The sequence below is a fragment of the Pempheris klunzingeri genome, chromosome 2 (genome assembly GCF_042242105.1).
Source record: "Pempheris klunzingeri isolate RE-2024b chromosome 2, fPemKlu1.hap1, whole genome shotgun sequence".
Classification (NCBI taxonomy): domain Eukaryota; kingdom Metazoa; phylum Chordata; class Actinopteri; order Acropomatiformes; family Pempheridae; genus Pempheris; species Pempheris klunzingeri.
In genome coordinates this window covers 30,224,858-30,369,036 of record NC_092013.1, presented here as the reverse complement: position 1 = coordinate 30,369,036, position 144,179 = coordinate 30,224,858, and the positions used below count along the sequence as shown (strand labels likewise).

The window sequence follows — 144,179 nt, the reverse complement described above, 5'->3', positions numbered from 1 at the left end:
GCTTGACTACAGAGATAAAAAGTCAAATCGACCTCTTTCGCATCGACTTTGTCTGAACTTTATGGAAGTTTAAAGGTCCCACAAACAAAGTTTATCAGTCAGCCTCTTACTAATTTGGTCGTTTAAGGTGGAAACTTTTCTGTGTTTGTGTTTCTGTGCTGTTTTCACCGGTTTGAGGTGGGCGGGGCTCATTTGGGAAAAGTGATTTCATGCACCTTGATGCATCAGTCAGAATTTGAATCAAAATCTGGTGACAGTTGTTTGCTCCTGTTGTCAGCTGGTGCCAGTCAAACCTGATCCAAGCAACAACACGCACAGCCCTGATGAGCCTGGGAATAATCATTTCAGATTGTCACTGTTTCAGATTGTTGCTTGTTTAGTCATTAGTATTTAATGTCATAGAGAGAGAGAGAGAGAGAGAAAAAATAAAGTTTTGAAACCAAGTTTTCAAGGCTTTAAAGTTTAAAGATGGGAATATTTGTTGGTTTCTCTGCCTAAACGGATCAGTCCCTGGGAAATCAACTTCATCTGTGGTAGTTGCACTTGCTCCCTGCCTCAGCTTTGAGTTTTTGGTCTCAACAACTGACAAGTTAGCTGCATGTTTAAACTCAGCTTCAGAATTCATAAAGTCCCCAGTCCCCAGAGGTTCAACACAGACTCAGATAAACAGCGTGTCAGTATTTTCTGCAGTGTTGTGTCGAAACGCTTCAAACAAATCTGTTAGCAGAAATATATGTAGGCTCTCATTTCAAACGAGGCACGTAGCAGCTATTGGTAACTGTACATGTTTTTGCCTTGACATGAATATTCTGTCGTTGCAGGTTATTGTGGTAAGATTTAATCGACATTGACTTTTGGAGCCACAGGTCCCCCTGTGATTAGTGCTTTGGCAGGGAATTGATGCAAATGTGCAAAATTGACTTTCCAATGTGCCAATGAAGTGAGGCTGGATGCATAAGGATATGAACACAGAGCCAGACTTATTGACTTCACAGTGTTGTCCTCCACAGCCCTTCATCCCAACCACAGATAAAGTCTCACTTATTACAATAAGAGATGGCAACTGATAAGATACTTTATTTATTTTTCTGCTCAGTTTGGTTTCAGATTACTCTCCAGTGTGGAGGTACTGTAATGGTCACCTCAGCAACTAGAGAGACACATATGCTGCAAATAAAAACATAAATACATAACTGAGAAAACGTACATAGAAACACAGCAAATGCTCAAATCTAGCACAAGGGACAGTGGGAGGCGGGGATTATGTGTGGCATTTCATTGTATCTGAAAGGCCTGCTGTAAATACGCCATCTGGGACGGCAGTGTGTAGGAGGTGCTGTGATCTTGTCTTGAGTCATCTCGTCTTTGAGACACAATTCACCATTTGCCTGCTACCTGCTACTTTTCACTCATTCCAGCGTACGTGTTCAGTAAGGATCTCATTCGGAGTCATACATTTATTTGGATAAAAACAACTGATTACCAAAAAAATCAATTGCAACAGTCCAGAGCCTCCAATAGTGTATGGCTTTGATAGCAGGCACGAGAGAGAACAAATACCAATTACCAGGCTCACTGATTTGTGACAGACTTTAACAAGATTTAGGACGGAAAAGGACAGATCCAGCACTATTGTGATTTTTGAGTCTTTGCAGAGGCCAAGCAACATAAAGCAGGCAGACAGCTTCTTCTGTCAATATGCAGTTAGATTTCCAAGTTTTGCATAACTACATAATCCTGAAGGAAGTTAGTTATTTCATCCTGCAGCTGTCAGTCTACGCCATGTTGATATGTGTTAGGAGGATACAACCAAACGCTATAACCTCATCCAATAATTAATTAATGACTATCCTCTAATTAATTGACATCTAAATTCTAATTCATTGGAACCCCTCCCATTTTATAGTCCCATTAATCATGGCAGTCAGACTACCAATGCCTCTCCTGACAGTGTTAATTGTTGAACAGTAATGAAGCTATGCTGGTCTTATGAGAATAGCAGTGAGTTGTGATTGATTAACAGTTAAAGGATCATTGATTTGCTGGTCTCTGGGTGCTGAATAAGCACTGCTGACATTGTCAGACAGCTCCAGCATTTCCTGGGTCCAGCCCTGAGCCCCTCAGCACAGAGGCACTGTCCTGCTAGACTTTACAGGTTAGTGATGTTGGCGTGCACTAAAGCTATTGGCTGTTTTTACAACACAGAGATAATAAATATAAAAGACTTAAGATTCATGATGATTACTACAATAATTCCATCTTCAGTAGGCTACAGGACGGCTGAAGCAGAAAGACTATGAGTACGTGAAAGGGGGTCGCTCGTTGTCATTTCATTTTGTTCTAAGATATGCAGTTTCATCTATTGCACTTAGATAAGATAAGATAAGATAAGATAAGCATTTGAATCACAGTGATTACATCCAAAGATATTCTTTTCAGTAAATAACTTATATGTAGAATATAACGTTCATTCTGCTGCGTTGCACTTTCCTCCATTGCACTATGCAGGAACGCCTTTTTGGCAGGTTTCAAGACAACGTGGCTCAACAAAGCCGTTTTGAGTGCAGCACCCTGAAGAGCAGGACCTGGCTCTGCGTCAGGACAGGCTCTATTCATTTGGCTCCGTGCACATGCACATTCAAATTCTGAGCATTGTTTTTGAATGGCAGGTAAGAGGTGCTGCTAATTCAAACAAATGAATGCGTTTTGCTGTGGCCAGGATCGCTCTCAGAGCTGGAAATTCAACATTGTTTATTATTAATTCAGGTCATATTGAACTTTTGGTAAAAGTTTGAGAGTCATCAGAGCTCAGCGGCCCTCCTATTAAGATAAGATAAGATAAGATGGACTTTATTGATCCCCGTCGGGGGAAATTTGCATGTTACAGCAGCAACAAAGGCAGGGGCAGGATAGCAATAGTAGAAAAAGAAAGAAAGACTGATAAAATACAATAATAACATTGATAACAATAATTATTATTTAAACAAAAAATACTGTAATAATAATAAATATTTACACTATGTACACCTTTCTCTCCTTCTAGCTTACTGCCCAGCTTAAAACATTCATTAAAAAACAATCCAAAAGTAATCACATGTAATAAGTTACATTGCTTTTATTCCTTTTCTCTATTTCATTTCTTTAAATAGCTGATTAACATCACAAAGAAATGTAACCACGAACCACTGCAAACATATATTAAAGCAGATGTTTCCAGTAAGTGGCTCCAGAGCGGTCAGTTCAACCTTTCACATTCAATGTTCTGTCCACAGTCGAGCCAGTCGGATTCAAAAAATCTTTAGATATTCTTCAAATAAAATATGAGGATGTCATGTTACCTGCCAGAAACAACATGCCTTTAATGCACACAGCAGGAGAACATAAGTCATGCGTTTGGCCCACAGTCTGTGAGGCCAGACAGAGAGACAAGTGAACCATTGACTGACTCAATGCTGCACAACACTCTGTATTATAGATTGGAAAACAATAAGAGGATCTGTTTGTTTGCTCCGTATGACCTCAGTCTCCTGAGAAAATAAATGTGTTGTTGTACTTTGCTACTAATACAATCAATATGAGCACTCCGAGATACAGCAGCATCCACATAGATGTCTGAATATTTATGGGAGGAAACGTGTTCAGTGTGAGCGCTCTGGACGGTAACAGGAGGACGAGACGAGTTCACTCCAAGAGCAAAAATGATTTCTTGTATCTTCTTGAATTTGATGATGAAGCCATTCTTTTCACGTCTGTCCACTAATCTATGTGTACGATACTGATGAACACTGGGATCATCTTCAGTGCCAAACAGAGACAACAGTGTTGTATCACCTGTAAACCTCAGCATGAATGTGTTTGGGATATAAGGTGTACTTCTTCAAAAGGGTACCTAATGATGTACACTTCAGAAGTCACCTCCCGAACATCGAAGTGATGAACCCACAGATAATTATGAGCCATCATTTAATCAGTTGTTTTGGTTTTAAATGGAACTTTAACGTCTCATTTCATTCTCCAGGCTCTCATCAGCGCCGTTTCCAGGCAGCTGTTTTCAGGGGAAAAGTGAAAATCCACTGTTCACAACCTGCTCAGCACCAAACAGCAGACAGACACAGTTAGAGACAAGCAGCATTCAACATTAAACGTCCAGATATTTCCCTCGGGAGGTGGTGGAGACCAAAGCCAGAGCTATAAAGAGAAAGAATGGTGAGCTTGTGGTTATGAAAAAGAAAACTATGGGTGCAGTATAGTTAAAGTAGGTCAACAGAAATGCTTGATTGAGTTGAAGTGTTAACAGTAAAACTCAAACTTGGTCTGACTTTACTCCTGCTGCTGTCTGCCGCTCTGGCACTGAGGGTCGGCACCGACTGTAAATCATGCTCTATGGAGCTGTCCACTAGGAATCTAAATTGTTTGTACGAGAGCTGCAGAAATGTCTAAAAGAGCAGAATTATGTGATGCTGTAAACTAATCATTGTATCGCTTGTAATTTAAACGAGGCCTTTGAGCCTTGTTTGCAGTGCCACAGTGTAGTGCCTCAATCGTTGATGCCTGGACGGTGGGCGGTGGTGATTTGGGGGCTCCATTGGGAGGAAAATGTTCCCAGAACCTGACACAGTAGCCATTTAGCCACTGCGATTGATCAGCAGTCCTGCAGAGTCAACTTGAAACAAATACTGCTTGTCCCGGCCTGTTTGTGCTGTGAAGCAGCAGAAATGTATTATTGAAGCTTCTGGGCAAAACATGAGCGATGCAATCGTTTTAAATGAACGCTTTGACTTCCACCTCCAACATGAGGAAACGAGCACCGAAACAGCTGCTTTTTGACAGGATTGTGTTGTGAACTACTGTACTTCATGGCACTGTGCATCTCTATAATTATGGTAAGTAGGCCACAGTATGCCAAGACATGGATGAAGAAAAACTAATTAACAAAACCAAAAAATGTCCAGAGGTGCCACAGTGTGTCCACTGGTTTGCACTGTTGCCTCCCAGCACAAAAGAGCCCGGGCTCATGTCCCAGCTCAGTGGTCCTTTCTGTGCATGTTACTTAACTATCCTCTGGATTCTCCCGATTTCACCCAGTGCATGCTGGGAGAGACTCCAGTATTATACAGTGCCGAAGAGGAATATGCAGGTAAAGAAAATGGCTGGTAATAGATGTCTGCAACATACTGCATGGTGATGCTGTACGGTACGTGTCTGACACACAGTCTGATGCACAGATGGAATCGTGCTGCCCAACTACAGCAGCTTGAATCCGCCAGCCGGCCGAGGAGCTATTGATAACATGATACAGTGACACTACTCATTGTGAAAAGCAATGAGTAGAGCGCCCCCAGTTTCAGGTCATCACACTGGAAGCATCGAATGACATGTTAATACCATCTGCATCTGATGCATTCCTGTGAAGCCCACTCACTTTTCAGGGTATTCGGGTTCTACTGTGTTTCCTGTCTGTGACTTTGAGCTTGTTGACAGTGAGTGTCTCAGGGTTCCCATTCTTTTGACAGAAGAAGCCCTCTCCTGTTCAGCCCTTTGGCACACTGTCAGGTGAACACACCACAGTATCAATCAATATCAGATTTCATTTTGAGACATAAAGTGTTTTGTTGTACACTGTCATGCATTGCTTCTGTGCAGCCCTTTGTATAATACATCAACCTCCCTGGCAGCAGAAACTGAGAGCAAAACCAACAAAATAAATATTTTACCTGTTATGTGACAGTTTGCAATGCATCAAATTCTGCTGTGTGCCTGAAGGATAGTAAGTCAGGAGAGAATTATTAGTGAGCGGCCACAAGATGACGGACCTCGTGGGAGGTGTCTGGGACTGCTGGGGATTTCTCATTTGGCACTTCAGTCAGTGGCCACAAGAGCTGGAGCGCTAGCCAAATCTCTGAGAAGAACAACTTGGGCTTGCCTGGAACATTAACCTCTCTGCATGTGCAAACCTAACTGATGATGGTAATAGACTTTTCTCCCAGCAGATGGGTTGACTTGTCACAGGAGAAGCACAGGTGCAGCTAATAATATAAAAGATTACTCAGTTCCTCCAAGTGTTCCACTATTGTTATTCAGATATTAACTATTGTCATGATTTTCATTGTTACCATAGTGCTCATTATTAGTCACATTCCTATTGTCAGTGCTATAGTTGCTGTTAGTATTTTGGTTTGGTTTTATTTGTTTTGTCTCTCTCTCTCTTTCTCAACACCCAACACGGACCCTGACAGTAAGCCCCCCCCCTGAGCCTGGTTCTGTTCCAGGTTTCTTCCCGTTAAAGGGGAGTTCTTCCTCCACTGTGTCCTAATCTAATATCTGATGCTGCTCATGTGGGGATTCTTGAATCCTTCATGTTGAATTCCTGAATCGTTGGGTCTCTCTCTCTAATTAAAGAGTTTGGTCTGAGCTGCTCTTTATGGAAAGCGTTCATAACACTCTTATGAATCGGTGCTACATAAATAAAGATTGATTGAGACTGATTGATTGATTAATCCATTGTGAGCCAGTGTACAGGAACCAGGACCCCGCCTTCGGTGCTGTTGCTATGCCTGTCAAGCTTTGTGCTGTTGTATGGCACATGTGCGGTTTACCCACATAACCAGGAGGGGATTTGCCACTTGAAATTTTTGAAACAGTGGGTCCTCAATGAAGGAGGCAGACAAAAGCAGGCTTCTTATTTCTAGCTGGCATCACGTTTTTATTTCTCCTGCTGGAATTACAACTGTGACATTTTGACATATTAGCCAGAATAACTGGAAATACCTGTGTGTGTGTGGTCAAGCTCTTTAATCTCAATTCTTTCTGAAGCAGCATGACTTAATGTTACAGGCCAACTCTCACATACTGGCTGAAGTTTTGCCTTGTCTTTTGTTGTCATGCACTTTGTTCATGCTGTCACACTGTGCATTTCACAGTTTGTGTGACATTTATGACAATCCCAGGCCGTGGGTGGTATTCAACTGCAGATAATTGTATGTGCTGCAATATGTGTGCTCCCATTACCGTCTCCTTACGTCCAGTATCAAGCAGTTCCACATAACTACATGGTGCACATACTGTAAGAATAAGTGCTACTACAGTACCATGCTCTCCCCCTTGAGCTGCCACCTTATCGTGGTGGGGGAGTTTGAGTGCTCGTATGATCCTTAGGAGCTATGTTGTCTGGGGCTTTATGCCCCTGGTAGGGTCTCCCAAGGCAAACAGGTCCTAGGTGACGGGCCAGACTAAGAGCAGTTCAAAAACCCCTATGAAGAGAAGACAACGAAGGACCGTGACGTCGTCCGGTATGGCGCAGCCGGGGCCCCCCCCTGGAGCCAGGCCCGGGGCTGGGGCTCGCATGCGAGCGCCTGGTGGCCGGGCCTTTGCCCACGGGGCCCGGCCGGGCCCAGCCCGAATAGATGACGTGGGTCCGACCTCCTGTGGGCCCACCACCCGCAGAGGGAGCCGTAGGGGTCGGGTGCTATGTGGCACGGGTGGCGGTAGAGGCGGAGTGCCCCGACGACCTGGGCCTCGGAGACAGCCTCTAGCTGTAGGGACATGGAATGTCACCTCGCTGGGGGGGAAGGAGCCGGAGCTTGTGCGGGAGGTTGAGAGGTACCGGCTAGATATAGTCGGGCTCACCTCCACTCACAGCTTGGGCTCTGGAACCCAGCTCCTCGAGAGGGGCTGGACTCTCCATTTCTCTGGTGTTGCCCGCGGTGTGCGGCGGCGGGCTGGTGTGGGCTTGCTTATAGCCCCACAGCTCAGCCGCCATGTGTTGGAGTTTACCCCGGTGAACGAGAGGGTCGCGTCCCTGCGCCTTCGGGTCGGGGACAGGTCTCTCACTGTGGTCTCGGCCTATGGGCCGAACAGCAGTGCAGAGTACCCGGCCTTCTTGGAGTCCCTGGGAGGGGTGCTGGATGGTGCGCCGACTGGGGACTCCATTGTTCTACTGGGGGACTTCAACGCCCACGTGGGCAGCGACAGTGAGACCTGGAGAGGCGTGATTGGGAGGAACGGCCTCCCCGATCTGAACCCGAGTGGTGTTCTGTTGTTGGACTTCTGTGCTAGTCACAGACTGTCCATAACGAACACCATGTTCGAGCACAAGGGCGTCCATCGGTGCACGTGGCACCAGGACGTCCTAGGCCGGAGGTCGATGATCGACTTCGTTGTCGTGTCATCTGACCTCCGTCCGTGTGTTCTGGACACTCGGGTGAAGAGAGGGGCTGAGCTGTCAACTGATCACCACCTGGTGGTGAGTTGGATCCGCTGGCAGGGGAGGAAGCCGGAGAGACTCGGCAGGCCCAAGCGTATCGTGAGGGTCTGTTGGGAACGTCTGGCGGAACCCGCTGTCGCTGCGGTTTTCAACTCCCACCTCCGGGAGAGCTTCTCACAGATCCCGGGGGAGGTTGGAGATATTGAGTCCGAGTGGACCATGTTCTCCACCTCCATTGTCGGCGCGGCCGCTCGGAGCTGTGGCCGTAAGGTCTCTGGTGCCTGTCGTGGCGGCAATCCCCGAACCCGGTGGTGGACACTGGAAGTAAGGGATGCCGTCAAGCTGAAGAAGGAGTCCTACCGGGCCTTATTGGCTCGTGGGACTCCTGAGGCAGCTGACAGGTACCGGCAGGCCAAGCGTGCTGCAGCCCGGGCGGTTGTGGAGGCAAAAACTCGGGCCTGGGAGGAGTTCGGGGAGGCCATGGAGGAGGACTACCGGTCGGCCTCGAGGAAATTCTGGCAAACCGTCCGGCGCCTCAGGAGGGGGAAGCAGTACCCCACCAACACTGTTTACAGTGAGGGTGGGGAGCTGTTGACCTCGACTGGGGATGTCGTCGGGCGGTGGAAGGAATACTTCGAGGATCTCCTCAATCCCACCGCCAGGTCTTCCATTGAGGAGGCAGAGGCTGGGGATTCAGAAGTGGACTCGTTCATCACCCAAGCCGAAGTCGCCGAGGTGGTCAGAAAGCTCCTCGGTGGCAAGGCACCAGGGGTGGACGAGATCCGCCCTGAATACCTCAAGTCTCTGGATGTACAGGGACTGTCTTGGTTGACACGTCTCTGTAACATCGCCTGGCGGTCGGGGACAGTGCCTCTGGAGTGGCAGACCGGGGTGGTGGTCCCTCTTTTTAAGAAGGGGGACCGGAGGATGTGTTCCAACTATAGGGGGATCACACTCCTCAGCCTCCCCGGGAAAGTTTATTCCAGGGTACTGGAGAGGAGGATACGGCCGATAGTCGAACCTCGGATTCAGGAGGAACAATGCGGGTTCCGTCCTGGTCGCGGAACACTGGACCAGCTCCACACTCTCCATCGGGTGCTCGAGGGTTCATGGGAGTTTGCCCAACCTGTCCACATGTGCTTTGTGGACTTGGAGAAGGCATTCGACCGTGTCCCTCGTGGCATCTTGTGGGGGGTGCTTCGGGAGTATGGGGTCCGGGGCCCTTTGCTAAGGGCTGTCCGGTCCCTGTACGACCGGAGTAGGAGTCTGGTTCGCATTGCCGGCAGTAAGTCAGACCTGTTCCCGGTGCATGTTGGACTCCGGCAGGGCTGCCCTTTGTCACCGGTTCTGTTCATTATTTTTATGGACAGAATTTCTAGGCGCAGCCAGGGGCTGGAGGGGGTCCGGTTTGGGGACCGCATGATAGCATCTCTGCTTTTTGCGGATGATGTTGTCATGTTGGCTTCGTCAGGCCGGGACCTCCAGTGTGCACTGGGGCGGTTTGCAGCCGAGTGCGAAACGGCTGGGATGAGAATCAGCACCTCCAAGTCCGAGGCCATGGTTCTCGACCGGAAAAAGGTGGTTTGCCATCTCCGGGTCGGTGGAGAGTCCTTGCCTCAAGTGGAGGAGTTCAAGTATCTCGGGGTCTTGTTCACGAGTGGGGGAAGGATGGAGCGTGAGATCGACAGGCGGATCGGTGCAGCGTCTGCAGTAATGCGGTCGCTGTATCGGTCCGTCGTGGTGAAGAGGGAGCTGAGCCGAAAGGCAAAGCTCTCGATTTACCGGTCGATCTACGTTCCTACCCTCACCTATGGTCATGAACTTTGGGTCATGACCGAAAGAACAAGATCTCGGATACAAGCGGCCGAAATGAGTTTCCTCCGCAGGGTGGCCGGACTCACCCTTAGAGATAGGGTGAGGAGTTCGACCATCCGGGAGGGGCTCGGAGTAGAGCCACTGCTCCTCCACATCGAGAGGAGCCAGCTGAGGTGGCTCGGGCATCTGTTTCGGATGCCTCCTGGACGCCTCCCTGGGGAGGTTTTCCGGGCATGTCCCACCGGAAGGAGGCCCCGGGGAAGACCCAGGACACGCTGGAGGGACTATGTCTCTCGGCTGGCCTGGGAACGCCTCGGGGTCCCACCGGATGAGCTGGAGGAGGTGTCTGGGGCCCGGGAAGTTTGGGCATCTCTGCTAAAACTGCTGCCCCCGCGACCCGACCCCGGATAAGCGGTTGAAAATGGATGGATGGATGGACAGTACCATGCTCTGAGTGTATCCGTTCTCATTGGCCAGTAAAAATGCACAGGAAGCATGTGCACAAAGGAAAGTATTCACACGTGTTGCTAAGTTTGAGGCCACAGAGAACAGTGTTTGAGGAGCTGGAAGCACCCAGAGGGTTTTTTACACAAACACAATCACTCCTTCTTTTAAAAGGTGTGAATTCTCATTTTTTCCACAGGCACTGCAGTGAGTGGGGCACCAAACATATTCACAGCCAGATGCCAAGGTGGTTTGCTGTTGTTACAAATTCCACTGTGGTCAAGGGTGGTTTGTTACAAACACACCTTTGGTCATCTTTTAATGGTGCTCTTAGATGAATCGGGTACAGAATGTGGTAAACCACACAGTGCTTGCTCTGTATATGTCATCTCACATTTTACGAAACTTTTTCATTTCCTCAGGGAGCAAGGACAGACTCTCAGGTCTATCTGCTATTCAGTGCAATAGCTTCATCTAGTTTCTGCTCAGGTGTTACAGAAGCTCTCTACAGCAAGACTTACAAAGACATTTAGTAACTCAAATCTTTGGATAATCGGGTGTTCAGACAAGTTAACTAATGTGGATAAGAGCATTGTCATTCGATCTTATTCTAGTTGCCACCAAGGCATTTGTCTGTACCTTACAGTGCACACTGACACAAATGGCAGAAACAGACTTCACAACATAATCAAATTAGTTCCAGCTAATACAGTATTATACACATTTATACTGATTAAAGATAAGGCTGGTATTATTGTGTGTTGGGTCAACAAATCCCATTAAGAGAGCGAACAGATGTGTGTTAGTCTTCCTAAGTTTCCTTACATTGTCTGTGGCTTTCACTGGATTTCTTCTTCAGAAAAGGCTCAGTCCTTTCCCACAGTCAGCTGGGCTCTGTAGTTTCTGGTAAACATTACTCATACAGGAGGACACTGTGCATTCATTGGGAATTATTTTCTTGCATGGTTTAATACATATTCGACGCTCTATTCTGGTGATGTCATGAAAAATCTGCATTTAGTTTATTAGTGAGCATGATCAAGTCGTCATTTTCTGTTTTGAAACATTTCATGTTGCCATTAACATACATAGAATAAAGCACATTACCCATGAAAGATATAAAATCTGTTTAAGTGTTAACTGATCCGGTGGAAAAAGGTTTTAACAGTGAAAAATACAAGTCAGAGTTGCATTGGGCCACTCTCATTCCCATAAGGTAAATATGACGATTAGCCTAGCTTAGCTTAGCTTAGCTTAGTTTAGCTTAGCACAAACTCTGAGCGCAGGCGGAAAGAGCGAGCCACTTCTAAAGTTCACTAATTAACAGAGTGTATCTTGTGTTGAATCTGAATTAAAGCCAGACTGTGGTGAGTTTACATGAGTTATGTTCCAGAGGATTTCTTGGCCGGGAACAGTAACTTCCTGCACAGAGTACCAAACATGATGTGTGCACATCCTCACACAAGAGACACATAATACCTGCAGCCTGCACCTACACTGACACTCACCCAGCCACCCACCAGACGCTTCAGAGCCAGACAAAAAAGCTTTGTTGCAACCTGAAGGTTTCAAGGACATTTTCTTTTCTTTTCTTTGTGTTTCATTAAGACTAATTCATCATTTAGCGTTGTATCGGTTGCCTTTTTGCTGTTTACTGCTTGAACAATGAAGACTTCACTCCACGGTTTTAAATAAATGTGAGATATCATACATTATGCAGCGGTGACTGGAACTCTACAGCTGTTCAACATCACCCTGCACACTGAGACCGCCACCTAATTAATATGAAATCTGCCTTCTATTATGAATGAGGGCCAGGTGTACCTCATTAAATCTGGGCCCTCTATCGCCAAAACCCACACCCACACAAGTACACAGCATGTCAGGTATGGTGTGAAGTGTGCGCTGCCCTTGACTAGCTGGTGACAGGAACCGAGAGAGGCAGGGAGAGGACTCCATGAATTCATAACATCCATCACTGCGGTGGAGGATTCATTAATGTACATTAATTATTGCAGTTCGCTAACTGCGCACTTTAAGAGGTTAGTTTGATCCCAGTGTGACTGCAGTGAGATGTTTGAGGAAACGCTGTCAAATAAATCATGTTGTACGTGCTGAGACGTTACAGTAAGGTAATTACAGTGCATTAGATGCCGAGGAAGTTAAAGGACTGTTCTATAGCTGCGGTCCACTCCTGCTGCTTCATTCGCGGTAGTCACACGGAGTGCACCGGGACATATTGTGCATTGTCTGTCTTTCCATCTGGAAGAGCAAATTTTGATTTCACTGGTGGGGCCTGCTGCGACAGAAGCCAGATGATTCGGGATGATTCAAAGCCCAGCTGGTTGATTCGTCTGGAGCGGCTGACTGAGCTGTGGGAACGCAGCTCCAGCTCACATAGTTCTCCATCTGCCGTCCTGGAGGAACCACTTCAGAGAGCTGGCCGAGGCCCAGTGCTAGCCCAGCGCCCTGCCCGGCCCGTCCCTCCCGCCCCAGGGCCTCGTCTTAAGTTGTCAGGCCGACCCCTCTGTGGCACGGCGCCAGCCGCACTGCTGGGCTCGCAGCTGAAAATAGCCCACCAATTCATCACGATAGCTTGCCAGCAGCGGTTGTGCTGCATAGGCACTTCTCTTAATTTTGGGATCTGTTTCAGAGTGACCCGGAGAGACCGCTGACAACTTCAGTAATACCATTATTCGATGCCATGGCTGTAGACCTCCATTAGGACACTTAAAAGCTCCAGCATCAGTAGGTATTGGTGGTCGTGACTAACAGATATATCACTACAGATCCATTAGCATCTGCAGCCCGGATGAGGGGCGACACCTGAGCAGGTCAAATCTTTGGCTCAAGGTCAGGACATCAGGACTGTGTGGCCAGAGCCACAACTGCCCGACCTTTCAGACATGTCGGACGGCATCAGCTTGACCCCAGTCTGTGGGCTGCAGCTGTTGCTCCTCCTGCGCCAGAAGCAGACTGCCAGGTCTCCTCTGCATCATCAGTAACTCATCAAGGTTTTTGGTACCCTGATTAAAGTCCTGCTCAGACTTCACAAACCCCCCACTTCCAGGGCTGAAGGTAATCAGGCGGCTCACATGAAGCGTACCAGACAGAAATCAGACAGAGGGAATATCAAAGAAAAAGAAGAAAGGGTCTGTTTAAAGAAGCAGTGCGTTTCCTTATGGTGCTGCTGATGCACATTTTGCATTTCTATGTTTTTATCTTTGTGTAAAGACAAAGGTAACTTTAATTTGCACACGAGGCAACAAAACCTTGTTTATTCACTGTTAGAACAGTTTCAGACCACCCATAGTCATTTATTAGACACAATAGAAGTACATGCATTAGCAGAGGGTGGCTGTAACTCGACAATAAGAGTTCACGCAGGACATAGTATATATTGTATTAGAGGCCCTGTACACTGGCTGATACTGTTCTCACAGACCCTGGTTTGGTCGACTCACCGCCTTACAACAGCAGGTGGACTTACTGAGGTAACCTGCGTCATCAGAGGAGACGAAAGGGAAGCAGATGGAAAGCTTCTCCTCTGTTTCTTGCTGCCTTTCTCGAGTGGTGTTTATGTCCTTGAGTTGAGGCTTTAACAGCTGCAGCCTCTGTTTCTGTTTAACTATAGCCACAGCAGATGATGTACGGAGGAACTCTCCCTGACATCACTGAAAACCCCGGATATACTAGATATTAAATCTACTGTACTGTAGTGCCTAATACTCCATCAGCCGCTGTTTACAGCTCTCCACCTATTATTTGTGTGACCCATTAAATACACACCCTGCGTACACTTGCACAAATAACACAAACCCTGACCCGGACCTGGAGCGAAGGCATCCGATGTCTGCAGGAGCCCAGAGTGTGTGCGGGATGCATGGAGTGCACATGGAGCCTAAAGTTTTTGTATTTGGGCGTGTTTGTAAGCAACTGGGCAGATTTCAGGACTGAAGAGGGAGGATTCTGCTGTCATGATGTGGCATCCCTGGTGAACAGAAGCAGCCATGGCAACACAGACGTAGCACACGACTGTCTGCAGTCCTTTCCGGGCAACACAAGTGTAAGATAAATCGAAAAAACTGAACGCTCAAAAGAATGGTATTTCAGAGGGAAATACTTGAAAATAAAAATGGCCGACCAATAAAGAACTACTAAGTCATTTGTTTGGCTGGGAGAAAAGAGCAGTGCTTCAATAATGGAGGGCTCTTGTTATACTGTATTACTACTGAGGAACAAAGAGGAAAATCTGAAACAGCAACAGCAGCAAACAGTGACGGGAAAGTGTTAAGCAGCTGTCACTTTCACATTTAGAATTTCTGAAGGATACCATTCATGTCTAACGCCAGTAATGAGTGCCAAGGAAGCAACGTGCCAGTGCTGTCCCTGGTGAAATGTGACCGTGTCGAGGTCACACTGTGGACGTGTCAGCCAAATGCAACAGTAACGCTTTTTTGTGTTTAAGTCGTGTTTCACTGACAGGTCACAATGTGAGCATTTTAACACCCTCTGATCTCATGAAAACACAGAGCAGGTCATTCACCGCTGGTTAACTGGATATTAACAAAGTGGAGAGCAGAGAAAATCTAAATCAAATGATAAACAAGCGTGTGCTATTTCCAGCCTTTAACAAACCACAACACACACACACACACACACACACATTCCTGATCAGACTTTAGAAGATATACTTGAGTGTTGCTTGATTGTGCTGCAGCTTTCAACATGATTTGGAGAGCAGGCAGTTTGTCATGAGAAGTAAAGCAATAATTATTATCATGAAAGCAGGGATACATTTTCTCCTCCTAACTAGAGTGGAGGATTTGTAAACAACAACCCAAGCACTATTAGGAATTCAATACATGGAAATTTCTTCAGAGATAGTGACTTCACACCAGCCTGGATCTGTGCACCGTCATGTTTAATCACATGTTTGTGATGGTATTTCAAACCTCCATCAAAAGCGGACATCTTGTTTACTTTCTGCTACAGTATAATAGAAGCCTTGTTTGCTCAGCTTCTACTTAAATTGATTCAGAAGACACGACTTTATCATAACAGCCCCGCTGCCGACGTGTATAACCACTACATCAAGTCTGTCTTTAAAGAGCAGGAATATAAGCAACATCCAAATAAATGTCTATGGCACACACAGTGAGAGGCAGAGAACTCATCATAGTCTGAGTTAAAAAACAATTCATACAGACTGCTGTACAACGAGTCTGAAGGGAACAAGGCCGGGGTTCGTCAGGCTCACTCACTTGTCATCAGGTCATTTGTACTGAGCTGAAACACAATGCTAGAAGAGAACATTCAATCCTTATTCCTCTGGCTTCATACTAATTTGGCAGGAGTGTAAAGTCTAAAATGAACAAACAGTGAAGGTTGAGTTAATGTAATGCTGAGGTCAGTTTGGGTTATTAGGTGAGCCCCCTCCTGCTCCTATTGGTTCTCAATACGCTGGGTGCTCCTGAAACATACGCAATAATCTGATTTTCATAGTCAGCTTACACTGATCTTTGTTTGATCGTCATTAAATTCATTGAATCAAGCTCAACACACCTGCAGTGATGAGTTGTGTGAGGATCCCTTTCCTCCCCAGTCTGTGGCAAACAAAGCATCCTCATAGTAACACAGACCAAAGCACCGTATGGTCCTCCACCAAACGGTCAGGGGTGCACATGATACATCCCACGCTGTGAGGGAAAGGTCTTTTAGCCTTTATCAAGATGTCATTCAGATTTTATCCCCATGGAGTGCATAAAAGGCAGCCACACTGAAAAGATTGAGTTGGATGGCAGCGGGGCAGGCTGCGTGAAAAAATGCACAATAGACACAAAAAAATGTGTGAAAAAAATGTGAAAAGGTTAGTCATGGCCAAGGCTGCAGTGAGGACGCCTTCCATTTGGTGGTGGTTATAAAAAAAAAGATAGAATAAATGAGGCTTGATAATATCAGAATACCCATTCATTTACATGGCCTTTGGCCTCAACAGGGACTGCCTGATGCAAAACTTTGTGTTGCCCACTGAACATACTGAACCACAGCACCACTGCATCTTTCTGGTCTCACTCAATCAAGGACATCCGCCGTCCCGATGTGGAGCTGCTCTGCTGAAATGCCTGTGCTGCAAAGGGTGACAGCTGGTATTATTCTCTGTAAACCTGATATAGCACATAAGGAAACAGGTGCCAAAAAAATTTGTCATCTGTAACATGAAGCCAAGATGAAAAAAACGAAGATTACAGTCTGCTCTGAAACTCCAAAACAAAAAAAACATATCATAAGAAATGAATGTGCTTCAATTCCTTAAGTCACCTCGAAAGCTGAATTATATTGTTGGGCTGGATGAATTCAGATCAGCGCAGAGCTTCGAGCCTCTTCCCTGTTGGCGAGGAATGGCTCCAGCCTGTGAGGTGGACACAAGACCATGAGAGCTCGTGCCTTACAGCATACACAGAAGACCCCACATGCTTTTTTAAAACTTGGGATGTTTGCTGTCTGAGCTGGTTGTGTAAGGAAGCAGAAGGCACAGCGATCACACTCCCTTTTAATCCTTGACGTTTCCTTAACAACATATTGTCAAGTAAGTCTTGTTTACAACAAAAAAAATCTTGTTATACCCAGATCTCCTCTCCAATCTCACCAACATACAGCACTTTCATGTTATAATGACATGATATTTCTCAGTATTGAGACAAACTGTAGTATTTCATCATAAAAAGAAACTTTTCTTGTTAAGATGACAGGCCAAACTCTTGAAAGCCTTTGCTCTTGATAACGTATGTTGTCTTAGAAACAAAGTTCTATATGTAGCTTCAACCATAAGAAGAAGTTTGTATTGTGACTAAGTTTGTCACAAGTGAAACATTCTTATTCCCAGGATTGGACATGTAAAGACTAGGTTGAAACTGTACTGTAGGTACTGTAGATCGCTGCTACATCCAGTGTCCCGGACACTTCGGACAGACGCTGCTGCTCACCCTCGAATCGACATATTGCGGCACTTCACAGGCGCCTCCTTCTCCTGAGTGTCCCCGGAGCGAGAGTGTAACACAAACTAAGCTGAAATAACTTGTTGTTTCCCAGCCACTGTGTTTGCAAAGCTCCTCATGAAGCCTACTGACAGCAAATCTGAGGAAAAGATCTTTTTATAAAAGTTACTTACTGAACCTTGAAAGCCTCAGAGCCTCAGAATAAGTGTAAGTTGATAATAAGTTGGCAACAGAACAGACTAAGCGGGGGCTCACTGTGTTGTTTTATTCTTATGTGGGGACTGGTGTTCATTTTAAAGCACTCAGCACATCAAACAACATGAGCAAACAGGACGCTAGCTAACGTGACACACACCGCGGCCGGTATCCAGTGCTGCTGACACACTAACACAAAGCAAAACACCCAGAGACTGTCAGGACGTCGTTCACATAACCACCAGATTTCAACAGACTCCATCAAAAGTGGGACTTTTTTTTGGCTCCAGTTGAAACATTTTCAACTCCTGCACATGCATCTCGTCTAAAAACATTTGTCATCGTGATTGAGGAAACCATTTTGTCATTTTCATTTTAGTGAGAGAAAGAAACAACTGCACACACACAATTAGCTGTGAGACATGAAGGCTCAATAGGTGAGCTTCTCTGTTTTCATTAAACCTGCTACCTAATACATTATGTGACACTCTTCACTTTAATTGCTTTCTCATTTAAAAATGTGCAAGTTAGTTCTCACATTCCTTTATTCAAAAGCGCTCCACTTCCAGGTATAATCCGGTGTAATACTTCCTGGTAGGCAACAAAGGAATGAAGGGACCCTGCACGGGCTTTTACTCCAGGGGTGAAACCTGTGAGCCTAATCTATTGTCATTTACATTAAATAGTCAAGTTATTACTCTAAATCATGAACTAATAGGTAAGCAGCTGTGGCTGCTGCAGTGCTGTCTGATAGGTAATATAACCTTTACACGATTACAGAATGCTTTACCCATTACAGCCCGCTAACCCCCATAAACCACATGTTTCTGCAAATGTCTGCCGTATAAATGCCCTGAAGCGTCGGTGTGTACGCCGTGCATTGTCCCGGCTATGAACGGAGACACGGTACACTGTAGTGTTTGAGCTCTGTTAGGGCGGCACTCTGAGGTCTGTGTTCAGCTCTTTGAGAGATGGGATCTGACCTTATGGCTCCGAATTGATCTGCGGTAAAAGGATTTTTATAGTGATCTCAAATTTGACTGAGTCAGGCAGTCTGTATCATATTTTCAAAATGACATTGCTGTACTTCTCTGCATTAATACATATTCTGTTGCCGTTTTATTTCATTATTTCGACGTGGTATCGACAGGCTGATATTTAAAGCTTGTTACTGGCTCAGCCAGCGGCATATGCCGAGACGGGACTCAATCACAGATTTCAGAGGCATATCAGGTTTGTCCTCATTCTTTTCCTTCTCTATCCACCAATGATGTCGTCAATCTGTCTGTCTCAAGGTGTCCCCTTGGCTTTGATGTGCATTTGATACTCAGATCACCAGAGATGAGTTAAATTTGCATGGGCGATCCTTTTGATTTATTGAAAAGTCAGATTTTATCCAGTTTTGGTAAACCCAAAGCAAGATGAAATATTCATGCTGTGATATTAAACACGGCTCCACCACAGCACGTATGTGGGATGATGATGCCTCTTTGCATCACTCTCAGACAGGCCTTGGGAGTATTTTATAAGCATGCCGGGGGAATGTAGTGCTACAATAAATCAAATGCGTTGGCCAGTAATTATTGCCTGGGCTCCGTCTCGGGATCGAGGGACTTCACTCGTGAACTTCCTCTCGTCGGGCTTCAGAGCACCAGCCCTTGTGTGTTTTGAAAGACAAGTGAGCAGAGAGCCGAATGTCAGTTTAATTGGTGTGTTTGCGGATCCCGTTGCACACTCCTCACCAGCTGCAAATTACTTCCAGGGTGCAACTCAAGGACAAAGGGCCTGACACATTGATATGTGCGCACAAGCATGATCAGTTAGTGTGGGAGCAGCGTCTGAGGCTGTCTGCTGATGCTCTGTTACTCTGTTGACCTACATGTTTTTACATTTCAGCGTGGGCTCTGCTGTGTGGTATGTACACTCCCGTACGTTATGGAGCTCGGCCTGTGCATTAGTGATAATACCTAGTAAAGATGCAAATACCGCTGGTTGCATCAATAGTGAATCACGAGACCGGAGCCCAGGGCATCCGTGGAGCATGTGCAGTACAGCCTCATACTTCAGTCTCTTTGTACATCACAGTGGTGATGTAGGTGCACATTCACACTCCACACTTACCTTTTGACAGCCATAGCTGGAAAACCTGGTTCAAACATTGATGCACATCAAGTCTCCTGGAGCCCCCCCCCGTATTTGTCTATTCTCTTTGTGTTCTCCTGCACCGGTGAGGTGGAGGAGGCTGCTGGACACTGTTGAAACCAAGAGCACACGTCCGCTGGAAATATATGAGGAATCCTGTGTTGCACTGAATCTGATCTCCTCCATCAGCACAGGCACTCAAACAGGACTCTTGTGGTTATTTCTAAGGTCATTTCAAATGATCATCGTCTGTGCTGTCACTGTCACAGCGGAGGGAGGTACAGCAGGAGATTAAGTGTCGATGGACACGTGGGCAGATGTGTGTGGGATCAGGGGGGGCGTGTGGCTAACATGGTGATGGTAAGGCTGCTGCAGCTCGTGGGGGCAAAGTCCAGTTTGTGGTATTGAATTCCCCATAACAATGTTTCCTGTGTACGTATTCTTCATTCAAAGGGCTAATATATGTGTACACATCATGGCTGAATGAAGCTGCCAGCGGACTGCTGGGCTCCTATTAACCCCCCACATCCTCCCACTCATGTGCTGTGTGTGCAGTTTACAGCCTCTTGGGGGCAGTGGAACAAGCCATGAACACTTGTTTTCACTTTAAATACAGTATTTATTGCACATTATAACATGTTGGCTGTAAACAGTTGCCTGTCCACCGGAGCTTTTCACTGATCTGAATAAGGCTAAAATACTCAGTAGAGCCAAGGGGAACTGTTAAGTTGGACAATAATTCTGTGTGAGTTGGTTACTGTCATTTTATCCACAGTTTATGTAAAGATTTGGATTAATAAAGCTGTAAAATGGTTAATGTAGTACAGATGGAGAATAATAACACAGTGTCAGAGTTAACTAAAAGAAACACTTGGAAGAAAGCAGAGCGTTGAATTACAGCCTCCTAGCCTACATACATTATACAGCGTGTCTGCACATATGAGGAACTTGATTTATATAACCTACTTCCTCTTTTTATACAGTTCCTCTAATGTTTGTTCTGTTAACGTAGCTTATATTCTCTCATGAATCTCATGAATACATTCATCTTCCATTCTTTATTAGTACGCTTAATATGTGTTATATTTTTTGTCTTATATACTTGTTCGTGTGATGATACCAACTGGAGTTCATTGGTTTCACACACCCCTCCGTCACTGACACGCTGCTGTGCTGTTCATGCAGCAGTGGGGAGGCTGGAGAGCACTTTGCCGTAATGCCACGCTGCCTCTGCATGTCGCCCTGCTCTGATAATTGCACCTTGCATTGCAATCACTTCGGCCCAGATCCCATCGGCGAGTGACACAGGTTGTTTTTCAAGCCGCTTCTTGGGACAGAGCAGGGCTGTAAATAGTGTAATGTTTCTCTCTCCGGGGAGCGCTGAAGCATTGTTGTATTCACTCCTGCAATCTGGGAGCATCACAACACTATTTTTCACTCTGAAAAAAGAATGAACGCCTGGCTCTCCTCATTTTACAGCACTTTTATCCTGCAACAGGTTATTCACTGGTGATGAGTCTTCGCTCAGGTAAACCTGCATTCATTTGTTTTGCTGCAGTTAAACCGAGGATATGAGGTAGGCATGGCTGGTTCCAACCCATTTTATTGAAGTCTGAGATAAATAAGTACCCCAGCGCCACCCTCACCACCCGCCTGCTCCTTTGGATAGACCTCGCTCCCATCGCAGCCATTTAGGGAGGGTAGGAATGTTATTGCTCTGTCAGTTTTATCTCACATTACCTGAGCTGCAGGATGTCGCCAGTGGTGCAGAATCTCAACCCAGTTCTGGGGCACTGGAGCCAGTGTTCTACAGTGCAGCTCCTTTGTTCAGACAAATGCACTTTTCTTAAAGGGGCTGTCTCGGTCTGCATTGCATCACTGCACGAAGACTAGCAGGATCTGCACTTAGCGGGCGGAGATACTGTCGCATTACCTACCGCACACATCATTTGACACATGTTAAATGAAATTCTGCAACCCCAAGATGGGACGTCTCGACAAGTGTACAGAAAAACAGAAATTCCCTGGTGCTAACGTGGCTCATGGAGAAAAATAATTCCAAGAAAAGTGTTCAAACTAACCTCAGAAATGAAAGACATCACTACTGAGCAAGGTCTCAATAGCTGGCTACGAGCTGCAGCCTGGAGGCTGTGGGAGGATAATTAATGTCAAAACAGTACAGCGGTACAAACAGACTTTGGCTGTGCTCTCGGCCTGACACGGCTACAACGCACCAGCAGGCTTCAGAGCCCTTCCAGTGTTTTGGTGGAGACACATTCCAGCAGACTGCACTGCAACAAGCTGCTCTGACTGGCCCTCTAATGAGGTTGGCGACTGTCAACAGCCCTCCCCAGTGCCTCTCCAGCCGTCCGGGGTGCTTGCTCCCTTCCCACTGCCCTGCTCCCTCTGGGCCTGCCACACACTTTACACTGGCTGCACCGATTAATCAAATATGGCCTTCTGCTACTCACTTTTGCATGTTTTTTTTCTAAAGATTGCAGCCCTTGAGACGGCTGTAATAATTGGGAACTCTGCTGGCCTTGTTAGCAAGGCTAAAGTAGGGTGGCGAATGTGCTCCAGTGTGTAATTAAATATTTGCAGCAGCAGCAGAGTTTGTGCGCGTGCAGATTGTGGACACATGTTATCACGACATATTTCTTTTCACATGGCTGACTGAGCCGTCTTTCACTGCACACCACATTCTGCTGCCTACACTCGCATGTGTGCCTAACACTCAGAGTCAGAGTGCTGCATGAGCGTGTCCTCCAAGTCCCAGTGCATTTGTTTCAGGATGAAGATACTAAATCTACAGATTTGAATTCAAAACATATTTTTACAATCAGTATTGTTGGAGCAGTGAGGGAAGAATCGTGTTCACAGTCAGTCTCTTCTTTGTAAGGATGCATTAAAAGCCCAGTTTCTTCTGTCGCAGCACCACAACACCAACTGAGCAGCAGCTAATCACATTTTTCAAATATTTTCTGTGTGTATGTCGATAAATATGCTTTAGCTTTATTCTATTATGCTTTTAGCTTCCAATATCTACTGACGGTACAGACTTCACAAAATACCTTCCAGCCAAACAAGCTGTTTTCAATTTGTCCAGATGAACAGATGCTCTCATTCTCACATGGCCTGGGTGCACAAGCAGGTTAAGTCATGAGGCCAGAATACTGTACATGTTTAGTTTTCTGGTCACAGTAAAAAACATATTCAGGATTCACTCCAGTGGATGAACTGTTTGGCATTTGCTTTTTTTTTTTTTAATCCAGGGAGGAGTCAGCGGGGGCCATGAGATCATCATAAGATCATATTATTCCTGCTGCAACAATGTAACACTGGAATAAGCACCACCATCAGCTTCTCAAACTGCACCAGCAGAACATCCAAAGAGGACGACGACACAGTGCTAACAACTGACCTCTGCATGCGACACCAGAAGGCACGTGGACACAGTTAGCGAATGAATGACACAGGAAGTCACCACAGGAACAGGAATGCTCTCTACAGAGCGCAGCAGCGTGAGAGCAGCTCATCTGGCACCACACTTAGCTTTTGTACCTTACTGAGATTCTTCATTTTGTTTCTATTTCCTATTTTGATCTGCAAATGCTGCACAGTCATTTTATAATATTATCTCTTCAATATATGGCATACTATTCAGTGTTTACCTTTCAGTGTATACTCTATATCTGGCCAGCGGTAGGTCTGAGTGGAAGATTTAAAATGTATAAAAATAAACATGTTAAAAAGTGAAAGAATTATTTTGCTCCAGCAACATGTACATTGTTTTTGATCATAATAAATCTTTCATACCGACCTTTAAGTGGCTAAAATCAATATTTTTAAGATACTAATGCATTAAATGACAATGTGTAAAACAAGTTAGGAACACATATCAAATTAAAAGACGATGAGATCATTTTCACAGCTTGTTTTTCTCCTGCACAGCTGCATGTTCTTTAGGATTATATTCACCGCTTACGTTGGTTCACTTCAACAAAGCAAGCTGTTGTACTTGGACATTACAACAAACCTGAATCACATTAGTATCAGTAGCCACACGTTTTGTTTCTGTGTGATACCTGATATCTGCACGCTGGTTTACCTCCACTGCAGGAGTCCAGGTGATGGTTCATCCACCTGTGGGACCAGAACACCAACCCAGTAATTACACATACGCACATATTCACATACAAACACGTAACCTTTTGAGGGTGACGACAGCGGCCTATTCAAACCGCTTTGGCTGCACAGGGTGCATCTATGGGGGGGGGGGTCTCTGTTCTTTGGATCTGCAAAAAGCTGCTGAAGAAAAGAGAAGCATGACAAAGAAATCAGTTTCTCTCACACACCGTGTGGGCACTTATGAGGTCATGGCGGCTCTACACAGCTAACATGAAACCTTTGTGGTCTAAACATCTTTGCTGTGACGGCTTCACAGCCGCAGGAGCTTCGTGTGTGATGTTCTGGTGGTTTTATCGTAAGAAGAGCCGCCTGTGTCTGTGTCTTGCTAACCTGCATGTCTCACTCAGTCAATCAGCCAAAGTGGTCAATACGTGCGCAGGTGTGAATTGCACGTTTGGTCTCTCCCCGCAGAGCGACCGATGCAAAATTGGGGGGCTGGCTGCAGATGGGGCTGGGTGTGCGATTAGACTGGCATTGACACACAGCAGGGGGCTGAGCTGGTATGAACTTGCTGTGGGTGAGAGTGGAGTTCAGAGATCTCCTCCATGGGAGTTAGCAGCAGCGTTGAGGGGGAGGAGATTTCCATATGTGTGTGTGTGTGTGTATCTCCAGCTCAGCTTCACACAGTGTTTCTCCAACACCTCGGGGGGAGAATGTTAAATGCGACGGTTTTTTTCTCTTAAAAGAATCCAAACAGTCAGCACAGAGTACTGTATGCTTTTTATGCTCCATTTTTCCCTCTGGACTGAACTGTGTGCCAGAAGTTTATATATAACTGGATGAATTACTAAGTAATCACTGACCAGCCTACTTTGCATAGGGCCGCGCTGGGAAAAATAGACTTCTTTATGTTATTGCCACCATAAAGTAGGATGATACTGCTGCTGGAGTTCATTAATAACAATCCCAGTCCATAACTCTTGAAGAAATATGATGTGTTTTATACATTCAGGAGCACATTGGAACAACTGTATTTTTACTGGGGCAATTAAGGACAAGAACCTCGCTCAAGGGCATGAATATAAGTGGCTCGTTGGATTCATCTCTCCAGTGTTAAATCACTAGTCTATTGACCCTGTGTAATACCCCCCTGCTGACACGGTAGAAAAAAGGACTTTAATTATATATTCAAGAGAAAATGGTGGGGGAAAATAATGGAATACCCCAGTGGCAAGGGGATCTCAATGTCAAGAGGAGCTTGAAAAGAATATTGAATTAAAAACATCCCATTTTTTGATGGTGAGTGCACTCCCCTCTCCTCTGTGGGCAGGTGTTAAATTATGATGCTTGATCATTTTCAGGGATTTGAACAGATTGACACTGGGTGATATCATTTTGCATGTGGATGTTCAAAAGAACAGGAGAAACCTCCATTTCAGCACTGTGAATACATATGAAGTGAAATCTCATGGTGCTTCGTCAGTGCTGGAGATCTGGTTCAGCTGTGTAGGGAGGAGTAGAGCCAGAGGAGGGCGACTGAGACAGCAAGGAGCGAAAGGAAAACAGCCTCGTATTAAAACATGTCATTCTTCACACGACCAACAGATGGAAGCAGAGTACAACTGTTTCCAGCAGGCCGACGGTGGCAGCAAGAGGTGTTGAATCCTCTGATAGTTTCAGTGGATCTTTGTCCATGAATCAGTTTGTGTCAGTCAGTGGTCACTGAGGACTCACCTGAGGTTATCTTTTCTCAACAATTCACCTCCAAACGGCCATTATCTGTAAGGATTACGATGGTGTTTGACAAAGCAGACTGCCAAACATTAATCCCTCAGCACATCACTGATTTCACCACACATGCAAGGTCACACTGTGACACCAGTTATTAGCACAGAGCGGATACGAATCTACTCATCAAGGCAGCCAATCAGCTATTCAGCACGGCCGAGCACGCACAGAGGTGGAAAAGCACAAAGACATTCGACAAGAAGAAAGAAAAGTCTTTTTTTTCCCCCTTTGTTTTAATGCATCCCTGCTCAACATTCATTAGATGAATGCACGGAGCTGTTAGTTGGTTAGTGTGTAGCTACAGCAGCAGATAACACCTCCGTCACAATTCTTTTCACATTCACATTTTGCTCAAGCTAACAGGAGCTAATCTGCTAGCGGTGGCTGGTGCTGTCTGAGTGTGTGATTGACTGAGAGATGAAAAAGGAAATTGCGGTTTTGACCGACGGAAACACACAGGCTACCTAAAGCCATTAGGAAATGAAATAAACATGCTCTTAATGAATTGTTGAGAAGTGACACACTTTTATTGGGAAAACAGTTCAGCCAGCGCTGCAATAGAAGAGTGCTAACTGCTAAGTTTTGTAATAATTATTCATTATGTGTACTGAGGTGGGAAATGAGTAGACACAAACACTGTTAGAGGGGTGGTGTTCCATACGGAGGAGTGGGTGTGTGGGGGGGGACTTCATCAGATCTTCATCTGAACACAAAGAGGCGAGACAGAAACTCGATTACTGGGAAATGGAAGTCTCCTGCCGTGTGACAGTGACAGTGTGTGGGGGGGGCACGACTCTGAGATGATACCATCAAAGTCCTCCTTTATTTTGCTTGATGAGGAAGAGGTGCCGTATTCCCAGAGCTGCCCGGGGGCACGCTGTTGTCACCTGCCTGTCAGACACAATGACAGGAAGCCTCGCTGCCGCCGGGAGCCGCACGCAAATGAATGAATGAACGGACTCTGGCTGGTGGAATCATCAGGTCCTCCAATAAAACCATAATGGACAGGGACGCATTAGCATTTCCCCCCGTAGCTGAGGCCTGATGTGTGCTATGATACATTTCCTGGGCTGGTGATAAACCTGCACCGCCTTTGGAGGATCCATGCTGCTGTTCATTAGTGCGGCTGTGATGCTGTTTAAAATTCTCACTGCAATATGAGAAGCTGCTCCTCGGTGCGTCTGGGGGTTGGTTTGGTGGTGTTGCTCACTGCTCATGCTACACCCCTTGATCCTCAGAGACACAATGGAGCTGCAAGACAGAAAAGCAAGCAACTTCTTCAGAGTATTTTTAGAGCGTCATGCAAATCATGCCAAACCAAGTGTGTGTGTGTGTGTGTGTGTGTGTGTGTGTGTGTGTGTGTGTGTGTTTTGAGGACTTTGTTGCACAGACAGATTTATCAGCAGGGCCTTTGTGACCATCCCTGGCCTCCAGCACAGAGGTGAAGACAAACACGTGGTCAATCCAGATTATACCTCTCATTTGAGATGTACAATAGCCGCATTAGAGCATTTAAATGGAGCCCAGAGTCGTTGGCCTTCACAGCGCCGACAGGTCACAGATGTGAGGATTGTTAACTGACCGCTGCTCGCTGAAGCACACGGCAGGAGGAGACATCCATGAATGCTTGTAGGAGTTATTCCCCCTGATAAGAATAAATCCCAAACTACTCACCGCTGCCAGACAACATTTAATGAGATGCAGCCAGATTGCTAATTGACTTCCTGAATTCCACGTAGCTTACGTCTCCATGGCAACCAAACCAGCCTCCTCTTTCATTGCGCGGAGGGAAACGGGGAAAAAAGTTTCTTTTTATTAAGCCTCCATTCACCCAGTTCTCCTTTCTTCTCTGAATAATACATTGATGATTACATTTCAACTCTGTACTCATTCCAAACTATCAGCTGCTAATGTTATTAGAGGAATAATGAGGTTTAATCAATGAAACACATGATTACACAGATTAGATCTGTTAGGAGCATGAGCATTAATGACTCAGACGCACAAGGCAGGACTGTGAGAGAGAAGAGTCTGTGAGGTGGGGCCTTTAAAAGGGAGATTGCAGCCGGGGTTGGGGGGGCCTTGTCAGAGCGTCTGGCTCCCCGCTGACACTGACACGGCCCTCTCTGTTCTCTGTCAAAGTGACATCAACCACTCCTGAATCAGTGAATCCCTCTCCCTCTCTGACACACTGACCCCCCCATAGATCACATCACGTGTCCACATCGGACGGCTAACAAGATCCAGGATGTGTCGTCCTGAGCTTCAGGAGCGTGCTGAAAATTGCCGGAGAAGACGCAGCAGACACCGACTGGTCCAAACAAACCCTCTGCTCTCAGCGCTGAAGCACCGGAAACTCCCGCTGCAAAAGTACACATCGTATTTCATTCCATTCCTGCTATCGGGATCCCATGTAAGGTCAAAAGATATAAGCAGCTGAGTTTGTGGGAAATTTCAAAGACTTCTGTATTTGGTTTAAATTAAAGAGAACAGCTTAACATTGCACTCCCATGTGGTTGGAGGACAGACGAGCTACAAACTAGAGCAGGGGAGGTCAAGATATCCCCACCTTTAGTCTCTAGAATGAGTCGAGCTCTGTAGATGTTGGATCCTTTGTTTGAGTGTTAAGCACAGGCCAAATAACCCTGATGACATCACACTGACATCATCAGGGTAGTCAGATAAGACTGACAGACAAACCGCCCTTTGTCACACCGCACCAGGCTGTGTGCTCGTGGTACTTGTATCTGATTCTTGATTCGTTGCATTGGCGTAAAGCGGCAGGCTTCAAAATACAGCTCGACTTGTCGGGAATCTTTCTGTCAGAACTGGGTTTAAAAGCTGAATAAAGGAGGAGGATGAAGAGAAACCACGTTACAGTTTTCATCAACACATAAGAGCGACGTATGACCATTAAAAGTCTTATTCAGTAATATCTGCACGTTCACACATCGTTCGCTCCTGATTGGCACCAGATGCTCTCAGTTCTTCAGAAGTACATTTAGCTGCTTGACCTGTTACACTAATTAGCAGCAGCTTGCGTGTCAGTCATGTCTGACTGTGTGTTGGCTAAAGTTAGCAGTTTGTAAATGGAAAAAGGGGGAGGGACTAAACACATCCACAGTCCAGTGAAAAATGAAAACGAAGTAAAAGCATCAACATCTTGGACACATTTATCTGAAGGTTAGCTGACGGTAACCCCTTAGCTTCCGAGGTCTTGGGAGTATTGGGACCTAAAAACAGGATCAGGTCCAGAAGAGGTGTGAAAACAGCGACGTAATGTCTTGTAATTATTCCTCCACTGGCTGAAAATGTCACTTGTCACACTTAATAATGTCAGAGAACACAGAGATCAGTGTGTCATGTCATGAGCAATATCTAATGCAAATGTCTTCACATGGCACTCAAACAGCTGCCTGTGATCACGGACGGAGGAGGAAACACTCCATGTTTTCATGCTAACACGCTCCACATTTCATGTTTTTAGTTACCTTAGCAGATACGAAGAGACTCTGACTGATGCTCCAGATATTAAAGGGAAAACAGCGAAGACACAGAAGCAAATGTGAAGGATTATTTCTATCGATTTCCATTGTTTCTTTTTAATTGGCCCCAGGGCTTAAGGCTTGATTAGATGGGGCTGTGGATCTAAAGTTATTGATTTGTTGGTAGACTCCTTTAAAGCCACTCTGTGGCTCTGTGGGTTATTACTAATACCCCCCTCTGGGCAGCGTTTGCCCCTCATCCAAACATGTAGTCGCCCCCTCAGAAAGGTCCTGAAGACATTTAATTGAAACAGACAAAATAACACCCCTGTTATCCCGTGGGCCCAATTCTATTACCTTCTCAGGCACCTCCCCTGAGAGCCAAGGGTACCGGCAGTGCATCGCTCACACCTTCAGGTCTCATCTAGCAACGATCGCACAGCCCGCAGGCTGGTCAGAGCTGGGGACATGTTTTCCTGTTGTACTCAAGCTGCTGTACGACATCTTCCTGCTCACAAACCCGATGATGTTGTTTCTCCTCAGCATGCATTCACACAGTAATGAACGAATACACAAACATGGCTGTGTGTGGATCTGATATGGCCACGCCTGTCGACCTGTCTGCCCGAGTGCGAGCGGAAAGGCAATTATTTGCATGATCACACAGTCATTGTGTTGCATCCAACCACACAGAAATTTAATTATCTAATGGTAAATTCTTTCACAGGAGAAGAGGGGTGACTCTGCCTGTCTTTTCTTGCTGCACAGCACGGTCAGTTGGATTTTCAAGTCTCGAGCATGAAGATAAGCCGCTTCACATGTGAAATTCAGGCTGGAGGCTCAGGTCCCCGCTTGGCAGTTAAATGATGTTCATGCGCAGTGCTCGGCAGCTTCTCCTGCGCTGATTTCTCTCTGACTTTGGACAACAAAGGATAATAGATTTTCGGCTAGATTTGGGGTTTGGGTCGTGTATTACAGTTGAATCAATTGTCTCATCTCAGTGGTTACAAACGGCTAATCTGCTAAGCACACACTCGTAAAAACACAGCACATGCTCACATCTAATGATGACACTCCATCTTTATCAAGTGGCCCAGCAGTTGTTTTCCAGTAGGAAGAGAGAGGAATCTTATTCCCTGTTTCCTCCTTTGTGAAATGATTGACTGCTGGCTGGCACCACTCTCCCATCTCAGCTCAAATTTCATAGCTGTAATATTTGGATTGCTATGGAAACAGCTTTCATACTGTGAGCTCCCCCCCCCCGCCTTCACGCAGACACCTCGGTATCTCCCAGCCTTTATTGGCTGAGAGGATGCTCCTTGTCACTCTCATAAAGAGTAAATGATTCCACGAAGGCATATGATGAAGCCCTACAAGCAGAGCAATGCGTTGTCTCTGGGGAGGGCGACCGCGCACACAGCAGTCTGCCACAGGAAAACGCCCTCTCCCAACCTGCTGCTGATATTAATTACAAACCCAAAGCGGTGCCTCCAGCGCTTCCTGTGTGATGCCGGGAGGGGCTACGAGGCTGGTTCCACACGAGCCATGGGGAAGCTACAGATGTTGCTCACACATTCTTGTAGTAGAGAGTGGGAGAGGGTCTTGCTGTATCCTGATCTCTTTGCTGCAGGTGGATTTGGTAAGAGCCGAGCCGCTGGAAGTCTGAGAGCCTCCGTGCAATAAATCACAGCTGCCCCCAATGATCATACAGCATGTGCTCAGCCAAAGACTCTCCTGTGACAACTCCCATGATGTATTCCTGCAATATTGCCTCCAGCACAGTGTAAATAAAAAATATAGCTCATCAGCTCTGTGACTGGCTCCTGCAGGAGGACCTGAATGTGAGCTGTGGCCCCATTTCATTCAGGAATCTACCGCCTCCAAGGTTAAAAGATGATACGAGATAAATGAAGTAGGTTTGCAGCAGCATATGAGGAACTAATGTGATCTGTATTGTCAGACGTCTGCTGTGCAGGACTCTGTGGATGATTTGGATCATCGAAAGACTGCGCTTGAGATGAGAAGATCAAGACCAATCTCTAGGTCCGACATCTAACTTCCCTCGAAAACACAAAGTGACATTTTTCCACGTGTGTTTGCTCAGCGTATGGACAGGCCTAAGCTGTCTCCAAACTAACTTCAGCTCCGTATGTAATGAAGCTATGAAAACAAGAGCGTTCCTTTAGCTGCTGGTTCGTGTGAAACACCAATAGCAGACATTTGGACTTGTCATAGTAGGAACAGCTCAGGTGTTGCTGATAACAATAACCATGTTCGCCAGTAAGCCGTGACAGTGTGACAGTGAGGCGGCACGAACAGCAGCCGCTCACTGACACTGCAGCAGCTAAATGGAACTCAGCCATCATTATTTTTATGATTTACACCTGCTGGCTTTATTGGTGGAAAGCACACTGAGCCATGATGGACATGTTTTGATTCTCAGAGCAGGGCTTTTAGTCAGGACATGAATTAACTACCTTCTACATCTTTTTTTCTGTGATTTCTCTGTGTGAGTTTGTGACCGAACAGCTATATCTTCTGCATGTCAGTGCAGTGTAAGTATATATGTTGTATATTAGTGTATAGGAGGACCAGCCGCTGTGGGAGAACTACCAACAGCTCAGCACACACACATTTGATGACACACTCTTTTAAGGGGAATAAAAGTGTGTTTTCTCTCCGGTGGCTCCAGAGCTGACGAGCAGCACTTTAATCCACCCAGACAACTCAGTGTTTGTTTACATCATGCGTGTGCGTTTTAGCCTGTGCTCTCTACTTCTGTTTTCATTTTGAGGAAAGAAGCAGAGAATTTATTTTGTGTTTGGAGTTTATAGTCAGACTAACAGAGCAGCTCATCTAGTGTCATAACTCTTTGCCTTGAAGCTCATGAATATTTCAGGTGGCTGGTCTTGTGCTGCATTTACTGTATATTTTCCCGTTTGCTTTGCTCTCTCAGGAGAAACTGATGACTTGCTTGTGTGGCCTGTATTTCATTTAATGAAGCCACCAACTGTGCCTACAGGAGGCTGGGGGAGGAGCAACCCAAGGAGTGGGTGATTCGCATCAGTAGACCCCCACAAGGTTCAATACCCTTCCCTCCACTGTGATAAAAAATCCCATGTTAACTGTTTGTGTATAAAGTGTAGAATGATGCTGCAACTGCACTTTAACATACTGGATCATAACCATCGTATTCAGCCATGAGGATAAAAGCATGTAAACAAAATGTTCCAAATGGGAATGAATGTACATGCTCAGTCCTTTGAAATGGCCTTTGAGTCCCGCTTTAGATAAATAAAACACTGTGCAGCATTGTTATGGGCTTTTGGCGACACAATCCATCTTAATTTTTGATGAAAGCCTATGGGCTGACTAGTGTAGAGCAGCAAACAGCACACAGCCTGCATATTTACTTCCAGCTCATTTATTCTCATTATGCAGCCCTGCAGACGTCAATGAGGGGATTTCTGCCCCACAGTGATATTCCATGATACACAAGGAGAGAGAGGGAGGGAGGGAGGGAGAGGGATGGGGGAACACATCAGGAAAAACAAGGCGGAAGCGGGGCGATGGGGGGTGCATTCATTCATGCTCTGCCCGTGAACTTTGACACCTTTGACAACGTAGGGTCTGTTTTCAGAGTCTACGTTGACGGCACCAGCTCATTCTTTTCGCCTCGCTCAGTCTCCACTGGAAGTTTCACATTCGCTGGCACGTAATGAGGCCCTGCCCTGTCTGGCTGGGGAGGTGCCATGATTTCACATCTTGGGTTTACTTCCCTCCAGCAATTATGGTTCATATGGCCAACAACATGTCACTTGAGAAAGTCTGAGTATATTATTTCTAAAGGAAGGGAAATGTCACGGAGAAAATCCAGTTTTTACAGGGTCTTTTATCACATGCATCCAACCATAATAGATTGCATAAGAATTCGATAGAGTGCTGGAAAGCTGGTACCAGCTGACAAATAAGCAGGATTTTAATTAAATCATTTTGCTTTAGGAGAAATTATTTTTCTTCAGCAATACTGGCATAAGCTGACTGATGAGAAATGAAAAGAATTGTGTGACTGTTCTTTGCATTAAGGTCTCTGAATCATTTATTTAGTATATATAGTACACCCATGGTTACACTGAGTGCTGTTTAACACCTTAGCGTTTAAATATGACGGCACACAGCACAATACTCCTTCACTATCTACTTGGTCAGAAACACAACAGGGGACCAGCTGGTCTGTCTCTTTACAGTGCAGCCAAACAAACTTGTGTTGTTTTAATGAATAAGTCAGTCAGTAATAATTGCAACTGCAAAGATTTCATGCTGTGCTCATTGGGATCGCTTTTCTGCACAACAGCAGGACACAGAAAGTTGCTTACCTTGCTGAGCGGCTGGAGGCGACCAGCCAGTCGCAGCTCGCTGTGGCTGCTCCTTGTTCCAGCACTTCTTCACAAAAATGAAAAATGAAAATGGCAGCTGTCCTGTTTAGTAGACACATTTCTGATGTGCTTTCATCGTTCATTTCTGTGACAAATACATGCCGTTTTTGTGACTGGGTCACAATAAAAGCCATCCACTGATTCATCTAGTTAATGTGAGGCAGTAACTTAATACAGCTGTAGAGAGTGAAGAGTAAACTCTGGTGCCGATAACAATGAGATCAACCTATGCTGGATCGTCTGCATGCCTCATTTCCTGTGAACACCTTGTGTGTGTGTGTGTGTGTGTGTGTGGAGGCATTTGATTCCACAGCAGGAATGGCGGACTCCGCCACTAACAATGAAAAGCAAATATATGGAGAAGTGATTACAGATTTCACATACATTAAGCAATTGTTAGTGAGAAATACAGATTAATAACAGTATAGTTTGATTGTGACTTTGTAAAAACACTATTGGGCATTATTTATTTAGAGGTCAACAAGCTCTCAGCTAACATGCTCAGTCACGCTTGTCTGGGTGTAGTTTGATTGACAGGAGTCGGGCAACATTAGCAAACAATTCCAAAGAAAATAGTTCCTGCACACACTTATCACCTCTGCACTGATTTGTTAGAAAGAGTCTTTTTTCTTCGGATTTTCAGGAAAATTGATTCCCTGCACTGCAAACCAGACAAAGAAAGTGTTGCCTCCTACCCAACATGAGCAAACAACACACAGATTGTCATCAGATTCAAAATCCAATTCAAATCTCCTGATTCCTGGTGGGTCCAAGAAGGTATCAGCATCATTTTCCAAACGAGAACCCACTTCCAACCAGTGAGCACAGACAAAGAGAAAAGGCACAAATGCAGAAATCTCTCCAGTAAAATAGCTCAAACTAACTCTGACTGAAAACTGTTTAAATGCTCCATCCAGGTAGGACGGTGACTGAGGAAAAGGGCTTTTCTTTAGGAAAGACTTTTTAGGATGGAACCATCTGGAACATAGTGAATCAACCTACAAACTTTTCTAGCTCATCTTCATCCTGAGCGTCTGCAGGTCATCTGTAAGCACATTTACCGCTCATAGATCAGGAAGCTCCTGGTGAAAGAAAGGAAGCAGATGTTCCACCAAATCTAATCTGATTTGATAAGAGCACTCACTGTGGCACGGAGCACCTCACAAACATATCTTGTTACACTTATTGCTCCGTCAAGCCACTGTGTAATCCATTCAGTGTGATTCTGATACCCTAAATCAGGTTATATGGATCCAAGTCAATCTGTTCATTTCCCTTCTTTATGTAACAGAGAGGTCTGACTCCTCTGTGTGTGGTGCCAGTCGGATGAAGATGAATCCACCGTGGACAGAGAAGGAGGGCCTCCTGGCTCAGAGCTCTTCATTCTGTGTCTCTGTTACCTTTAGAGCTTCACGACCCCTCCTCCTTTAGGAGGTTTGTAAGGTAAGGCTGGCAGTATTTTTAGACTTGACACTTTTGAAGTGAAGTGACTTAAGTATTTCTCTACCAGGTCCACACCTGGCACAGTGTGCACCATTGAGACTTGGTCCTGACCACAGCGGCCTCTGGCTCTTTGCTGTGTGTCATTCCCCCTCTCTCATACCTGTATTTCCTGTCACTCGTAAGCACTTCAATCTAATAATTGGCACTGGCAATAACTGACTCAACTGGCACCGTGTTGAAAACTCAGTTTTCCACTGTTCTTCATCCATGCAGGATTTTTTCAGGCCAGGATTTTAAAAATACTAACAGTGGAATCAATCAGTCCACATTGTATAGTAGCTGTGGGGGATGAAAACAGAGCTAGAGAGGTTTCAGGTCCAGACTGAAACTCATCACAGCCCACAGCCCACAGCCCACGTGACAGCTGTCAGTCACAGATATGAGCCGGAGAGATGGATGGGAGGCGAGAGAGGTCGAAGCCACATCCTGTCTAGAGAAGATGCCACAAAATAAGCAACGAACAGTCTGATGTCCCTCATTCCGTCTTTTAATTTTTGAGCCTACACCCAGTCAGGTGTTAGCAGAGCTGCCTGAAACAAGCATACAAATTAAAAATGACCCAGTGAGTCAGGAATGGTGGAAAATGACCCCCACCCCCCCACCCCCACCACCACCTTGTCATTTCCAGGCTGGAAATCCACTCCTTTTTCTGCGTGCGGGTCTGAGGTTATTGGATAAATTGATTTCTGGCCGACCTTTTCTGCCCGCTCCTCTGATGCAAAGACTTCTTAATGATCTTGTGCTGTCAGAGGTGCTGAAATCTCAGATCCCCACAGACACTATTAGTCCACAATAGACAGCGAACAGCAGTGATTTACAGCAGGTTAACGCAACAATATAAACACTTGTTAATGTGATGCAATCCAATAAAACAGCCGTGCAGCTTGAAATGTTCAGTGTTCTCAGGAAGGAGGTGATTAAACCTCCAAGCTGTGATTGTTGGAGTTGTGATGAAATTCTACCGTCAGCATTGTTGTGGCCGCGGCCACGGTATGTTCTCATAATGCAATCTGATAATTGGCCGATGCATCACCTGAGCTAATATTATTAGCCAGACTCAGCTCCTCACAGACAGGTACTGTAGGCCTGGTGAGCGATAAGTAACAAGTCACTACGGTACGTGAAGATATGTGAACAACACAGGCTTCTCTACTTTGTTTACTGCTCGTTAGTTTACTCTATTATAGTGATTTCATTGGCTGCAACATCACAGCTTTGTTATTTCAGCTTTTATTCTATTTGTGTTGATTTAACTGAAACATTGTTTACTCCATAAAGGTATGCAAGTTTATTTCCTATTTGACTGTAAAGATGCGTGCATGTGTTTGGCACAGCTCTTAAATGACTTCATTGGAAGGATCCTTCTAAAATCACCGTCAGATATGTCGGGTTGAAATTCTTAAAAGTACATCTACTCCTTCACTCTTATGGAACAACCTTGAATCAATAAAGGTGCAATACAGGGCTCCTGGCCAACTGGACTACCTCACACTGCATCTAGCACACATATTTATTTATCTAGCTAAGCTAAATTCGGCTGCTTGTTTTGTTATGTTAGTTAGTTGTTAGATTTTGTTTTCCCTAGACGTTACACTGCTCTTCTTTTAAGTACTTCTTCTTTATATATATATTTATTGTGGCTTAAACCAGGACCTGAGAGCGACATTTCATACCATCCCATGTGTAAATGTGTGCTGTATGACAATAAAGTTCCTTGAATCCTTGAATAAATGTGAAGATTAACAGCCAATCACAAGATGTCTCCAAGCCCTTCCTCAGCGGGTGAGCACTGTGTGAGGTCTCAGGTTTCAGCGTCACACTGGTGTTCGTGCATACTGGACCACAGTCGGTCTTTTCCAAGGCAGACGTCTCGATATGTGACAGCAGGAAGTCCCAGGTGACAAAGTCAAGCAGAATAAAGACAACAGAGCCATAGTTAATGTCATTAGTAACACCTGTGCCAGAGAGGTGGGGCACATAACTCACTCAGCCCCCTCACATCCAGGTCACACATCGAACTGAGGTCACAAAAAGCTGCACGTTTCTAAGTGGGGGAGGACTAATCAGCTGATGCATCACTGTCACTGTCTGTGTTTAAAAAACTCACATATCAGTTTTACTATTGGCCTAAAAAGTCCTGAATCAGTTCATCAACACCCCTGAAAGTGAGACGCTTCAGAAAACAGTCAAATGAGACTTCAACCAGTAAAAGAAAGAAAGAAATGCAATAAAGCAAATTAGGTTCAGATTCAGTCTTTGTGTTCTAGGGAGGAAACTGGTTTCAGTCTGCAGACGTAAATATTATCCAGAGCAAACTAAACCATGAAAACAGCCCAGATTATTTAAGGCCCTTAAATAAGGACCCCCCCCCATGAAGAAGAAGTTACTGCAGAGTTACTGAGCCCACTGAGCCCAGAGGATGATCAACACCAGCAGGTAAAGTAACAAACACACGTCATTCCTCTCATCCACAGTACTGGACCCCCCCCCCCCTGCCTCTCCCCCGCCCCCTCCCATTAAACCTGCTCCTCTCAGCCCCAGATAATGTGGCTGTCGCTGTTGTGGGGGGGCTCTAACAACGCGGGGAAGTTGCTCACGGTCTTTCGGCGTTGCCATGGGGGGGGCTTTGTGGACCCTATTGAGTGCCATAGGGTCCCTTCTTTTCTTTGTGGGGGAGGAAGAAACCGCTGCTACTTTTTCTTCCAGAGGCGGTGAGGCGGGAGGACAGGAGGGGGGAGTGATAGTCGCATCCGAGGGAGGAGGAGGAGGAGGAGGGGGGAGGGATGAGGGAGGGAGGAGGGAGGTGCTCCGCTTCAGAGCCACAGAGAGGCGAAGGCTCCACGCTCCCAGACAAGCCTCCTCCGGCCGTGCGCCTCCTCCAGCGGGGAGGAATCCAACTTTGAGAATTGCGCCTCGACATGAGTTCCTCCTGAAGGTGAGCTCCTTTATTTCTCCTCTCCTCTCGCCTGAGACTCAGAATAATGTCTGTTCGCACCTTCCCTCCCTGCTGAGTGCTGGGAGTTGTTGCACTTGTTCCACAGCTGTGAAGGCGGGCTGATGCTGCTCTCCATGGCAGGTGGTTACTGTTAAATTGGAAAAAGGGGGGAGGAAAAGATGGGGGCATGGCACAGGAGATGTGATCACGACTGCTGCTGTAATACCTTCAGTTGTTCATGAGGGGAATGATAAGTAGACGTACAGTCCAGCCACCATCAGGGATGTGCTGAACTGAACTACAGTGGGCAGGTTCACCCCCCTGGCAGAGGCACAAACAGCCCACTTCTTAGCACAAAGTCTGGTGGTGGAGCTCTCCCAGTGTTTGAGATGAGCCACGTGAGTGAAGGGCAGTAGGGCTGATGAGCGTGAATCACTGTCAGTGTCAGATGGTTCATGCTTCCTTATTTATGGAGAGCCTGATAATAAGATCACACTCTGCCGTGCCTTTTATTTGCCACTACACTGGCCATCACACTGTAATGATCTCAGCCTGCTTATCTCCGGCTGTCATGCTGAACACTGAACCGCACGAGTGAATCATACCTTGTCATCCAGTGTGGTGAATGGCATTATCTTGTCCTCTGTTGGCAAGAAATGCATACGTTTCCTCCTGCATGTGGTGAGACAGGCGCAGGGAGCGTTGTGTTTAGTAGGGGAGATGGGTGAACACACATGTGTGCAGACGCCCTGCTGCTGGTTGGAGTTCACTAATATTCTGTGTGTGTGTTTTAATGTAGAGAAACTGCAAGTGCCATTTCAGCACATTTATTCTTGTACTGTGAAAAGGTAAGTGGTGTCACGTGGCGCTGGAAACAGCCTTGAAAGGTTGTTTTACTCCAGAGACTAAGAAAAAGAGAATATCTGATGCATTTTTTCCCCTCAGCTGACACCTCTGCCTCTACTGAGCACCAACAATGCATTTCAGAGGAGAAAAAACTGTTGTTTTTAAAGACAGATTACATCCTCTGTCTTTAATTCTTCTCCACGCTTTAGGAAATTGCTCCTCATTACATGCATTTCTGTTGCACAAGCGTATAGCATGCATGACACAAGATTAGAATGACTGATGAGGCTTCAATGAGTGCGATTAAAACCACATTACAGTGACATTTCAGTCAGAGATTGTTGTTGTTGCTGTTGTTACCTATAGCTCTGGTAATTGATGAGGATGTGGCTGGAACAGTTGTGCATTACGCCTGTGTGTCTGACGTGTTGCATCTATAGATATATCTCACGTGGTTAACACAGTGATTCCCTCAGTATGAATATTTACAAGCTATGCAAATGTATCACACAGTGTGTGGAAGTGCTGTAAATCCAAATGTTGGTTTGCTCGGTGTTGTTGTGTAGTGTCTCGTTACAGATTATGCCTTTGAGGGAATCCCAGGAAACACAGACATGTTTCGTAGTTTACAATTTATGTATTTCTTTTGATGCTTTTCTTTTATTGCTCACAGCCTGGCCTACATTGTCTGTTACGCAGTTTTTGGTGGTAAACACCCCCCCACCAGCTAACAGCACTGGTATTAGTGTTAGCAATGCTGCTGCTTCCTAATACTGAGCTGGCTGCTGCCTAATGTTAAACACAAAGACCTTCTGAAGGTCAGACTGCCATTAGTGGCTTTAATCATCTCAAGATCCTCTTTATGCTGCTCCCTGTTCATCCCATCAGGCCGAGCCGTAAGCACATGCAGCAGGTTCTCCAGTGTTCACAGTCAGAATTATCCCACGACAGGTGAGTTGCCTGAATTTAATTTCTAGGCCAAAAACAAGAGCCGCTAATGGCACTTGTCATCACATGTGGTCCCCAGCCTCTCTGTATTCAGGGCAGTGGTGCTTTGTGTCCAGAAGTAGGTCGAATGCTTCTCACCAAACAATTTGAGCCAGAGCCAGTAATTGGACAAGCAAAGTGTCGACCATCTCCCAGCCGGTCCATGTCAGCCAGCCCTCTCACCACTTAATATGCAGCTCCGACCTGACGCATTTCATGGACCTTTTTCATCCTTTTAATCATTTAGATTACAAAATGCAGGAAACAGAACATTCTTTGTAGCTGTAGACTGACTCATTCTTCCTTCGTGTGCTGGTGGCCAGCATACTCAGCCACTAACAAATCTCTGCTCATATGTGGAGAACCACCCAGTTACAGTAACTGTGACTGGTAAATCAAGTCGGTCTTATTCATATAGCCCAAAGTGACAAATGACTCAAAAAGGGCCTTTACAATGTCAACAGCATATCTCAGAAAAGTGTGAACAGTCAGCATTACAAAACTCTAGATAGATGGGAAGGGGACAGACGTCCCATTCACACAGAGAGAGAGACAAGGACAGCACACACACACAAGGGAGAAAGAGAGAGAGACAGGAGGAGGGGCTGAGAAGATGAAGGTCCAGATCCAAACATCAGGAACGGGGCACCAGGAGAGAGAGACGGCCTACGATGGATGACAGTCCAGTACACAGAAACCTGAATGAAAAGAGAGCACAGGAAGGAGAAAATTAGGAGAGAGAGAGAGAGAGAGAGAGGGGATGCTCCCAAACAAACAAACTAATGGTCAGAGACATGTAGTGCTTCTCAGGAAGTTTACACTATTCTCATCGGCAGAACAAGCATGCACTATAAGTTCTTGGCTTGATAGATTTAGTCTGAGACCAACCTGCCGGATGGATAGAAGAGAAAGCAGCCAGTTGAAAGTTAAGGTGAAAAGATGATTTTCAAGTTGTGATTCAAAGGCCTTAACAGAGTCAGACTGTCTGATGTCAGCCGGGGGGTTATTCCAGAGGAAGATGTCACGACAGGAAAAGGCCCTGCAGCCCGCTGACTTTGCTTTAATGGTGGGGACAGGCAGGAGCCCTGTAGGGTCGAGGGAGATCAGACAGGCGTGCCCACTTAGATAAAAAGCCCATCTTGGTGATTTCTTTAACATGCTGATCAAAAGAGAGGCTAGCATCAAACGTAACCAGAAGATTCTTGTCTCTCTGTCAAACTTTGACACATCACAGAGTTGTCATCGGTGTACAAGTGGAATTAATCCCATGACTGCGAATCAGTTGGCCGAGAGGTGCAATATGAAAAGAGAAAAGCAGGGGACCTAGGACAGAGTCCTGAGGTACTCCATATTTCACATCAGAAAAGTTTGATGTATTATTACTATAACTACTAAGATACTCTTTCAGATAAGAAAGACGTTATCTATGGTGTCACAAGAAGAAGCACAGAGGTGGAATGTGAAACCACCGTAAGGAGAAGATCAGAAGAAGTGGAGTGGCGTTGACAGGCGCTGAAAGCTGATTGAAAAAGTTCAGAAAGGTCATTGTTAGATATGCTGAGGCACCAACTCTTTCTGCTACTTTTGAAAAGAACGAGTGGATGATTATTCAGGAACCCGGGATCAAGGTGGGACTTCTTAAGTCGAGGTTTATCCACAGCAGTCTTAAAGCCGCCGGAGACAGTGCCAGACAAACTTCCACCTGCACATCAATGAGGCATTACGCAGTGTGGTATCTGACTCTTTGCTGCACACGGAATGAAAGTCAGTCACACAGACAAGTGATGGAAACAGCTGAGTCTACACCTTGCTGGGTTGTTTTCATCTTTTGCACAAACATCACAAACTAGCAATATTTTCAGAGGCACAAAGGGCATTGAAGAAATAAAAGACAGAGGCAGGCTGAGTTTGTCTTCACCTGTTTGTATGCTGTAGGTGTGTGTTTGTCTTGCCAAGGAGATGTTTGCACTCGCAGTGTGTGTGCACGCTCTATTGTCCCGTGTCCATGAGCGGTAGGGTACGGGCTGAGAGTGAAAAGGAGGCACACAGAGAGCCCTTTCTTTGTGCCTGCACTTTATACACCTGGCCTTTCACGGCGCACACTAAGAGATGCGTGTATCAGGATTCAGAGCGGCCGAGGCCCCCAGCCTCAGTGATATGGGGGTGAAAGTTGAGCTGGGGAAGACTACAGCCTGATTTGTACTGTATTTTATTCAGGAGGCTTGGTATCTGATGCATTCTGTCTGGAAATGTGTGCCTTTAAACTGCTCTAAAATGTTTGTGTGCGTTTTATCTGTGCACTGTCTGTAGTAGATGCATCTCTTATCGGCATCAGCAATGCAATTTCAGGCTGTAATTCAGTCTGTTGGATGGAATCTGGGGTATCAGATGGCTATTAGAGATTAGAAAAGGCAGCCTAACCACAGTGAGCAGGAGTGAATCGCTGTATCAGACTAATTGCCCATTTTAGCTGCTGTTATCGTTAACGTCTTTGGTGGTAATGCAAAAAAGTGATCTCTAGGAAGAGTCTATCTTACCACTGTGTGAACAGGTATGCTGATCCATGGATACAAAGTGTAAACCTAACCTGTGCTATGCTGAGATGTTACACTGAGTTCCATGGGGTGGCTGGCAGATGCAGTGGGAAGGTGTGGAGCCTAGCAAGTACCCAGGCCCTAATTGAGGTTCAGCTCAGGCACCAGCACTACAAGCAATTACAGTGACGACTGGTGCTCCCGGTGCTGCAGGCAGAGTTGAGAGTGCTGCAGCGTCGCCGTGCCTGAGCCCTCCTCTTTCATGTTTGTCACCGGTGACAGCAGCCGGAAAGGCACTTTCTAGCCAGTATGTTCTGGAAATGTGTTTGGTTAGATGAAATATTCATTTCCTCTGGAGTGTGCATATTTATCTGCCAGATTTTTTTTAGCATACCTGTGACCGGTTCAGAGGAGAGATAGAGGAGTGCTGGAAACGATTCCCTCCGAGCAGCCTCTGATGGGGGATGGAGGACAGGGGGGTTGCAGAGATAAGAGGTGCTGATCATCTGAATCAAGGTTTATTTCTTATTTAATAGGCCACTGCATCGTTGGGGCCATTGGGTGAACATGATCAATGGCTTCTCGTGCTGCACGGACAATTAATCAGTAAAGTTAGTAGCGAAGGACGAACCTGCAGTGAGGTCAGCGTTATCTCGTGTGTTCAGTGCTTCTTTTCCTGACAGGAAGGAGGAGAGGTCAGTGGGCAAAACTGGCAACGTGCTATGCATGTGTCTCCGCCTCGAGGTGCAGTTTTGTCCTTTCTCTGGTAACAAAGCTGGAACATTTTACACCGATTGTGGTTTTCTGCCAGCTACATGACTGGAGTGCTCTTCATGTATTTCACAATATGTCATGTTTACATGTCATCATTCAGAAGAAATAGGCCTCATCATTGTTTTGTCCAAGCGGCAGCATTTCCACACATCTTCGTCGGGTGTTATTATCCTTTCCTCCAGGCTGTTTGTGAATGTGTTTGTCACGGGAATTTTCCATTTATTGGATTCAGTGCAAAGACAGCGATATGCACTGTTGTTCAGCCTCATATGACGTTACAATTGTAACGCTTATTTTTTAATTAATTACTTCAGATTATGCTCACATGAGAACCATGACCAATAAATAGAACCAACAAGGGGATGTTTTATGAGCAGAATTCTAATCCCACTGTGAATAGCTGTCAGCTTCAAACTCATTTTCTGTACAGTATTGCCCTGATTCTTGCAGCTTGCACAGATTTATGACGGCACCACTGAATCACATATTCTCTAAATTCAGTGTTTATGTTAAAAACCTTGGTGAAAAGGGCAACACCACCATAAGATTCTCCAAGGGGCAACAAACATGACAACTATGCTTTAAAGAATAAGAAGTTATTGCCCTTAAGTCCCCAGAATGCAGGGCATCCATTTCCATTTCTATTGTGGGCTCAATTTGGGATAACTCATGCATACAGAGGTAAGAAGAACAAAGAACGCAGGAATAAAAGTGACAAATGTAGAGAATGGAACAGAGGAGCGTGGTATCATTGTCTTTGTGTCCCATGAAGGGTATTGTGCGTGGCTGCATGGATAAGGTTGCAAGGGGACCCCTGGGACCTGGAAGTGAAGGGCACAGAGGACGAGGGAGGACATATGTGACAGGCAGGGGACACAGAGGACGTCCAGGGACAGAAGTCAGCCACGCCTCACACTGTGATGCTGGTGCTTTTTACCAGTTCGTTCGGTGGAATTGTACGTCCCCAGTTTCCCACACTCCAGATGACTTGTTTTATACAAACAACTTAGACTTCTTATTGTTCCCATGGTGCCACAGTCATGGATCCATTATACCTCTTTGGTATGGATAGAAATACTTTGTATCAGAATGTAAAGCACCAAATCTTTGTTGAGAAACCGAAAGTTTATAGCCACGCCAGCACTAATGTGATGGTTCAGTTAGGCTCAGCGGTGCTTAGAGCGAAAAAATGACAACGCATTCATGCTGATGTTTTGCAGGTGTACCACCATCACCATCCTAATGTCAAGTTAACTAAATGTACAGTACTGAAAGGAATACTGTTAGGTCTGCAGATATCTGATCATCAACCAAAGTAAAACCATTGACCTGATGGTGGCACTAGATGAAAAGTTAGAAGTATCAATAAAGTTGAGAATAACATCTTGAGCGGGGAATCAATGACTGCACCAAAGTCAAAAAGCAAAACCGCTGATGTCAACGTCACAGCAGAGGAACTAGAGGAACAGTCAGGAAGGTTTACCATCTGGGGAACGTGAATGGCAGCTTCATGGTGATCCAGCCACTTCCAGTATGGACCAGAATGGTGGACTGACTTTTCCATCCATTGATCAGAGGACAAACAGACCTTTTTCACAGCAAATATTTTGACTTGAACCACCTCACCTTAATGCAGTGGCATCGTGTATAATGTTATCAAAGTAATCAGAGTAATCACATGCAAAAATGTCTGCTATGACAAAGGTCACTGTGCGGAAGCTAAAATCTCATAGTAGCTTCCAAACTTTAGAAAGTCACTACCAAACACCCTAAATTCTCTCTACTCCGAAAAGAAATTGCTGTCACAAATTTGATGTTCTTTGAAGTACAAATGACAATAATGTATTCCCTAAGTGCCGTAGCAAGGTGCCTAGAAATAGGTGAGTAATATGTGTCAGTGTACTCGATGTCCAGAGGCGTCCCCTGGGACCTCATTACACCGCGTCGCGCTCCGCTGGGTACTGCAAGTGGACTGCTGGGAGCCGCAAGCCAGTGCAGCTCCCCGTATGTTGATTTGGTGTCAACATGCGAGCTTGGTGTCCCCTCTGCATACTAAGAGCCTTTTTACCGGCCCGCTGAGGCCTGGAGTCAAGCACAGCACTATCCTCGAAATGGTGGATTAGAGAGCAGATCAAGTGTGATTTGAATCATGGAACAAAGAGGATGTTCTGCTGAGTGGTCAATTTTCTAATTGGGCTAACACTTGAGCAGGATGTATAATCCTTTTTTGTTTTCTGTTGCAGCAGTTGCATCGATTCATTTGTCCCAATTTGTCAATTAGGTTCGATCATAGCTGGGGATTGCGCGACAGCAAAAGACCTTATGTTTCCGTCCCAATGGGGATACAGGGTTTTAGAGCCCTTTAGTCACAATGTACAACGAAGATAACTTTTCACTGCAGCATTGTTCTGTTATTGGCCATTAGATACATCAGTAGTATTCTGCTGCAAGTACAAAGTGGCTCTGTTTATGTGTCAGAACTTCATTCTTTTCTGCAAATTTTCAGCAGTTTTAAATGTTCTGAAAGCTTCTGCAGTCTCCCTTTAGGGCCTTCTATAAAGAGCCAGAACTCAGCATGTCTATTTCTTAATGTACTCACCCCCACACAGGGCAAATGTTGAGTGAAAGAATCTTGCCAAGCTGGTATAAATCCAAATTAATTCATCAGCTTGGGGGAGCTCCTCTCTCCGTTTTTACAAGTGTGACCCACAGACCACCAGCTATGAACTACAGACCCTGCTGACCTCATTATTTTTACAACTCCAGATTTTTGGGGTAGGAATCAAAACTTCTTGCAGATCACATTTTTATGTCCTCGTATCGGATTGCAAACGACCTCACCTTGTAACATTTTCTGCGGTTTACAGCGCAGGCCTAATGAGTGTCAGGGGATGGTAGTCACTATGCCTCACTCCAGTTAGGTGGAGCTATTATGATGTTGAGGCTTCAACAAAATAGCTTGGTGGTAGACTACTAAGCATTTTAGTCACAAATTGACTCATTCGAACACACAAGAGGGCTGTGGTAATACTGTGTAACTCAGGCTTTCCTGAACACAACTACTCGACTATGGTTAATTCTGCATGTGGGGCTCATTCTGAAATGCCACCCAGTTTAGCTTCCATTATAATTGGAATTATTTTCCTTTCAGAGAACGGCATGAAAACACTGTGAGAGAGTAGCTCGGAGCCCTTCTTCCAGAGCGTAGTGCAGTATTTAGTTTCCAAAGTGTTTTTACTTTAATGGTTTTTTTTGTGAATGTTGTATTTGTCTCTTGTCTCTCTACTGTAGGAACTAGATTACACTGGTAAAATGCTTAGTTTCACAGCCAGACTTCCTGCTAACAGGTCTTTTGTGGTTGGTCTTGAAATAGCACCCATGTTTTGTTCACTTACAGATGTACAGCTGCAGGGTCTTTTTATTGGCCATGATCCCAAGTGTGAGAAAACGCTGTATTTTTGTGCGTTGTGTGAACTTATGTGCTTCTCCAGAGCAGCCAGACAAATACAGAATATCTGATACAGTAAACTTAACCAACATAAGAGAAAACAACCTTAAAGGGAGGGGCATTGGAAAAATAATGGAAGAGGCAACACAGAGGCAACGCATGATTAACAGCCAAATGCTAATTTCCTGTGTTGGAGAATTTCAGATATGTTTCAGATTGATCCTGCTGATACTAAGGAGAGCAAATACTGTCTAGATAAGAATAGTGCCCTACAGCTCGGCATTAAGTCGTCATGTCTTGTCTGCATACATTCATCGATGTACAATCTGCTGGTCTAGGGTTGCACTCACGTTATTCTTCCTTTAAACCTTGTTTTATGGTTAAAGAACACCAACAAAGAGCTTGAGAAGAGGACAGACGGAGGAAATAAAACTGTACAACAGCTCACATCTGGAGGCTGTTGTAAGAATCAGGGTTAGATGTGGTTTGGGTTCGTCACATTCTGCAGCAGTTCAGGCTCTGGTCAGGTTAAAACTGAATCCACCTTAGCCCGAGCCAGAAGCTCTATCAAAATTCTTGAGCCTGTGTGTGAACAAACCCTGCACCTATTCAGTGTGAGAGCTTTGCCAATTTGAGATGGCTTAAAGGCTTGAAGCGATGGCTTTGAGAAACAAAAACAGATCAATAGAGGTGATCCTGGAGAAATCCTGCTTTCATATCCTGGGCTTCAGCCTGGAAACGCTCCCATCAGTCTTCATGTGACATGTAACTCCACGTCTGGATGGATGCTCAGGCCTTTGTTGCTTTCTGCTGACCCCTCCGGTTTCCAGTGATGTGCTGTACGCCACAGGCAGCTTGCCGTCTCTCCGGTAAGGACGTCAGGGTGGTCCTCTGCCGTACCACTTCACTAAAGCACCAGCTCCTTGAGATATGCTACTGTCGGCAGTGCGTTGTCTTAAACATTGACATTTGCATTTAAATTGACTTCTTGCAGTGGTGATTTATTTTCTTGAGAGAGCGACAGAGTTTTGTCACTGGCTTTGCCTCTAATTCTCTTGCATCTGCCACAAGTACGATAACAGAAGCAGGATTATTACTCAGTGAAATCGTGGTCTAACTTTTTTCATTGTGTGTTATGGTGTCCACACACAGCCTCAGACCACTTGTGTTTCACAAATTCACTCAAAAGTGCAGATTAAGTTTTAGTCAGCCATGCGTGATGGCTTTTTTCATGAATTAATTTCAGTTAAGGAAAAATACCAACAGAGAAAATTAAAGTTAAAGAAAGTGCAAAACATTCCAGGCCTTTTGAACATTTTATTAGAACCAGACTGGAGACCATACAGCCAATACCACAGCAGAGCAATGTCAGTATACAGCATATACGACGCTATATTGCAGATTGACTTATAATGCAAACTGACGTGCTGCTGCATGTGCTAAAATAGGCCTCAGCGTCCCCTGTAGCCCCCCAGTGCCAGTAAACGGGGAATAGCACCTGTTAAGCATATGTTTTCACTCGAAAACTACATTTATTAATCTAAAGCCTTTTCAAGTCATGGTGATGTCACTCCTGTGATTTACTCACCTCACTAAAACAGTGGACCAAGAGACTGCGGGCTCTGCAGGGGGCATGATAATTTAGGGGGCCATGGTGCTCGTGGGATGACAGTTTGACACATGTTGTTTGCAGAAATCACCTCAGAAAGCACAAATAATTGACACCATTAGCCTTGAGGCCTGTCACTTTCCTGACAGCTGATGAATTCACGTGTGCCTTCCCCCGGCTATAGATAACAAATTCATACCTCCTGTTTTGAAACTATTTTACACCTCAGTAATCCCTTTCTAACAGCTACTTGCGCCAGCTGAGCCACAGTTTGCACCCTGTGTCATGGATTTGTGATTATACTTTGCAGAGTGTGAAGTGGGTGAAGCCCCGGCCAACATTACCCTCATGGAGGTCTGTCCACAACAGATTCCCCCAGGCTGTGTATCCTTGTCTTCTTGTTGAACTGGTGCTGTATAGGCCCCTTGGCACTGCTGTGTGGTGTAACTCACCTGCTGCTGAAACATTTGGATCATATCCCTGAGCAGTGAGCAGGCCCCGGTCCCCCATTTGCAGCCAAACCAAAGTTACAGATGGCTTTACTTCCTCCCGTGGTTCACCAGTGGAAGAGGTGTGGAGAGTTTGAAGGTCACAGGCAGGTCTTCCTCTGGTGGACCGTGTCGAATGTCATTACTAACACACGGAGGCCTCTTTAATACTTGAGCCCTTCTTTTTCTTTACCACCTGCGGTGTGATGGGATTTTAGCTGGGGTCCAAAGTGTGCCAGAAGCGCTGCTATTAACCCTGTGCTTTACGTCTTTCTATGAAGGGCAGGCCACTGGCAGACACTTTCCCTCCTCTCAATAGAGCAGACTGCATTCCTTTCAGTGAGCACGGACATACTTTGCTGGCTCTCAAAGACCCTTCATGCAGATTTTGAAACAGTGGACACTTTTCTATCCATTTACACAGCCCTCATTTTTCAAGCCTGTGAAGCTGAAGTTGCTCCTCGTTTGGTTTGACTATCTCAGTCATGAAGTAAACAGCGTCCTTCCTCTCATTCGCTACATGGCCACAGTGTAAAGAACTATTCAAATACAACGAGTCCTCCCCAGTGTGTGTGGGAGTGTGTCTTAACTTCACAAAGAGAGACTGATGCTCAGTTTGTAAGTTGACAGAGGCATGTTAGCATCAGAGTGGAGTGAAGGGGCTTTTTCTAGCTCTCACAGCAGTGGTGTTTTGATCTGCTGCATCAGGGAGATGTAACGTTAGACCGGGATGCTGCTCGCACTTTCATGTGCGACAGCAGTTTCAACACACAGTGGGAAAATTGGGAACTATTCAAATACATAATTCAAATATGTTGTCATTCAACAATGACACTTAACACATTCCTTCAGTCTTTTCTCAACTTGTGGCTTTTGATGAGGTTGCTTAATTGCTTTTTTCACAGTATTAGTCAACTTGACACTCATTAACACCGGCTGCTGTTGGAGCTCTGATCTAAATCCTCCTCGTAGTTTTCTAGAACAGTGATTCAAATAATGAGATCATAAAATGTATAAAATAAAAATCATCTAGATCTGGACCACTTTGTGACTCCACGCGGAGAGTTGGAGGAACCCTGGCTATGTGGATATCCATGTGGTGTGCTGCGACTGTGTGTGAGGTGATTCATATTGTATGTAGCAGGAGGAGCATACTGTTGCTGGGAGTGTGTTGATTGCTAGTAGAGTCACGTCAGTCTGTCTCTTTTCTGTGAATTGTGAAATGGGGGCCAATACTGGTGAAACCAACCATGAGCGTAGCTCTAGGTGGGGGATTCCATTATGATGCTCAGCCTGAAAAGAGCCCACACTGGCTCCAACAGGAATCAGGGGAGATTTGTTTTGCTCAATTCGTGGTGAAAATGGTATCAAAATGGTTTTTCCCCCCCACACAGTGGCTGATTTATAAGTCTGCATGTCTCCAGTTTCCTGCTGCTGTGTTAAAGCAGGAGGTGGGGCCATTAAACTGATGGCATAGCTTTGCTTCTCTGTCACTGTCAGTGCACAGCTCCTAGCATGAAGGCAGCACTGGCCACTGGAGTCTGCTGCTTTCTTGCTTAATTTGTAGATGCTTTTCCTTTGGACAGACTGCTTACTGTTACAACAAGAGATGTGAGGCTGAGGACTCAAACAGCAGTGTAAAACATTCACATGAAAGGGGAAGAGAAACAGCAAAAACAGGTTTGATCAAAGCCGCCTGTGTTTCAGTGCATAAAAGGGACGTTGTTCTGAGCCATTTGGTTCCTGTCTCGTAAAGGCAGCGAGGCCACTATCTACAGAGGAGCATGTTGGGGAATCCATCCCAGTCTGACCACAGCCAGGAGCTCAGGAGCCCAGAATGCAGAGCACAGCAAGTCCACAGCCATCATCATTAGAGCCATACTGCTGTGGACACTAATGGCTGTCCTCGTTCTGCTGCCTCGGCACATTCAGAGGGCTCATGTGAGACTTGAGAGTGTGAACATGTGAATTAATTCAGAAGAGATGAGTCCGTGGCTTCTGTTCCTGCCCTAAAGCAGGATGTAGGCAGTAGGAACCTTTGTGGGGAACCACGGCTGCATTAGTGGTGACGTCCTCTTCCAACCACTCTTGAATCATCAAAGGAGGCTAATTGGAGAGTTTGTCCTCGTTTATCCTCGTTTAACGGCTGGAAAAGATGGTGTTGTTTACTCGTTTCAATATTGAGAAGGGGGGAGCGGCCATGGAGACAAACAGTGGTGGCAGTGTTGAACTGGGGGATGGGGCTGGTGAAATTGATGTGCTGTGGATGTGCTTTGCCTGGACTCTTAATTGCATTGTTAGATTTCAAATATAAGCATCTTCAAATGGAACATATCCGTGCATCAAAAGGTGTGAATGTCTGCATGCATATTTCAGCAGAATGAAGATTTATCACCTCTATTTTTTTTTAAGAAAGTGGCAAAATGCAATATTTGAAAATCAATACAGGGTCATGACAAGGCACATTCATCAATTTGGTTTATTTCTTCAGTTTCTCCAGTCTTCTTAACATGGCCATCTTTTTCCAATTACATGCAAAGTTGGACCCAGTCTAACCCCCTTTCTGTTGTGTTTGTAGTGGCAGTATAGATTTTCAGCCATCCCAATGAAGAGCCAGCAGTCACTGTGCTTGGCCTTTTCCCTGGCTTTAGGCACAATCACTCCCTCCTCCAAATGCACACTTTACAAATCAATAAGCTTTCACAGTAATTTAACTCCCCTGAGAGCGTGGGGTATATTCACTGTATATCACAGGGAGAATTAAATCAGCGTGGTTCCTTGTTGTCCTCGCCACTGAACACGCTGCTTAATTGATGTCACGACAGACACTCTATGTTTTGTTATGGCCTCATAGATTTATTGTGTTCTGTTTAAGCCACTTGTAAGGTTTAACCAAACGGGATACAGAAAGGTAATACTTGGTTGGTTCTGCTTGGCTTGGCCAGATTTATCAGGATTTTCTCCCCAGATACTGTGTGTGATTGATGATTTGAATCCACTGTGATTCTGACAAATAGGGCATCATTGATGACGATTAGCCCTTTGGCTGAGCTCTGTCCTACCTGGTGCCGATCAATACTCATATTGCAGAAGATCAATCCCCCTAATAGAGCCTGGGCTGGGTTCCCCAGTGCTGCTTTTTGGTTGGAGTCTGACCAAAACAGGACTTCTAGGAAGGCCAATGCTGACCATGATTTTCAGGAAAGAAATGTTCCAAGTACAATAAATCAGCTGATATGTCTTCAGTTCTGATTATGGAAGGGCAGCGATAAAGACAGCGCTGGAGTGGGATCTTTTACAGCTAAAGAATAAACGTGTCCTTCATGTGCTCATCTGCTGCTCTACCAACTCACATGTATTATGATACCAATCTGTCTTTGTAAAGCCAATATGTGCCAATAATGTCAGCTCTGAGCTCCATCAGCCTGACTCACATTGTGGTTACCATTGATTCCTGACCAATGAGGGTAATCTTGTGAGTTTTTTGGAAATGGAAAAACCAAAAACACATAATTACGTCTGCTGGCAGAAGGATGCGCTCAAATGTAGTTTAATCTCAAAATCCTGTGATAGTTTTGTTATTTACAAATGCATCCTCAAAACGGTTGCCAAGATACCGATCACATGTGCTTCAGTTGCATTTTGATCAGTTCTGTTTTTCACTAACCTCAGTCTGGATGAGCTCTCAGACACTGCACACAACTGGTGATACTGAATACAAATGATGAGAGGTGTAGGCATGCTGCTGAACACCAACCATAGTCCATCGTCAGCCAGGGCTGAGGCATCTGTGCTATGGATGATGTAGTAGCTTTAAATATATCACACAACACATTAACTTCTAAAGGCTTTGAGATGAAAGCTGCCATGTCAGACAGTGGAGAGCCTGTCTCTGACTGACCACAGATCCTGCTGCGACCACAGCATGAGATAGAATCAGAGGCTAATCAGATCCTTCGTTAATGGAGCCAGCAGCGGAGAGGAATTCTGTTTGGTCTATCACCAGCTTCCTAAAGGGTGAAATCCAGTGAGCACGTCCATTTTCAAAGGCATCTTACATCTGCAATATATGGAAAAAGGGTCTGTTGAAGGCACACATGTTGTGTTTTGGACCTGTGGTTGATTTTGTCCTCTGTCACAGCTCGAAAAGGTCATAAATGAAGCACAGTTTGCTCTTATTGACTTGCTCTATTTGTCACACAGGAACCCAATAGGAAAAACGATATTTAATATACAGTGTTTGTAATTGTGTTCCACGTTTCAAACTGATACGGGCTCTGGCAGCCAGAACACATCAGTGTCTAATGAAACTTTGTGAAGATGTTTACAAGACAGGGAAAGAGTGAACACTTTTACTATATATTTTTACTGTGCTTTCGGCTAATATTTGAAATACAAATAACTATATAAGTAAAGAGTTGTGCATAGTGACTGAATAAAAACAAAATGTTTCTAGGAAAATCTTCTGTCAAATGCTCTCTCCATGCTGTCCAAAACAGAGCAATTCCTAAACCTCCCTTTAATAGAGTCTTTCAGGGAGGCACAGGAAGAGGAACAAATGCCTCTATTCAGTAGCGTCCAAAATGCTAATGCCTCCGGCTCTTAACACGTTTATAAGGGTTCCCATGTCACGACATGGCATAGTCCTCCCTAATGGTGGCTGGGGCTGGGGACTGCATGAAAAAGCCAGACACATTACAGAACATGACACATATGACAACAAGACTGCTGGTTTCCTGGGGAACAGAGTATCTAAATCCCCCATTTTCCTTCCTGAAGATACACGCAAACATGTTACGTCACACCGAACATTGAGGTTTCTTCTCTTCACAATGACTGCAGTCAGTGTAACCTCTGTTTGGACCCAAGCATGGACCGTGACATTCCAGATATCTATAAAAAAAGTTACTGGCATAGTGTGGTTTTGTTACAACAACAACAACAGCAGCCCACACATCAGAGTAGTCATGGACTGCCTGGACTGGTTAAAGGGAAGAAAGAGGCAGTAATGAGGCCGATAGCACAGGTGCTGTCACTGGAACTGTTGGCCATTCCAGTGGGTAATATTGAATTCCAGTAACTGTGTGCTCCCACATGTAAATGATGTCGACACAAGGCTCTGTGTTGGAGAAACTTTCTGCAAGCAAATAAATGAAGGGCAGGCAGGGCTGAGTGATTGCTTGGTAAAGCAATTACTCCTTATCTGCATGGGTGCTGGAAGGCAGTCTGCAGAGCCAGGCTCCAGCCTCGAGGCCCTTTTGGATTGATATTCTGTCAACTGCTCAAAAGGTATTTCTTGAGTGAGATTCTGATCAACTTGTGGGACGGCGTCAATGTTGTATTGACTAGTTTGAATGATTAGACAACAGAGTAAATCAAACTTTTCTCTCAACTCCTGATTCCATTTTCAATAAGTCACGTCACGATCATACATTGTACTGAAGAGGTTACACCCAGGTCTGAACAGTGAGGCCAGCAGGGGGCGACTCCACTGGCTCTAAACAGAAGTCTGATTGGATGGAAGTCAATGAGGAAATGAGTCGACTTCTCACTTGATCTATTAGCTTTACAGTTGTCTTCAACACAGCAGGATGTTCATTTAGTAAATTATGGTCCCATTTAGAGGAAAATAGAGCAGCAAGGGGGGAGGCGTCAGGGTGGAGTTACCTGCTGACTAACCAATCAGAGGCAGCTCATGCCTAAACCTAAACAATCAGACGCAGAAAAAAAATGAAGCGTCACTTGTGGCTCCACAAAAAAAATGGCAATGATCAAAATACCAAACTTCAAACAGCAGTCCACAAACCAGTCGCTGACGCTGATCCATCCATCCAGCATCCAGATGATCCAAAGCATAAAGCTGTTTCAAACAGGCATAGTGAAGATGGAAGCTCCCAAGATGACAGTGTCAATAATGCTATTGATGTTTTGATAAGGAGCACATGGTAAACGTTGGTGTAAATGGGCTGTGCGACGCCAGGACAACAGAGTGACAAGCTGCCATCAGTGCTAGTTTAGCTAGCGAAGTAAATCACCCATGCCTTTCCCCAAGCAATACCACTGGATCATTTAAGCAATTTACAAATCTTAGTTGCTCAAATCTGCCAACATTTGTGCTCAGGTGTGTCAAAGTCTGTGTTTCCACTATCAGTTACATTCATTCAGTCAAGGCTGGGTGCTCACATTGTCTCTGACTCCACAGAAATCTCTGGCCTCATGTTACCTCGTAAAAACGAGTCCAGGTCAGGCATACAGATTTCAAATTCTGAGAGAACAGCACTGGTTTTGGGTCAGTATCAGGGGAGAAAAAGTAGGATCGATGCATTTCTAGTTTTTGACTTTGTCATTTTTAACATATTTTTCAATATTCAAAGAAAATCCCAATAAATGTCAGAATTTGTGTTATAAAACAACAGACTACTTATTGAATGTAAGTCAGTAGTGCACACGTTTCCCACCATGTCTAAAGGCTGCTGGTCAAATCAAATGAATGAATAAAACATAATGAATAAGACCTGCATCATGACAAAAACCTCTTAACACAGCTTAGACAACATCATCATCCCTTTTGATGCCCCACCTTTGTTGTCATTGTCCCACCGTTCTTTGCAGTGTAATACTGGTTGTACACCTCATCTCCACCATCACATCGCTCACATTGCTTTTATTCTGTTGACGTGCATCAAAGGAAGTAATGTGATTGAGGTTGCTGGTACCTTTTAGTCACAAAGAGCTGCGTGCTGTTTGCCTTTGGATGGCCTGTCGCGGAGCCCTGAACATGCTGCATGCCTGGCTCACCATCAGCCGACCTGTTTCTTGGATGTGGTCCAAACCACAAAACACTTCTGTATCGCATTCATGATTACAACACACCTTTGTTTTCCAAGGCTGAGTCGGTAGACACAGATAGCATGCCATCACTCATGATCTTTATCTGCATTTCTTTCCCTTATCCTCGTTTGATTTTCTGATTAAGCTAATTAGATGTGATCCCACTCTGCCGATGCTCGACAGCAGCATAGCAGCCGCTGCTGTGCCAGTACTTTAACATATACTCAGAACCCGAGGGCCACAATCTCCTTTTGCTCGAACCACTTGATAGCTCTTGAGGCCGGAATTAACTCTGTCTTTGCTCGTTTGAACTGTAGCGGTATTACCTGGCTACCTCCCACAGGGTTAAGACCCTTTATGCAGCACTGAGAATGAAATGAATGTTTTGCTTGGCTTTACTCAGGCTGCATAGCTTACTTTTTTTTTGTTTGCTGAAAACCTGCTTGAACAACATTAATGTTTGCTAAATGGAAACACGAGAACTGCAGCCAATTTCACCACTCACGACCCATAATGTGGACACAAATGGTATTGATTGGCCTACAGAGGGCTGCTATAAGCGTCAATGTCAGCTAAATGACACGCAGCCGACATGGACAAGCTGATGTGTGCTAACAGAGTGCTGATATGGACACTGAAGTTTTTAAACAGTGATGTTCTAGATACGTTTTGTTTGGCCCAAACTCTAATCTGAGCTCTGTAGTATCAAGTCAAGACTCAATATTTTCTCACACACACATTTAACAGTCGAAGGGCTTGTCTGTGTGTAGTGTGATTAAGAATATGGGTGAAAAATTATTGCAAAAAACATCTGTATTGTATTAAATTTGCTGTGGAAGTTTTCCATTTTGTCCTCTTCCTTTCTCTAATGTAAAGAGCGTCCTGTGCTGTCCTCTCTTCAGGTACTGTAAAGTGCAATTGACAACATTTTCTTGCATCAGACATTTTGCGTGTGTGGGGACTGTGGATGAAAAACAGTGTTCATACTGTAATATTGGAAGTGGATTTCATACAGTGTTTGTCAGGCTACGTTACAAATTGGCATAACAATAAATGTCGATATGTGGGAAAACTACAGCAGTTAGCTCTCTGTGTGACTTTAGTACAACAAACAGCAGACTTCCACCCACACACACAAAACACAAAGCTATATTCTGTCTCCAGGCAGAGCTTTTGATGTTGGCCTGACAAAGACACCAACTCCAAAAGCCCCTTTCACTTGATTTTTAATGCCCCATGTGTCCTTTCAAGTCGTGAAAAGATAACTTTCTGGGTGTGCCTCGTGTTTCAGTCTGCAGCAGGCATTTGTTTCATTTGTTCGAGCATCCTTTCAAGTGGCACCAGCTCTTAGGAGCATTGAGAGCTTTAAGCTCTTGATTTGGTGAGACAGATAGATATTTCAGCACACCAGCAGCGTCCTGTAGTTACATTGCCCTTTAATGATTTTTCCACAGTTATATCTTTATGCTTTACTTACCGCTGGTGCACATAAACAGTAAAATAATGATGGAAAGCAGCCACTTTAATGACGCTCATTGAATGACCCAGCCAGTGAGTCACTCCTGTCACCAGGTGCTGCTTTACGCTCACGCATAAATATCTTATTTATTAAGCTGTCTGTGTCTTTCATGGGCAAATATCTGCCCCCCCCCCAACACAGTGAACTGTTTATAATGATTTGAAGTTTTTTATGCCACTACTTCCCTGAGCCCCAAGGACTCCATACAGTACCTGATATTCCTGGAACACACACTTCAGAACATGACCAGACAGTGATAAGCACGATCCATCATTTGGAGCCAGAAGGGATGTTTGTATTGTAGGACGCTTCCTGATGTGCTGTATACAGTCGTGCCTCTGGGCTTCCACACCTCACATGAGCTAATTGGCTATGAAGAGATGCTCTGAGAATAACAGGACTGCACGCGTCCCATCAGAGGGCCAGACAGCTGAGAAAGGTATGGACACGTTTTAAGGTCCATTTTGGAGAATCAAGGATTTCCCACTGTTACTAAGGCAAAGTAACACACACACACACACACACACACACTGAAGCAGACGTGCCAGTGCTCTTTTTCAGTGCTCAGTGAATGAGCATGGCCATATTGATGAGCATATCTGTGTAAAAACACACACTACACACACTACACACACACACACACACAATATCCCCAACCCTTTACACACACACACACATCTTTAATTCGTCTCAAACATTTGTCTGCCTCCCCACCTATTGCTGTGCGTCCATGTGAGACGGATCCCACCGACATTTTCCACTGCAGGAGGATTAACTGCGTAGCGCGACGGGCTGCTGTGCCTCAGTGCTCCTAAAGGGTTGACCCTGAGCTGTGTGTGAAGAGGTGGCCAGCAGGACACTCCTTAAAAGGCTGTCGGATCCTTGCTGCTTATTATGAGTGGACGTGCTGCTAAACGATCAGGCCTGCTTTCCCCTGTCACAGGACTATAGGTGGAAAAAAAGCTTGTTTTCCGGAAATAATTAATCCCACTTGTTGGTATGATAATGCTGAGGAGGGCGCGGTGCTGCTGCTACTGATGGAGATGATCGGCTCCTCGGTGAGCGCAGCCTCCCTCTCTGGAGGGGATTTGATTCAGGTTCACAGTGTGTATTTGTGTGAGCAGGTCTCGCATTTATATGTGTGTGTGTGTGTGTGTGTGTGTGTGTGCGCGCTGATCCCTCCAGCCATTTGGAAGGCTGTGTGTTCAGGGTCTGGTTACCATGCCTACACATTTTACTAAGAGACTCTGCATTTATCTTAATGAATTCATTTTCAGGCTCATGTTTGCCTCCGTATTCTCTGTCAGCTGTGTACACACTCTAAACAGCCATAGAGTCGAGGCCTTTCCCATTGGCAAAAGTGACCTGGGGGAAATAGCTTATTGATTCTTGGGTGAAACATGATTAAATTGAGGTCTAAGCGGACTCTTCATCTGAACTTGTCTACAGGAGAGAAGATAAGAGAGTGGAGGAGCTGCTCTGCTGTTGTCCACATTCTGGTCCACCATTTCTTCTTTGATGTGCTGAAATGAGTTTCTGCCTTCTGTTGTTTTTCAGAAATAGCTTGACACATTTACAGCAAGGTTTCAAGTTTTAATCTAAAAATGGGACCTCCTGTCACACTTAATAATAATAAGCAATCATTTTGAAGATTAAAGTGATTATACTGCACACACATTTTGAACTTGAACTGTGTCGGATTATAAGGGCACGCTCTCACCGATGTGCAAATGCTCTACGAAGATTAATGGTTGTAATTAAATCAAGAATATTTTACTCGATGATTTGTGCAGTCTTGTAGGACACAGGGAGTGTCTGCTTACTTTCACTGCCTGTAAAAATGCTATCTGTGTGCTCAGTGTAGATGTTGTGGAGCCGGAGATGGAACAGACGTTGTTGTGCACATTGTGTTCAGTAGGTGTGCTAATCAGGAGTAGAGATCCCCTGATCACTGCCATGATCACTGAGCGCACCATCTGTGACGCTCTGATGGCCGGCAGTCTGGCTGAGAGAGTTGGATGACAGTCTGGTACGGTTTCTCTCTGTGTCTCCTGAGCTCTGCCCGTCCTCACAGGGCTGCTGCACTCAGCTCTGCCTCCCACCGGCCTGCTTTTTTACTTGTTTTGAAAGACCTGGAACCACTTACTCGCAGACACTTCTTAAGCTGCACCACCATTACAATATTAAACACTTGCATAGTTCAGATGAAGCACATAGTGTGTGCCGCTCTCCTCAGATGTTTCCCTCTTCATCTGTTTTTAGGTTTTATCCGTTGTTGGATCGGTCCCTCTGTAGTGTGCCCCGCTGAATAAATCACCTGTCAGCACCAATCTGGAAATAATTGAGGAGCCCGTTAAAGTGCCACGGATAATGGAGAATTGCACATAAATGTGGGCAATTTCTTTGCTGGAATTTTGCCTGTTTTTGATTTGCAGTCACAGGTCATAAACAGTGCGAGTCACATCTCCGGCGACAGCGCTCAGCTTCACGCCGAGTTCAGACAGAGTTTATGATGGAATTCCCAAACTGTGACCTGAAATAAACGTTGTACATGTCCATGCAGCGTGCTGCGGTAAACAGCCCCACAATGCATCAGCCCAGGACAGCTCCTCATCGATGCCCAAGTGATCAGTGTGGAGATAGGGACACCTGTTACCATGGCAACTTGTAAGAAAACCATACACAGAAATGCATCGGTTTCCATACTGACTCAGAGCCCAGGGAATAAAGCTCCCGGTATCAGCTAAAGGCAGGTTGGCCTGCTTCTATCAGCCAGTGCCAGGTTAGAGGCTTATTGACCGTTTTTGACAGACTGAGTAACAGACGAGTTTTTGGTGAAATGGGCCACGTGCCCAAAGTTCAATTAAAAGCTTCACGCTGTGTGCAGCCAACATATTTGCCAAATGGTGGAAAAAGTGTAAATCAGTGTTCATGCCTCCTCAGCAGTCTGGTTGTCCCTCAGGTGATGACGGCTGTGCCTCAGCTCTCTTCCCCCTGCAGTGCTTTAACATTTATCTTCACAGGTTGAAGGAGATGTTTAGGGACCACGTGAGCACGTCCTTTAGAAACACATTCTGAGCTTTTATGTGGGCCGTGAACCGAGTGTGTGACCACCTGCACTTTTCTCAGAGCCGACAGTGAGGGGGGGGGGGGGCTGCTTTCCTCTCATTCAGTCCAGTGTTGCCTTGGGGGGGGCAGCAGGTCAAGAGAGCGTTATTTTAATTCCACTGACACGATACGGCTGCAGACCTCCATCTTGTAGCGGTCAGATAACATTCAGTGATCGCTGCTTGAGGCAGATAAGAGCTGTGTCATAAATTAAAGATGTTGTAAACATTTTCCTTGAGAGCGCTGAGGATTATCTCATTTTAAATTGAATTTCTGAATGAGCTGTACCCAAGTGAAGTTTGAGTGTATGCTGCAGGCCACATCAGACTGGCAAATGTGACAAATGACACATCAGGTGCCAGTGAAGCATCCTGACAGCAGAAAATCAGCCAGTTGAATACTTGGGAATTTATTGAGTTGCACGATGTGCTCACACTTTCTCCCTGACTTCCTTTATGGTATTTTAACAGTTGGTTCAAAGTGTGAATAAATGTTTGCCTTCTTGCCTCCGTAAGTCATGTCCAAATCAATGAATCAACTGGGCTGGAAGTGTGAATGGGCCGGAGTGGCGGAGAGAAAGGGGAAGAGGCTTTCCCCGGGGCAGTGCCCAGGACAATGTCAGGTTTGTCTGGCCCGAGTGCATGAACACTAAGCTTTTCGGAACTGGCAGCCCACCCCGGTACCTACCCATCTCCCTTGGCTTCCAGAGCTGTCCAGCCCTGGAGCACTAAGCATTTGTGCAAAGTTCATAAGGCTTCCTTCTGTTTGTGTGGCCATAATGGCAGCTCCATCCTGTTGTAGCTCAAAGAGTGCTTATGGGCTCTAAGGGCCTTGCGCTGGCGCTGCAGAGGCGTGTGAGTGTTCTCAGTTACTGACTTTGGCTGACTGCTCTCATTATGAAAGACCAGTCCCCCCCATCCCACCCCCCAATGCTTCGACTCTCAGCCTCCAGCATCAGCATTTCTTTAATCATGCTCTCCGTCTGCTTTTTAAACCCAATTTGCTAAATGAAAACCTAACGCTAGTTCACTTCAGTCTACTCATTTACACAAATAGCGAGCAAAGAAAGCTGTCCGTTAAATCAAGACTCCAGAATCCAGCAATGTGCTTTAAGTATAATCAGTCACAGTCCGTTGAAATCTTTATTTTGCAAAATTAAACTGCCGTTAACTAAATGACTAAATACTAAATATATGTGTCCAGTGGTACAAAGGTACCCTCTCACCTCCACCGTTCTCCAGCTGTCAGCATCTGTGAGGCCCAGTGATAATAACCTTATTTGTGGCTGTAAGTCCTCTCGAAGCATCAGTGCCTTCGGTTGGTTTTCCACCACGGTTACGACCCACATCAGCATAATTCAAGCATGACCCTCCTCCCCCCTTTCATTTTCTGCCTTTCTCCCTGTTAAAAACCCAAGTCTCAGACTAGGGTCCACACCATACATCATCCAGACTGGGGCAGCTTCCTCCCCTCCCCCTCATGTGTCGTGGGAGAGGGAGACTGCGTTTTTTTTTTTTGTAGGGCGGGTGGAAGGCTCTTATCGACAGTCTCAGCGCTCTCCGTGCACTCGGTTTTCCCCTGATATGTCACCCAGCCTCCACCGAGTCCATCTACATGGTCCTGGAGTCGGTCTGGGGTCTCAGTCGGTCCACTTAAAACAGTCACATACGAAAAAGAATTAAACATCGAAAAATTGATTCTCCAGTCCAATTTCCTTTTAGAGGAAGAGGAGGAGAGCGTGCCTCAGAGCTCCGGCAGCATTGGGCGACAGTATTGGTAATTAAGGAGATTGTCAGTGGCTGACAGAGGAAATAAGGAGTGAAACTTAACAGATTTGCACTCAGCAGGAGAGCTGTGCTCCAGCCTGCTGCACGGTTCATATGTTTTCTTCAACTGACTTCTGCAAATCAACACTTTTCATCAAACCTTCAGGTGCAGCGAACGTCCCTCATGACGCTGAAGGGGGGCGAGATGGAACTCGCATTCCTCCACTCTCCTTTGTACACAGCCGGTGAATAGCCTTTAGATCGGGCTTTGTGGGAGTGATTGTCAGTGGCTTAATGAGCGTCTTTGCCAAGCTAGAGGCTTTGGCAACATATGTGACTACAGTGCCTGTGTTCCTCTGTGTCACCAGCCTGTATGACACCACACAGAACGGCTCAGCGCTCTTCACTTCGCTGCAAGTCTGATTTCACTAACTCATGCTTCCCCCTTCTTGTGGATGTTATTACCTGGAATGGAATAGTTCCACCTCTCATGGGGACCCGAGCTGAGAATGAACCTTGTAAGTATGCAGCCGTGGTATCCAGGGAAGTCTAGAAAGCTGTTGCAGCAGATTTGGGTTAAGCGTGTTTGGGTCTTTTCATGTGCAGGAGAGCTATTCAGTGGACTCTCTCTCAAAAAGAGGAAAATCACTGGCTTCTCATGCACACTGTCAATCAGTTGAATTGCCACTCAGTAGCTTCATTAGATTGTTTTCTTGGATTTTTTTTATGCAATATGCATAAATGTGGAAGCTGGGCTTCGTAACATATAGTAGGACAGTTTATTATTAATAATTAATACGTGAAAATGTCAGAATGTTTCCCTTGTTTTTAGCAGGTGGCACCAATCAGGGCCACTTTAGAGAGAAGTGAGCAACAGATCAGCTCTCTGAATAAACACAGCACTCTTCCAGACAAATCCAAATACTTAACACTCAACATAACAATCATAAGAATGAACATGTTTACTTGAGGAGTCGTTCTCATCTCGGACGTGTCTGATACACAGCTGAGGAGGGTGATGCTTGAGTGTGTCACGTGACAAGTTAAAAGTAGCGTCTGTAGCATTCTGTGTCTGCAGTCGTCAGGTTCACGTAGGGCCATTAGATTTAATGTAAGGAGCACACAAAGCATGTTCTAAAATGATTGAATTAGACAGGAGGTTAGTGGGATGAGGCGTAGAAAAGAAATATACCAGCTGGTCCGCTGATCTAGATTAAAGCTCTAAGTCTTTTATTTGACAGGATGAATCGGGGTTTAATCAGATTCTAAAAACATTCTGAGGTCACGTCTTCAGGCCTCATGGTCTAACTTGAAGAAGCCTTCAACTTCACTGAGTTAAACCAGATTACATGTAGGACACCGCACATCATTTGTGGAACGCTCGCTGAGCAAACACAAACTGAATGAATGTTTATAGTATGATGACTTAGAAAATTCATACTATGAGATAACTTGAGTGAAAAACTTTTACTTTGAAGTTATTTCTTACCTATAAGGTGAAGGATGATCTGCTCATTTTCTGGAAATGATAGATGATCCGTGATTCAGACGACAGTTCTGTGTCCTTCTGTCGTCACTGTCTCTGTTAGTGTCACAAACACGTGCTGCTAAGTTTCATCACTTTTATTTTGGTGGAAAGTGGAAGTGTGACGTCCCGTCCTGTCTCGTCTGTCTTATCGGAGCTGTTGCTTGGTAACAAAAGCTGCAGATGCAGTTTGGCCATTTTGTCCTAGAGACCTAGTAGTGGATCCAGTGGCTCATTCTGGTGGCTTCGCTGCTGCTGTTTCCGTAGACGGCGAGCATCCGGTGTGGAGAGTGAGATTGAGGCTTGTCATATCTGTAAAATCTGGACTCTTGAGAGCGTCGAGCTGCGAGCTCATTCCATTCGACTGGTCTCAACACAACCTCAGCTCGACCCTATTAAGCGACGCAGAGCCACAGGAACAGGGCCACACATCCGACAGCTGTGTCAAACAGCTTACCCAGAGTAACACTGTCCAGATGCTCGGCTGGAGCGCGGAGCAGGAAATTCAAATGCTGAATTAGAGTCAGCAGAGAGCCTCTCATTTCACAGGCCGAAACGATGAGTTTGACCGTGTGTGTATTGAACACCTGACGGGATTAAAAATGGATGAAGCAGCAAAGGTATTTCTGTCAGAATGAGGTTTTGCCGCTGCTCCCTGCTCATGCTGTGGGGACATCAGAAATTCTTGGTTGTTGGCAGAAATAAATTGCTTCGGGGTCTGATGGAGGGTGAGGATTTGGGATATAAAAGCCATCGATCATGTCTTGCTGTGGCACAGTCTCGTCTGGGGAAATTTCCAGCATCAGTCAGACGGAGTGAATGAATGTGGAGAGGAGCACGCTGTGTTAGTTCTCACAAAATAATATCCCAGTCCCTGCAGTCCAAATGTGAATTCATCTCTCTGCCGGCTACTCAGCAAGGATCACACGCTAATGTGATTATTGTCCTGGGCAGGGGCACTCCTGTGGGACTTCAAAGAGAGCACATCAGAGGGAAATGAGGAAAAGCTGTAAGCTGCGATACAGACAGGTGCAGTGCACTTTTTCAAGCCTTTTCTTTTGCTTTAAACATATTAACAGGTTCAAAGTGAGGACTCTGACAGCATCTGTTCTGTACTCTTAGCCTACATAGCACGTCCGCTCTGCATGATTTATTATCATGTCATGTGAAGCACTCCGGTGATCAGTTTAAGTGTTTTCATTCAGCTCATAAATTATGCAAAAGACTAGAATTAAAAGTCATAATCTATTTTGCTTCCACGTGGGGATACTGCTGCAGGTTTTATTCTCACGTTTGTATTATTGATAGACGTGGGGCAGCTCTGAGGACAGGGAACAAACACAGAGGTGAGACACACTTGTGATGTTGTGCCCTCGGGCTCATTTAGAGGCCAGTCAAGCTGATTGTTTCAGACAAATTAAGATCAGTGCAGGGAGAGAAAAAAGGAGTACGTTAAGACCCTAAATGAGGGCTGAGACAACAGGAGGGCTGTTTCTCAGCAGCTCAATTTAAAAAGCCGGAGAAAATGGTGAGAATCTCATATTGACGACAGCTTTCAGTCCCACAGAAGAGCGACTAAAAGCAGAAAGTCTTCATGCACCTTATTCATTAAAGACTGCACACCACAGATGAGGTTTGTTCAGATGAGCGCCCTGCTGCAGCCCTGCTGTGGGGTCACTGCAGTGGTGCTGCCCCCTCTCCCCCTGTCGGCTCGTCAGGGTCGTCCTTCATTAGTTCACGTAGAACGCAGGGGTCACAAACCCTGCAGTTCATCTTTCTCCATCCGAGCCTCATTCCTCCACGCCTCTGCACATTGCTCCCCCCTCTGCCTCCTCCGTCCTCCCCCCATCAGTCCTCGGCCCGGCTCTGGGCTCCAGTCCCCTCATCCCGCTGCAGCTACACACCCCGGAAATATTAACGCTGTCATAATTGAACTGTCATGCTTTCTAAAGTGCGTTAAAATTGAGCCAAATCTCAATTAGACAAGCACATTATCTAATATTGCTCCCACTTCCTGATCTCATTTGGCGTCTTGTTTCTGTTTTTGCTCTTACTATTAATATTTTAATAATAGATGAGCTGCGTGGCTGATCGTGTAGCAGAACACTGATAGTGCCCATCGTTGCCAAAGGTCAGAATACAAAAGCTTTCAGACTCTGAAGCGCACGGAGGAAAAACAAAATCCCTGAACACAGAGAGAAATTAATTTCTGCATAAAAACAAAAGTTTCTCCACTCACACAAGCTTTGTTTTTCACGGAGAGCTCGTCAGAGTGTCACATTTGCAAGTTAAATGAGCAATTGATTGGAGAAGAAGAACAAAACGATGACTGAAGAAAACTGCGTTACACATCAGAAGCAATCCGAGTCAATTGCTGCTTAGCGTTAATCAGCTCGGCCGCTGTTTTAATTGTTCTTGAATGATCAAATGGAAATCTGTGTGGAGGCAGTATCACTCAGGGCTGGGAGAGGGGAGTGTGGAGCTGCTGTCTTCCCGTCTCAGGTCTTTAGTGAAGAGAATATTTTAATCCAGCCTGACAAGACGAGGATCTGCTTAATCCTATTACAGGCTCGCACATGAAACTACAGTAGGCCCACACTCCTCTGCCTGTTGTCTTTGTGTCAGTAAGAAGCAGATGGTGCCAGCTCAACAGCCTACTGTAGTGAACTTTGAATGGACCCTCCTCGTTACCAAACAACACATCCACAAGTGTGGAGAATGTTCGAGGAAACAACTTGTTGTCGTGGTGCTTCCTTTCCGTATATTTATTTTCCCCCTTCATGCCTGTTAGTGTGTTTGTGGGTCAGAGTTGAGGAGTCGTGCCGGACCAGATGGCTGAACTATAAGAATCAAGAAACAGACAGAGGCTGCCAGTTAAGCTTTGGGAGGTGTGCCAGAGTCCGTGGAAGCTGCACAGACATACAGTTGTGCTTCCGCATATCATTGTTCACAATAATACCTGCATCGCTAGGATTAATAAACATATTGTGATCATTGCAGTGTGTTGTTCATGTCTCGGGGGAGCGACTCTGGGAGTGTGGAAGTGGTCTGTTTCCAACAGCAAACCACAGTAATATGTTAAAAGTGCAGGAGGACAGTAAGAAGAAGAAGAAGGGACGATACAGAAGCACCCGGCTGAGAGCGAGAGCGGCACAGATCCTGCTCGCTGTGAGCTCTAACCCAGGCAGGCAGAGCACACCGGCTCAGTGGAGACCTGCCGAATCTTTCACGAGTTTTACTCCATATGGCAGAAACAGCAGACGCTGCAAAGAAATGACCTTTAATTTGGCTGTCAGTGGGGAAGGAAGGCTTCAGACAGCTTATTAAAAAGCTCATTTACTGAATATTTGAAAGCAAACAGTTACGTTAATGCAAACGTGTGCTCTTGAAATGAGTAATAAAATACTTTTCTGTTCGGTAAGGTGTGCAGAGAGCATGCAGCCACACGCTCAAACACATTAACAGACACATCACACACATGTTTTCTGCTTCAGTGGCTAATGGCACGGTGCCGATAGGAGGGGGGATTGTAATAAGAAGTGGCCAAAGACAGAAGCTTTTCACACTGCAGCATTTCAGGATTCACAGTAACGAGATTAAGAGTCTTTAAACTGAACATGAATAGTAAGTGAACTGATAATATGATGCACGCTACATTAATATGGACTCCTGTGGCGGCACGTCAGGATGTCAGGATTTGGGAAAGTTGGAAGTTTGAAAACTTGAGGGTGTATTCTCATTGTGGGGGAGGCTTTAGTGATGATGGGAATAATTAGGTTACAGTGCCTTTGTTTCAAACTGGTCCACATTTGAAAGTGATTTGCTGTTGTTGACGAGCAGAAAGTTTTTCAGAGAGCGCTCTACATCTGTCACTCAGAGAGCTTTAAAGTACGAAGATCTCACTTGGCCCACATCGCTTCATTTCCCTCTCCGTGCCCCCTCCACCGCAGAGCTTCTGTCCCCTCTGAGCCTTGGCTAAGTAAGGTTAGGGTTCATATTGGCCTTCCCACAGCGAGCAGCTTTTAACCTCCTGCCAGCTTCATCAATCTCAGGCTGGTGTGATCGCTGCTCAAAGGGGCGGGGATTAAGACCAGCCTGTGCTCTGTAAATCAGGAGAGGGGCCCCCCTCCTGTGTGCGTCATATAGGTCCAACAGGCTCCATACCCTGTGACTTCAATGTAGACGTCGTCAGTCGCAGCAGTTAAGCCCTAAGAGCGGACCTCCCTCAGCCAGATGGCGGAGCTGGTTCTCAATGAATGTTTAACGAGGGGAGAACAAATTAAATCAGAAGGCAAGTGATCAAGCACAGTTGGAATGAAGTGTAATCCATCCAAGGTGCTGTTGGGTTGGTGAAGGACTTTGGCCAGCACAATAGGACAATGAGAACACATTGTCTTGTGGGGACTGTAGCCCCCCTCCCTCTCCTCTTAACCAGGCCAATTTTACCAACAAAGCACAAGCCAATTAGCACAAAGCCCTTACCTTTTGATTTTAATCTGTCTTTAGCAACATAAATCAGCATGTCTGGGAAAACACTGAGACAAAGGAAAGCCTAAGGCAATTTTCTGGATGACTTATAACTGTGAGACACCAATCTTCAGTTGGAAATAAAGTCAATAGGCCTGAATTGTGATGGAGTGGGGCTGATGTATGATATGTACGGCGCGCTGAGAGTCTCGGGCCTCGTCGGTGGTGCTGTAGGTGGGCGGGGCAGAGGTCACAAGATGGTTCAGAAAGGCCGGTATTGAGTCACAGGCAGAGTTAATACCATTAACATGAGGCATGGTGGAAAAGTTCAGAGTGCACGCTCGTCTGAAAACAGACCCGCGCCGAATGAAATCGACCCTTTTCTTCCCCGGTCAATTATTCAATTACATGTCTTGAGCAGGAGTTTGACCTCAGTGTTTCCTGTTGAATCTGTTAAGGCAGCAAGACGGTTAGAAAGGAGCCAGAAAGGAAGTGAAGCACCGTCTCACTCCGCTGGTTAAGCCTGCACCGGTTACCGTATCAGCACTGAAACCTTCATCACTTGGACTTTGTCCGTGCATGTTTAACCACTTCTGCTTTGCACAAACACCAGCAAAACCAGCCTCATGATTCCACATTCCTCTAATGTTTTGACTCCTTTTCTTTGTGTTATTCGGGTGTGTGTTTGGGGTGTGTAATTACTCCAGCATGACCTGCCGAGCTGGGTCACAGCCAACATGAGGAAGACTAATGAACTGACGCCCCAGAGGCTTTCCAGAGCACCACTACAGACACTGAGTTTCCCATCCGACGCTCCTCTGCGTCCTCCTGCTGCACTCTGGAACGATCATGTGCTCATTATGGTCCAGACTCTGGTCTGTTAGCTGGAAAATGATCCAGCGCTCTGTACTCTGCAGCACGTCAGCGTGTGAGCGCAGACAGCTCACTCTCTCTGACTGTTAACTATGTATGCTGTTTACGCCCAACAGCCCTCGGCAGCAATATTTGCTGCAATAATAGATAAACGTGTAGCTGCATTGTTAATCTCTTTTAGTCGCAGTTATCAGAAACATGCAGACACAAATCAAACCAGCGCCGTGATTAAATCGGCTGAATGGTATCTTAACTTGGACGGTAATTTTGATTCCAATCTTGGCTTGCTGTTGGAATAAATGCCTTTTCCTGCAGTAATGCTGAGCATCTGCCATGCATTAATAAACCCACAGGCTCCTTCTTTTGCTTATTTATTTATTTATTTCCATTGTGTGCATGAAAAATACACTTTCCGCTCCACACTTCCACACATCAAACTACAAAACAGTTGGAGTCCCGGGGGACGGGGTGATAGGAGGCTTTAATGTGAGTATATTTTGTCACAGTAAAATTTGAACCGGCACAGAACAGAGTCCCTGTCGACGCCAGCGCCTGGTTATGGCTGGCTGAGCAGGGAGCAGCCGGGCTCTCAGTCACGGGGGATCTGTTGTGTTTGGGGTTTGCCTTTTCTGTCTGCCGGCGCGTGGGTGGATTCATGGGGCCTTCTCCGTCGTCTGTGCTGCTCCCACAGGTACCGCATCTCCAGCGCACCAGAGAAATGAACTGAGGACGCAGGTGAGAGCACTCGTTTCTTGAGGACGTCTGAGATTTACCGTGAAACCATGAGGTTGCAGAGGAGCCCGGGATTGGTCGCCGTGCTGGTCACCTGCGTTTGTGCCTTTCGTATGACGACAGCCATCGACATCCCGCTGGAGGGTGAGTGCTGTTTGTGTCAGTGACTGCTGTATTTAAGTCAAATGACAAAAAAGGAAAAGGGAAAGTGACTGCACTGTAAATACTGTCACTGCCACAAACAAAAGAGAAAGACACCTTAAAATCTGGGGGAATAAAAGCAAAAACCATCTGGACAGATGGAGGAACATTTAGAGGTGTGTGAGGAAATCTGTTAGTGATTTAGGTGAACCAGCCCTTTAAATCATTCGTTGCTATTACCCTGTAAAACATCGAAAACCTCCAGAACAAGAGTTAACTGAGCTAAACTCGGGTCGTATGTTCACTTGGCTCACGACTCAGTAAAATGGTTTCACAATTAAATTCACTGAACCTGAGAAAAAGAAGCTCAGTTAACTTTTTAACAAGGTTCCATCACACGTGTTTCCTTTAAACTACAAGAAAATAAAAGCATGCATCAAGCAGTGCATGCTGGGAAACCTGCTGATGTGCCGTTGTGTCTGTTTTGAAACCACATTTGATGAGTATAATGAAGACTCGTTCACTCAAATCAATATTTCAAGTCCCAAAGATGGAAAGCCTGCTGGTTTTTACTGAACCGGATGAAAATGAAGGTTGAATTAACTTGTGTGTTTACATGAGGTCACTGATAAAAGAAGAACTACAGTTTAACCGTTCAGCACGATTATTATTATGATGAAACACACACACACACACACACACACACATATATATATATGTATGTATATAGGAGAAGATGGAGCAGTGGGGAGAGGTTATGTGTCCTACAACAGTTTCTGCTCGGCTACACAGAACTTGTCCTTAGTTTAACTTTGTGTTTATCAGAACAAAGCCGGATAGTTTAGAGACGAATAAATCACACCACAGAGAAGTGTAACAGTCATCAAGCGCTCTGTGAATGGAATATATTTACAGCTATTATCTTCTTTGAATCTGCTTTCTTGTTTCTTTTGTGTCGGATCAGCCTCCAGTTTCCGTGGAAACGCATATCAAACCTCTCCCTCTAAATTATTCAGAAATATCTCTTAAGGGCCTCATAAAGAACAGTTGAGGTTTTCTGAGAAGCCAAACACTCACTGACGTCAGAATATCTTTTGACTTCAGCCGTTTGTTTTGCTTTACTCATGTGTGTGTTTAAAGGGGCTTAAACAGAGGATTCTTGTGACATGAAGAGATTATTCCCAAACTGCTGACTGTTTTGTTTTGTTTATTTCCCCCTGGCTGCCGTGGATTTTGTAGTTTTAGGTCATGTAAACAGTAAGTTCCCTTTGCCATACTGTAGCTGGTATTAGTGACATCCTCGGCTCTCATCTGTTAATCTCCGTGCTCGCTGTTGAGCTCAGCAGCAGCTTTACTCACAGCCATGTGTTGGATCTGACTCTCATGTGTCATCAGTCATGACTCCATAAAACTGTTGAGGCCGGTGGGACTGACGGCATGTCCTCATTTCCCTCCTCTCTTCTGTTGGCACTCACTGTGCTGTGTCTGCTCCATGGTCATCACATGCCACAACCACGGCTGTACGTGAGAGGTGGACGTCACCACTGTGATGTCACTCGTTGATTTTTTGGAGCCAGAAGTGACGCTCAAATTGTTTTTCTCCTCACTGATTATGTGTCAGATTGGATCACCTCTGATTAGTTAGGTTTAGGCATTTTCCTCTAAATGGAGCACAAGTTACTACATGAACGTCCTGCTGTGCTGAAGAAGACTGAGACCATAAACACATCAGGAAAAGGTTCACTGAGCTGATAAATCAGGAGAGAAGTCGGCTCATTTTCTCATTGACTTCCATCCAATCAGACTGGAGCCAGTGGAGTCGCCCCCTGCTGGACACTAGAGAGGATGCAGCTCTAAGGCTTCACTGCTTTGGCCCAGAGGCTTCGTCCACCTCTTTGTACAGTCTGTGGTCACAGCTCTGCCATCACGAGAGACAGAATGAGTTTCATGCCAAAATAAAACCAATCTAACAAAATTAACTGCACAAACTCATTTTCCATGTTTCAGTCAGCATTTTATGAGCAATTGATGTTTTGGGATAGAACTCTGCATAGACATAGACACACAGTGAAAAACATGGTACTGAAGTGGCTTCCAACGTGCTGGTCACGACCCCCCAAAGGGTCCCAAGATGAATCTAAGTTAAACCTAAGTTTAAACGTTAAACTTCAGGCATCCAAAGTCTGCCTTCAAACGAATGAATGAAATGATGGAGGATCAAAGTAACTCCTCACTAAGGCTTTATAACCTGCGATGGGGCCAAACAGGTTGGGAGCCACTGCCTCTGTGTCGTGTTGAGTGTGAGATAGTTCTGAACAGAGCTCTGTTCGTAGGCCTGTGTTGTCTTTGTCACATTCTCACATTTGCTTGTTTGTTTGCTCGTTGCCCAGTTGAGCAGCTGCCCACCATCACAGCTCAGTCGCACAGCTCTCTCATCGCCTTCCCTTTCGATGAGAGCTTCCCCATGACGTGTGAAGCCAAAGGGAATCCCGAGCCAGAGTGAGTACGCAGCGTTGCATCCTTCACATGGGAGGAGAGAGCGAACGGAAGCTTGTTAGTAGCCAGACAGACATCAGTAACAAAGGGCAACAACAACATTTTGCCATCAACACGTTGGGTTTGGGCGCTTTGGTTTAGAAACTTGAAAAATGAGCATGCTTCAGTTTGAGCTGAAGGACCTGACTGATTTCACTACTGGCTTTCTTTATGTAGATTCAGATGGACAAAGAATGGCCAGGAATTCGACCCCTTTCTAGACCCCCGGCTGATGAAAGAGGAGAATTCTGGGACCTTTGTAATACCCAATAATGGGAACCTTACAGAGTACCAGGGAACCTATCGCTGTTACGCCTCAAACAAACTGGGGACCGCCATATCGAAGGAGATTGAGTTCATTGTGCCCCGTGAGTAACATACATCTGTGAGTGTGTGTGTGTGTGTGTGTGTGTGTGTGTGTGTGTGTGGGGTGCACTGTTACAGCGCTCTCAGAGTGATTCAGGGCCAGCAGTCCTGTGTAATGACTGCACCTCTCCATTGTGAGCTTGTCATTGTATTGGACGTGGCAGAAAGTCATTGAGGCTCCTGAGCGCCCCGCCCCTCGCAGCATCTCATCTACAGCTCCGTATTGGAGAAAGCATCGAATGTGATCTTACCTCTTCATCATTTCCTTTGCTACATTTTTCACTTTGTTCCCAAGCACAGTAAATAAATTCTCAAAGAAAATCCACTCCAAATGGGACTTTGACTGAATTTGGCCGGCCTTCAAGCACTCAGCAGTGGTGACAAGTGGCGCACAATAGTGGGAGTGATGTCTGTTTTCTTTCTGCAGGCCAAGGACTGAAAAAAAAAATCCTACACAATTCAATCTGCTGAGTGATGCAGAGCTGAGAGAACAGTCATGAATGATGTTACTGCCACCTGCTGGACAGAAGGAGCGCTGCATCCTGCATGTGCTTCATTCATGTCTAACTTCACTCACTGTAGCCTCTGACTCTTTATAGACGTTCCAAAGTTTCCTAAAGAGACTCTTGATCCTGTCATGGTGGAGGAAGGCCAGCCTTTTACTTTGAAATGCAACCCCCCGAAAGGAATACCGCCCCTGCAGATCTACTGGATGACCATTAGTAAGTGCTGCCTCATATTTATAGAGATGCATTTTGTCATATTTTGTATGTATTGTTAATTACCAGAGTACAAGTATAGACCTTCTTAATGGTACAGCTTTTATTCTCACTCAAGATAAGCTGTATCGAGATATTTTGTCAGAGCTCACTCATGTAAAGGTGGATCAGTCGTCACACACTCGTGCTGTACAGACAAATGTTGTTCAGTCCCACAGAACTGTGTTTTGACTTCAGTTGGAGATCCCAGTGTTCCCACTGGTACTAAATATGCTGGCTGCTAAATAGGCTGAAATCTGTCAAAACAGACCATTAGTGATATTATTATCAGAACAATTACACACCCCAGGAGCCGCTGGCTTAATGTAGGAAAATGCCTTTCATTCACATCAAACTATTTTGATGTGAAATCTTAATGTGAACAGAGCCGTCAGTTCTAGCGGTTGAGAACTGAGCAGAAACACCGAATGAGACGTACATGAGCTCGTCCTCTGTCTGTGCTCAGGTCTGCAGCACATAGAGCAGGATGAGAGGGTGTCCATGGGCCTGAACGGAGACCTTTACTTCTCTCACGCGGTGGAGAAGGACAGCAGGAGAGACTACTGCTGCTTCGCCGCCTTCCCCAGAATACGAACCATCGTTCAGAAGACCGCCATGTCTGTCGTCGTCAAGACAAGTAGGTGTCGCTGCAGCTTCTGTCTCTTCACTCCAGAGCCGGTTCCCCCCAAACCAACAAGATGCAAACCGTGATTTGATTTGATTTCAGAGCACTTTATCATCCCCTGATATCCATCTTCATAGCTGCACTTCAGAAGCCATCCGAGTGTCACGCTGTCTTGTTTCTGTGCACCTTCTCGATCTTATGTTGTGATTTTAATCTTGGTGATGTTTGTCATGATGTTTCCATGATCTCATCGTGTTCATTGTTTTTTTTTGATTTGTCATCCACCTCCATCTCAGACAAAAGTGGCACGAATCCTGACACGGGTAAGTTTGAAGCTTGCAGAGTCACACACCCTGGTGCTGTGCTCCATGGCAGGGCTGTGAACATAGATATGTGAAGTGTGTACGTGGAGCCTCTAGTCCTCTGCTGTTTTTCCTCAGCCAATGCAATCCTGGACAGAAGACCGTCTCTTCTGACGCCCCCTGGTGACCGATCAGAGAAGCAGCTGGTCAAAGGAGAGGACATGAAGCTGGAGTGTATTGCTGAGGGATTGTAAGTGATACGGCCGTTCTGACACATTTGTTTTATCCAAAAACAGACCACACAGTTTTTAAAGCTGATGTTTTAGACCTGTCTCATGTGAAAAAGCACATATTTCTATGTAGATAGCGTCAGACTCTTTGTCCCCTTTCTGTTAGTCCCACCCCGCAGGTTGAGTGGGTGAAGATGGCTCATCAACTTCCCATTAAAGCCAAACTGGAGAATCATGGGAAACTGCTGATTGTGCCAAGAGTTGAACAGGAAGATGGTGGGAAGTACATGTGCAAGGCCAAGAATGCACTTGGAGAAGCTGTCCACTACTTCAGCGTGACAGTGGAAGGTAACAGTCCCAGTGGTGTCATCACGTCGAACAGGCTGATCCTGAAGCTCCAATAAAACATTAACATCATTAAGCTCAGCAGCGACAGAAGCGCTGAGATATGAAGCTGTCACGGTAAAAGACATCGAAGACGTTAGAGAGAGCACAGAGGGGTTATCAGTTAATGTGGATGTTGTGTGTGGTAGTGGAGGTGCAGCTGATCTGAAGTCTGTTAGTATTATCTGTTATCTGAGGCTCTGACCCACAAGGTAAATCTGAGGGGCAGGAAAGAAGAAAAAACATTTATATTTTTACACTCTCCTCTCATCTTTATTACTATCTTTGTTTTTCACTTTCATGTAATTAATGTAACTACTGATTTAACCTTTTCAGGACTCAAACTGTTGTTTAAATGAAAGTGTCTGAGAGGCAAAGAGTCTCTAACAGCTCATAGACATCTGAAAATAGTGTTTATAACTGTTGAATTTGAAGAAGATTTCATTTGAAGAGAATCACACACCTACTGATGATGATGATGATGATGATGATGATGATGCTGTGAAGGTGTTACTCTTCTGACATGATAGACAGCTGAAGCTCCTCCTCTTCCTCACTGTCATGATCAGACCAGTAAATGCACATGAAACAAAGCTGCTCCTGTGATGCTGTCTCACTGTCTCTCTTATGATGGTAATAACCCCCCCACCCCCCCCAGAGCCTCCAGAGTGGCTGTCTCACCCTGAGAGTCAGCTCAGCATGATCGGCTCAGACGTGCACATCATGTGTTCTGCCAGCGGGACCCCCCAGCCGACCATAACATGGAGGGTGAATGGAATGCCTCTGCAGGGTCAGTCCCAGCACACACACACACACACACACACACACACACACACACACTCTACGCCAAATGTCTAAAGAGACTTAATGTGGGCGATGCTGCCTCACTTTCCCTTCTTGATACAGCATATAACCGTGGATTCTATAAGTCGGTGGATTCTATAAGTCCCCCCAGTGGGACACTGAGGGGGCGTAGACAGAAGTGAGTGACCGGAGCGAGCTGTCTGCGCTCCAGTAGCTCTGTGGGTAACTCAGGCGTTGGGAAGGAGGAAGCACGGAGCATCTCTTTGACTCAGTTTGATCTTTCTTTAAATGTTCATCGTGAGTCTGTGACAGTGAGGCAGAGCAGAGCTAACGTTTAAACATTTGATATGGACTATCGAACTCAGCAGCAAGGTTAAAGAGTTTCACTTCTCTGTGCTCAGACTGTGGGGGGGGGGGGATAGATAATCAGACTCCCTCCTGAATGAACTGTAATGTAGTAACAGGCCGGCAGCTGTCTGTGTCCTGAGGTCACAGGGGGCCCACAGGGGCCCCACGGGGGTCCACTAGGCCAGTAGGTTAGAGTTTTACTGGTCCCTTGTATATTTTCACCGGCCCGGCAGCCTGACAGTGTTGCACAGTGAAGTTTCCTTCAGACTTGTAGTTGCTTTCCTTCAGTTGCTGATATTTAATGTTAATATATTACACAAATATGCGACATATACAATTATTCAGGTGTTGGATGAATATAAAAATGTTTGGTATGAATGCAGCTGTCTGAATGTTCTGTGGAAGCTGTCTGGAGCACTGCTGGGAGGCTGAAGTGGGCAGCAGTGAATCCTAGAATGCATTCAGATACATTTCATAAGTGACCTAAAATGTGGCCAGCAAAGTAAAGACAAGACGGGGTCACAGTTTAGTCTCTACCTGTAGTCTGTAGTGGGCATGCAGCGTGGGGCCATGAATGCTGATGATCTGAGATGTTTGTGGTCACTTCATGTGTCTTTGGTCTATTCTAGCGGTGCCTGCAGCCAACAGGAAGCTGTTTTCTAATACCATAGTGCTCCACAACGCCAAAGCGTCTGACAGTGCCGTCTATCAGTGCGAGGCCTCCAACAGACATGGAACCCTTCTGTCCAACGCAAACATCATGATTATGAGTAAGTATGATCATGAGCAGTTCACAGCTTTCATCAGTTCAGTGTCACCGTTTGTCGGAAGCAGGATCTGTCAGAGTTCCTCAGTGTGACGGGGGCTGATGTTGGCCTGGGGAAGGAGGGCTGTGTGCAAGCGCTATTCCTTCATTCAGGCTAGCGGTTCTCCCTGTGGAGCAACAGGCCCAGTTCCCTGCCATTTATATGCTAACAAGTTCCCCCTCAATTCCATACTGATATCGGGGCCATAAAGACAAACATGTGCTGCTTTACAAGTGCAGATAAAAAAGCCAAGAGCCAGAATGTTGCTTTCCGACGCCGTGTGCAAATCTGGGAGTTTGTTCTCGGTGACACAGGAGTTAATAAAGCTGGACAGTCTCTGAATGCCGAGTCCCAGCTGCTGCCTTTGTAAACAATTAGGAGAGACAGACCATTTTAACGGGAGGCTTTGGCTACAACTGATAAGGTGCACACGCTCGACTAACTCATTATTCCATTGTTTTCTTCTTTGATTTCATTTTCACATTGACACATTTCTGACAACCTGACAGCTGACTCAATTTTTGACACAAAGGAGCCTACAATTTATGCACAGGGAAGGATACAGTGCTGCCGTAGTGCTGCTAGTATTTCCTAAAAGTCCTGAAAATACAGCCACACTCAGGTCCCTGCTATACACACAACGTCTGCATCACAGCACCCTCTGCTTTGGAAGCATGTTGAGATTCTGCTGCATGGTTGTTACAGATGTGCCCCCCATGATTTTGACCAAGGAGGGGGAGGAGTACTCTGCTGTGGAGAGGAAGGGTGTGATGATGCACTGCAAGGTCTTCAGCTCTCCTCCTTCTACCATCAGCTGGTAAGTGTGCAGTCTGTTCCTGCTCCCGTACGCCAGTAGAGAGCAGCAGACCTCAACTGCTCGGTGTGCAGAGTCCCTCTGGACACACTGGCTTTCTTCACCGGTGACCCGCTGTGTCTTTAAAACCACAGTGACCTTGTCACTCATGTTCTATTCAGCAACTTTTATTTCCTCTTTGCTGCCACAGTCCATTTAAACTGCTGCTGCTTTGTTCACATCTATAATTTGACTGGAAAGAACTTCCAGGTCCGACACGATATTTGCGTAACACAAACAAACTGTCTGTCTGAGAAGACGAGCAGTAGACCAGCAGGTTAAATGACTGTTTTTGTCAATGGAGTCTGGTGGCTTTGAAGAGAGCGGTGGAATGACTGTTTGTGGTTAAACAGAGAGGATCTTACAGGTAGATCTCAACAGGCCCAGGTTTAAATTAACGGAGCGGTCCTTTAATGGGTGTTTTCCAGGAGCAGAGATGACTCCTCTGAATCCGTGGCAGGGCCGAGGTTTACCGTTCACGACGATGGGTCACTGGAGATCTACAGCGTAGAGAAGGAAGACTCGGGCCAGTACACATGTTTAGCTAAGAACACAGAGGGAACTTCTGCCGTCGACGCCGTGCTCAATGTGAAAGGTACACAGTTTTAGCAGGAGAACAGTTTGCAGGGGCTTCCAGTCCTTGAAATGTAACTAATACAGTTATGTCCACGGAAGATCCCACCAGAATAGTGGTGCCCCCGGAGGAGCTGCAGATCTTAATAGGTACCACGGCCCAGCTCTCATGCCTGGCAGCGTACGACAAGTCCTTCAGCAACGACTTTGAGGTCCTGTGGGAAAAAGATGATGTGGAGATAGCCCTCAACGACACTGAGAACTCAAGGTAGGGGACCGAACTTTTGATTGTATTTCTACTGCATTGCAGACTGAATCCCAGCTGGACAATCATTTTACTTTTCAGTTCTGTCAATCAAGGCCGTGTGTCCGTGCGTCTGTCCACAGGTACTTTGTTGAGGACGGCATTCTGCAGATTGTCAATGTGAGCCACAGGGACCAGGGCGTGTACACCTGCGTGGCCAGAACTCCAGTTGACCAAGACGCAGCCTCGGCACTGCTCATGGTGTTAGGTGAGTTAACATGCGGACGGTGTTCCTGCTCGGGGGGCCAGAGGATCAGAGACCCACATTCATACACACATTCATAAACTGATCAATGGTCGGAGCAGAGCATGAACATGCAGGTCATGGCTTTATTAGTGCGGAGCTGTGTCTGACACTCGCCCTTTTGAGATATTTTTTGACACACAAGTCTGAGAGAAACTGTGGCAGCCTATGCAGCGATGCAGCTCGTTCCACATCCTCTGGCACTCGGGATGATTTGATTGAACATTTGTTCCCTTGGCCTTTTTTGCTGCAGAGATTGATGTGTCTGTGACTTTCCAAAGCCATGTTGTTGTGCTGGTTTTCAGACGTCCCTGATGCTCCTGAGCACTTGGTGCTGTATGAACACAAGAGCAAAAGTGTGAAACTGAAATGGATCCCTGGGGACGATCACAACAGCTCCACCACAGGTAAAAGGAGCATCTGTGTGTGCAGGTGGCAGCACATACACTACAGTACATACTGAATCAGGGCTGCTAGCAGTGAGCGCTGTTAATATGGCACACACACACACACACACACACACACACATTTTTGGGCATCGCTCTGCACGTAAATAGATGTGTTTGATACCATCTTGTACAATGTGAATCTATTATTGATTCATCCAAGCATGAATTATGATTAGTCTCCCTGAGGAATATACAAGCCCAGAGCAGAGTTTGAGGAGTTTTCCGCACAGCTGGTGGTTAGATAAGCAATCCTTTGGCGAGAGGCAGAGCAGTGAGGGATCGCTCTGATTGTCTTTCTGCCTGTCAACAGAGTTTATTATTGAGTACGAGGAGAGCCAGTGGGAGCCAGGGAACTGGAAGGAGCTGCTCCGAGTACCTGGGAACCACAACTCGGCCGTCCTCAAACTCCACGGCCACATTGACTATCGCTTCCGCGTGTCTGGAGTGAACACCATAGGGCTGGGTCCTCCCAGCAGGCCCACAGAGAGATACAAAACCCCCGCGGCAGGTCCGAGGCGTCCACCTTCCATTGTTTATTGTACCTTTTGATCAAGTCCTCCAGGCCAACGCTGCTGCTCTGTGAACTATAAAACACTCAGACCTGCTACATAATTGATTCAGCTCTTGTTGAAAATCTGCTCCATTTCACTGGAGATTTCTTCCACTAACAATGCCGACAAAATCTATATCCCCTCTTTTCTGCAGCTCCTGACAAGAACCCTGAAAATATCAAAATCGAAGGTCATTTGCCACATGAAATGGATATCAACTGGGAGGTAAGACATAGTTTGGTCTTTTATTATCCTTTTAACTGCAAGCTCTGTAACGTCGACTACCTTTGCATAGGGACTTTTTCACATCTGCTACAGTCAAACAAATTCTCTCTCTACGAGAACGGAGATGAAGTTTTAGCCGTCTTTCACAGGCCCTTATCAGCAGGAATTTAAGGAGTAGAAACGGTCCACTTTTGATTATTTCACTCCGTGGTTCAGGTCTTTAGAAAAGCCATTTTCTGGGATCATTCTGAATGAGTTTCCATTGAAAGCCGCCCCTTTCTTTTATTAGAAAGAGAAAGGAGAGCTATGAAAAGGAAATTTTTCTTTTAACGTGTACAGGTATATATTCAGCTTCACTGTAGAAAGATAAATCTCTCCTTCACTTATCTGCTTGCCCTGTCACGCTAACACAGGCACCTGAATCCTGGATTCATGAGCTTTCCCTCTGTTAATGATTTGCTTTTGTGGATAATGGTATCTCATTCTATTTCTCACGGTCTGACTTCTGTGAGGAGATAAATCTTTTCATCTATGATGTCTTAGCAAGCGCTGTATCAAAGAACAGCCACAGTGCTAGACCAGGTCAATTGTTCCATTGTCTTATTAGATAGCGGGATAAAACCCTGCACAGTTCGCTGGGCCAGCTCGTCATTTTAATCCCACAGAGGCAGTGACATCGAGTGCTGAAATAGAAGAAGCGTCTTACGCAACTGTGAACGTCTCTATGAAACTATTTGCACTGTTGTTCCCTCTTTTTATTCTTGCTTTCTCCTCCTTCCACATTCAGCCCTTGTTACCAGTCGAGCACAATGGTCCCGGCCTGGAGTATAAGGTGAGTTACAGGAGACAGGACGTGGAGGAGGACTGGAAGGAGCACACAGTGAAGAGACACTCGTTCGTGGTGAAGAACACTCCCACCTTTGTGCCCTATGAGATCAAGATCCAAGCCAGGAACCACCAGGGCTGGGGCCCCGAGCCCGGGATAGTGACGGGCTACTCAGGAGAGGACTGTGAGTGGAGATCTTTGCTGCTAATATTTTGACACGAGCAGTATGACTACACAGAGAGTGATGGGATAGGGGGTGTCCAAGTGACGACCCGCAAAGAAATGTCATCCAACGTTTCCTGTGGCTCTGGGGAGCAATAACTCATTTGCCACCTTTATTATCTTTAGTATTATTAAAGACCTGGTTTCTTTTCTTTTTCCCACCTGTGAGCAGTCACAGCAGGCAGCAGAGCGCTCTGATAAACCCCATAGTGGCTGGTCAGGGAGCACAGTGGAGCATTAAGTGGCCAAGCAGCCACACATGTCCAGAAAACATGAACTAAAGTCACGTTCTGCTCAATCAGCATCACCAACTCTCCTCAATGGAAAGTAGCCAAAGTCTGCGTGAGAAGTAGCTCGGCGTCGATGTCATGCAGTAATTCACATCATGGAGCTGTTTAGATATGTACAAGATTTACAAGAACAATAAGTCAGTCTCAACCTACTCTGAAGGACTCTAACTAGCTGTAGCACTAGCTGCTGCTATCATCCATCTACCTTTTCTTCTTATCCTCTTCTTCCTCTTGTTATTATTTTGATTTTTATCATTATTAAAGATGTGGTTTCATCAACATCTTTTATCCCCCTCTGCGTCAGTCTGATATTTTCGGCTGCAGTATTCATGTGGACTTGGTGAAATGATTAATTAAGAAGTTCTGTAATTTTGTTGAAATAGACTTTAGACTCTCAGCTTCAAGGTTGTCTGCTGTAGCTCTCACAGCTTCTCAAGAGAGCAGCCGTTCACTGTGTTTCTTGTGTTTAGCTTCCTTCTGGACTTGCCCTCAGGAAGTCACCTCAGGTCACGACTCTTCTCTCTTGTTGTGTCCTCGCTCAGATGTGGTGTGACTACAGCAGTGTTTATTCCCTTCAGCTCACTGAGTTTCTCATTTATGTTGCTTCTGTGACTGTAGGTAGAGTCCTGTGATGTCAGCCCCTGATAGGTGTGCCTGTGAATAGGTGATAACTACAAGTAGCTAGTTGTGATATTTCTGCTATTTTTTGTCATTTCTTTATTCCTGATGTATCTTGAAAGGATAACTGCTGTGTTTTTAAATCTGGGTCCTCTCTGTCCACATCCTGGTGTCTGAGTGACTGGTAGGTAGTAAAAGTGTTGGAACTGGTCCAGTAGATCACCTCAGCCAGCAGCCACCAAACGGGCTGCAATGGGTGCAACGTGATCCTTTGGGCCAACTGCAGCCAGGGTTCAAGTTATAATCTGAGCTTTGTGGGCGTCTCTGAAATAACTAATGTTAGGAGGGGAGATGATGTTTTCCACGAGTGAGAGAGAGACTTCACCAGTGTGTTCCAACACTTTCACACACACACACACACACACACACCCAGCTGCACACTACACCTAACGAAAGGTGTGTGAAGTGCTTCAATATGGCCTTCTTAGATCTTCTGGAAGTTTCTTTAAGCCTCTTTATCTCTAGCGTAAGCAATACTTGTAGCATTGAGAGAATAATGCATTAGTCACAAATAATGCAAACATGCATTCTATGTGATTAAATTAGTTGTTGTCAGTATTGTATTAATGACCACCACTGATGCATGATTTTATTGATTTCCTGGGAGCTCAGATGCCTCCTTGTGGGAGCTCAGTCCAAACCCTGATCACAGTAGGTCCACTAAAAGAGCTTGTTTGATCCACTGACAGGCTCAGAGTGTTATTCTAAGTGTGTGACAGCATCATGGAAAGGATCCCTACAGAGAGAGACCTGGAAGATCCTTTTGGTTTAACCACAAACAGCACACACACCAGACTACATTCACTAAAACAGGGATTTTAGAGAACAGGACACAGGAGCTGCTGCTGTTGGTGCTGCCTCCATCAGTCAGTGTGTTGGTGCTACTGTGTGACTTTGGTGTTTTAAAGGGTCGGTTTGGATCCAATGTAATGTGATATTTATGTAACACACAATGAGACGATCTACTGGACCAACTCCAAAATGTTTTTTGTCATTTCAAACCCAAAAAATGTAAAAGCAGGGCCCAGGTTTAAAAAATACCAGAGTACAGAGTATACTCCTTTAATTTGAGTTGTTTCCAAACTTGTTGCAAGTCGCCCCTCGCCCCTCTGTTCTGGCTGGGCTTACTTTGAGTTCACTGTAGATTCTAATGTATGTTTGCCTTTGCAGTTCCCTCTGCTGCGCCCGATGATGTAGCTGTGGAGGTGATGAACAGCTCAGTGGTCAAGGTTAGCTGGACGCGTGTACACAAGGACAAGCTACATGGACATCTGGGAGGCTACAGGGTAATACTTCAAAAGCAGACCTTTGCTTTTAGACACAGCTTAAAAGGAATGGCCCTGACCTTGCTCTGAACGTTTGCCTCCCTCACCCCTCTGTCTCCTTTACTGTGCCGGCTCAATATTTTTCTGCACAGACCACGAGAAGAAAAGCACTGGAACTAGTTGAGCTTTCTCTCACACGTATGCATATGTATGATGTCCAAGGTCCGATGCTAGCTGTGGCTCTGTGTGTGTCGCTCTCCCGGTGTAGATAAGCTGGTGGCGTCTGCGCAGTCTGGTGGACTCAAAGAAAAGCCACGGAGACAAGCACACGCTGATGCTCCCCGGGGACCGGAACCACGCCACGGTACCGGGACTAACGCCCTTCTCTGAGTACAGCCTCATCGTCATGACCTTCAACGGGCGGGGCAACGGCCCGGGCAGCCATGCCGTCAACTTCAAAACCCCAGAGGGAGGTAGGATTGTGGAAAAACAGCATGGAGTGTATTGATTCACAACTACTGGAGGGAAAATCTAATAATAGCCGAGGAAACTGGGTTGTAGAATTCCACTGCTTACTGTGTGTATTGCCTTCTTTGCCCCCACAGTTCCTGAGAAAAATCCTGTTTTCAGGGTCACAGATGTACAGAGGCACACTGCCTCTCTGGTCTGGGCCCCACCGCTGGAGCCTAATGGGATTCTCACCGGGTACCTCCTCAAGTATCAGCTCAGTACGTATCCCTCCGCCTCATGCTTATACTTCTCTAACTCACATGCAATGGTGATGCTAGGACATATTGTTGATCCCTTGTGTTTAATAATGTTTACAACCCCCCCGTGTCCTTTCCGCTTGTACGCTATTAAGAAAAAAAGGAACTGAGTATATACAAAAAGACCAATGGAGACAGTGAGAGACCTTTTTACATTCATACTCATATATATATTTAGATATTTACGTCGTACAAACACCTTCAGTGTCCAATTTATTCTGCTTAAGTTAAATGTGTGTTTGTTCAGCTTCGTTGTTCTTGTCTGTTTGTGTGTCAGTACACGAGAGCAGTGGAAAAACAGTCACACTCGTTGCACGTGTCGGCCAATAAAAGCTGATTGTGATCTCTCTGATTCTGAATAGGCTCTCTGTTGAATGCACAGCCTGTGTATGACCCCATGTTGTATGGTACCGCAGTGTGTTGGAGGAAGAAAGGAGGAGGATCTTTGGCTTGCTGCTGATTGTCTGACCCGTGATCCTCAGTGAGGGAGGGAAAATCATTGTGCTGCTCTAATAGGGCCGGGGTCACGGCGGATCAGTGTGTGTGTGTTTAGGAAGCATGTCAAGGTGATGTCTGCTGGCCTGTGTGTCATGATGGTGGCTCAGCCAGTGCTGACCAAGGCCCCTGCGTCACAGCGTGTTAGGGTACAGCTTGACTGACCCCATCCCGCCTGCAGGGGACGTCCTCACCAGGGGATACCGTCACTGAACACTTGGACACGCTTTGCAGTCTTTAAGCAAAAGTCCCAACGAAGCTAATGACTAACTTCCAACAACGTCTTAGTGCCGCATTTCCCGGCTAATTGAGTTTGATTTGGCGGCTGCACAAGAGGGCCGAGTGTCATACAGTATTTCAGGAGAGGACGTTTTCATTGTGCCACAGCAATAAAGCTGATGGACTCTTTGAAGTGTGGCTTTTCCCCTTGAAGGTAGTCAAGTGCGAAATGTTGAGGATAATGCAGCAGCTATCAGTGTATCATCGGTGACACTGTGAGAACTCAAGCTGTTTGAGGGCTCCGCCCCCCCTACAGCAGCCTTTAACAGCTTCACATCTCACAGGTTTCACAGGATGGACTGTTGGAGCATCAGCTAACACACTGAGTGTGCGGGGACACCAGGGGGGTCAAACTAGCATGCTTTCAAATGTGTAAAACGTATTGATCATTGTGTCTAGGTGTCAGCAACGACAATGGGTGAGCGCATCAGTCTGCTGCACTGGCCCCCCCCGGACGGATATGGAGGAACACATCCAGTACATGTGGACATGATAGATAGGTTTACACTGTGTGAACAGCTCAGGCCTGCAGACGTGTCACCTTTCGGCCAAAAACACCATTTGGAATCCAGAATGGATCACATTTGTGTGATTCGTGTGGATCTGATGAAATTTGGAAAGTGGGGTAGGGTGGGGGGCAGGACAGGCGTATGGGGAATGAAATGAGAACTACGCCCCCTGAGTTGTCAGATGGAAGTCAACAGGGAGAAACAGCAGCAGCTGACAGTGGGAAAAGTGGGAAATAGAGACCCTCCCCTAAATGGTTTCCTCTAGCGTTTGAGCAAGAGGTCTTCAGTTCAGTTCAGTGGGGTTTACTTACAGGAACATGTCTAAAAGAATGTTGTCAAAGCTTAGAAAATATAGATAAAAAGCAAAATACAATTTATCCAATAGTATACAACATTATAGAATATTATGAACATCAATACCACGTTAGAATTTAGACTCTATACAGCATGTCTCTATTGGCCTAACCTTACACAAGTAAACACTAATATGTAGTGGAATGTGTACTATAACACACACACATAAATATATATGTATATGTATATATGTATCTTCAGGCAGGGTGGTGTGTGGGGACATTCACATCTTTATGACCTTTTTCACCCCTGATGACTTTGTCTCCCTGACAGCTGTTCACTCAACGTTTTTTCCCAGTATTTTTGTCTAAATCATATAAAACAGTCCTGAACGTTAAGGCAGAATGAATCCTCAAGTTGCGTGCACCGCTGAGTGGGTGGCACGGTCTCAGTGCCTTAAAGAGCTGCTAACGCACTCTGAAGCCGGGGGCGCAGTAGGCCAGCTCGGACTAAACAACTATTAGCCTGCCTGTCAGGAAGCTGGTCGCACTACTTGACAAGGCAAAGATAAATCATATGTCACAGAGGTCAAGATGACAGTTCAGCTCACAGTCGATCCAGTCTGTCATTTCAGAGCAGATTTTCCTGTTTGCTCAGAGCAGTTCACTGGTACACGCTTGAAATAGATGTTGCATTAGGTTTAGGAGCAGCAGGAGTAGCTGCACTTTACATTTACACGGCAAATGTATTTTAAAAATGAAATACCAAAGAACTCACGGGAGGATTGCTTCACTTTATTTGCAATAACATGTTTGTGCAGATTGATCTTGACCCATAATTGGACACGTAAGACCGATCTGTGTTTGACTTACTGTATAGAGTGACCATGTAAAGTTTGCACCGCATTGATCTGAAGTATCTAAGTGAGTGGGAGTCAGAATAGACCTTGCCTTCAATTCATTCTGTTTTTCTTCCCAATTTGAGCTGAACTCGTACCAGCTATCGGGTCATTCTCAGATTTCAGTGTTTGTGAGTCTCCCCCTGCTTCACTCTACACAAGGCCAACCATATTTGACCCAGTAGGGCTGCGAAATATTTGGAAAGATTGTTTTCTGAATTCAGCGGAGGAGCCAAAGCCTGCAGCCTTTAACTAATTCACTCTATAAGATCCTGTGCGGTTGCTGCCAGGCCTGAGTGTTTCCAGATAAGTGAGAACGTATCCATCCACAGAGTGGAAGCATGATGCTGATGGCCTCTTCTCTGTAGCTGCCTGGATTGCATAATTTATCATTTCCGTCCCTTGGAGACACAACAAAACTAGACAAAAAAGTTGTGCTGTGTGATAACAGTGGGCGGCGTCCATGCAGAAAGAGAAGCAGACCAATACATTGTCAGTCATTGTTTGTGGCGCCTCCTACCAGAGAGACGTAGCACCTCTTTCACACCAAAGGTCACCTCCACACCTGCTGGGTTTGTTTTTGTTACAGGGAACATAAATGCGAGCCCCCCCCCCACCTACTGGGTGGTTTTACCTAGTGAAAAATGAGATGCCTCCACAATGCAGACTACAGGAATAAAGTCAAGTTGTGAATATGCAGGACACATCTGTCTGTTAGTTAAACACAAATAACATGTTATAGGGGTATCAGGCCAAATCAGCAAATGACCAGTTGTCATTTGTTAAAGCCAAAAAAAGCAAAAGCACAAGCCAAAGTGACAAGTGACATTTGCTTTGTTTGGCATCGCTGAAATGCCTCATGATTGTCAGCTGGGTGTATTTGGAAATGCCAGGGGTTGGTGAGCTTTTGGGCTCCAAAGCAGAGCGCACACAGAAAGTCAACCATCTCAGTCTCTCAGTCACTAGAAAGAAGTTTATCAGTGAGTGAAGCCGGTGACGGAGTTTGAAAAGAGCATTAAACTTATGGAATGTGATAAATGCCTGGTCAGCCGAGCTTCTCGTGTCTCTGTGTCAAGTCATTTGTAGGTTAGATTAGCGTATAAGTTTAGGGTACGAGGGGGAAGCAACACAGTGGCAGTGTTGGCCAGTGTCAAACTACTCACTGATGAAGCAACGTTACCGTCAAATATATAGATATGTGGATGAAACAGGAAGAAGGGTGTTCCTTGATAGCTGTCTCCAGCGTGGAGCTGAGCAGCTTTTATGTCCTGTCATATCATCATACCATAAACAATAAAGTAGCTGAATACCCTCTTACTGTCAGTCAGACAAACACTGTAATGAAATTTATTGTATAAGGTGCACCATAAAGGATGGTGAGGCGAGCTATTCGTCACCCACAAATCACATGACAAGTGCTCCTCTGTTTTATCTATTTTTCTGATAAAATAACATGCATGAGTAATTCCAGCTGAGCTAACAGCTGTTACCGCTGTGACTGCAGACCACTACACCGTACTTGAAACACATATTTGAAAATGTGCAGAAAAGCCCCTTTGTTATTGTGGTGTAGCTCCAGGGGTGTGTGCACTGGAAAACAGAGCAGGCCCTGTAAGTACAGTCTAGGCCCGACCCGGATCTCTCTCTCTCTCTAGGCCCGAACGGGGAAAAAGTCTTCTGTCGTAATAAACACAATAAAATGGGACCAACGGGATCAAACCACAGTGAAATAAAGTGACTGTACGTGTAATTTATCAACTCAGAAAAGTGAATTTAGTGTCATGCCCGTGCTACTTTATTGATATGATGCAGCTGTCAGTTAGGAATACAGCTGCTCCACTTCAGACCCCCCCCCTCACACCACACAGATGTACTCAGTGTGGCAGCTGGCAGGCGGTCAGTAGACTCTATTCTAAACGTTTCAACTTTATTCTCCAAATGGTGTTTCAACTTCATTCCCAGCTTTTCCCCTAATGCTCCTCCACAAAAGTCCAAACTGTGAATGTGACCATTTGTTTTTTTTCTATTTCTACATCTAGTCAATGACACAGAGGACGTGGGGCCACTGCAGACCGTAGACATCAGCAACCCCGACACCACCAAGTGGATCCTGCGTGACTTGGAGCCTGTCAGCAGATACAAGTTGTACCTGCGGTCCTGCACCACGGTGGGCTGTGGGCCCGACGTCAGCGAGGAGTGCACCACTACCCTGGAAACAAGTGAGTGAAGGCTGAGGACGTGGTGTATGTGTGGATGATATTGTGGGCGTCATGAGTGCGTTGCTTCCTGGTGGAGACGAGCAGAGTTTAAGCCGAGTGAAACAGGTGACAAAGCCATTTCTGTGTTTGAAAACGGCATTGAACTAGCAGAATATGATATATGCCTGGGCAGCCGAGCTTTTCATATCTCCTTGTAAGTAATTTTTGTGGATAAACAATTTCATATGGGTGTAGTGGAGGTTTTCATTTGTCACTGTCATGAGAGAGCAAGTGCTTATTGATTGGGCGGAGAGTGTGAGCTATGAAACAATCAGCTAAGAAAGAGAATTGCTTCGAGCAGGAGGGAAACTGAAGGTTTTGATACTGAATTGTGTGATCATGAAAGAGCCGGTGGTTAAGTAATCATAATGAGTCGGCTTGTAGCATGTAATCTTTTCTTTTCAATTACATATCGTTGGTTGAGGACTGCACACTGCATTTCAGCTGGCTGGAGCTCAAGTGAAGCTTCTGTGGTGTTGTGTTGTGGGCGGTGGTATGAATGACTGGATGGGAAATGCAACAGGAAGCGGTACTTGGATCCACATGCGCGTCAGTTGAATGGGGTGCTGCAACACACGCTGTCAGCATAAATGACTGGATGTGGAGTTTTTAATGCGAGTAGTTCAGTGTGTCACTTAAGTCGTGGTGTGTAAAAGCAAACAGGCCGACGTCATGCTGAAGCACACTGCAGGTGTGAGTTAGTATTCCTCAGTGTTTCCTGGAAGGATCCTTACCGCCACATACAGAACCTTAATTGGCTCTTTGGGGTTGTTTATCTGTGTGCTGAAAAGCAAAAACGATTAGCGAGAGAAGGACCTCTGTGTATGTATTGAATTACAATTTTCTGACGCGATTACGTGCGTGTGTGTGTGTGTGTGTGTGTGTGTGTGTGTGTGTGTGTGTGTGTGTGTGTGCTGTTTCTGTAAATCGTCCTCTGCCACTAAAAAGCGCCCAGCTTTGAGCATTACCTTTGATCTCACCGTGTGTATTGTTAATGTGTGTGAACGTCTGCTTAGCGATGCACTGTTTGTCTTTTTCTTTCTTTCCTTTCTTTTTTTTTCCCGCAGCTTCCACTTTGGCTCCCACTCTTGGCCTCAGTATGTAGATCTGTGCTTGTGTAGAGACTAGGTAGTGGGTGCATGCTTTAGATTTAGAACTGTGGGTAGGTGCAGATGCTACAGACCTGAACTAATGATCAGGTTTTCAGTGTCAAACAGTTCAGCACATTTTATTTTGCCTGTACAGAATTCAAAATCTCCAAACACTTCTGCTCCTCTGCAGATAATTGACCTTGGCTGCTGTTTGCCCTTGCCATCAGCAGAGAGCACTCTGATGCCTCCTTTCATTAGAAAAACGTCAACTTCTTCTTGGATAAACTTCTCTCTGATAGCAATGATAATGAGCCACCTAATTATAAATTCATATTAATCTTGGCTCATTAGTGACTGTAAACGAATATTGACTTTTATCCTAGCAACAGCAGACTCAGTGCAACTTGTCTAACTCAAGCTGAGGAAATAAATGATGCTCTAAGAGCCAAACCCAGGAGGGGCATCAGACACGCCACGCACCCGTTCTTCTGCCTTTTAATGATGTGCAAAAAGACAATTCATGCCCTCCGTGTGTATACACAAATGTACAATATGGTTTTTTTATTGTAGATTATGTGTCAGTGTAGACGCGTAGTCGTCATCATTAGGTACTAATTTTAGTTGAAGACAGCATGCGTGCTAACAGTAGAGTTTAGCCCCCCCCCAGCTCGATTCCAATTGATAACCACAAGGTCTGTCTTTCTTTTCAGGCAAGTCAGCTTCCCCCTCACCTCCAAGCACTCCAAAGTCCCCAGTGACCAAACCCACTCGTTCCTCCATAGGTAGAGCTGCAGCACATTCCCACACAGCAGGCACCAGACCACAAACAAACACAATCAATATGGAAAAATATGAAACCAAACACAGCCTTTGTCGAAGCATTTTGCAGTTGCTAGGTGACACGATGACCCCTGGGCTTATTTGGTTGGCTCAGAGTAAATTGATAACACATAAACAAAGATACAAAATGACTCATTAGTATGCAGGCCAATTAGCCATTCCAGGTATTTTTATATATAATTTATGTTGTTTCCAGTGGATACTCAGGCTGGGATGTGAAGTAACAGTTCAATTTCATTGTTTGTTATAAGACAAGTGCATAGTGATGAGAAAGCTGTCTTTAATTTCTCTGCTGTACCACGGGGAAATCTACGCTACTAGATCTATATCCTGAGCCGACAGTGTGGCAGTGGAGTGCAGTCACTTGGAGGGGACAAATATGTCTAATTGTCAGTGATTGATTTGTTGGGCCCCGGCCCCCCCAGTGCACGTCAGTATATTGACCCAACAGTCACCTGACATTTCCATGTAATCTTCCACTGGGTAAACAGCAACACAACTGTGGGACGAGAGGCTGCAGAGAGAATGGTGAGAAGGAGCGTCCTCCACGGCCGAGCCGCCGAGGTGTGAGCTCAAACTGGGAGGGTGATATTTACAGGACACTGAGATAAGTGGATAAGTGGAGGCAGTTGAAAGCTCCTATATCAGAATATTTTCTGGCCTCTCCTTTTACAAAAGCGTCTGACTTTGAAGGGGCGTCTTCCAGGGCATCAGCTCCCTGCCGGGTGAGCAGCTGCTTTCTGCAACATTTAATAGCAAGCTGGGGAGCGCGGTGACAAAACACGGCAGCCAGCCGTGGGATATTTTTATTCAGGCGCCTATGTCAGTAGAAGTCCAATCACTGGGATTACCATAGCTGCAGACTAATCCATCAAAATTAGTCAGAGACTGTCATGCGGTTGGGCTGGGCAGCACAGACGCAGGTGTCCTGTGTGCTGAATTATCACCTGAGCAAATAATGCACCTGAGCTGGAGACGCAGCAGAAGATTTGCATGTTTGCTATGGGGAAATGAAGTGGACTGTGCTGTGTTCACTGGCTCAGGCAGCTGCTGTCAAAGCACTCTGATGAACATCATTCACCGCATTATTAGATTCTTACCTCCCAGTTAGTGTCAGAACGCTGCAGTACATGACAGATCAAGCTTTGTACAGATGAAATTTGCTCTTGCATTTAAAGTAAATAACATGAAATTGTGATTATTAAAGCCCAAATATAATGTAATGCTTCAAAGAAAGGCAGCATCACCAGAGCTGGAGGGCCCACTGAGGACGTTCACGGCACTATTTTTCACAATTTTTGTGACATTTCATAGAAGCATTAATCATTAAAATAATCAATGGATTAGTGGAAAAGTAAAAGAATCAAAAGTTGCAACCTAAACATCTGTTTTTAGCTGAACCAGTGTTGACCAGGGGGGTGTTTCAAATGTGTTTGTGCCGTATGACAGTACCATAAAACAAGAACTACATGAAGCATTCAGAAATCAGCACATAGATTTGATCTCTGTAGATCTTCATTTAGCTTTGCAGGCTCCACCTGTAATTTCATTTCCATATCCACATCACTCTTGTCACGTTTGCTGCCCCACCATTTGTCAGAAGCTATTGAAGCCTCCTTACAATAGTGTTAGGGAACCGAAGAGCAGCATCCTTCACGGCACAATGACAGCCCTCCGACCATCTTCATGATGGCTTTGGTCTGTTTTGTCCTTTACTAACTCTTCTCTGCCATTTCTCTCCTCTCTCTCCTCCTCTTGTTTCTCCATCAGTCCCGGCCATGTTGAGTGTTAGCTCAGCTGTCGGCGACAGCTTTGCAAATATCAGCTGGATATCTGGAGGAGAGCACGTAGAGTTTTATATTGCATATATGAACAAGCGTAAGCTCACATTACAGTTATTCTTGTTTCATTTCTGGATGTTGTTGGAGCGATTTTTAAAGAAAACTGTGGTATTTTGAAACCTGGGCCCTATTTTAGAAATTACTTGTAAGCAGAGGGCTGCATTGGGGATGGGACCCAATGCACGTCTTGTGGGAGGGGGCGGTTTGAACTTTGCCGCAGGCGGTCAGAATATAAGATGTGAGATTTTCACTGTGTGACATTTGTACCAATGAGTCAAAGATCAGCACCGTCTTGAAATAAGTGATTCATTAAGAATAAACACCACGTGAACAGATCAGACATTAAACACAGTGGCTCATTGTGACGTAGCAGCAAATGATCTCCAAAAATCAAATCCAAGTGTTTTGTTTAAACCGATTCGGTGTCTTTGCTTGAAATGCAGCTGTGGACTGCAGTGGATTGGGGACCCAAGGGAAATATCGCAGAAGCAGAGTTTAAGGAACACACACATTACAGGTTTGGGTGGTGATGGTCAGAAAGAGGATTAAACTAATCTTTTGGCAAGTACAAAAAGTTTTAGACACAAATGTTTTATTGGCTCAGAATCACCCCGTTAAAAAGTTGCACAATAACACAACTTACTGTTGGAACTGTTAGTTCTTAAACCAAAAGGATCTTCCAGGTCTCTCTCTGTAGGGATCCTTTCCATGATGCTGTCACACACTTAGAATAACACTCTGAGCCTGTCAGTGGATCAAACAAGCTCTTTTAGTGGATCTACTGTGATCAGGTGCAGTTGTCCCAAAGGATCACGTTGCAGCCATTGCAGCCCGTTTGGTGTCTGCTGGCTGAGGTGATCTACTGGACCAGTTCCAACACTTTGACTACCTACCAGTCACTCAGACACCAGGATGTGGACACAGAGAGGACCCAGGGTTAAAAATACCAGAGTTTGCCTTTAAGTAGCCTTTAAGTGGAACATCTAATAACTTTAGATTAGTTGTGTTTGAAATGGCCCTTCATATCTTTTCATCCATGTCTTCACTAGATTCAGTGTGTGTGTGTGTGTGTGTGTGTTCTCATGAGTACTAACACCTTGTGGTCCTTCACCCTCTGCACAGGTGTGGGTCTCTGGAACATATCAGAGGCCTTAAACTCCTCTAAGACTTTCCACATCATTGACGGGCTCGAACCTGGGACTGAGTACACTGTGCGCCTTATTCCGTACGGCTGGGGTGATAATTCTAGTATATTTGAAGATGTTATCAGGACCAGGTCTGCAGGTGAGGAGGGAAAGAAAAATAGCTCAATGAGACAAAACAAAAGCAGGCAAAACTAAATGACCTCTCTTTGACGGAGGGCAGGTGCTCCCAGCGCGTCCTTGAGTGGTGACTCAGCCGCTGCGTGTGGTCCTTCGTGGTGTCGGAAGGATTTAATTTAGCGGCATGGACTCGCGGAGGGGAATTACATTTGTAGAGCGTTTCTTACTTGATTAATTAGACAAGCAGGATTAGCTGTTTAATATTAATATTGGACCGCTTCCATCAGCGGCGTGCCCTGCCACCTTCTGCCTTTGCATCAGATAGGCTTTGTCGATTGTAAACATTCAATCAGGTGTCCTGATGAAAAGGCCAAGGCATGTCAAAGTCACCGGGTATTGTTCTCCTCAGGTCTGGCCAGCATCCACGGAGGAATATCCACCCAGGGCTGGTTTATCGGCCTGATGTGTGCCATCGCTCTCCTAACACTCATTGTGTTGATCGCCTGCTTTGTCAACAGAAATAAAGGAGGGAAGTATTCCGGTAGGTGCTCATTTACAAGCACACACACGCATCACCTTGAATACTAATTGCTGCTTCCAGCATCATTATATTTCCATTTCATTATTTGTTGCTATGAAATCACCCAAGAAGCCTTTACAGGAATATGTAAGCTGATATGTTTTTTTTTAACTCAAGCCACAAAATTATTTTAATGCAAATGTCCACATGAAACAGTCTTGTGTATTGATAGGAAAATGAACATTGCTGCTGTATGTGCAGCATTTGAATTTTGCATCATTTAGACAGGCGGCTTTTTCCAGCAACAATCGAAACAGAGTGCAGCCAGGAGCCAGGAAAAATGCAAATGTTGCACATGGGGTGGCTGCACAGGGAATGGTGACATAAGCTCTGTGGTATCTCAGTGTTGGTCCTCCTGTCAGGGACACGAGAGTCCTTGTCGGCTGTATTATTCGCGGCTAATGGCCATCAAGTTGTCGTCTGAGCAGCGATCGCTTTCCTCGTCAGCAGAAAAAAGAGCGAGAAGCAGCTCCGTCCTTTGTTTTCTCATTAAGTTCTCATTATCAGCCGTACCTCCAACAGCCTTTCTTTGATTTCCCCGTGCCCTGTGCTGCTTCTGTCACGTCACACATGGACGCGTGAATTAGGGCCGTATGTATTTGGTACTTTTATCAGGAACTTAACAGTTATACACAAACATTTTATACAAGATTAAGTTAGGATTTTTATACCCAATTATATTTATATTCAGGAAAAATATATTAAAATGTGTTTGAGCTTTTGAAAATATTTATTTGACGTTTTGCAATCTGCTCCAAGGCTTGCACTGATCTTTCACTCAGTGAATAAGCGCAGAGAATCAGAGACTCAAACAACGCAACAGTCAGGGGACGTACTGATCTTCATTGGCAGACATCACTGATATCTTCTCTTCATTTTGTGAGCAGTTAAAGAGAAAGAGGACCTCCACCCAGACGTGGAGTCCCAGGGCATGAATGACGACACCTTTTGTGAATACAGGTAAGCGGAACCCTCGGAGCACTATTTCACTACTCTCTGCAATTCATGCGCAACACTGTCTGCATTTCTCTTCTGCTAGCCGTCATTTCTGTCCTCTTCTCTCAATTACTCTCTCTGCATTTCTCCTCCCGCTGAAAAGACAACCCATCTCGCACGAGGTTCACGTGGAGCCTTACGCTTCTGCTCCTCAACATATTTGATGGACTGAGTACCTGGGAAGTATGTGACAATCAGCAGTAGCATCCCCGAGCTGTGTCGTTGGAGTGGTAGCATCCCTTTATAGGACCTTGTCTTCTTAGATGACAGTGTTGTGTTGATGTTTGTGGATGACATTGCACCATAAAGGGAGTAGCAGCACCGCTCGGATGCTGCCATTTTCTGACCGGATGGAGCTAAACGTAGGATGCCCAGCACACAGCAGGAGACTAAAACCAATCAGTGTAATTGAAAGCAGCTCTTCTCCGGGGCAGTAATATCTGGGCACGTTTCATTAATCCTTTAAGTCCAATTCATAACAGTTTACTGCAGTATGAGTCCCCCTGTAATTCTTCAATCAGTGCAATTAACACAGCACAACAAAGGCTGACGTGATGAGGTGAAAAGTGTCTCAGTGTGTTTGCACCACCTACGCAGAAATCCTTCACTAAGTTCATCTGAGAGGTCAAACCAGTGATGTTTGGTGCCAATATTAAGACTTAAGTAATGAGTCAACCCGTTGCTAGGAGACACCTGCAATCAGAAACAATCATCAACATAAACAGGAAGTCACTTAAGCTTTCAGGAACCAATAGTTTTACTAGGGCAAAGAATGTATTAAACTTGAAGGAACAGGAACCACTCTCATGTCTGTAGATGGTAAATATGAGGCTATCTGCAGCAGCCGATTAGCTTAGCTTAGCTTAGCTTAGCTTAGCTTAGCACGACACTGCAGAAACAGCCAGGCACACGTTTTATCCAATATACCCATGATGTATTAGCAAGCCAACGTTAGCTTTGACAGTTGGTTTAGTTGGCTACAGAGCAGTTACACCTGGCAGTCAGATATTTGGTGACGACTAGTCTCTACGTAAAACCTGATTTAAGTGATGCCTATATATGCACTAACTTATAATGTAGCTCAGCTGACTTTTACTTTACGCACCGCTGGTGCAAGTGGCTCCAGGGTGAGATGAAGTTCATGTCAAAGGCTAATGTTGAGGCTGATCAGAGGAGAGCACATTATGTTTAGTGGGCTGGCAGTTAAGCTGCATGAGGCCTACAGCATGGGCAGCCTCGATGATCTGCACCAGTTTAATGTCCCCCTCAGTTTCTCATTTCTCTTCCAGTCGTCACTTTGTCATATGCATTGATGCATGTATATGTAATGATTAATATTGTCTTAACATGTGTGATTATTTCCCATTGGTCAGCCAGAGGTAAACGCTAACGTCAGTCCCAGGCTCGTCGTAGAGGCAGTGATAGCCGGAGCCCGCACCCTCCCGTCCTCTCCAATAAGCCATAGAGTGAAGTCATGGGTGAAATGAGGTGACTCTAAATCCACTGTGCCTCTCTCGCAGCGACAACGACGAGAAGCCACTGAAGGGCAGCCAGCACTCGCTGAGCAGAGAGATCAAGGCGGGAGACAGCGGGGACAGCCTGGTGGACTACGGCGACGAGGACGCTCAGTTCAACGAGGACGGCTCCTTTATCGGCGAGTACGCCGGGCGAAAGGAGAAGAGAGCGTCCGCCGAGATCAAAGCCAACATTCAGACCCCAGCATGAGGAGCAGAACCGCCATGCAACACCCCGCTGGGAGCAACAAAGGAAAGAGGAAACAGACATTATCCATAGCGAGCACAAGTTTTGTGTCAAATGTAATGCGTCATTGCCAACTGCACACTGCCACCATCATTTTATAAAGCTCTGTTTTGTCAAGTTGCAACAGAATGGACATTACTAAATACTGTGTATATATAGTGTATATTGGATGTGCGGAGTGTCTTTTTTTATAATTATTATTACACAAAAAATGTAGAGGGCTTGGATTTTCTTTTTTCTTTCTATCTCCATTACTTCCGCGGCAGCGTTGTTTGTACAAATGTTCCACTCTCCGTTGCTCATCAGTAAATTCAGCTTTGCCTCTGAAGTCATCTTGTAGCAGACCACAGACGTGTGGGGATATCAAGTTTATATTATTCAATTGGAGCAAATAGTACTGACCTTTTGTATTTGAAATGGATTCATAAAATATGATGTAAGACGTGTACAAAGGTTCCTTATTAACTTATTTTTTTTCCAGTGGTTTTATACCTGACAAAATAACAATGAAATTTACATATGATTACATATCATGAACTGATTCTTGACTCATGAATCTCCCTGTGATGTTAGACAAAAATATTATTTAGGGATTATGTCTTGTTTAGCATTTAGATCCACTGGACAGTATAAATTACAAACCTCTGTGCTCACTGCCACACGTCCCCGCTGTAAAAGACCTGACACATTTTATCTGATTACGTGTAAATCAGTCATTTGTTTTCATCAGAATTTGTATTAAAACTACGATTAGCTTGGTGAGTGTGCTGGTATAAGCAGATTTTGTTATATCTTAACTAAGCTAAGCTAACTAGCTAGCTGTAGCTTATGTTTAGTGGACTTGTGCGAGAGTGGTATCAATCTTATAAGCGAATAAGCGCGTTTTCCAAGATATTTAGTATTGTGTGTCCAAAATGTTAAATAAATAGATAAATAATCTATCTATCTCTAATGAGGGTTCAAACTCAAACATAATTCATCTTTCTTTCATTAGAAATATCCCATGAGGTCTTTGAAATCCCACAGAAGTTTGTAGTCTGAGAGCTCTAATTGATCATCAGGGTTATTGTTTCAAACGGGATGGTTTTCATGCGTGAATTGGTGGAGTGCCCCTTTAAGAAAAACATGCACACGACCTGTAATGGATTAGACTTTTTTGTAATCAGATTACTGTAGTCTGGTTGCTTTATAGGACATCACTGACATCTTCTCACCTGCTGAGGTACAATATTCTGTGGTCGCTGTTCCTTCAGTCTTAACAAGCCATACTTTCTTACTTTGCCATTCAACACACAACCGTTGTGTTGTTCAGCATCAACATTAGCACCATTTCTGGAAAGAAACTTGCCATGTTTTGTAAAAATTCAGCCATTGCATGTTAAGAATGTTAATTGGTGTTTTTGATGTCATTAAATTGCTTTACTTTCTTACATCCTGGTAACGGTCTGACAGCCTGTTTGGTCACAGCCATCACTAATGGAAGATTATTCATGCTCCTGATACCTATAGCATTGCTTTGTATTGCTCCTGTAGAGGACTACAGCACTGAATAAATCTCTGCCTTCACCTCCAGTCAGCAGTAAAGTAGAACCTCAGACAAAGCAGTACCTGGTGAAACATCCTCTGAATAAAGTAGAAGATGTTTGACAAATTGTTCCCACATGACTTTAACAAATGTCGCGCCAGGGTCAAGCCTCTGTCTGAGTTGAGTGTCTTGTTTGATTACATTGGCTGCAGGAGACAATCGAGAGAAATCAAAGGAGTGGGCTCAGACAGGCCCGGGATCATGGAGCGAGAGCTGTAATCATGTCTGATGGTTGATAGTAGGGAGCGTCAGTCTGACAGCTTTCACTACCTCACATACTCTGTGATCACTCAGAGGCTTCAGCTTTTACATGTGTGGCCTTCAGGTGTCCATAATGGACCCTCTGGTAGCCATATTGAAGGTCCTCAGCTCTTTGGCAGCTGGACGTGTGTCTTTACATGCAATCAGCGGTGGGGAAAGCTACTTACAGGCTTAATTCTGCACCACAACAATTAGTGCTCTCTGGAGAGAAACTGAATCACAGCACAGCCAGAGAAGAACAGTTTGGACAAAGCTTCTTAGAGAAAACACTTTTAAAAAGGCAATGAGACGCAAAAAGCTGCAGGATGAAACTAAAGGATTTGTTAGATTCTAGTGTCTCTTTCAGTAGTACAACACTCACACAGGCGTGTGTGCACTGAGGGAGGTCACTGTAGCCGCTGGAATGATCTCTGCTGAGCTTACGTCCAATCAGCACCACTTCAACTTGAACCAATACAAGGCTTCATCAGTCTGAGTTAAGCAAATGAAGTTTCTACAGTAGCTGTCACATTTATGCTCTCAACAATAATGACACTATCTCATTAGGTTACAAAGTGCCCGACAGAGCAAGCACAGAAGACAAAAAGAGCAAAGAAACGCTCAAAGACAGCAGTGAAATCATAAAAGCACCAAACGAGCCATAATGAAATGAAGAAATAAAAATGGCAAAACCCAGAAACAGAATTAAAACTTCATCAGATGAAACTGGGGAAGGCTGGAAGTATGTTTTAAGGTTCGATTTAAAAGAAGCCACTGACTGGTGGGGTGTCCCAGAGCCTCAGGCCTCTCGGTTCAAATCCTCAGAGTGTGGGATACTGAGGAGTCAGACCATTTAGTGCAATGTTGGCAATTAAAAAACCTTAAAACCAATTCTCAATCCTGATGGAAACCAGTGCACAGAGGTTAAACCTGGGTGACGTGTTCATACCGGCTCACTGTGGTTGAAAACCTGGCAGCTGCATTCTGTGTTCTGTCCGGACTGCAGTTATTCTTCTTTTTAGGCATGTAAAAAGGCTGTCACAGTGATCCAGATGTGATAAGATAAAAAACAGGTCCACTTGACAGACATGTGTGGTAGTCCACCCTCTGTTGGGTACGCCAGTTAAAGTACGCCGGTTAAATATTGGTAGGAAACACTTTGGATTCACATCAGTCACACCAGATTCTAGCAGTGACGAGTTTTCACAGAAGAAAAGAAAAGAAGAGAAGAAAATATGTATAGGAACTTTTAAAATCACTCCTGCAGCGAAATCCACTTCTCTGCATCCATCTGTAGGCACAGCATGTTCCCAACTCGCACATATTCAACCACATATTGTTTCTTTTTATAGTGTCAGCGTCTTTAATTGTGAGCACTCTTTTCTTTCTTTTCTTCCTGTTTGCCTGGCTTTGCCCGTAGTAAGAGCCTATGCAGGGTATGTGATGGATAAGAAAAATACCCCTTTCAGGTGCGGTATGACTTTAGGTGTTGAATGTGAGCGTTATAGAAGTGGCCTCTGATTGACAGCTAGTGCACCAGGAAACATCTGCTTGTTTCTTTATTCATTCTGTTTTTGATGGTTTCCACAGCCGGTTATGATGAGCCTTGAAAAACATGCATGGTCTAGAGGAACACATCTAATTAAAATGATCATAGCATCTCTCTGCTTGCTTCTATGCTTCCTATTCACATGCTTTTGCCTGGACAGACTTGAAGGTTTCCTTTAATATTTAGACAAGCCAAAAGACCATTTCTGAGGTGGTGGAACTGTGACGACTGTAGTGTAGGTACACGGAAACATGGAGGAAACGGCTCTAAGCACACAAACTAAAGCTGTTCTGAGCTGAGCCACACACAGTTAAGCTTCAGCATCAGGAGTTAATAGAAAAACAAACAAAAAACCTCAAGTGAAACAGCAGCAGCCGCTGCAACATAATGAGCTTTTGCCTCTCGTAATTTCCCCTGTTCACACCATCATAGCATTTACCCTGTGCATGTGTGTGTGTGTGTGTGTGTGTGTATGTGTTCAATCCCCATACCATACATATGAAACTAAGCTGCTGATGCATCGAATTTTTAACCAAGGCTGTATTTCTTTTAATGCCACGAGTGAAGAGCTGGTGATGCATCAGACTATAAAGTATTTCTCTAACAAAACAGGAATGCACAGAATGAAGATCGGTTCCACAAGCATGTATCTTTTATACAAGGAAGTGAAATTATGACTCAAATATTAATGAGAAGGACTTCGCAGAAGAGGATCTTTCACCACCTGCTCCACATCACATGTTCTTTAATAATGCCTGGTATTCGTCTGCATGGTTCTTTGAAGAGTGAATACACGAGGAATGGAGCTTGTTGTCAAGTGAGTATTACATGGAAAATAGTCCATGAGACACTCAGAGTAACAGTGTTGTCCATAATAGACGGCAGTGTTCCCCTCATGACTGTAGCACAAACAGCAGAGCTGATCTACTGCTTAGTTTCTGGAAAGCTTTAATAGACTGGCTGAACTCGAATGTTTAGCTTCAGTCATTGATATAAGTATATAAGAGTATTTCTGTAAGTTTACTAGTACTTAAACCTGTTAAGTTTTTCGTTATGAAACGGTCTCAAAAAACAAGATGGTCAGTGCAAAGAGAGGACTGGGTACATGGGCTGCATCTGTTTTGTAATTCTAAATGCCTGCCACGAGGCTCAATTTAGTTAAAGCGATTCACCCGGACTTATACCGGCTCTACTCCCTGTCCTCCCACCCATTGCAGTGCTTAGTCTGGCTGGTCTGGACGGACATTAGCCAGGTCCAAATTTGTGTTGGCTTAACTTTTATCCAGGCTCTCTCATCTCCTTCTGGGGCTGTTGCACCACCTGCTGCGGCAGCGGCCTGGCTGGTGTGGTTGGATGGTCGGGAGGTGCAGAGGGTAGTGATCGTTTGAAGGTTTCAAGGTGCTCAAATGCAGTCTTCATTCTGGGAGATATTACCATGTTTGCTGTCAGGGACCGCCAGGTTTCACAAAATGAAAGTTTCGTGTGTATTTTTAATTGATAATCAGCTTTATGCACAGCCTGTAAAATGTCCTCTGTTGAGGTGGAGTTTATTGTTGATGATGCTATTCCACTTTTACATTTAATGCAATTTACTTCAAAAATACAAGTTAATTTGTTCTCAAGACTTTATGTGATTTTGGTGTTTTAAAGGATTAGTTTGGAACAGAACTAACCCTTAGTGTCACTTTGGTGTAAATCACCAAATCACAAGATGGACACAGCAAACTGACTGATGGAGGCAGCAGCAGAGCAGCAGCTCTAAAATCCCTGTTTTAGTGAATGTAGTCTGGTGTGTGTGCTGTTTGTGGTTAAACCAAAAGGATCTTCCAGGTCTCTCTCTGTAGGGATCCTTTCCATGATGCTGTCACACACTTAGAATAACACTCTGAGCCTGTCAGTGGATCAAACAAGCTCTTTTAGTGGACCTACTGTGATCAGGTGCAGTTGTCCCAAAGGATCACGTTGCAGCCATTGCAGCCCGTTTGGTGTCTGCTGGCTGAGGTGATCTACTGGACCAGTTCCAACACTTTTACTACCTACCAGTCATTCAGACAGCAGGATGTGGACACACAGAGGACCCAGGACTGAAAGTACTGAAGTTATTCTTTACGACCAAGTGTAAATTAGAGTTGAAGGCCAAGACTGGGATTTACTAGAGGTGTATCTTCTCACTGTCTCTGTATATATACAAGCCTTGCAGTAACAGGAGAATGATGACTAATATGAATGTCATCAAACCAACATACACACACATATATGCACACAGTCCCATTGTATTGTCTGCACAGGGTCATGGGTAATTTCGTGATGCTCTATTAAAGTCCCTGTAGCAGCAATTAGGATAGAGGTGACAGGATTTGTCTATAATATGAATGAAGCATATAGGTAACCACTCGTGTATGCATAATATCCTCCATATTATTCCATGACCCCAGTACATTACGATAGCAATGTCAAAGGCTTAACCCTTTCATGCATGAATTATGATGACCTCAGTCAGTCACTTTTTTACTAAGTGTTTTTATTCATCTTTAGGCATAAAAAACAAGATTTGAACTTTTATTTTTCAACCCAAATTTTATAAAGATATATTTACATGTCCAGTGGTTGAAATATAGCTAGTGATGCATGATGTACAATTTAATGGACATGTGATTAATCATAATTTCCTCCCTATATAAAATTGATACTTGGAAACTTTAGCAATTGCATGACTCCTTAGATGTTACTTGATGTCACCATATTTTCTTACCTGCATGGTTTCTTTTTATAGAAGGTTTGAAGAGAAAAAAATTAGCAACTTGGTGTTTCTGGCTGTCTGTCGGCCATCTTGGCTTCCCACTGGGTAGCAGTGTATGAGATGATGCAGTAACTTCACTGTAGTGGCTGATGTGCAACTATGCCATCAAAACTCATGCATATACAAGAGAACAGCTTTTGAATAGCTGCACACTGTAGTGACCTCTATGCATAAAAGGGTTAAAAACACTCTATTGTGTGTCCCTACCTCTAATGGAATTCACAGCAGGGAACAGAGGCAAGCCTCTCTGCAGGCATTGCTATTCGTTAAGTGATGAATAGAGGAGAGGGAGGGTCACTGACTTAAAGCACAAGGTGGACTTTTGAGAGCTCCAATGAAGTGAAAAAGCCTTTCTACAGATAAAGCCCTCCAACAGTGTTTTATCAAAAAACCTCAGTTATAAATAAAAATCTCAAATGAACATCATCATTACCTTGAAGGTCTTGCACCAGAAAAACTGGCTCCACTAAGTAAAGAGCAAAAATGGACCACATAAATTTCTTCCACATGTTGTCACAAAAGCAGGGAAACAGTGGATCTAATTATCATTTGACAGTGGAGGAGTCTGCATGCTGCTGCCTTATGCCAGATGACTTAATATTCCTTAATAAAGCAACACATCTTACAATCTGTTTCTTCAATGGACGGATGTGTAAAGCCTCTTATGTGTCCCTGCATCAGAAATTATAGTTGGAAATTCACCCAGTGGATGTCTGATTCCTACAGTCAGGTAATGAGAAATCCTGCCTTCCAGTGGCAGCGAGGGCTCTGCGCTCTGAAGCACTGATTCATTTGGAGCGCTGCTGAGTTTCCAGTGCCAGCACGGGCCCGTCACTCCTTCAAAGTGCCCAGGCGTCTGGGACATCTGAGGGACTGATCTCAACATATCGCACTTGCGCTGCAAATGAATTGGTCCCCCAGGTCTCCAGAGCTGTCAGCAACTCACATTGTATGAGAACTTCATTCATCAACACATTTTTCCTTGTGAGCAGCAACTTCTGGAGAAAAGAGGGAGAGAAATCCAGCAAAAGTTTTTTTTTTTTTTTTGTTAAAGTACTTTTTTGGTTTCCATGTGGCACTGTGGAACGTTTGTGGATGTGAATCAGAAAGTAGTGCCTGTCAGGTTGCTATACCTCCGATGATCATGATCATTTTCCTCCTGAAATAAATGAAAAACTTTACTGTATGTGGTGGAATTTAGGTCCCTTGCAAAATGTACTTCATTTCAATTGATATAAATGTTTTTGCCATTTTGATTTTACAGTTCAGAAGCCTGTCAAACTGTACACTGGGAAACGCTTTGTTTTACATGTCCTGCAAAGAACTATGTGATAGTTATAAAGAACATGATCATTTGTATGAAATATTTTATGAATATCGATTGAATATAATGTATATTATTTATATTAATCATTATTGTAAAATGTTTTCTCCATATACAAGGCGACTTGTCAGTGTTTGCATGTCCAGCTGATCTGCTGTGCACCGACTAAATCACTCCCCAGGTTGTGGTAGTCAGTCAGTTATCTGGGATTGTTTCATTTGATCACATTACTCCTACGTGACCTTCAGCACTCAATCGTCGTCAAAAAGGACTCAATAAGATGACGATTTTTGCAGTTCAGGGTTCAGGGTTCAGGGTAAGGGGCCTTATCTGTGCACACACGAGGCATTGTGGGAGTCTATATTACCAGGCTTTCATTTACTATATATATACTATATACTGCACATTTATATATATATATATATATATATATATATATATTGTATATTTTCATACACTTACCCATTTTCTAAAGAGATTTCCTTGAGAGCATTTGTTTTCAATGTCACCCTGCTTTTAACACCACTGTGTCTCCAAATCTATCTTAACCAAAAAGGCCTGTGAACAGTCACGCATTTACATAGCATTTATTGTATGATACTTGAGCGCTGACTTCCTTGTGACCCTACTTGAGATGCAGTTGTGAGGGTAATGATGATTACACAGCAATGTCAACTGTCTGAGCCCAGCACTTGATGATGTGTAATCCAAACTCTCAGGCAGTGCAGCGCTTTCTTCCTGGGGAGGTGATAATTTACTGGAGAGGTGTGGGAAGCCTGGAGTATAAGAATATCCTCTGAGTGTCTGTGGAGGGGCTGTTAGAGGGCCAGGACAGACTGACGTATCTAGCACAGACAGATGCTGAATGTGGGCTCGGCTGCCACTGATTTGGGAATGTAGGCTACGGGGGAACACATGGCGGGGGCAAAGGTACCAGGAGACCCAGGGGAGGCAGGCAGATGGGCCTATATTAGACATCTCAGCGAGCTCTGCTTCTCCCTGGACGCAGCCCAACACTGTCAGGTCAGAGAGTGAAGCACTGGCCTACAGATCCAGGTTGCTTCGTGTTTGACCTCACTTCTCACTTTCATCTGCAGCCACGTGCTCAAGCCTCGTTCTGCTCCGCATTGATGAGCAAAAAGAACAGACACCTGCTTTGTCTTCTTGCTGGAAAACAAAGTGATACTTTCTTTTTAGGTTTTAGTTCAATAAAGTATTCATTTGTTCCTCCCCCCCAAAGCCACTCCCACACAACAAATGAACGCTACTGCCTGAGAACCGGACAGGACGAGTGATGAGAAGACCGCCACCACGGCTATACTGAGAGGTCTCTTGTTTGTTCTGTGAACAACTGCTGACAAATGTTAAACATTCATTTAAACACAAGCAAAACAGTCATCATGAAGCTAGTGCTACACTGAGCTCCTAGTCACGGCTCACTTGGCTCAGAAGCTGTGCTTTGTGCTTGCCGGTGAGCTACATGGATGTGTGGCTAGCTTATTTAATGCCGTACTTCAGGCCAGTGGGCGTGTGCTTCGTGCTGAGTAAAGTTTAAACTGTCTCTGCCCTAGCTTTAGCCTTGTGGAAGACTCTGGTCATGCACTACAAGCACAGGGAGAGTGTGTGCAGATAGACAGGCGTGTAGACAGGTAGACAGGCAGGTCTGATGTCCAGTCTTTTCATTTAAATGACTGGACTGAAAAGACTAAACCCTTCAGAAATGTGGTAGACACACATGAAGTCATAGAAACACTGTCACAGCACTTCTTGCATGTTATGGCTAGATTTGGATAATTAGATAAAGTCAAAAGTTCAAACGATGATTAAATCCCATAAAGTCTCTCCGCAGTAAATCCCCCACATCTCTGTGTAATGTGAACTGATACACAGGGAAAAGGGTAGTTGCCCACGGCTGGTACTCAATAACAATGCAATTTCAGAGCTGCTTGTATTATTTATTGAAGTGCTGTTGAGGGCACTGAACAAATGTTCTTTATTGTCCAAATGGCTCCTTGCAAATCCCACTTCACTGTATTTGGGTGTGACAATTATTACCCCGCATCCTCTGCAAAGGACAAACAGACTTCTCAATGTAAGTATGTGGCAATGCATATGTTAATATACTGTATCTGTTGTGATGGCTTTTCGGGGTATTAGCACTTTAATTTAAAGGCCATCTGGGGAGGTGTAATACAGATAGCTGGATTAGAATATGTAGGCTTCTCATGCATATGTTAGCAGTTCTCCTTCAAATAAAGCTTCATGGCTGCACAGCCGGGAATGCTGGAAAAATGGTCTGATGATGAGAGCAGCAAGAGCAGGAGGGAGAAAACACTCTTGGCTGAAACTGGTGCATCAAATGTGCAGCCAGAACATCATGAAATAAATGCAGCTAATTGTGAAAAACTTTGGTCTTTGGTTTTCTGAACAAGACATCAATGCTGCGTCTTCCCGGGAGCATGTGGTCTGCTGCTGCTGCAGGTCAGCGTAGCGACTGTACAGATGAATATAGGTTACAGAATGGTCCTTTTAGTCCATTTTAGTAATGTGTGTTATCCTGCAAAAACTGCCCTGGCGTAATCCATCAGACGACGCCTCCTTCTGACACTCTGCTTGGTACGAGGCGAAGGGTTTCCCCTGGGCCCCCGGTCTTAGCTCAGGGTAAGACTAATGACTCTCACTGGCTTGAGTGGCCTGAGCCTGGCTGTGGCCCTTCCCGTCGGCCCCCAGCTGACGAGAAGGCTCCTCCACTGCGATCCAATCAGGTGAGGGCTTCTGTTATCTGCCGCGAGTTCGCCAGACACCTGCACGGGCTGCCTCGGCGGGGGCTGCGGCCGTCAGACACAGGAACAGGCTTTCAACGATTCGGTCCACATTCTCCACAGCAGTTACTGCGGGATAAGCTTTGAAATGCCCTCCTACTTTGTGAGGATCAGCCTCAGTGCACTACAGTCACAGGTTTGGCTTCTGTTGCTTCTGACCTTCAAGAGGAAAAGAAAGTGGATAAAACAGTGAGCAAAAAAGTAATAAATAAGATTTTAGTTTTGTTGACAGATGCACACACACAATGGCCACAGTAAATCTACAGGGTCCAGAGGGGGGATTGAGCCCACAAATTCGCCTGAGGAGGTGAGACTTTTAGTTGTAAAAACTCACTTTGTGTCCTCAGACGATAGCACCCTCTCCACCTGACATTCACATGCTGCTCTGGCTTTACAGTTCATCTCTGGCACAAACATTAAAATCCAATTTCTCTCTCCCTCACCTCATATTTGTCATGCACAGCACCTCCTCCTCCAGTATTTTCTCCCATTCTGCCAGAGTCGATGGCGCGTTCATCATTACAAATGCATCTTTAGCATATAAGCATTGTTCAGTCTTACAGAACTTCATTTAAAATTCCAGACAAGACCCAGTGGCTTTATAGAGATACCAAATATGTCACACTGAACTATGGGGGAACATGCATAAAATGTCCAATATGACACCTGCTGATTGGCATCTTCATATTATATAATACAGCACATTGCATAATTTATCTTCATCTCAATATATCGCTGGTGAAAACAGACACTATGTTATCTTATTTTTATCCAACAAATGATCAAACTGCTGCATCATGTTTAATATGTACAGCGTCCCTCCTGGTGATGTACTCTCAGAGAATTACCACCCATCTCTGCACCTCGAAGGAGGGCTTTGGCCTCTCTCAGCTTATTGTTTTGGTTGCTCCACTTTGTTTGCAGCAGCAACAAGCAGGCAGCTGTTTTCAGCCAAAAAACCTCTAAAGGCTGCGGCTATGGCCACTAAACGCTGCTATAAGCCGGTGAAAAGTGGAGCATTTAGCAGCTAAAGAGTCAGACATTTTCCTCAGGATTAGGCGGAGGCAAAAACAAAGCTAAAAGGGGAGTGAATACTCAGAAAGTTGTTTCCTTTACTGTTTGCTGAAGTACCTGTTCAGAGCCGGCTTGGCGACAGACGTGCTGCTGGCAGCTGTCTCGAGAACCACTCATCAAAAAAAGCTCTTTCTGACCCTTTTATACCTAATCAGACCTAGTCAGCTATTATCCCTATAGGTACATCACTGATGCTTAATATGTTTGACTTTGCCACTCGCTACAGTACATTCAAAAAAGACCGGAGATGTTACGCTGTAGCAGAGAGCTGGTCGAGTGTGTAACACTCCCCTCTCAACACACTACTGATAACTATGTCCAGTGGATGCCAAGAGCTCACACTCGACACTGCACTTCTTTGGGTCCTCAGCAGCACACCTGCCAAGAGCGAAGTCGTTTGGAGTAGATGTTTCTTTCCAGAAAACAGACAGACGGACGGAGACTCATTTTAGTTTGAAACAATTCTGAAAACATTCTGAAACTCTCAATTTTCACACAAAACAACAAAATCATTTAGCTGTTGCTAAGTTTAAGTCCTGGTTTAGACCTCGACCTCATGCACACTCTCTCGCTCCATAGTAAGGTCACATGACCTCCTCCTCTGCTCCGATCATATAATGGTGTTGTGAAGACAATAAAAGAGCTCCTGGTGTTACCGTGTTGCATCCACAGTGAGACTTTGGCTTTGCCCTGTAGTGGACGGCCAAAAAGCGTCTAACATTTCAAAGGAGGGCGCAGGGCAGCAGCAGTGCCACAGGAAAGATTATTTTCAGGAGTGATGACCTCGTTGACATTGATCTTCTCTGCATGAGACGAGATGAAAGAAGCCAACAGGTGACGCTTATCTGATGTTGGAGCAGATTATCTGATTTCATTGTCTAACTGACCGGAATCCTGCTGCTGCTGTTTTGCTTCTGCAGAGCTCACATATCTTAACTTGATCTCAGTCTATAAATCAATTTGAGGCTTTGTGTTTATTTTTGTGTGTTGAGAATGTTCTAGCAAATGTAAAAGGTTAATCCATGAGAGTAAAGTCTAATGATGACAGAGGAGACGTGACTTTACAGCCTCATCAGAGACATTATACACTGCTCATCGGCTTTTTGGTCCAACAACAGGAAACAAACAAACAGTAAGAAATCATGCCACAAGACAAAACACCACAATGACTGCGCTGTTGTGGAAATCAAATAAAACACTTTCCTCCAAGAAAGATGGAGTTCCATCTCATTGGTAACGTAATGATGTATGCCACGGGTCAGGCTGGGAGAGCCGATAATGATGATAGTCATTTAACATATTTACCAGCGTACACTGGATTACCATCTGCAATTTTATGGTTGATTTAGAATCACTTCATCCTCTCTTTTGTAGGGGAGACTTCGCAATCAAATGTGCATCAGCCTTACTTTTATCATCCCATGTTTGCTGAGGCAGCAAAAACCGGGTTATTGCCATTAAAGGAAAGAGTACTTTATAATGTCCCAGTACAAATGCTTCTCATCTCCGTCTGTTTTCCAAAGGGAGGCTTCTTGACCAGTGCTCATCATTACTGAGCTCTGCCTGTCCTCGGCTCCGTCTTTACAAAGCTGTGAGTCAACAGTAAATACACCCCCAACCCCCATTATCATTATCATTTCTCACACTCTGTCTTGAACAGTTTCTGTATGATGTTCAGAACATTAATTAAAAATTAAACAACCATTGTGGATGTAAAGATACAGATGAGAGATGAAGTCACACTCCTTCTGTGTGTCTTGTAATCCGAACCCCTCTGTCCTGTGCTTTGCTGGTAGTGCGTGTTTGTGCATGTGAGTCTGAGAATCGTTCAGGGCAGCTCGGTGAAAACTGAGCTAAAAAACACGTCAGAGCTGCCGTCCAGCAACAGACTCAGCTAAGCTACTGAGCTAACACATTAGCACAAAGGCTAAGACAGGCTGTCAGTGTACAGCACAAACAAGAATGACAAATGAGAGACCAGGCTGTGGAGCCGCTGTGGCAGGGGCGGGGGGTAGTTGAGGGGGGAGGCGAACACTAGTTTTAGACAGAGATGCTGAGATATCATGTGATGAGCCTTTAAACAAAGGAGAAAAAGTGACTATCAAAAAGTACCAAAGTACTTTTGAAGCATAAATGTAACAAAATTGTGACTGTTCAACTTTATTTTGAAAGTGTTGTTTCTTAGCAAGCTTTATTTTGAAAGTGTAGGTGGTTGTTGGATATTTATTATTGCTAACTTGACCGTGGGATGATAACGTGTACTTCTGATGCTTAGAGAAGGCAAACAGTGTAAAAAGACACACAAAAAGCTGAAACATGACACTGGAAATGTCCTTAAAAAGCTGCCATCTATAATCAAGTACGAGTTGATCTAATGCATACTTTGAAAGGGTGCCGACACCTACGCCTCTGTCGACATATTTAAAAAGAGTAACAGAGGAGTGAGGGAGCACAGCTGTGGGAGGTCACAGACGGGGGGGGGGGTCAGGGGACTCATGGGAGACTGGCTGACCATCGCTCAGTGCAGCGTGCAGCTGCTGGTTAGAGCTAACCAGCCATGAGCAGTTTCTGTCTGGCTGAGCTGTGACGCTTATCAGAAGGACTTTGACAGCGTGGACACTTGTGCTGTAGCAGAGTTCTTGGTGGGCCCATATCTTATTTCTATTGAAAGAAGGGGAATGAATCTCAAGGTTTTCATAGATTTATGTCTTCAGTATAACAACCGGTAGGCTTGTTGCTACTGAAAACAGGGCAGAGGAAGTCAGAGAGTACAAGAGAGAGTCGAGCATATTGTCAGTTTAGTAGTAAATATAATGGAATATAAACAGCGGCCTCATCCTTTAAGATATTGGTCACAGAATGTCACACCTTGCTTTCCTTGGCTCCAATCTGCCGTATTGTTTTAAAGCCTCCCATGTAGGTGCCTTTGACTCCAAAACACATACAGTAGGGTGTCGCACAAAGAGGCAACTGTCCTGCTGGCTGCGATGTTGTGGCACACTGCCAGCTTCACACCTTTTCCACCTGTCAAGTTATGTGCGGCGTGCCCTGTGGTTGTCTCTGAAATTAACAAAAAAAATAAAAGTGAGCAAACAGATGGGCAGCAGAACTGTGTTTACCCAGATGGCATTTGAATTGACAACAGAGCAAACGCCATAAGCAGCGACTAACACTATGTTTAATATGAGATAAAGCATTTTAACCTGGGGGGAATGTGTGTTTTCTTTACCCTTAAGTTTACACAGGTGCCTAATGCAATCATTTAAAACAAAAGGTCACAATTAAGATGCCAAATAGTACTAAAGGCTTACTAACGTCTAAAAGATGACACCAACTCAGTGACAGCATCGTGACGGCAACGCAAACTCGACATTTCCACATTCCACAACCTCTCTGCAATGCGGTCTCTACCTGCTGGGCAAACACATGGCAGGATTTAGACTCCTCACCTGGTAAATCACTTTTTACTTAGCGTCACTTTTTTCAAAAACAGAGTGTTCTTTGTACAGGACTATAGCTTTATCCTTCCTAGGATTTAGATAATTCTTTATTGTTGATTTTCAAAGAGACTAAATATCTAGCTGTAGGATTCACTGCAGGCTTGATAAAGTCAGCCATATGATGATGTGAATTATTCGACTAGACTTCCCAACAGAGGAGAGGTATTTAAAACAATATTGGCCGAGATAAGAACAAAAGAAATCCAAGATCCATCCCATCACGAGCAGGGTGGCTCAGCAGCACAACAACACAATTCAACATTACAGTTGTAATGCTTAAGATGCTAACGGCAGTGACAAGTACTGTCTGTTTGTTTGTGCTTGCTCCACAATAAGGGCCACCTAATGTTTCACCAGCTGAACACCTCTAACGTTGAGCAGCAGTGAGAAATGTTGGCTTTGCATTAGCAGAAACTCAACTCTGACACGGTGGAAAGAGACTGAACTGCAAACTCTGAGGCTATACAGTATAAATCGAATCAAACAGAATCCCTGGATTCCACGATGCTTTGTTTTGTCTGAAGGCAACTGAGTCCAGCATGGGAATGGCGGACTCCGCCACCAAAGAATAACTACTACACAATGGAGGGGTGATTGCACAGGGCAAAGATATTGAATGGCTATAGCAGATTTCATGTTGGCTATGAAAAGTATGACATATGGACAGCTTAAGGATTATAACTTCAACATCCCGTATGAGGAAAGAGAAAGGAGATGCTGATGTAGATCCAGGCTGTCTTCTGTCTCAGGAGGCAGTCGAATAAATATGCTCAGATTAACTTTGCTAACTGTTTTGTGTCTATGGCTGTAATTTCTCCGTCGAGATCTCCATAGGAGGTATTCTGATTGGGACTTAACTGTCATATTAAACCCCCCAAATGTTGCTGTCCCACCCTTTGCCTGGCTAACAAACGTAGGATTCAAAGTCTGATCCAGAGGCTAAGCAGCAGGATCCACCACGGTTAGAAAATCCTCAATGAGACATGCATGAAGTCTGCCCATTAACTAGTCACAAATCTCCCCAAACCCTGAAGATGAGGATCAGAGTGCAGCGGAGCATAATGTGGAGGCCTGTCCCAGGTGGACGTCCTGGGAGATGTGGAGCACTGTTTTCAGAACTTTACTGTCAGAGGCAGAGAAGCTTCATCTGGATAAGTAGGTGGAATCTTATGGTAGACGACTGCTCTTCAACAGGACGATTACAGTCACGTACATGGACCCCTGGGTCTGTTTTTATTTGCTCATCTCAGGCTTTTAATATTTTACTGCTTTTATGTGCATTGTTTGTCATTCATTGGTGGCCCACCCTTTTGTTCTGTGCCCTAGCTGAACACACCTTATCCCCTTCTGGGATTATTGAGGTATCCTGTACTGTCCAGTTATGTCCTGTCCTGACCTACAGAAGCTTTGTCTTCCTCCTTGGTGATTTAGGCTAACAGGATGGGTGTAAAATATGAAGGCAGAGGGGTTTTATATTTTATATCTCAATACTTACAGTCATTTTAGGAGCTAATGCTTTTGGCTACACTGCCTGGAGTGCAAGAAAACAAGATGTTATTTGGTTATTTTGGTTTGGTTTTAAGCTCGCTCAGTTTCATGTTCTTTCCCATTTTCATAGACTTCTTCTTGTGTGCTTTGCAATGCTGTGGTCACATGTAGGGTACACGTGGAGCAGGAACCTCAGAACACAATAGAGATTGCTGAAAATCCACCTTGATGGATCAAAGTCTAGTTTGTATGTAGGGACCCACTCGTCTGTGTGTCAGCGGGAGACGGAGACACCGAGACGCTGCACATGTTGAACACCGTTTGAAGGCACAGGGCGCCAACATGCAGGAGGCAGGAGTCACCTTGAGTTTAGAGTTTAAAATGGAGGCTGCTTTGGTGTGTTCACCCCCACAGCACATGACAAACATTACAAAATTATTCCTCCTACTCCTACACTTTCATAGTTCAGAAAACTTTAAATGCAGCATGTCTGTATTTTCTTTAGTGTTATTGCTTCTTTCCCCCAACCTGTCCCATCATGCATCACACCACTCTCCCAAGAAACACACACACACACACTAGATGCTCGTTGAACAGTTGAATCTCTTGTACGCACTCAGAGCAGATCGGTTATGTTCCCTTCCCCGTAGTATCTGGAAATTTAAAGCTGCATACATTAATATTTTTGTATGAATAAAAATAAATGACTATTAATGTTGCCACAGTCAGGAGGCACAACAAGATCCTCCACACAGGCTCTGCTGTAGGCTGGAGCTGCTAATGAGCACCGGCGGCTGCTAATGTGGAAGTTTCACCGTTTCCTTTTACAACATGTGATTGTCAGTTATTTTATATAATCTAATTATTTATCTCGGAACAATGGATCAGACGATTATGTGTAATGCGAAGGGAGATGACCCCATCCCTCTGTCGCCCCCCTTAGCTCCACAGAGCCTTTTAGTGCCCTTCAGCTTGTTGTTTTGGCTTTAAGGCTCCCCACTTCACATCATTTATCTGTTTGCCAGAGCTGACAAAAGAAACCACTTCCAAAGGCTTTTTAACCAAAAAACAGATTTGTGCAGCTTTAACACTGCCTGTATGCAAAGATAATAATAATAATAACACTGTGGCACACATGATAGCCCTTTATTAATTAGATGGACCAGCATTACTGCCTCATTTATTCGCTGAATGTAACAATAGGCTAATCTTGTTTTTATTTAATTTGCCTGAGTTGTAATTTTAAAATGGCCTCAGGCCTTTGAAAACAATATTAGTTACATTAATGAAGCTCTCTGGATGCAGACCTTGATTTCTCATATTTCACACAGTAACTTGAAACAACATATAGACAACTGCTGTAAAACAAAATACATTGTGTAGTCCTGTGGCTTCATTGCATTGTGGTGTGTAAAGGCTGCTGTCTCTGAAGACATTTCTATTTCTGTCTCTTAAATTGGGCAGCACTGCAGAGGCCCTTCTGCTGGTGTTCTCTGACAATAGAGTAGACAACAATATATATATATACACATTAATGTGTAAGACGTTTCTGAGTAGGAGCCCAGATTTCAGGCTGTAACACAGACGACTGCCTGTTTGGAAATTAGAGCTGGATGAAAACTGTCAGCGCTCCCCGACACATGTAGGCTACATCGGTGCTTATTGTGTTGCCAGTAGGTTTTGACATGGTGCTATTGTTCATGGCACTTTTGTTTTTCATTTTGTAACACATTTTCTCAGACAAATCATTCAAACTCCAACTCCGACTCAGACTGCAGCGAGCTCGTATCACTGTCATGCTAATTTGTTTAAATTATAATTTGAGGGAAAATCATCATATTGCAATTTTATGCCTGGCATATTTGAAGATAATGATATTGTTACAAATAACATAACAACTCCTCATTTAAATGATAATTTTGTGTCCCTGTGTGTTTCTCGGTGCATGCAGAGAGCTGGGACGGCAATGTGGGTCATTTGAAATTAGGCATTTAAATGACAAAGGAAGCTCACGCTGGGACGATGCAACGGCTCCATTCACTTTTCTCTAATTTAAGTCAAATGTCTTTCATCAGCTTTCGATGTGATGAATGAGCGAGCGGCTCGGGCTGTGTGCTCCACTGTATGCCGATGCGCCAATAGTGTGACAAATGGCTGTGGGCCTGGTGACTACAAAGCACAGTAAACAGAGCCGGAGCTGCCACGGCCGAGCTGTCCACAGGGCTTCCTCACACATCATTCATCTCTTTCATGGCTTGATGAAACTGTAGCAAAGGCACAATACGGACGGCGTCACAGTTCATACTGTACGCTGGAGGACACCGTTGTTTTTTGACTCATCTCTGAAATATGGCAGTGGGTTTCCTTCCTTAGATCAACACAGAGGGGATCATGTTATGTAATGTATGATTTGTACCCAACGCTGGACTAGAGTAACTCTGTTTGAGCTCTTTTTTAATGTTTTCTTTTTTTAATTACATTCTTGCCTTTACAGTATTGGCATTAATGCCTTACACTTTTCATTTTCATGTTTTCTTTTAATATTAAACTCAAAAAATACAAAAAAACAGGCTTGGACACAAAAAGTTGCTTCTCCAGTTATTCACTCAGCACCAGAGAGTGAAACGCAGCCTTCTTTGCTGTGCTGCAATGCTACAATGAGTATCAATCAAGCCATCACTGCCGATTATGACACGTAAACCAGCCTGTACACCAACAGTGGGCTCCTCAGCTCCACCGTGTTGGTACAGAACAAGTGATGAAAGCACGCAGAGATGGTAATTAAGACAAAGTACTGTTTCAGTCCAAAGCTTGGTGGATTTTCACTTGAAATGCTGTTTCCTGTTCATTTAATGAGGAGTTTGACCTTGTCTCTTTTCCTGTAACAACCTGAACATTTCTGTTCTCTTATACTGGGATGTTTTCATTATTCGCCCCCGCAGACATGACTGTGTAGGTTAGTTTGTAGACTTTTGTTTTGGTTGATGGACTTATTGTTGGGCCCTTTTTCAATAAGGAGACGCCCTCTTCATTGACTGCCGCTCACTGCTGGTGGGAGGTGAAAAGACTGAGGACGGCTGAAGGGTTTCTGCACATTGAAGAACCGTATACTCCCCTGTGCTGAATTTACAAAACTGTGTTGAGGGTAAAACTTGACAGGTTTGGATGTGCAAGCCCATTTTCCTCATCGCCACACATATGGTTGGTGCCTCCATTAGTGTTGCCCAAATCAAATCATTTAGGTGGAAATGGTAAAGAGCTGCGGCCGCTCTGCTACTTGTGTTTTTCATGTTTGTTGAAGAGAGCAGTCCGACAGTTTGACAAACACACTTTATAAATAAATTTGATTTGACTCCAGCCATTGTTGCTAAGCAACACTTTCCCAAAGACCTCCGCCATTGTGCATCTCACCCAAAAGAGACAGTCAAAGTTTGACTGAAACAAACCATGTAATGTGAAAACAAACAGGGAAAAGTGTTGTGTTCCCTCCACCACACACCCTCTCCAAATGAAATGCTTGCCAGGAGGCTTAAGGCAACTCAGCTGGTAGCACACATTCTGTTCATTCCCCTCAACATGGTCGCCAACTCTGGGAGCGCCCAGCCCTCTGTGAAGCCAATTTCAAAATGGAAAGGTGTGATTCCAGCTCAGGCTCCTGCTCGACAGGTGAGGCGCCCCAAATGTTGCTCCACACAGACTCAACAGAACCCATGTGATGGAAACAAGGGTTTCTTCCTTTTCATTTTGCAACTTTTATTTCAGTCTCTCTTCACCTTCCGAGTGGACTCAGCTTCATTGTGAACAACATACAAAACACAATTCATCACATCAAGCAACAAGTGGAATATCTCTGCAACAATAACACGTAATTATAAATTCCACAATTTCCTCAAGAACTTGGCATAAAACAAAATAATACTTTTATAAAGCGGCCATTAAACGGGTGTATTCACCAGATAATCACCGCCTGCAGGTTGAAGGAAATGAGGTTAATTAGAAGGCCACTGGAGAACGGAAACATAAAAAACAAGTAAACTGGAGAAAAGTAATGAAGTGTCGTGCAAAGCTGGGGACAGTAGAAAGTTGACGAACTATGGACAAGCACTGAATTTAGAAATTTGGTGGAAGAGTACAGGTATGAATAAAATAACAATATACTGAAATATCAAGGCCATGGTTAAGGTTACAAACAGATTGCCTTCATGGTTAAAGAAACCAAAGGTGCCGTTTGTAAGAGGTGGGAGATAACAGGAAACCAGAGGACTGTTCAGTATTGGAGCAAACTAATCCGTGTCTGGCTTAGATCAGATGTGCGGACAAATATCGGACGGATGAAGCACATTTTCTCTTGTTAATTGATATCACGGCAGGAAAGACAACATGATCCACGTGATGGAGGAGATTTCAACCTGCAAAAAGCCCAGCTGTTGCTGGATCGTACATAACATACAGACTTAGCATGTACAGGCTTTAATCATCAGTTTATTCATGGCTCCTCACCTTTAACGACCTCTCTATGTGCATAAGAGGACACTGAGATTCTGTGTGAACAAAATAAGAAAACACTGGTTTAACAGGAGAAAAGCAGCAGCAGCAGTAAATGATGCTTTAATGCATGTGGGGAAGAACAGATAACATGTGGCCTCAATCTTACTACTGAGCGTTGTTTCCTTTTCCTCCATTCAGCCTTTTATAGTTGGCTGTGGACAATTTGGAGTGAACAAGTGTGCTATTTTCATGTTATTTGCAGTGCCATTCATTTTTAACAATGAAGCAGTGTGTCCTACGTGTGGTGAGGGCTAAAGGAAGGGTATGAATCTCAAGGTGGATGAATCTACCCTGGGTCCTCTCTGTCCTACCTGGTGTCTGAGTGACTGGTAGGTAGTAAAAGTGTTGGAACTGGTCCAGTAGATCACCTCAGCCAGCAGACACCAAACGGGCTGCAATGGCTGCAACGTGATCCTTTGGGACAACTGCACCTGATCACAGTAGGTCCACTAAAAGAGCTTGTTTGATCCACTGACAGGCTCAGAGTGTTATTCTAAGTGTGTGACAGCATGATGGAAAGGATCCCTACAGAGAGAGACCTGGAAGATCCTTTTGGTTTAACCACAAACAGCACACACACCAGACTACATTCACTAAAACAGGGATTTTAGAGAACAGGACACAGGAGCTGCTGCTCTGCTGCTGCCGCCATCAGTAGGTTGGTTTTGTTACTGTGATGTGGTGATTTATACCAAAGTCACAAAAAATAACTAGGTTTAGTTCTAATCCAAGCTAATTCTTAAAAACACCTAAGTCACAGACGTCAGACGTGTTCTGTGAGACAGAATTACTGTACATTTTTAAAATAAATTGCATTAGATGGCATCCAACAGCACTGGTGGAATAACATCAACAATAAAATCCATGTCTACAGCCTGTGTGTACAGCTGATTATCATTTGAAAATATACATTGGTGGTCCTCAGTGTGGGCCTCATTAGAATTAAACACAGAACAGGACAAAACTCAAAAATAAAGCCAGCTATGGACACCACTGCAAGTACAAGAGACATTATTAGGCTACAGAAATAAAATAACTCAGCATCATCATCAGCTGACAGGTCACAGGTCACAGGAGCTGCTGGTCTACTGCCGCCTCCAGTGGTTGGTTTGGTTGTGTTACTGTGTGACTGTTCTGAAGGTCTATTTGGATCCAACACAATATTTGTATAACACACAACACACAAACTAATTAATCGAGGCAGTGGTAGCAGTCATTTTGTAAAAATAGGATCCATGTTTAAAAATGCTGAAGATACCCTTTAACATAGTTAGATCAAGGCTGTTCAAGTACATCACATTTCCAAAACTGAATGTAACCCCAGCATCAACAAAATTTCCACAAGTTCACTGTGAATAGCTTCCCGAGGTACCATCAGGAGTGTAGGAGACAGCAGTGCTGAGGACAAAGAGTCTAAACAAACAGTGCTTTGGAGAGAGCATGTCTATTTTTTTCAGAAGAAGAGTGTTCAGCCTCCCCACAGTGTCATTTTTCATTTTTCTTATCTTCTGCACCTTGAAGGCTGCCACAGAGGAGAAGTCTGCAGCGCCGCGCTCCAGGAAGGCTTCAGTGGTCTCCAGAGAAAAAGTCTTCGTTTAGTATTGAACAGTCCAGTAACCATGTCTTCGAGCTGTGTCTGAGGCCATTGCCTCCTCTCTGGAACTTCCAATTGTGAGTTTTCTGTTGTGAGGATGTTATTGCTTTTTCTCTGGATCTCTGTGGATCTCACAGCTCTTTCCCGACAGCGCCTGGGCTTTGAATTGCTCAGCCACAAATGTCATGAAATTGAAATTTTTGAGGATCTGTTGACAGTTGATTTGAGGAAATAAAAAAAAAATGAAGATGAGAGAGACTCGTCAGGGCTGTTCACAGTTTTTATGTGACCGACACTGGGGAAATGGGAAACGCCTTATTTGCTGTGAGGTGGGATTTTGCTTTTGCTGACAATTTTCACAGTTTTGAGCTCTGCACATTTACGTAAGCCTGAGCCACTTGATAAAAGCAGAAAAGGCAATTCCCACTGTCATCTGCAAAATGGGATTTGTGATATATAGGCAGCTATTTCTTACCCACTGTCTCTTAACTTACAGTATGTCAAACATCACAGCCTGTTTCATCGCTGTGTGAGCTCCTTATGCCCACATGGTTTTATCCTGTAACAGCTGCTGCTTGTTCCTGATGATCTCTGGCAGTTTTTATCAGATATATTATGCAGCTTTTACACTTCTGTTGTGTCATATGAGGGCCCCGTGGCTTTCTGCATTTTAGCCTGTAATCTCTGACACTCCTTCAGACGGCCGAGGGGAAAAGGAGGTAGAAAGGATCAAAGACATTTACCCTGAATTCACAGTCTATTCTATGTGCACTCTTTTCAGCATGTGGGGGTCATTTATTATTAATATACCTTTTACAAGAAAGGACACAAAAAAGTTCACAACAAATAGCCAGAGATTTTGAAGAACGATTTTCTCTAATGGAGAGTGGACAGTCTGTTCGAATAGTCATGTGTCATATGGAAGGCACTGTGAAACCACCTACTTAGGGCTACTTGTGCAAACTATCCATTTCTTCTCTCTTCGCTTCATCTGCACCACGAGGTTTGTTTCCAGGAACTATTCCAGATGTTGACGACATGAGATGTGAAAGCTCAAACATTGCTACGATGCATCATCCAGCAGTGAGAAGGAGCCCACACAGCCTCTGCTTGATGAACTGAGGGCTTCACGGCCGCTGGGCACACGTGTGTCAGGCCTCCCATTCAAAACCTGAACATCACTGACCTTGACCACGCTCAGCAAAATGTGACTCATCCCCCATGATGTCAGTCAGCGATGTTTGACGGTGGTATCACTCAGTACTGGCAGAGCCTTTGACACCCTGAACATCATTTATGATGTGGACTTAAGGGCCTGAAATAAAGTGATGACAGTGGTGTACACCAAGTAGCAGCAGTGTTAGTTGCCAATAATTGTCTTTCAAATAAACAAAACATGGATTTATTTTTAGGTTTTGATGGACAGTGTGCTCTTCATTTCCTTCTCTCCCCATAAATTAGATATCAGCTCATTGTTTTTTAAAGCTACACTGATCAATGCTTTTATAGAAACAATAGATCAAATTACTGTATATAATAAGAAAGGGGTGGCATAGTGACCACCCACCTGTGCAGTTCCCCTCAGCTCAAAGCATGTTAGTGTCACTCTCAGCAGCCTCGTTTACAGCCTCAGCAGAAAGATGTTTGAAAGGAAGGAGCAGACCCACTCGATGCCACCTGCTCAGCACACTGACTTAGCATCTGCCTTTTTCCAATTCAAAAACACAGCTCATCTCCACCCGTCACTCTCCTCCTCCGCTGCTCGAACTCTGATCTACACCTTCATCACATCCAGAATCCACCGCTGCAGCAGCATTCTTTAAAGCAAATCTTCCAATCTTAATAAACTCCAGTACACCCTGAACTCTGCTGCTTGCCACGCCTGCTTCCAAGACCACATCTCCCCCGTCTTCCAGAACCTCCACTTTTTATTCACACAGGCCTCCATAACCAGGCCCCCTCTTACCTCACCCAGCTGCTCCACCACCACACTCCTCCCCACAGCCTCCGCTCCTCTGATGCCACCCTCCCGTCTCCGCCACTCAAGACCAAGACTTAGACCTGGGGCAACAGAGCCTTCTTCTTAGCTGCCCCCTCCCTCTAGAACTCTCTCTCCCCAAACACAAAAGAGACGGCACAGATCCATCCATGTTCAAATCACTTATGAAATCTCACCTCATCAGAAGTGTTGTGTAATCAGTGTTGTGTTCTGACCTCATGTTAAAAAGTTTCGTGTAAAGGGATCTCTACATAAAATGGACCTTTATTATTGTTATCAGCTACGTAGCAACTAAAGCCCCTCAGCCTGGTCTGAGAGAGTTTAGTTACACTTCATAAATGAATGTGCTGACCACATTAAATTTGAATAACCATAGCAACAGGGATGCAGTCACAGTTTACAACTGACAGTTCATTGTGGGATCGGTGGAGACCACAACAGAGACTAAAAGAAGAGTGAATGTTGGACTCACAGTCGTCAGGTGGACAGAAACATGACCCCAATGTTCTCCATGTCTGCCAAATGTGTCAGTGTGTAACTGCTTGTGTTAACGTCTTTTTCTAGTAACGACAAGCAGCCTAAAAAGGTTTTTAATGCGGCAAAAGAATCATTGCATGCTTTATTTTCCTGTACCAGTGCAATGATAGTTTAACCCCCGGAAGTGCTGCTCGCAGTGTTCCTGAGAGCCGCTCATCCAATCGACCTCACACTTGGCACTGCTCTCCCTCAGGTCCACAGAGGTGCACCTGCCAACTGTCGATTGGATGAACTGTTGGTGAAAAAAATCGAAGAACAGACACACAGGCTCACTCTCTTCCATCTCAGTCTGATTCAGTTCCAGATCCAGACTGGAAACACGGCAATGACAAAAAACAATGGGAGCTGTCTCCACAGAGTCTCCAACGGAGGAGCTAAGTTTGCGCTTTTTGTCCTGCAGGATACAGTAAGATTAGGAGTCAAAAAATGAAGTCTGATCTTGATTCTTTTGGTCATCAAAACTGTCAAGTTGTCATGACATCATCCAGTTGGAACAGAAATCTATTGTGTGTTTCTAGCAGATGATCATTTCAAATATTGCAGCCAGTTTCTTGTTACTGAAACTGTCAAATCCACATATTCACGGGTTGTGGAAACACTTGGGACACAGTTTTGGAATTACTCAAAACAGTTTTCAGCTTTTGGAGTGTGTACAGGGACTGACTGTCAAAACACTTACTATCACATCATGAAGACTAAACTTTTGCACATGGCATGGAAATCTCATTACCACACAGGAAAGGCCCTGGAAGAGGTATATATGGAAGTAGAGTGTCACAGGTATGGAGTACATCATGAACATTTTGAAAGTGATAGCACGAGTCCTTATTGATACACTAGAACCGGCAGTGATTGGATGTCAAGAAGGTTCTGCTCAGCTTGATGCTGCTGGTTTTTCATTCATTTCATTTTTCCTGCTCACAACCTCCATCTTGGAAGAGCCATTGAAAACAAACGCCATGCTAAAAGGTGACACATACTGTATTTCACCTGGTCCCGTCTCTGAAAGAACTGTTTGGCCCATGAGCAGAAGTTTAAAGTGTCAGTCTCTATCAGTGTTGATAACATTTTACTCACTAAATAAATGCTGATATCTGGGAACATGGTGACATCACAGCTACAAAGTTTGACCAGGCAGCAAACATGAGTGTTCAGATGACCGGACCAGTTTAGTCATGCTGTGCTCAGTACTCTTTAGTTAGAATATAATAATTATATTGATTAATGGGACACGCCCTCGATAAACGAGGAAAAGATGTAACTAAATCTTTAATAATTATTAATATTAATAATATTAAAGAAGACAGCATGTGTATTAAAACATTAGACCAACAAACAATCTAACTAAATGTACCTAGCTAAAGAAACAATACACACATGATGTATTGTGAAAACTCAGCATTAGCGTATCATGATACGACACATAAGATAGCCAGGCCACAGCTCCATCTACTGTAATTAGCATGATTGACCTTGTGGTCGTCTAATCAGCCAGTGATAACTGAAGATCCACTGAAGGTCCCACTGAGTTGTACAAATGTATCCTGGTCTAACATGTGAGCCTGCAGCTATTTAAAGCAGTTCTTATCACCAGTGCCAAACAATGCTGCGGTTCCCTTCTATTTTGTTGCAGTCCATCCATCAGCGAGCACAGCCGTCTTCATTTATAGGGCTGCAAGAAGCCAGGCCCAAGGTGAGTTCTCACAGCCTGAGACAGTCTGACCCTCATCAATGATTTGTGGCTGCTACACCGGCCACCATTTTCCCTCCTCACCCCCTGCTTTGTTGAGGAGCCTCGGGTGGCGTGCAGTGGCTGGAGGATCTCTCGAGGTGGTGACAGCAGGAGCGATGGGCCACTCGGCCATGGCGGGAATTAATGAGACATGCATTGGTAATGAGATTACAAAGCTGTAGCGGGAGCAACCAGACAGGAGACTTACCAGCTAGGTGCTGTCACAGCCTCACTTCCGCGGAGCAGAGCGGAAGACGCACCTGTACGTACAACCGGCTGACGGACAGAGACATGGCAGCTGTGCGATCGCATTTGCAGCGTGTGGAACTCCCAGTACTCCCAGTGGTGTCAGGTTCACGGCCAGGAAGGGACATCTGCCAAGCTGTCCCGTCATCTCCTGCAGGGTTTCACTGGAAAGACAAATACAGTCTGGAGACGAACATATTATTGTCCCACTCAATCAATTACCAGTAGAGTTACATTCGTTACAGTCTTTACCAAAACATACACATCCTACACGTGTGTATACATTTAAACTGCTGTTCTTTAAATATCTAAGATGTCAACTGGACGCCAATATCACATATCGCTGTACGTGCAGACGCACAGTATGATGAATGACTGCGCACTGAGACAATGGCCATGACCTTTAAATATTGCCTCATCAAGGCATTAATAATGTATTCTGTAGCACTTTGCTCAGTGCCATTACTATGTTTCATATTGTGAGCGGAAAAACAACAACAGTTCATTCTCCTGCCTTTGCTTGCCTGCTTTGTCTGTCAACCAGACCTTCAGGGCCTGTTTAAAAATTAATGAGCAGTGCTTACACTGTAAATATCTGCTGGTAATGCACCGTGGGTTATTTGAAATGTAAAACCTACTGTCATGCTTTGATTATCTATGTATCTGCTCTGAGCGTGGAAGCAGTGTTCCGTGCAGCCTGGTTGCCGGCTGACTTATTAAGGCTCGCTTGTCACTGGTGAGTGTGTTGAACAGTTCCCTTGAGTTGAGAAGCAGTGGGGTTACCGCGGCAGCATTCTGAGGGCACTTCATGTACATGTGACGTAATTTGGAGGAGGCAATTATTTTCGGACTCCAAGGATTTACTCAAGCAAAACAACTCGACTGAAAACACGTCACAGGGAGTTTGAGAAATCTCAAACATCAATTTTTTTATTTCACTGAAAAACATTATGACCACATCCGTTCATTTGTGCCGCTAATACGAGAAAATCCTTATCCAGACACATTTACAGGCAAGAACCGAGTACATGCAGAGGACGGACAAATAGCTCCGGGACTCTGCCATCAATCAGTGTGTTGGTCCTCATTAATTTTGTTCTGCATGCACCCTTAAACAAGCCCAACCTCATGTCTTTGTAATAGTGTGTCTAGATACTGATACCAGTGAATAATTAATTTGGGTAAATTGTGCTGCTGTAATTTGGATTCCGACTGTGTAAGTCTCATGGTCACCCTCATTCTATATCGGACTGGAAGTCTATTTTCTGCCCCATATCAATTTTTCATATGCAGCCATTTTATCCTTAGGGGACGAATGTCATCTCAGCACTGGATACTGAGTTTTCACCTGTCCCCACGGCATTCCTCTGACATTTCCTGAACACTGAACGACGTCAGGGAAAAGACTTTGTTGTTCTTATTCTTACTTAAAAATTTGCCCTACTTCCATCTGACACAGTCCTGCTGCCTTGAACCATCGGTCTGCTTTGAGTCCACAGAAATATTTCTCTCCCACTCTTGGGTTTTCAGAGCACACCCACCACCACAAAGCTTTTTTTTTTTTTCTCCATTTCATCCAGTTGCTACATTTCACCAGCGGCCACAATTGACCCTTCACAGAGCAACATGAATGAGTTTCGGTGGCACCTGATTATCAACCTGCTTGATGAGTCTGGGCTCTGCCTCCCACCCACGTGCAGTTTAGAAAAAACGAGCGAGGCTTGCTCCAGATGGTCGTGCCCTTTAGAAGTCTCTCTCCTCCCTGTAATGGAGAGAGTTGGCTCTGACTCCCCAGACTGAGTACTGGGATCAGTCCAGGCGGCTGCTGTTAATGAGGTGTTCCCTCCTCTGTCATGCTGGGGTTTCTGGCTCAGCGTAGACCTCACTTCTCTGTTATCTGCCCATGTTCCTGCATGCCACTGGGCGGGTAAATGAGAAGCAGGTAGGCCCCATGAAAGCAGCAGCTTCAGTCCATCACATGTGTGCTATAGCATCGGCCGACATGCTAACCTGATTGTATTCCAAGTGTGTTTAGAATATACACACTACAAAATAATATGTGTATATTATCATCCAAATATAATTGATGGACATGTAAGCAAAGACAGAACATTGGTACTGTTGATTCCCTGCAAACTAAGCCGCCATTACAAAAACTATTCATTAAAATAAATCTGCTACAGGCGTCAAAGTCCCCTCAGCAGTGATTCCTAAGACACCCTCACATGCAAACCAAAAGGACAATAGAAACTATAGGTAACTCAGGTCACACAATTTAACATCCATCAGTAGAACTATTATTTCACATTAGTAGCAATCACATGCTGCCAATTCAAGGTTGCACGAAATAGTTAGAAGTTGCTACCAACAGTGTGTCTCTCAGGCACCTGCTGTGTTTCATGTAGATGCAGGAGAGGAGATCATTTGGACCATCTATTGGTGTGTTTCAGTAGGAACACATAAAGGTAATTTCTCCTGGTGTGCTTTCTCTCGTGCCCACAGATGCCTCGCTGATACTCTGGGGGTGGCAAGTCCGACAAGATAGAAGAGACGCCGTCCCTAAGATAGCTTTTCATGAAAAAATGATGCATTGTCCATCACCTCTGACTCTGGAACAGCACATTCTGCACAATCCCACAAAGCTGGTGGCTGCACATCGTGTCCCACTTGACACCGCCTCCACCGGCTCGGTTCACATAAAACAAGATGTGAATATAAATGTAGTGCACATGTAGTACACGGCGTACTGTGTGTAGCATGAGGAATGTTGAGAATAAAAGCAAACTAACTTAACTTTATTTTCACATTAATTTACAGGTGAGGTTGAGATTCAGTACAGAGTTCCTCCTCCCATTGCATGGAACACTTTACTTAGTTACTTCATTTTTGTCTTAGTTTTTGGTTTTATTTTCCATCTTCTGTTATATTAATGTCTTTAACATGTCTTAATGATGTCATTTGTTTTTAAGTCCATTTTATTTTCACATGGAGCTTTTGCTGAATGCTACATGTGCTGCATTCCTTGTAACAAAGGTGCTATACAAGTAATTCTATTATCATTATTACTACCAAGTCTCTCGACAATAATGTCTGAATAGCAGTTTAATGAAAACATCAAAGGTGAATTATTGATGTTTGTGCTGTTTCATGAACCCTCATATTTGTTTCTCCAATGATGCTTCGAATAGAGTTTAGACCTTTCAATGACAATGACAAGTCACTGGCAGGTCAGTCTGAACAGTACTTGTGTTACTGTAGGAATGATTTAAGTGTTGCTTGTCGTAGAAACCAACCCGGCAAACAGAGTTTCTGCTGTTAATCTTCATGTCTCCTCCGTGGTCAGATAAAAGTGGGTCAAAAACCCATGTTTGTTTCCTCCCTTCACACATGAAGACCCCTCTCCCTGAGGAGACAATTAGAGGGAGAAACCTGTGTTGGCTCAGCAAGCAAATAAAATTTCAGAGATGTAATAAGACAGAGGTATAACTTAAGGCGATAGCAGAAGCCACCACAGACACATTACCAAGCGGCTTTCTGATTAAAGCTGTAACGGCTATAGTAAGAAGACAAATGGTGGTGGGCCTTCACACAATCAGAGTCATTACGTTCTTTTGCAGCTGCACAGCTGTTTATAGAAAAGGCATTCATGTGATCATTCTTAAATGCAGCTTTTATACTGGGGGAGGTGGAGTCAAGGCTGAGAACAGCTTGAAGTTAAAGTAAGTATGAGAAGGCTCTGTCTCTGCGGGGTTTATCTGCCAGAAAAGAAAAAGCTCTGCTCCGGTCCCCTGTGAAGCAATTTGTTGAGGCAGCACATAAATTACAGAGCCAGGCTTGGATGTCACTTATTACAGACAGGTCAGACTCTGATTGAAAGGTCTAGATTTAAAAAGAATCTCAGATTTGTCTCTTTCCTCTGAAATGTTGCTCACACTGAGTGGGAGGAAATGTTATGAATCATTATTAACAGCCACAGTGAGCAGCAGGCAGGGCTCTGGATGTGTGCTCCTCATCATTGACTTCAGAGAGGCCGGAGTGTGTCACCCACAAATCCCCAATAGTGTCTGCAATGTGGAACAGTCACAGACAGATATCTAGTGTATTTGACATGAGGATGGCGAGGATTGTCCAAACCCACAATAGAAAAAAATAGCAGCATTAATGACTTCAGAACCAATGCAGCAATTAGCAAACCATATATGCTCCTTATATTTATAGAGACATATATTGTTTGTAAGACATTGCTAGTGTGATTAAGATGCTTTGTCTCTAATCAGTTGTGTTGTTAGCCAGCTAGTTGCTGCCTGCTGCTCTAATAATTTGCTGTGTTGCAGTGTGGAGCACTGACCGGCCTCGTTACGGACGTTGTGACTAAATCATGAAATCTTTTTGTTGTGAGCCAACACATTATTGTTAGTTTGTTTCTTTGCCTGTTCAGCAGACATGGGAAACAAGTCATCCGCCTGGACAATAGGGAAAAATAACACAAAGGATGTCTGGTACTTTCCTGTGAGTTGAAGGTTCTCAGCTCGAGGCGTTCAAGGTGCTCCTGCAAAAACACTCAGCAATGGAAACACAGCGAACAAAAAGCTTCACCCTCATCGAGAACTATTACAAACACCACCACACAGCTAAAAATGCTCCATCTGATGGAGCCCAGGGCAGCAAACAAGCCAGCGCTCATAATGTTAAAGTCCTGCAGTATTATTAGGAACTGTTCTAGTTGTTATTGTTACTTAATTAATTAGTTCATTGTTTAAACCACTGATAAAACTGTCACAGCACAGTAATGTGTATCGGATCTATAATTTATTCTGAGGAAGGTTTCAATTCAAGAATTCATTTTGTTGACATAAGTGGAGACACTGAATGCTAAACACACACACACACACACACACACACACACACACACACACACGTTACGTGACTGTAAAGCTGCGTGAATTGATTTATGGCCACTAGGGGGCAGTGCAGCAGCCTGCAAACACAACATACTTTATTACCTTGTTATGGAGCCAAGTAACATTAGCATTCAGAGTTCCTGCTTGTGGTTCTGGGTACCTGATTAATGTTCTGGTCACCAGCTACTGTGGGAAATGTCTGGCTACGTTCAGCAGCTACTCACTAAATTTGTCTGTCTGCCGTTTGTTGCTGGACACAACGTGGGTTTGTCAGTGTTTTTGCTGAAAACAGCTGCTCCTGAAGCTGGAGACAATGCAGGAAGTGACTGAGAACTGTAAAGCTGCAGGCTGCTAAAGCAAACAGAAGTGTTCTGCAGAGCCGAGGGAGCAATAATTCTCTGTGAGTTTGTCACTATGAGTGACTTTTTCACTCATTTCACTCATGGTTCATATGAAAATATTGATCACTGCAGCTTTAAAGAATTTTCAGCATCACAGTGACTTCACACATTTTCATACAACACATAAAATATCTGATGCTGCTCATGTGGGGGTTCTTGAATCCTTCATGTTGAATTCCTGAATCGTTGAGTCTCTCTCTAATTAAAGGGTTTGGTCTAGACCTGCTCTTTATGGAAAGAGTCTTGGGATAATGCTGTTATGAATTGGCGCTATATAAATAAAGATTGATTGATTGATAAAAAAGATGGATGCAATGAATCATTAACAATAGGAGGCACACACCGTGGCAGACTCGCTCTGCTTATTACTTAAATTTGTATGAAGTTTTTCTTCTTGAACATATTTGACTATTTATGCATTTATACAATACTACATATTTATACTGTATAGCTGCTGCTTATAGCTACAGCTCCTTTCTTTTTCTGTTTATCAGTTGTTTTTAGTCCTGAAGCGGCACTGAATGCGAAAGGGCAAAGCAAGAATTTCATTGTGCGGTGAAACTTGTTTTTATCTGCATATATGGCGTATAAATAAAACGATGGAATCCTTGAATCAATACTTGCTCAACAAAATCTCAACCAGTCGGGATCAAATAATAATACAAGAGTGAGACCACAAGACTCAGAGAGCACAGCATGGAAGATGATCAGGAGCGTTTGTCAGGATTCTGAATGTGTTGTGGAGCACTCACAGTGAGGGTGGTAGGGGAGTCTGCACTTCACACGTTTTGTTTTCCGCACACAGTAATTGAATAAATGTCACGTTGCATTGGGGAAAGCTTCATTGTTATGGAGGAGAAAAATAAAAGCTGAAAGCTGTGGCCCAAACATGAAAGTGGTGGAGAGCGCGGCTCTTTGCCCTCCATGTTCTCTGTTGGACCCTGGCCGAATGAATGGGATCGAGTAAATGACAGCAGGACATGAAAAGGCAGCTGTCCCGTCAGTTGAGGAGATTTGGCCGAACTTAACTGTCCTCTGCTGCTGACCTTAGTGTCCGTCACCCACGCTCGCATACACATACATGCAGACAGACAGAAGCATTGTCACAGTGCGTCGGTGTGTCACAGCAGCTTCACACACAGAGCAGGAGACACTGGAGCCTCTGGAGTTTGGTGAGGTTTACTCAGTCAGTGCTGTATGTTCAGTCTAAGAGCAGCAGCTGTGACTTCAACTGTGTTTACTCCATCAGCTTGATTCAATTCATGATGCCTGGACACAGGTAGCAGGAAACAGAGGTGATGACGGCTTTAAAAATGAGTAAGTCAGACTAAGAAATGGGAAATCAGACCTCAAAACGACCCTGTTCTTCTAAAAGCATACTTTGCCCAATTATATTGTGCAGAAAACTTAATTGCTACCTGGACTGCAGTGTTCCAGTCTGAGGAGTGCTGCATACGACCCTGATGGTGTACGCACAGAGACACTTCTGTTAAAATCAGAGAAATTAGTTGTTCTGGTTAAACACTCTCAAATTAAAACACTTATTATCTCGTTTCAGCGTTCATTCTTTCAGTAAAGAGCCACTGTCATGTCTGTACACTAAATAGCTTAGTTTAGACTAGACTAGTTTATCTTAGTTTAGACTAGTTTATCTTAGTTTAGACTAGTTTAGACTAGCTTAGTTTAGTTTAGTTTAGGATGATCAACAACAAAAGAAACAGCCAAGGCTTGTGTGGCCCAATCTAAGGCTGATGAGCCATGGCCTTACACGGTGGGTCCTTTACAATGTGGCTTAACTTAATTATAGTTTTTATATATACACTGTTGCCCATAAAGTTGGAATCAAATGTTTTTTCCCTCTTCTCATGAAATGATTGTGACAATGTCATTTATTCTTGATCAATAAAGTTTATATCTTCTCAACTTTATTAATCAAACTCTTCCAAACAGATCACAGGGAAACCTTTGCAAACTGTGTATTCAGGCTTTAACTAAATTGGGGGTATTGAACAATTATTCCAACTTTATGGGCAACAGTGTATTATATATTCTTTATATAGATATATCCATCCATCTATATATATATATATATATATATATATATAATTTACCTGCTAAGGGGAGCATTTGGACTGAGGCATGTTTAGATTGCAGACATGTTTCGTTGGTGTCAGGTTATGTCAGACATAGCGGTGGGAGGGGCCCCTGGACAGTAGAATGGCCACTGGCACCTCTGAAGCTCAGTAATGACCATGTTACATGTTGTTTGTTTAATCTGCACAGACACCAAGTGTAAAGCTGACATGTGGTAGTTTCAGGAGGAGGGGCTGCAGACTCAGAGCCAAGAAACGGACGCTTTCTTGGCTGCGAGCGGCTCGTCTATGGAGTCTCTGCTGGTTGCCTGGCAACCTCACAGCGACGCCAATACTCCAGGAAGACAGCCCGCACATCACCTGCCTTTTGGTGTGTACACGTAATGTTTAACCAGCAAAGATTGAACAAAACTACCCCCCCCAAAAAAAAAAAAAACACCATAGACCTGTGTTGATCTCAGGCTGATGATTTACACCCTTATCACAAAGAGTAATCAGATTTTTTCTCTCTCTCTCTCTCATTACCACCTACATTTCTCCTGCGGAGGGTTGGAGGGTCGACCAGCCTTTACAAGACCTGGGTTGCTTTAATGTTTGCCCAGTGAGTCTAACACAATAAAATATCTCTCTATAATTAGACCACAACCCTGCTGCTCCTACGTTGGGACACAAAGCTGAAGCTGCTGACAGGTGATGAAGGTCTGAAGGTCACTCTCTCACCCGAATGATTGAAACCGTCTAATGTTACCGAGCTCTGCGACACTTCTGCCCAGGTTGTTCAATATCAGGAAGTTCATATCGTAACACTTGGTGTCCCACTGGATTAGTCAGTAATTACATGAAATGAATACTTTAATTATGTAGATGTTTCTGATAAGTGCACATTTGCCCTTGGTGTAGTTTGTATTCCTGGATCCTGAGCACATTCTCCACAGATCATGAAACTGAAATCCAGCCTTCCCACTTCCTTTCTATTTTGGGGGAGTGGAATTTCACAGGGGAGTTGACTATATTGATAATGATGTGCATACTGCAGGCGTAGCGTCCTCTGGGATTTGTCCTTACATGAGCGGCCCCTGGAGTTATCATCTGTAACGATAATGACTTCTCTCTCTTCCTGCTGCTTCCCTGGCCGGGGTCCACAGAATGAGGCCAGTGACCAGGCTCCTGCTCTCCACTGTCTGGGCAGACGAAGCTCCTTCTTCTTCACCATCATTTTCCTCTTTCCCCTAATCTAACGCCATTCTCTTGTCATCTCTTCATCTTTGCAGCTGTTTACCATTCAGGACTTGTATTTCTAAATGTTAACAAGGGTTTCAAGGGCTTCTGCTCTCTTTCCCTTCTTAATTATCTGGAGTGTTTTTAATTTACTTGCTTTTATCTGTTTCTATGTGATGTTTCTGTTTTCTTTGTCAAAAATGGTTTTCTCGCCCAGAACTCAATTAAAAACTAGGTGAAGCTCAAAGTCATTACCTCGGATGAACAGAGGAGAAGCGCAAATAAATTCATCAAGTTTATGCAGAGGGCAGGAATCCCTGAGAGTGGTGACACCATCGGGAGAGGGGCAGCACCCCCATTTAGGTTTGGAAATAAATGAAAATAAAGGACAAGGTGGAATATTTGTTGGCTAATATTTTTCTGGCTCATTTGTTTCAGCATTTCATATTCCAGATGTTCTTCAGGAATCTGGTTTTTGATATCCAATGATTTCTTTACATTGTCAAAAGTGATGTGTCTGCAATGCAAAGGGATCTGTGCTCCTTACCAGTTACCGGTTTCAGGGACTGCCATTGTTCCCACGGCCCGTTATTCTGAAACCACTGCCGGCCCGGTCTATGCTGCCGGGTGAGGGTTTGGCTCTTACCTCTCTGGCCTTACACCAAACCACATTTCAAGTGATTTAACTGTCGCAGACAAATGAGCTGGACGCCGCCGTCAGCCCAGTGGGCTGCACTGTGTTGTTGGGTCTGGTGGTTATCCTTAGATTTCGGGCTGTTGTTCAAATGGGACATTTTTCAGACTGTTGGGGTTTTGGAGTAATGGACCATCGGAACAATGACGTGGCGCCACAGTTACTGCTTATGGATTTACACAGGAGCTACTTTCACATTTGTTCTGTGTGTGTTTTCTATCTAAGAAAATCAGATATGATGAAACTGGTAACTGTTTTACACTACGTTTACAATTTAACAACAATTATGTGAATTGATATCTGCAATCCTAATGACATTGTGTCTCTTAATATCAAGTCAGTTTTAGGTTGGATAAACTGCTGCCTTCAAGCAGCTACAATACACTGCTGCCCATAAAGTTGGGATAATTGTTCAATACCCCCAATTATGTTGAAGCCTGAATACACAGTTTGCAAAGGTTTCACTGTGATCTGTTTGGAAGAGTTTGATCAATAAAGTTAAGATATAAACTTTATTGATCAAGAATAAATGACATTGTCACAATCATTTCATGAGAAGAGGGAAAAACATTTGATTCCAACTTTATGGGCAACAGAGTGTAGATTCATTCCTGATAGCAATGTAGCAGATGATGATGTGAAAGGAGCTCATAGTCAGCGAACTAACTAGCTAACTCCAGTGGTAGCAGTGCAGGGACCTCAGTAATCATAGCATAGGAGACAAACTGTGGGATTTGGATGATAATAATTTGATCATTTGATGAGGAATTCAAACATCTCAAACTTTCTGTGCATGTGTGAATGAAAAAGCAAGAAGAGGAAAGTGACAAGTTACTCCATCAGTCATGTCCCTGTGTTGAGGCTATGGGATGGACATGGGGTGGACATACAGTAGCCTGTATATGTATTTCACACTGAAACATCATCACAGTGCAGAAGAGGAAGGCCAGCACGTGGTCCACTTGCATGTAGAGTCAGGCGCCATGGTGATGAGGAGGAAACAGTTGGAAATAGTTTGATCTGAGGGGGGTGGTCTGAATCTCGCTGTCCTTTAGTGGATTGGAAAAAACAGGCAGACACACTTTGGAGTTGGCTGCGCGGCTCGGCGCTCCGCCCGACACCCTCTCTCCTCTGCTCTGTGTCGACTCTCCTCTCCTCTCCTCTCCTCTCCTGAACAGGTAAGGCATCCGTCAAACTTATTGTGCAATGCAATAGTGTGCGATCTCTGTACAGCTCGGCGTGTGTTCGTGGCCGCCTGCACGGACCATCCAGCGCCGGTCCTCCGCCGCGCGTCTGCACGGGCACCGTGACTCTGTACGGGGGGAGACGAGCCCCTGCGACGCGCTTTATATTCCTCATATCCCCATTTTCCCCCAAAAGCATTTGAAAGAGAGTGAAGACTCAGCCGCCAACTGTGTGTTCTGCTGCGGAGCGGATCCTTTGTGCATTCCGCCAGACTGCAGTCACAATCTGAGCAGTTTGACATGTTGGCAGCCCGTGTGGTGGAGGGATGGCTTCTGCTACTGCCAGAAGGATTCAATGGGGGTGCACATGTTTTTAGGGGACGGTGGGTAAAGGCAGGAGAGAGGTGCGCCTTCTCCTCCCCTCATTCCATCAGTGTGGAGATGGTCAGGCTGGGGGGGCGCAGCGTAAACAGGGGCTTCACCAGTGTCTGAGGCATGCTCTCCCTCTAATGTACATATCATATAATATATAATATAATATAATATAATGTGTGTGTAGAAGGTGCAGGTAAGAAACTTATTAAAATATGCTAAATATGGATTCATATGAATGGATGGCAGAGACCTTAATAATACATGATGGTTAATCTTCTCTTCAGAAGGTGACAGAATCCTGACTGTGTGTGAGTGTGTGTGTGTGTGTGTGTGTGTGTGTGTGTGTGTGTGTGTGTGCTCTCATGTTTATCTGATATCTGAAGTGCTGTACCCAGCATGTCCCTCTTCTCCGGCTGCAGGAGTCATTCGTGTTAGTTTATGTTTTTATGCTGTGGGATCATTAAAATGAAAATTACCCCCCCCCACACTCACTCACACACTCACTCTCACACTCACACACCCCTTTGCCACCCAGGAAGGTACTACAGCATAATAAATATTAGCCATTAGCCATTTTCATTCAAATGCAGCCCCCCACCCCCACCCCATTGCTTTCAATGATCACACTCTTCTGTCACTTAGTCCAGTGAAACGATGATTAATATGCCACTTTGTAGCTTAATTTCTAAGCACTGGCTTAATAAACCTGCCACGTTCATGCGGCCCCGTCGATTACTCTCAGGAGGGTCATCTAGAGAATACATATGGGCCCCTTCACATCCTCATCACCACATAATGACAGAGGCAGGCACGCTCCGGCCACCAGGCCCCTTCGTTCAAAACACAGAGACAATCCAGAGCAGGAAAACAATTCCCAGCAGCATCCTCTCATTGTTTTTCCTGCAGGAAGGCAGTGTAGTCTGCATAAAATACAGCCCATACACCAACGTGAGGTTCAGTCGGTCTCCTGTTTACTGCTGCAAAATGAGCTCGAGCGCAGCGTTTCCCAGTCTGGGGTCTGCAGCCGTCCAGCTGTTGGTGGGGAGGAAAAAAAGAGGACTCATTTGATCCACCGTTATTTCATTCAGCAGAGGTGAACACCGTGACACATTTGAAAGGTTTTAACAATGTGACTTTGCTCCATCAGTCTGAGTGACTACATGATATCATTCGGTGCTTCCTACCGCTTTGATTTTGGAGGAGGAGGAAGTAAAGGCATCGTGCACATGGCCAGAGCATCCCATCACATTTCACAGCATGAAGCTTGTTTCTTTTGGGTTATTGCCTCACGTTTGCCGGACTCTCTGGGTCTCTGCTCAGCAGCAGCAGCCCGAACAGGTAGGTAGAGCGGGCTGAAGGCTAATCTTCACGGGGGTATAGAGATAACAGTGATGTATGAGCTGATGGGGTAGTTTAACACGCAGAGCTGACTGTTGTCTAGCGGGGTCAGGGCTGTGATACCGGAGCACTGCTTCAGCCAGCTCCTCTCATGCCCGGGATTTGGCAGTCTTGATAGCTGCATGTGGACACAAGCAGAGGCTGCCTCTGTGTTCGCTGCTAGCAGAAGCCTTGATGAATGCCGTGGTGCTGCTCAGGCATCTGTCAGTCGCTCCTGCTCTCCAAGTAAAATACGTCCCTGGCCACCAGCCAGCCAGGCAGCTGGTGGAGACTGTGACATGGTTGCGTTGCATTTCACTGGGAAGCCCACCGCTACCTTATTTTTTCAGTCTTTGAGGGTTTTTTTTTTTCATTCTGTACATCCCCAGTAGTGTTCCATATGGACTCATATATGTGGTGTACAGCTGTGTGCTTTGGCATCAAAATCTTACTTCCCCCTGCCCTTCCAACAATGTGTTCCCATGTGACTTACTGTAGGTTTCTGCATGATGGCGCTGTTACACGTAAAGGCTGCAGCCCTTCGCCTCTTCTCTTCCTGACTGAGCCAAGCCAGTGTGTTATCGATCCTCCAAATTAGCTATTTAGCCATTAGACCTTGTGTTATTGTGCTTGCCTTTCATCTCCCTGCCAATTACTCTTCGCCCCCCCCCATAACTTTTTTTTTTTTTTCTCAACTGCTAACATCAGCCGTTAGCCCTCCACCAGGGACACACAGGAGGCTTAAGAAACAAGCGGTAGTCTGGCTGGTCACAGCAGAAGTGCATTTCTCTGCACCAATCTGTCTGTCTGTCTGTGTGTGAGTGAATGTGAGACAGATGAGCAGAGACAGACAGGCAGACAGACAGGCAGACAGACATTCTTTGGTTTGCCTTGTAAAAGTCTGGTTCAGTCTCAGGTTAAAAGGCTCTGATGAGCCCACTGGACAGGAAGCGTGCAGCGGCATTTAGTAGCTCTGGAGGCAGATGCTTGCTCCCAGAAGTTGGTGGAGACCAAAGCAGAGTGGAAAGCAGAAGAAATAGTGGACTCACATTGACTCTGAATCAATGCTAATGTTGCTCCTCCGCCACTGAGTGTGTGAACTAAAAATTGCCATTGTTTACCAGAGTTAATATGTTTAGTGATATAGTACGTAAATGTTGTTTGTAGTTTGTTCCAAATGGCAAAAAAATGAATGCACCTTTAAATGTCTGTCTGGTATAAATATATTTATTTCATAATGAGATGTAAAGTAATGACACTGATACACATATTATTCATTTTGACCGTATTCCTACAGTATATTGTGACTAATGTGACGTAACCATGTCATCGTCCACCACTGTTATTGTTATTACATGTTATGGATCGAATTAGCTCCTGATCAGAGATCTTGAGCCAACAACAGTGCACCATTAATGGAGAGTCTGTAATATTTGTAAAAAACCTAACTGGACAGGTTGATTACATCTCAGTGGTCTCGTTCTCGTCCTGTCACAGGAGGAGCGAGTGGACTTATCGATCACATGTGACCAGATCACACCTGAGAGAGCTCACAGGCTCCAGATTAAAAGTCATTTTTCTGTATTAGAAATAACCTTTTGGTCAGGAAGGGCCCCGTTATTGAATGAATGTTAACAAAAGAATGCTCACCAGAGACAGCATACATTATTTGACGTTGTCATCTCGTTTGATTGTTGTCAGCTTAAGACGAATCCATAGAGGGAGTGTGATTATTGTGGTGTGATTATTGATCGACTGCCGTCTTTGCGGAGTCGAAAGGAGACCGACCGGTTTAATAACTGGGATTCAAAAATATCTCAGAAGAAAAAGAAATGGATCAGACGCTTCAGCTTTCTTTGGTCTCTCACATTTGATCAGATGCTTAATACAGTGCTGGACACCGACGTTGGTTACAGAGAGTTATGGAGGAGGTCATCTGTCTGTGTGTTCTCTGTGAAATGTGGAAGAATTTATCTTTATGACTAAAATATTGTTGCTGAAAATGATTCATTCATTACCAAAATAGGATCAACGAATGTCTGTCGATCCAGTCATTGATTAAATTAATCTACTAACTGTCTCAGCTTTAGTCACCCACTGACCATTACTGTCTCAAACAGCCTGTTCAACCAAATATATTATTCATTTTTACAGTATGAATTCCTCCCATTATATCCGTGCTGCCTTCAGGAGCTGCTGACCCTAAAACACAAAGTAATTCACTAGAGAGATTTTCTGACCCATTATGATCCCACTATTGTTACACCGGCTTTTATAGGCCGAAAAGAATTTAATTCTGCAGAAATACCAAATAATGAGGTTAATAATCCCACACAGTTGTAGCTGTTAGTACCAGTATTGGCTTTTAAAAGCCACCTATGTTATATTTTCCAGGCCAGCGTTGGGGTAAGTGATTCATCAAGTCTGTTAATAGCGACTGAGATGAATGCAGTGATTTCTGCTGTGCAGCCACGGCAGTCAGCTGAGGTTCAGAGGCAGGCTGAAGGTGAGGACGCGTGGCTGGGCTGCAGGAGACCAGGTAAGCAGGACAGAGTGGTGACCTTCACTCTCAGATAGAGACTGACAGAAGCTTGATGGAGGCAGTGCAGCCAGAATCATGTTGAATTATTTCTGACATGGAGCTGCTGGGAAGCTTAAAGCCCAGGGAGGAGCGCGTTACAGCGCAGCACCGGGATGAATGAAAGAAGCTGACCTGCAGCTGTATCGAAACAAATCATGAGCTCTGTTGCTCAATACCAAAGTTCTGCTCGTCAAGTGTTGAGTCCAGCAGTTGTGTACACACAGAGTGCGAAGACAAGCCGCGCAGTGCAACATGTAAACTGTTCACACCTCACTTTGATTTGTTTTGATTTGTTATTTGCTTTCCTCAGCAGAATTGTTACCTTCGGGTGATCTGCCTTTGTCTAATGCTCTCTGGCAGGAGAAGCCCGGCTTATGAATAAATCAGAGCCCTCACTTTCGCTGCTTTGAAGGATAGTGAATGGAATTACCATGTTCTGTACCATACTGAACTGGGAACTACTTTCATCTTCCTTTGCCTCCCTCGTGCTAAAAATAGTCGAACTGCAGCAAAGTGCTGTCTATACATCGCACTGGTAAACTTGTACACAATTTCATAAATAATTCTTGTTCGTGTTGCTGCTTTCCACAACAATACTCTTTACTATCAATTATTTATATAACCCTGGCTGTGAACCCATCAGTTATTGTATCAGGGCTTTTGCACAAACCAACTTTAATTGCTTATCGCGCATGTGAGAAGGCCACCTTCACTCAGCCACCCATGATTTTAATCTAATCTTCTTAGCCATGCAACATACTTGCTCTTGGAAAGCAGCAGATTATTTAGCGGTCAGATATTTCCCAGGAAAAAATATCATCTGAGAGAGAGTGATTTCTCTTATTGTAGCTGCATCAGTCTGTGTGCTTGCTGAGATGTTTCTGCACCTCTGTACTAGTGCCAATATTGCAGATTTAGATTTCTATGGCAATGGCTGAGTCTACAGCAACAGGATTACCAAAGTCACCAATATTGACAGCAAGCAACTGCACGCCGACAAAAATTATTTTAGGTAAAGAAGTTTTATAAATAAAGTAACAGGTACTCGATATCACCACAAACCACCATTATGACACGGCAACGTTTGGAAATGTACAAACGGGCTCTTCAGTCAGAGGAAAAGATGAAGACTGAAGATAAAACCTCACAAAGCCGAGCTCCCTCCCATCCAACGATTCCTCTGTGTTGCCTCACTAACACATTAGCGGTGGTGCATGTTCCAAGTGGAGCAGCACCTGCACAGCACTGATAGAAGGACATGAGTATCAGCTCATCATCAGAATGGAAGTACAAAAAAGATTTATACTTTGGGGGAATAATTTATGGTCGGTCTTAGAAGCTCAGTGATGTGTATATAGCGGTTGGTCAGATAAGACCTTGACTTGCATTAAGTGTTCATCCCAACTGAGGACACGCTGGACTTGGTGGAGTGTGTGTGCAGCCTTAAGAGCAGTTTTGCTCCTCAGAGCCGTGTCTGGATGTGAAGCCAGAAGCTTCTGTCTGTGACAGGAGTGACTGTTTTATCCTTCACCTTCACATCATTTTCCTGCCAATATATGCAGACTGTGGTTCCAAGTACATTTCCAGGAGCCATTTGACTCCACAGCCGCTGTTATGGGCCATTGTTGGAAATGTATATAATTTTTCTCTGTCGCACAAACTGAGCTACACGGCTGTCACATGAAAAGAGCGTCCATATTATTACATATCTCACCATATAGTCACTCCCATTCACAAAGATGTCACTTTGCAGTAATTCCTGTTCTTTATGAAAGGCACGCTATTGTAGCTGAACGTGAGCTAAATGCCAGGCAGGAGTGCCCTGTGATGGAGAGCTCCCCCCACCAATGACAGTCAGTGCTTGTAGGTAGCGGTCGTGTCGCCTCACGGCCGCTCGGCACCTTCACACAACCGTCAGACTCTTAGCCAATCTGAACATAAAGTACAATTCACCGTAACAGTGAAGAAAAGCTGGTGACATTGATGCTGACAGAGTTCCCACTTGACTTTGGCTCTTAATTTTGCACATTATGGCTACAAATAACATGCTAAGAGAAAAGCTCCTTGGCCTTGGAAGCGTCACACTCTGTAATGGGCTAATTAGACACTGTACAATAAAACAGAATATACCAAATATGTATATACCAAATAAACTGTACGCTCCTCTTAGCACCCTGTTCAGCTTTCCTTTGCCTTTTCTTATTCTCAGCATCTAGAAGAAGTTAGCAGGACTTACTTTCGCTCTGGCACCTCCATCCATCAAATTCCGTCTGAAGTCCTATCTGATGTTGACGAACAATTTGAGTGTGTGTGTGATGTTTCATGAATCCATGTGTGCTTCCTGAAGCATCTCCACACGTACAGCATAGATATTTTTCACACATGTATCCACCGTTCAGCCTCTGATCTCTAAATGATCGTGACAGCTTTTGACCATCATAATAATGGAAAAATATTGATCTAATAAGCAAGCACACACTCGAGTAGGTGTGTGTATGAGTGGGGTGTTTGGGGCTGGGGCCGTGCATTTCTCTATTTTTACATCCAGGTTAATTCAGATAACCTTTTTGTAATGCAATCTAATTCTGTGGTGTGGTAACATCACCTCAGCTCTGACTGTAATGTTAGAGCTCCACTCAGTGCAGCTCTGCAAGAAGAATGGAATTGAGAGAGAGCCCATGGGAGTTTGATGTGGAGACTGAGGACCTCATAATGATATCTACATCTACTGTACAGTGAGCTATTTCCACAAATGGCCCAGTAACACACCTTTAAACTTTGGGAAGGCAACGCTTAGCTTGCAGAGAAAGCTGAATCTCACATACAGATTCTGTGCACACGCCGCATCAGTCCGCTGCTTCTCTATCCAACCTCTGTGAGCATGTATGTAACACGACACGCAACACTGGAAAAATGAGACACTGCATAGGGCGTAATGAGAGCTTCCTTGCTATTAAGCAGAATTTCCCCTCTCTTATAGTCTACAGAGCCGCATAAACGGTGAACCTGGGCAGCCTGCAGCAAGATTAATGCACTGCACACGAAATGGATTTGCAATGAACCAATCGTGTGATGAGCTGCTTACACTTGCAATAAACTGGTACCTCGACAGAACTGTGGCTCTTGCTGCTCTTTTATGTCAGAATTTGCATGGTAAGTAGCTACGGTTGGCTCATCCATGTGGATGTGTGTGAGCGGAGTGAGTCATCTATCACAAATAGAAGCCTCGGCTTTCTCCCGGCTGTTTTCGGTCCGTGTGGTGTACTCCTCACTCTCTAGGCCAGGTCGGCTGGTCAAAGGCCTGTTTGTCCTCTGTTGGGAGCCTCTCCCCAAAGCCTGGCTGTGTTGATTTTGTCACCTGTGGCACCGTTAGTCATCTGGACCTGTGACCTGCACCATTTCCCCCAGACCGGACTTTCCCAGGCCGTCCCTCAGCACGGCTCCTCAACACGTTATATTTCTAACACATCTCATATCCTTCGCACAGTGTAAAATAGCTCCTAGCATCTGTGATTATCCTAAACCTTTAAACTGTCTTTCCCTATTGCACTTACTGAGTTGTGATAGATTAAGCTTTATCTTCACGGCCACATTGCACCTCCTTTTTCTTTGCGCTGGATTGTTTATGTTTGTGTCTGTCCAGAAAAAGCCTCTCCTAGCAGGAATTCATCAACGTGCTTTGTCCTAATACCGGGGCAGCATAAGAACAGGCTGCAAGGTGTAATGGATTGAGACCGTGGCCATCCTTCAAGCCCACCACTGATTGTGCATTGTGATTTCATTACCCACAGAAACGTTCTTACACTTTTGTCCCAGGGTGCTGGCCTTAAATGGCCATTTCCTCTAAACAGAAAACATGTCCTGGAGATACAGGCGTATTACTGTGCATCTACTGTGCCGACATACCTTTATCAACAAGTATAGATCGTTACCTGGACAAACAATAAGCCAGCCTCTCTTCTAACAACTTGTGGTTGAATTTAAGCCCGAAGTGAATGAGCACCCAAAATTGAAAAGTCGAAAAAGTCAAAATGATGCTGCCGCTGGAGTTGACCCGTGTGGCCGTGATGGGATTAGATAGGGGCGTCCTGTCAGGTCCATTTGTTGGGGTGGGGTGGTGGGGGTGCGGGCTGTGATGAGTGAAGCCACTGCCTGGTGGAGGATGGATGGCCTCGGAGTACAAGGTCCAGGAGAAATGTGCCCACCGTGCCGTTAGGGGATAGGGGGGAGATGATTCATTTTCAGCCTCACTTCACCCGCGATGATCTCATTACTTTGTGCGAGTGGACAGTCCCAGCCACGGGAAGTCGGCAGGTTCGCAGAGAGAGGCGTGTCGTATGAGGCATTACATGCTCCTCGGCTGTTTGTGTATTGATTATAAAACGTAACAGAAAGATGGGGGGAGCACCATTTTATTGACGATGTCCTTTCAGAGCAGGATTATGTGACTAAAAAGTGAAAATAACAGTTTTCGTCTTTCTGCTTCAAAATACATATTTTCATTTCATCCGCCTTATTTATTTATATTAACAACTCGAGTGCATACATATTGAGTGAATATTATTGAGTGGGCTTTTCATGCATTACTTACACATTCAGTGGCTGATACCTGTGAATGATCAGGAGTCTCCATTATGGTGCAGAGAGCTGGATGTGACTATCACTATTTATTACCTCTTCTGTTTACGTGCTTGGTTCTTATAAACTGTATGTGAATCATGCATTGTCTTCATGTCAAATGCATAGTATAAGAGAGCAGTGAACATGTCTGATCTCCTCTCATCTTTTTTTAAAATGCTCGTGATTCACAATTATCCCGATGTGTGAACGCATGTACTATTCATAGTATAAATTGAAGATTAAATAATAATCAGAAAATCTGGAAGCATCTGCCCGTTCTCAGTCTCTTTGAACATGTAGGATGGAGCTTATCACACCTCTGTGTGCACTAATTAAAATGAGGTACAACTTTATATCTGAGTGGCACAGTGGAGCGCCTCATGTTTGAACAGTGTGCAGCCGGGCAAGAACACACAATCTCACTGTGCCTTGTTAAATGAAAGCGGGAAGATTAAACATGGAAGTTAT

General features: G+C 44.7%; 1 protein-coding gene across 1 annotated transcript; it reads left to right on the top strand.

Moving 5' to 3' along the window:
- The first annotated feature begins 37,971 nt into the window (after positions 1-37,971).
- chl1b (cell adhesion molecule L1-like b) lies at positions 37,972-98,831 on the top strand. Its single transcript, XM_070841418.1, has 26 exons — positions 37,972-38,072; positions 69,539-69,723; positions 72,111-72,219; positions 72,433-72,623; positions 73,221-73,343; positions 73,846-74,016; positions 74,301-74,327; positions 74,445-74,556; positions 74,703-74,884; positions 75,579-75,710; positions 76,702-76,842; positions 77,584-77,695; positions 78,160-78,326; positions 78,407-78,572; positions 78,692-78,816; positions 79,158-79,259; positions 79,612-79,809; positions 80,007-80,077; positions 80,865-81,087; positions 83,264-83,379; positions 83,627-83,831; positions 83,964-84,086; positions 88,640-88,819; positions 94,302-94,433; positions 95,360-95,432; positions 96,989-98,831. The coding sequence occupies exons 2-26, from the start codon at positions 69,630-69,632 to the stop codon at positions 97,191-97,193; spliced, it is 3,480 nt and encodes a 1,159-aa protein (XP_070697519.1). The 5' UTR covers positions 37,972-38,072; positions 69,539-69,629; the 3' UTR covers positions 97,194-98,831.
- Positions 98,832-144,179: the final 45,348 nt, after the last annotated feature.

Coding starts and splice junctions, on each gene's coding strand:
- chl1b (XM_070841418.1), top strand. CDS start 69,630: ATGAGGTTGCAGAGGAGCCCGGGATTGGTCGCCGTGCTGGTCACCTGC. Junction 72,624..73,220: donor GATTGAGTTCATTGTGCCCC/GTGAGTAACATA, acceptor GACTCTTTATAG/ACGTTCCAAAGTTTCCTAAA. Junction 83,380..83,626: donor GACATCTGGGAGGCTACAGG/GTAATACTTCAA, acceptor CTCCCGGTGTAG/ATAAGCTGGTGGCGTCTGCG.